This window comes from Tenrec ecaudatus, unplaced genomic scaffold, assembly GCF_050624435.1.
Source record: "Tenrec ecaudatus isolate mTenEca1 unplaced genomic scaffold, mTenEca1.hap1 Scaffold_275, whole genome shotgun sequence".
Lineage (NCBI taxonomy): Eukaryota > Metazoa > Chordata > Mammalia > Afrosoricida > Tenrecidae > Tenrec > Tenrec ecaudatus.
The window spans coordinates 428311-572489 of record NW_027458919.1 but is presented as its reverse complement, the minus strand read 5'-3'; the positions used below and the strand labels follow the sequence as shown (position 1 = coordinate 572489).

The window sequence follows — 144179 nt, the reverse complement described above, 5'->3', positions numbered from 1 at the left end:
GGTTAAAAATATAATTGCATAAATACATAATCAATATTGGTTCACTGCCATCGAGTCAATTCTGACTCATAATGATTCCAGAAGACAGGGTCGAACCTGCCCCCTGTGGTTTCCTAACCTGTAACTCTTCACAGTAGTAGAAAGCCTCATCTTTCTCCCAAGGAGCAGCTGGTGGTTTCATACCACTGATCTTGCATTTAGCAGCCCAACTCCTAACCCACCATGCTATCAGTTGCCTTGAAGTCAGTTATGACTCATGCTGAGCCCATGTATGTCAGTAGAGCTGTTCTCTAATGAATGTCCATTGGCTGATTTTTTCCAGAAGTGAATTGTCTGGTCTCTCTTTCGAGGAGCTTCTAGGTAGACACAAACCTCCAACCTTTCTGTAAACAACTGAGCTCTCGATCATTTGGAAAACCCAGGGACCACATGATCATAATAAAAATCTACAGACTATTTTTAATCTCAACACTGCTCTACATTTATAGCCTTGCCTAGCCTATAACATGTTCATATTCATTACTTTACAGAATTCCTGTGTAATCGGACACACAATTAACACTAAAAATTGTGTTATTATTTGTATATACCACAAGCATATATAGTATATCATTCCATTGTCACTCAACTACGTTCAGGTAAGTTAATTTAACCTACAACACAGCTGACGTAAGCAAATAGCACTGAATGGACAGCTTTCACACTGGCTTTGAATTTAGATATGAGATTTGAACTCAAGTTTTCTGACTCTTAATGGTAATAGAACCCCCGTGGCACAATTCACCACAGAATATTTGTGTAAACAGCATATCCCATATGTGATAGGCATACATGCTACTCCAACCAATGTACGCATTTTATCCATTTTTAAAAGGATACTGGAGCGTATTGCACATGAACTAGAATAAGGTCACCTCTTTTACAGTCAGTTAATAGCTGACTTTAAGCAATGCTTCTATCTTGAAAGAAAAATAATCAAGGCAGTATGGTTTATGTAAAACAGTAGACAAATAGATCAGTAAAATAGCATTTAAATAGACCAACACAAATCTAGTCTATTGATCTTTCAAAAGTGTGCAAAGACAATCCAATAAAGAAATGACGGGCTGTATAATAAATGCACTGGATTAACAAAACAACAGCATGCCCCAAATATCTGAACACTAGCCTTACATCCTTCAAAAAACTACTTTAAAACAGAGCACTGACCAAATTGCAAAATGTAAAATTATAAAAGTTCGAGAAGAAAATGGGAAAATCTATAAGATGTACACCTGATAAAGGATTTATATCCAAAATACACAAGAATTACTAAAATTCAACAATAAGAACTCAAACGGCCCAATTACAAAATGGGTTAAAATATCTGAGAAGGCACTTCACCGGAAAGGGACACAGGGCATAAGGAAAACGCTCAGTATCAAATGTCAATTGTTGTTGGGTGTCGTGGGTCAGACCTGATACACAGGACAACAGAACAAAGCACTGTTGTGTCCTGAATCCAGGAGATTCCCTGCACAGGGATCTCACATCCAAACAATAGGCTCAGCTCCATCCTTCCTCCTGCCTTTCAGAGGGCTCATTTTAAATGCAGCAGGATGGCATTCCAGGGAATCCTGCTCACAGTTACAGGGAATTCTCAGTCTCTTCCCTCACCTTCATACGAGAGCCATGCAGAAAAGGGTCCTTAGAAACTTTGGGGTTTTGTTTTCTTAACATTGAGGTGTAATCCTTGTTGAAGAGGAGTCTAGCCCATAGCTTCCCAGATTGATTTGGCCTGCCACTGGCTTTTAAAAAAATTACTCAGCACCATCCTCGCAATTAAAAACTTACTTATAGAGCCCATACTCCAGCATGTCTGGATTGTTACAAAGCCCTTCAGGGACATATCACCCACTTGCTGTCAGCAAGTGAGCCTGTGTCACCTGAATCCCACAGGTGTGACTGGCTCTTCCTACCATCTTGAGGCCACAGTTGTCTTCATAAACTCCAGCTGCTCAGCTTCTTTGCACAACGCGAAGACTGGATAAGCACGAAGAAAGGACACAACCCTGACACACCCTTTCCTGGATCTGAAACCACGCAGGACCCTGTGCGTTCAAATGACCACCTTTATGTCTACATACAACCTTGGCTTGACTAAAACGGAGAGTACAAGAAAGCCCATGTTTCTAAATCACATACATTATTTATTACGATTCTAATGAATCATGGTTTAATGCCTTTGCATATTTAATAAAACACAACTAATCATCGTTCTGGTGATTTCTGCTTTCTGTAAATACCCACCTGACACTAGCAATGATACCTCAGAGTCTACAACCACATCCTCTTCTGAGTCCAGCTAGAAATTCTAGCAGCGCCCTGTCAGTGTAAAATGATCTTCAGCAAAATCTCACCTGCATGGAATATTAATGATATTGTTCAATATTTGCTGTGTTCCTTGGATTCACCATTCTTTGGAATGGCACTGACACGTATCTCTTTGCGTTCCAAATTACTTGGCACAGAGTCGTAAGTGCTTCAGCATAGTATCCGCTAGTTGACACATTTCAATTGGTACTTCCTCAATTCCCAGAGCCTTGTTTGTCACAGTGCCTTCACTGCAGCTTGCATTTCTCCCAGTAATACCACCGATTCTTGGTCACACGCTGTCTCTTGAAATAGGTCAACTAATTCCTTCGGTCCGGTGATGCCATGTGTTCCTTCGATCTTCTTTTGAGGCTCACTGCATCACTGAATAGTTCGCCCTTAATGGGTGCAGGGTGTTGGTAAGTGCCCCCATGTGAGTTCCAAATCACAGCCACCTTATTTACAAGAGAAGGCCCCACTGCCCGGTCCTTCACATCACCACACTGGTTGACTTGAGCAAATCCATCTTGCTAAAGATCTTCCTCTTTTCAACTAACTTCACCAAGTATGACGCCCTTCTCCAGGGCTGGTTTCCCCTGATTATACGTCCAAAGCATGAGAGATCAGGTCTTAACCCCTAGCTTCCAAGAAGCATTATAATGTACTTTATTGGACAAATGGGCTGGGGGTGGTGCTGGGGGGGACCTCTGACCCAGTATTTTCAATGATATCATGTGAAAGGAAATGTTGGACAGTAAATAAGGAAAACTGAGAAATGATATCTATGATTATGGTGTTGGTGAAGAATACTGAATAGCTTCTGGACTGCCAAAAAATTGAAAAAAAAAAGGTCTTAGCGGAAGTACAACGTGACTGATCCTTGGAGGAAAGGACTGTGAGCTGTCTCCCATACTTCGCACAGGCTGTGCAGGCACAGCAGTCCCAAGAGAAGGACATGACACTGCAGGGGAAGTTGAGGGCTGCAGATGCAATGACAGGAAAGGGGCAGGGGCTACAGCACCTGCCTCAAACAGCAGCAGTTGTGAGAAGGATGCAGAGTGGGGCAGCATTTCACTCTCGTGTACATAGGCTTGCTACGTTGGGGCTGAGTCAATGGCACGCAAGAACCTAACAACATGCCTTGTAGTTGGTGACTGGATGAACTATGGAACATAAAGTCAATTTCAACATGTGGCAACTCAGAGCTCAACCCCTTCTGAGGGTTTTCACGCCTGTTACCCTTCTTTGGAGGGGCTGTTGGGTAAGTTCCAGAAACAACTCTTCCAGTTAAGAGTTTAGGATTTAACTCTTTGTGCTACACAAAAACTCCAGTCCAGCCACGAGACGGAATATTATTCAGCAATACAAAGAAATGATCTAGCAAGCTATGGAAATATATGGGTGGACCTAAAATGCATATGAACTGTATGATTCCAACTCTATGACACCCTAGAGAAGTCTAGTCTCTAGAACCAGTTTAAAAAAAAATAGTGGTTTCTAGGGACTCAAGGGGAAGAAGAAAGGAAATAGGCAAAAGGAGTGTTAGGGCAGTGAGACTATTCTGCAGGTGATTTTGCTGGCAGTCATATGACACTGTGCATTTGTCAAAATCCATAGAACTACACAGCACAGAGTAGGAGCCTTATGTAAATGAGGTACTATACTTTATAATAATGCTGCTGTATTGGTTCTCCAGTGGTAGCAATTCTAATGCACAATGCAAGTATTAATGAAAGGAAAAACTGTATCCAAGAGACAGAAAGGGTACATGGGAGCCCTTTGTACTTCATCATTTTGCTATAAATTGAAAATGATTATAAAAATGGTATATTACAAAGATAGTTTATCATACATAAATTTCTCCATAAGATTGATTTAAAAATAAGCTGATTAAGAAAACAAAGAAAGAATGAATTGCAAAGAAGTGAATTACACTGATCAAAAGGGGTGAGAACATGAACTATGTGGCTAGACACCAAACTGAGAGGTGAGTTTCTCCATAACAAAGTCAGAAAGGGATTAATATGAAATTAGAGAAATGTTTTGTGTTACCAGAATTCAAAGAAGATGGTATCACTTAGTCCTTGTAGATGAAGTTTTTAGGTAAAAATAATAAAAATTCAGAAATATTTTAGTGAATATTTTATGCATCACTTCTATTTTAAAAAATGAGACATAACATTAAAAATTACTTGATCTACTCCCTCAATACAAGAATACTTGCTCTATTAAACTGACATTCCATGATCCTCACCTTCCCAACACAATCACAGCAGACAAAGTAGGTGCATAAGCAAATGTGGTGAAGAAAGCTGATGGTGCCCGGCTATCAAAAGATATAGGATCTAGGCAGGGGTCCTCAAACTTTTAAAACAGAGGGCCAGTTCACTGTCCCTCAGACCCGTTGGAGGGCCAGACTATAGTCTAAAAAAAACTATGAACATATTCCTATGCATACTGCACATATCTTATTTTGAAGTAAAAAAGAGGGGGGGCGGTCAAAAACACCCAGTGGGCCGGATAAATGTCCTCAGTGGACCACATGTGACCCCCACGGGCCGTAGTTTGGGGATGTCTGGTCTTGGGTCTTAAAGACTAGAAGGTAAACAAGCAGCCATCTAGCTCAGAAACAACAAAGCCCACATGGAAGAAGCACACCAGCCTGTGTGATCACAAGGTGCGGAAGGGATCACGTTATCAGGCACCAAAGAACAAAAAATCATATCATTGTGTGTTTACCTTCCTGATATGATTGCTGAAGACAAAAGGGTGCAAAAGTGGTACAGAAAGCTGATGATGCCCGCTATCAAAAGATACAGCATGTGGGGTCTTAATTTGAAGGTAAACAGCGGCCATCTAACTCAGAGGCAACAAAGGCCACATGAAAGAAGCACATCAGCCTGTGTGATCAACAGGTGTTGAAAGAATCAGATATCAGCCATCAAAGAAAAAAAATAAAATTATTGTGAATGAGAGGAAGTACAGATTGGGGGCCCAAGACACATCTGTAAGCAACTGGACATCCCCTTACAGAAGGGTCGTTGGAAGGAGATGAGCCAGTCAGGGTACAGTGTAGCAACAATGAAACACACAACTTTCCTCTACTTTCTAAATGCTTCCTCCCTCCCCTCCCCCTACCCGACTATCATGATCCCAATTCTACCTTACAAATCCGGCTAGACCAGATTTGTACACTGTACACTGGTACAGATAGGAACTGGAAACACAGGGAATCCAGGACAGATGAGGGTGGAGTAGAAAGGTGGAACCACAAGTATCTACATATAACCTCCTCCCGGGGGGATGGAAAACAGAAAAGTGGGTGAAGGGAGACGTTGGGCAGTGTAAGATATGAAAAAATAATAAAAATTATAAATTATCAAGGGTTCATGAGGGAGGAGGGAGCAGGAAGAGGGAACAAAAGAGGAGCTGATACCAAGGGCTCAAGTAGAAAGCAAATGTTTGAGAATGATGAGGGCAACAAATGTACAAATGTGCTTGAAACAATGGATGTATGAATGGATTGTGATAACAGTTGTACGAGCCCCTAATAAAATGTTTTAAAAAATCTTTTAAAAATAATTACTTGATTAAAAAACTGCAACAGCTACTAAGATAACCTGGACAGTGGCTGCTGCTTTTTGACAATACACCCCAGTGATAGCAAAGAACTGAAGACAAAGCAGCTTCTCTATTCCAGGCATTTTAGATATGTAATCTTATTTTACCTGACATGCATAAAAATGTGTTAGATGAAATGAAATTATTTATTTAACATAGTTAAGTAACACGGCTAATATGTAATTATAGCAGAATCAGTTCCAGAAAATGTCAAGCTTTAAAATCATCCTGTATGCCATACACAGCCACTAATCTAAACAAGTAGTTTGTCAGTTTACTGATGACATGATCTTTCTCAGATACCAATTGTCTGAAGAAATCATTGACAAATGCTGGACCACGCGCAATCTGTCCTTCCATTCACTGGCATGTGCATGGAGGAAAATGACCGTCAGCGTATTGCAGCCAGTACTAGAAGGGGGAGTGGGAATTGCCCTGCTCCGAGAGCCTAACCATATTCTTAACCAGCTTTCTCTCCACAGTGATGAAGATCTTCAGGAACGAAAGCAAAAAACAGAATTAGTAGAATCAGCCTTGATTCTGTTAATACCTTCAGATAGTTATTGTTAAATCTCAGAGTCGACACCATATAGAATTGAAAGCATGACAAAATGACTATGTAGGCGATAAAGAATCTGATTTTATTAATAAATACTCTGTTGTGGGTGTGCATACAATATGCAATCTGTAAAATTAATTCTCAACTGTTCAATTAATTACTGTGTTGAGCAGAGTAATTTAGTACTGTCCACTTACAGACTAAATGATCCCAATGTTAATTCAGTTGAGCTTGTTTAGACCTGTGCTCTCTGACAATGAACAACTAGCTCAGCTGTTTCCTATGTATCCCCACATTCTAAATATCTTTTTTTTTAACAATTTATTAGGGGCTCATACAACTCTTATCACAGTCCATACATATACATACATCAATTGTATAAAGCACATCTGTACATTCTTTGCCCTGGTCATTTTTTTCTCCTCTTTTCTTTTTTTACATTTTATTAGGGACTCATACAACTTTTATCACAATCCATACGTATACATACATCAATTGTATAAAGCACATCCATACATTCCCTGCCCCAATCATTCTCAAAGCATTTGCTCTCCACTTAAGCCCTTTGCATCAGGTCCTCTTTTTTTTTTTCCCCCTCCCACCCCTCTCCCCCCTCCCTCATGTGCCCTTGGTAATTTATACATCGTTATTTTGTCATTTCTAAATATCTTTTAAGTACAAAACAAACCTTAGAACCTTGCATTCTCAAATTTTCTTACAAACCACACGCAATATCTTATATAGACAAGTTTTAAATTCCGCCGCCTGTCTAAGTTCTGCTATCAGAGGCTGCAAAAATCACTTAGAAGACCACTCAGCTTCTATGTTTTGCCCCCCTATAGGAGGGGTTCCAAAAAGCTCATGGAAATTTTTTATTACTTTTCAACTCAATTTGTCCTTGAACTTTTCAAAGTCCTCATAGAGAGGCCCTTTCAAATGTAAACCTGGTGGGTCCCTCCTTTGTTTTTCTAAAAGCCTGAGAATTCCCATCTCCTGCAGGCTGAATAGGAAGTCCTTGCAGTAAACCTACAAGGGCCTCTCCACAACACACGCAATCCCCCAAATCATCCTTTCCTTTGCGTCAATGCTTTCTAGTAGCACCTGAAGAACTCCAGGCAGCGTTCTGTCTGAGCCCTGTGCATATGCTGTCCCTCTGCCTGGAATCCTCTCGCCTCAGCTATCCGAAGGCTCACACCTGCAGTTCATGAAACCTTTGTTCAAGCGTTCATTCACAGTTCATTGTGATAACCACCCTATTTTAAATGGCATTGTTTTTCTTCTCAGCACACATCACCATTGAACTTACCATGTATTTTCTGTTTTGTCAATCTTCCTCGACCAGAAGACATGTAAGGTCTGTGAAGTTTTATCTGTTTATTTCACCGCTGTGTCCCCAGTGCCAGGAGAAGTGGCTGGCACGTGCTAAGATTCAAAAGGGGGTATTTGTCAAGTGAGCATGATTGTGTGATGAATAAATGACTGACAAAAACACAGAGAAGAACGCTTGCGTTCATGTCTACAACAGCTGAAATGTAAATCTAAAATAAATAAGAAACTAGGGCAAAAGTCAGCTTTACAGTTTAGTACTAGAATTTTATCTTACATGGTTTCTGCCCTGTAAAATCACTGATTTTAAAATGGTAGTATTATGCAGATTTCTAAGAAAGGGTTACTATCCTGTGACTTATACAGGTACTATTCTTAGTCCATGATGACTTTCTGACACGAAATCAAAAACAGATAGAAAAATGAATGAGTACTGTCATTCAATGTAGTCTCAGAAAATACATAAACATGGGAGTGTCAAAATCCTCCTCATTCTTCCTGAAAAACATTAAATTAAGACATTAGATTTAGTTGTCTAGTTTTGCTTTAACAGAAATACTATGACTGACTGGTTCGAGGAAACGAGAATGTATTCTCTCCTAGTTTAGAAACTAAAAGTCCAAATTCAGGGTGTCAGCCCTAGGATGAAGTTCTTACCTCCCTTCAATATCTGTAGACATGGCATCTCCGGGAGATCTCCATGTGTCTTGGCATGAATGTTTCCCTGAGCACAGGTAGCATGTTTACCAGCGTAAAGCTCAGTAGACAGAAAGGGATAGTAAAGAAGGACAAATGGAAAGAGTAAACCTAAGAAGGGTGTGGAAAGGGTGTTGTTACACTGTACACATTGCAGTCAATGTCATGCACCAAAAGGTATATGAACTATGGAAGGAAAATCCAAATTTCTCTGTAAACTGGAAGCCAAATTACAATAAAGCATCTTAGTTTTTTCTCTAAAAATAAAAGATAGTAAATTCAAAATAAATAGTACTATGGTTCTAATAAAATCTTAAACATAAAGGCTTATTGATACTCCTGTTACCAACAGAGGCCAAATTGGCTTTACATATAAATCTAAAGACTCTAAACACTGTAACTAAATTGTCCTGGGCAACTGAGGTAAGTGATAGAATTCAATAGCCTCGTCGCAAATGCCGATAGAATAGAGAGAAACTGTTTTAGCATTTCAGCACAATATTCAGCAACTATGTCCCCATAAACAAGTTGTTCAGGCCTTGAAGATTCCATTTCCTCATCTATAAAACAAGGATGCTCAAAGCAGGGACATCATGTAGTGGCTTTGCCTCTTCCTGGCACCCGTTCAGTGCTCAATAAATTACCCCCTATTATAATAATTGAATGTGCTAAGGACTGCTAACAGTCCATCAATGTCTGTTCTCTTTTGTTACTGAGCCGTAGAACCCCTCATTTTTAGCTGGACATGTGACCTTCCTAACTACAATTTACATTTCCCAACATCCCTTGAACTTCGATATGACAGAGAAGTTCTAGACAATAAGAATTAAACAGAACTGCTCTTTGTGAATTGGGGGATAGTCCTTTGGTCACAATAGGTCACTGCAGACCAAGAGGCAGGGAAAAAAGACTGTCGATGCCTCTCAATCAGAGTGTGCTTCAGAGCTTTCTAACTCAAAGGAAGCTTCAAAAAGTTCAGTCCTAAAACTTCTGTTATCTTTTGAACCTTCTTAGTGAATTGAGTAGAAGGTTACTGGGCAGATCAGTCCTCTACTCCACAAACCATGCTGCAAACCTCACAATGCATCCTGCTTCTCCCGCTTCCTCCAGACTTCCCTGTGTCCTGCTTCTCTCACCCGCTGAGCCGTGTTCTTCGCACACACTGCCCCTGAGCCCTGAGTGTCGGGTCTTCTCCCTCTCTAGTGTGACTGCTCCCCCTATGGTTCTAGCTCAACATTAAGCGTGAGAGTGAATTCATGTCCACACCTGAGGGTTACCAAGGGTCATCGGCTCATACGTTCCATCAGTCGCTATCTGACTAGTAAGCCTGGTCATACTTTTCTTTTTAGTTTTGTTCCAAAAATAAAATTACGTTATTTTCATTACATTTCCCATGAATTTCTGGAGCCCCCTTGTATGCTGTCAAAGCATATGCTCTCCTGCATCTAAAGACTCCAACGCAGCAGGTTTGGAGCTGCATCTATACGTATGAATTTGAGAGAAAAATGTCCTCAGTTTATTCTGATATATATATATGACCACCACTGTAGGGCTACTAAAACATAAGGAGGACCGAAGGCTAATCAATCATGCATTAAAAACATTGTTAAATGCAAGTTCAGACTATTCCAAAATACACCAGCAACCCCCAGAAGCAAACCAGGGTACTCTGAAAATGACAAAAGCCAGATTCGTGTACGGTAGAAGCCTGTCAGAAAAGGGAAACTCAAATCTTTTCCATTAAAATAAGACAAAAGAAAAGCTTACAGGCGTGCAGTCGATGCTGACTCCTAGCAACCCTACAGGAGAGGGCAGAGCTGCCCCTGTGAGTTTCCAAGGCTGAGACTAACTCTTTCCTCCCCAGCAACTGGTTTCAAACTGCTGACCTTGCAGTTAGCTGAGTTTCTGAGACTGTAATTTTTTACAGGAGTAGAAAGCCCTGTCTTTCTGCCACAGAGCAACTGGTGGTTTCAAGCTGCTGACCTTGCGATTAGTGGCCCAATGCATAACCACTACAGTACCAGGGCTCCTTCCGCTCAAACAAGTGACAGAAAGGTCCTAAGATTTTTCCCTGTAAAAGGAAAATACTTGTGAGACTTGGAAAAAGCAAAGCAGTAGTGTTGAGTCCCAACTCTCACGGGTTTCGCTCATAAAATGTTTACTTCTCACTTCCTTTTACTTGTATTTTCTCTTCATTTAAAATAACTATCCAATGAAAATCTGAAAACCTTTCCCTTTTAATCACTCAATTGGTTACGCCAAGCCCTTAAGTCTCTCGCGCTGTAGTCCAGATGTCCTGCCTGCAGCGCCATTTGAGTTCAAGTTTTTCTGCAGACAAAGAAGATTACCAAGGAGTAAGGTGAGTCTCGCCAACCCCTCTGTCACCTCCGAATATAGGCTGGCTGCACACCTCCACACTTTTGCAATTTAAATTCACCAAGAGCCAACGCATTTTTCTAGACTCGGGAGGGTCCTCCCGGCACATGTGGCCATCTCTGAATACACTGCTGATTATCACAGCTGCTGGCGCTGCTGGCATCTAGTGGGCAAGGAAATGCTGATCCACAGCCGGTAACGCGCCGGACAGGCCATCACAACAGCAACCACAGAATCAGTCAGGTCAACATGAGCATGGTCCTGAGATGGAGAAACTGTGTTCCAAAGAGTGCTTAAGGGTCCCTCCCCTCGACAGCTGGAGTTAGAATGCTCAGAGAATTTCATCTCTGCCTCGGAATTAACTCCATGCAGACAGACAGAAAGGGCTTGCCCTGCTTCCCGCTGCGCCTGCCTTGCAGACCTCCTACCGCAACCCGTGGGGGAGGGCAGAAGGAGCAGAAGGGACTCTGCAGACCATCCCAGCTGGAGTCTCAGCCCCACAAGTTAGAGTCACGTGGCAATGGGAACATCACTCCAATCTCCCGGAGCTTCTGTGCCCTCCTCCATAAAATATTGTAAAATAATGTGACAGAAATTTCTTCCTAATTGTTATGAAGATGAAATGAGATAACTGATGCATAATAATCAATAAAGCAAACACTAGGTATTATTTGATTAATGAAACATAAGTATTAGCCATTATTTGGTGAATAAATGATTTATTTTTGTACAGCCCCAACAGTGCAGACAATCTCTTTTCCAGCTTTCGAACTTGCTGTACAGCCCCCCACCCCCACCCCTTCTTTCAGGACAGCCGGACAACTAGCAGGATATCACTCTGCTTTACATACGGCTACTTGTCACAGGCACCTGTGCATGACTAATGCAATCATTTACCTGCTTTATTTTTGTTGTTGAAAATAAACACGGTAAAACAGCTAACTGTAAGTCAAAAAGTATTGATACTACCGTTTCCGTTCATTTGCGCATGGGTTTATTCCAAACAAAATGTATGTAAGCATGTCCTTGGATCCGTGGATGGGTACGGACAAACCCTGTCAGCAATGTCCTTGTGCTGGTCTGATCAGGGCGCCTTCATAAAGGAAAGGGAATAGAAGGTGGGGCGCTGCAAGACAGCGGCGCCCCACAGGATCTGCCGGGCCAATTAAACTCCAGACAACAAAGCCAGCTCCGAAAGTTACAGCCACTGTTTGTAAGGATCCCAGTGGGATAATCTTCATAGGTTTTCTCAAAGAAAAATGCACAATTAATTAGAGTTTACTGGGGGGGGGGAGAAAAATGAAAACCGTATAGGTGAGAAAGGGCCAGGAAAGTTGTGCCAAGAATTTTCCCATCAAAATACACCTGCTCGGTCCTAAGAGCAGCTATTCGGGAAATCCTAGCCCATTCATCCCACAACCTCGGTCCTGGGCCTCACACTTCCCTTTGTCCTGAAAACTCACAGAACATTTGAAAGAAACCCAATTTGTATCCCTTGCGGATGCCAAAATTATCATTGACATGGTCTAAATCCAAGAGGGCAAAGGAATGCCCCTTCCTCAGGGCAGGCGAGATAGGTACAAACACTGCCTTTGGAAGTATAGATGTAGACAGAAGATATGTCAGGAAGCAATAGCTTCGCATTTTGTAAAGGTTTAATAGAGGTTTCTATGATTTTGTAGCATTACTTTTTTACGTATCCTTACATGCCACTTCCACAGTTAAAAATTACAATTCAGTGACACTGACTATATTCTTCAGGTTGCACAACCACGTTCAGCCTGCCTTTCACTGTTCCCGAAGCTTCCCATGCCACATCTCAAGGTGTGATGAGCTATTGGACCTGTCTACATAGTTCGCTGACAGAGTGCAGTGCTCGCGGCAGTTATTCCACATTAATTAAGCTACACTGAGGCCTGGACTGAAGAAGGATTCAGAAACAATTCTTTTCATGTAAAGTTGAAATGTTATCCCAGGGCGCATTCCATTTCTTCCTCCTAATCCTGACTCTCCTTCTTCCTCTGCTGTTCTTCATGAACCCCATGGCCACCAAGTCAATTCCAACCCATAGCGAGTCTATACTGCAGAACAGAGTAGCCCCTGTGGGCCTCCGAGGCTGTAAGCCTTTGGGATGGGAAGAAAGCCTACTTTTCCTGTCTTGAAGTCACTAGTGGCTGTGAGCCCCATGCTGTGATTATCAGCCCAATTCTTAGCCCACTCCAGCATCAGAGTTCCCATGGTAGGTACGTCGAAACCAGTTATTGTCACTTAGATGCCTGCTTGCAAGCTGTTTAGCACCCTGTGACAAATCAGGGACAAAACAGAAGTACCAGAACCAATGATAAGCCAATTAATTGAATGTCCTATGAAATCGTGACCCCTAAACCTTCAAATCAAAAATCAAACCCCTTGAGGTGTCTGACTCTATATAAGCAGCCTTTACGACGATTCTCCTCTTTCTCTCCTCTCTGTTCCTTTACTGCTGCTGCTATTAAAAAACAGATATACATGCATGTATCACACAACATTTGCTAATTCAACTTCTTACAAATCTCCATCTCTTTAAATACTTCGTCTCTAGTATATTACTGAGAACAAAGTGCCTTGAACCTAAGAAGATCTGATCATCCAACATATGACAGAACTTAGCTCATTTGCTCCAATAACGAGGTTGATTATCATAGGAATAATAAGCACTATGCATTTTTACAGCATTATCCACAGATGCATTATGCTGGGTATATTGTCCTCTCAATCTATGCCTCCTTCCCTTTTGCAAACTCCATCTTTAAACCTGCTCCCACAAAGCTCCCCATTTGAGCCTCCTGTGCACTTTCTCCCCTATTCCATGCACAGCTCTACCCTGTTCACTCACAAGACACACACGCACTCTGGTCTGTATAGTTGCTACACATTGAGAAAGAGCCCTTACATATCAGGCACTTGGATGGGTGCTTCGCTTCCTTGGTCTCTCTTTAAGCCTCTCAGCTGCATTACAGAGTACTTATTGTTATCCTCATCTTCGTAAGAGAAAACTAAGGTTCTAGTCCTGGTTTGGGGCTGCAAATCACAAGGTCAGTCATTCAAAACTATCAGCTGTTCCAAGAGAGAAAGATGAGGCTTTCAACTCGCTAAAGATTTACAGTCTCAGAAACTGACACGGGCAGTCCTACTTTGTCCTCTAGTACCACTCTGAGTCAAAATATACTCAATGGCAGTGAGTGAGTTTCTGGTGTCTGAGACCCAATGCTGGTTCATGGTAGAATCTGAAGTCCAACCCCACTGTGCCAAAAGCCAACGCTATTTCCACGAGCCTCTCACCAATCTACACTGGAACCTCCATGGCCCCCAGAAACCCCACAGCACTGAACAGACTCACTGTATGCTCAGTTGATTCTTTTACAGAGGACTCTTTCAGAGCCACATACTGAGCCTGGACATTGCATCTTCTGTTTCTTTGTCTCCACCACACACTTCTCCTATGTTCATATAAAGGCCTTTCTGGTAGAATTTTTCATTGTCTAATGAACTACTGAATAAATATGTAAATAAAACTCACTCTGGAAAAATAATCTGATTTTGAACAGTTAGTGTGTGTTTGCGCGCGTATGTGTATATATATATTATATACACATATGAAATTCTGTGAGAGACTTCGGCATTAATTCTAGGCATGTGTGGAAATAACCTAACTTTCAGCCTGACTTGGCATTTGAAAGATTTACATTTGATCAGAGACACATATTATAAGTTTTCCATATTAAAGAAAACCTGCCATACTTCTTCATTTTCTTTCACTGGCATGACAGGATTGCGCTGTGTTAAACTGGAAGTGGAGAGAGAGAGAAAGGAGTATTGCATTCTGACCGGCCCTCTACCTGAGGCTTCACAGACAAGAATAGTAAGAAAAAGTATGAGATAAGGGAGGCAGGGGAAGCAAAAGGGAAAAAAAATAAACCTAACGTGCAGGGACAGTAATAATTTGCCATCCTCTCAGGAAAAATGGTCTAAAATCTGTAAGTTCTCTTTGATTCCCTTTTTACCCCTTTGTCACCGAAATCAAGGCACTCATCACGTCCACATGACTTCCCTTCAAATCGTACCTGGCCCCATTCCTAAGCGCTCTGGATGCCTCCTGAGAGACAGCGAGGGCATGGCACTGGGCTAGGGACCATGCGGTGAGTAGTAGCTAGTTTGTATACCATTTCTGGGACTGGGAATATTATCGCATGTAACAGCGCATATCTTCAAACTACAAAATGAATAAACCGGGATAACTATCCAATGAGAATCATTCCTGAAGAGAAAAATTATGAATAAAAAGAGAAGAATCAAAATGGGAAAAATCACAAGGCTTCAAGGAGGAAGTGAAACTGAAAATTTTCCCTCGAAGTTCTTGTGCCAGAATAATTCTTCCTTGTTAGACCATTTTTTAAGAAGTCTCTGCCTCTTTAACACAGTGTTTCCTGGAACTGTGGGGCATCATGAGCTGAAGCCAACGTGACAGTAAACAGCAGTGACAGTGTGTTCTTGTGATTTTTTTAGAAGACTAATGGAACAAACTGGAGACGTCAGAAGTAAACACAACCACCTATGAACAGCTGATGTTTGGCAAAGGCTGAACTACATTCAGTGGGGAAGAGGTCATCTCTTCATTAAATGGTGCTGGCAAAGCTGGGTTTCTATTTTCAGAATAATGAAACAGGACCCGTATCTCATATCACACAGAAAACCAAAACTCAAGACAGAGCAAAGACCTAAATGTAATACCTACACACTATCATACATAAATAAAAATGCACAAACACCAGACTATAAACTAGAAAACTTTAACCTCCCAAAGATTAAATATTTATGCTCATCAATAACTTTCCCCAAAAGAATAAAAAGAGAATCTAAGGTCGGGTACTATTTTTTGGCAATAACGTATCTGAAAAAATGGTCTGATCGCTAATGTTTTCAATAGAACACTTCAATCCAAAAGAAGCAAAAAGACAACCCATTTTAAAGTGAACAAGACATGTCACCAAACAAGACATCCAGGTGGCTAGCAAACATCAGAAGATGCTCAGGATCACTGGCCAGAAGGAAGATGCAGATTGAAACTACAATGACATATCATCTCACTCCAGTCAGAATAGCACTGATAAAAAAGGAGAACAATAACAAAAACAGCAACACAGAACAACAAATGCTGGAGCGGTTTGGGGAGACGGGGACTTTCAGACACTGTCAGTATGACGGGGCACAAATCAGCACACCCACTGTGAAAAAGGGAATCCACACTTCTCCGAAAGCCAGGACGAGAAATGCCATAAGAGTTAGCAATCTAACTCCTAGATGTAGATCCTAAATAAGAGGCATTACATCAATAGACAAAAGCACATCCATGTTCCCTGCAGCATCAGTCACAATAACCAAAGATGGAAACAACAAAAGAGCCCACCGAGGACGAAACATAAATAAGCAGTGGCACATACATACAACGGAATATTCTGCAATGATAATGACGAATCCACTAAACACGGGTGAATCTTGAAGAGATCATGTGAGTGAAATAAGTCAAACTCCAAAGTACAAATATTGTATGAGACTGCCATGATAAAATGTCCAGAACAGATTTAGAAACATCATTTGATCATTACCAAGGAAAGAAGGGGAATCACTTACTAGACAGCAAACAGGATGATTCTGGTGAAGAAAAAGCAATATACAACATGGAGGAAGTCGGCGCAATGTGACCAAGGCAAAGGGAGACACTGAGAACATCGTAAGCAGAAAGGACAACGGTGGTAAATGCTATGGGGCTCTAGGGGCTTCATGGGTACAAGTCGGGCTGCTGCCCCAAGGTCAGCCGTAGGCTTTCTATGGGGCAATTCGATCCTGTCCAATAGGGTGCTCTGTGGCAGTTAATTTGGCTTGGGTATGTAAATGCTGTAACATATACAATTCTGGAAGAACAGTAATATTGACCAAACATCTGTGAGTGGTTACCTTCTTAACATGTATACTAGCTAAGTGTGGGAGGGCATCTGAGAGTACACATGCATGCACGTGTAGATATCATTAGGGAAATTGGGCGTATGTATACAAATAGGGGCACTTTTGGGGAAACGTCTTAGACCTATCCAAACACCTCAGAGGACTGACCTATTGGGTTTGAATGTTAAGGACCATCGTCTCGAGGGACATCTGGGTTAATTGGCATAACATACCTCATAAAGATAATTTTCTACATCCTCATTTGAAGAGAAGCTACTGGAGTCTGCAAAGCTTGAGACTGGCCATCACAGAAGCCTGGAGCACCAGATGGGTCACCCTGACGCAGGCTGCTGGCTGTATCCTGGGGACTCAGGCTGGGTGTCACGGGGCCTTGGGACACTGAATCCTGGACCTTTACGTCGTACGGCATGCCCCAGAGGCAGAATCAAAGAGATCCCTTGCAGGAATCCCACCTCAGACGCACCTAGAACTTGTGGACTTAAACCGGAAAATACATGTGTCCAAGGAAGCAGAAAACAGCTGTATCAATTTTGGAGAATTGTTGGCAGGTAGACAAATAAGGTCTTGCTACATCAATGCCTCATAGATTGTGCTAAGATCAAATATTGTTCTGGCAAATATGTGATGATCGTTCTGCTATATTTGGTTTTTGTTTGTTCATAGCAGGGCATACCTCAGGTGCTATGGAGTAGGGAATTAGCCTTCAGAAGAAGTGAAATAAGTTTTTCCTTTTTTTGGTAAATGAAACCCAGGAAAGTGGGGAAGGGGGATAGCAATAAAAGGGAGATAATGTCAGAGTACCCAGGAGAAATCCAATGTTTGGGAACTGATTATGGAAGCAATGGTAAAATTCTTCTTGATGAGATTAAGTGGTATGATATTTGGGTTAATTCCAAAGTAAGAATAAATTGAAAGACCACGTCAAACAAACATACATCCAGGACTGGTTTGGGCATACACTAAATCCCAGTTCCAACTTAAAAATAATTAGTTCGTACATCATGGCCATGCTCAATACTCCAATACTCGTCTCCAGGAAAGGAACATGGAGGAGACGGGTGCTATCGCAAAATGTGGTAAAGAAATTAGATGGTGCCACCTATCAGATAAAATAGCATCTGGGGTCTTAAATCTTGTCTCCAAACAAGCAGCGATCTAAGTGAGATGTCAACCAAGTCCACATGGAAGAAGCACACCATCACCAGTCACCAAAGGATTGTGAAGCATATAATCCAAATTGAAGGGAGGGCTCAGTATCAGAGCCTAAAGCCCAAGAATCTGGTTTGCCAGACGCTACGGATGACATGGGAGCCCGAGATTCATTGGTGGAACTATGCAGGAAATAAGACTCTATCCAGAATCGAGGGACAGGAGGAAAGTGGTCACTAAACGGAGGGCATTGGTGAGTTGAGTATAGAAGGTCAAAGGCAGAAGCCTGCCTGAAAAAGTTAAAACTTGTCAACAGATTCCCCCTAGGATGCACGCTGGACCTGATCTGGTCTCCAAAATCGTATGCATTGGGGATTGTATTGTTTGGCTGGGTTTCTGACTGTGCATATTCAGGGGTATCTTGGGAGTGCAGTATCATTGCAGTCACCCTCTGGAAGCTGCAGTATATGTCTTTTTCATTTTTCAGGTTATGAAAACCAGGACAGATGAACCTATATCGTCAGCAGTAGGATATGAGTTTTGTGGGGGAGGGGGCCACAGATTAGGTAAAGGGAGGCTGTTATCAAGGGGGTCCATACAGAAAAAGATTGTGTGGAAAATGACCGTGGCAGCAAGTGTACAATTCTGCTAGATGTGATTGAACTGTGGCCTGGTTTGATAGGTGTATTAATCACAATTAGTTTAGAAAGAAGACGAAAACTGAAGACTCAAGGAAGCAATTAGTAGTCCAGTCCAAAGGATGCACGGCCCACATGAGCCATAATGTGCGACCAGAGAACCAGGTGGTGCCCAGCCACCACAGTTGGCGCTGACTAGGAGCACGGAAGATGACCCTGATTAAAATGATTAAAAAGTAGGGCAAATTCAAAAACAAAAATAGAAAATACCAGCTTACTGCTCTGAAAGGTATTGGAAGACACCGCAAGGCTAGTTCCCTAAGACAGTGGTTCTCAACCTGTGGGTCCCGACCCCTTTGGGGGGTCTAACGACCCTTTCACAGGGGTTGTCCAATTCACGACAGTAGCAAAATTACAGCTATGGTTATAGTTATGAAGTAGCAATGAAAATAAGTTTTATGGTTGGGGTTCCCCACAACATGAGGAACTGTATTAAAGGGCCCCAGCATTAAGAAGGTTGAGAACCACTGCCCGAAGGCAATCTTCCAACTTGAAACTCAATACGGGGCTATAAAATAAATAACAGCCATGAAGAGCATGCTCTATATTGAGACTAATGGGGCAAAGAAGGATGGAACAGAAAAGCCAGATCAATGGAAAGGAGTACCCAAGGGGAAATTAGGAGATTTCAATTAATGTCACAGAACAATGTGTGTATGAATTAATGATTAGGAGATTATTTTGCTATGTTAATTTTCACTTAAATTAAAGTGTGTTAAAAATAATTCATTGCCATGTTAAAAAGGTATACAGGCATTCAATGAATTTGCCTTCACTCGGCCATGGGCTTTCAGGACTACAGACTTTAGTTTCTCCATATTATTTGACCCTCTACTTAGATAAAAAATAACATTTTTAAGTATTTATCTTTTTTCTTCTATGATGATCATTTCCTCCCACTTCAATATAAAAGTGTGTTTTTGGCTCCTCTACGTACTCAACTTTATTTTCTGAGTCTCCATTCTGCAACTTCTTCAGCATAGTCAAAAGTACACACCTTGGAGCTCAACTACCTGGGCCGGAACCTCACCCCTGCCACTTATGGACCACGTAACCAGGACCAAGTACCCTCACCAATCTCTCAGCGTCTTACTGTCCTCGTCTAGCAAACAGATAACGCAGGTCCTGACACAACCTTTTCACCCTCTGAGGAAAGCCTTATGATCCTTCCTCCCTTTCCTGACCCTTTCTTCTTCTCAAACACCATTCTCTGACTCGCTTTTTAACACCTCATGTTCACTCACTTCCCAGGCTTCAAGACTCTTCAGTAATCATACCGCACTCATTGACTTTCTTCTCTGTTCTTCATCATCTAGCAGTCTACTGACTTTACCTTTCTACGTGCCTTGTAAAGAAAGCCCCATGAGTGGCAGCGTGCCTATCGTGTCTTCAACTACTTCCTGAACCAATAAACATAAAATCTATATTGTCCTGCTGGTCTACACATAGTACACTCAGAGAAGACACTGGTGTCTGCTAGTCAACTGATTAAGGTTAATCAAAATTATTCCATTTCTTATCATTCAAATTCCTATATGTATGTGAACAGCTTATGAATTCTTCCCAAGCTGTTCTCTTTTTAATATGCTTAATTAAGCTAAAGTATTCCAAATATCTCAGTTCATCATTGGTTATAGTTGTTCAACTTATGTTTGTGAATAAATTAATAGCTCTCTGTGGTTTTAATATATAGGGTCAGCAATATATAATTTTATTTTAATGTCAACAGTACACATGAATAATGATTAGCTTCAAACACTGGCCAGTTCCTCCCTAAATTAAATCTAATCAGAGAACAGCAGCATCTCACAGAGCCAGTAAGTTTCCAGCCTGCCATCTGGTCTGATAAGGACATGCAGAAACATTAGTAAGTGGCAACGGCTGAGGACAGGCAGAACTGTCAGTACTTCTGATGGCTTCTTCCACACTGAATGTGCAGCTTTGTTTATCTGCTGAAATAGAAAGGCCTTCCAGGAAGATAATTCCTTGATCTTTCAGCAAATGGTTTTTCTCTTTTCTCCCCTTGGAAATTCCAGACCCAGAAATATCAAACAACCTTCCACCAAATATACTTGTAAGTCTTCCTAAAAATTAATATCCAATCCTCTAGGAATCTTTTGAACCTAGGTAATATTGAACTTTAGACTATGACTTTGCCTCATCATACACTTTATAGGATACTTACCAGAAAATTTTCTCTGTAACACAATTTGTGTCTGAGATCAGATGCAAAACTTTGGCTTTGTTTTCATGTCAGCTTTGACATGAAAGTCCACAAGGCCAATAAATCTTTTTCTTGAGCCTTAAACTAGATTAATCTAGTAGCCTTAACCAAATAGGAAAACAGATACTGGTCAGTAAGAATGGAGAAAATGAACTATTGCAAGTATGTGGGCAAAGGTGATAAGACATTGTCTATTATTCCTGTGCTTCTCCAGAAAGCTCCAGATATGATCTGAATGCCTCTCGGCACAGCCTTTTAATGGTTCCTCTCTGCTTAAAGATAAAATCCAAACTCCTTATATGACCTACAAATCCCTTTGCAATCCCGACCGTGCAGAAATAATCAACCTCATCTCTCCTCACACCCTTCTCTCTACCTGTCTCAACCCGCTGCCGTGAAGTGGAGACCAACTCCTGGCAACTGCATGTCTTGCTGAGCTCCACAGTCCACCCATCCCAGGCAGGGATGAAAAAAGACGTGGCCAAACAATCCTTTAAAGCGAAAATCTTAAAGAACTTAAAGGTAAAAAAGAAGAAAAATAAATCTGAAATTAGGAAAATAAACGCAACTGCAAAGGAAAGAAAATCAAGTCTATGAGGAGGTACTCTGAAAAAGTGAATTTTGTTTTCAAAGCTAGGTATTTAATTTTTTTACAAAACAACCTTATCACATTCTAAGTATTCTCCATTACACTTAATACATTGGCCAAATCTGCAATTCCATTCTTGGAAACATTTTTCAAGCTCATCTGTTTGGATGGCTGACAGCACCTCCTTGATTATCTTCTTCACCTTCCTACATCAGCAAATTGCTGTCCTTTCATGTCCCTCTTCATTTGCAGAAAGAAAAAGGAGTTGCACAGAGTGAGGCCCGGTGAATAAGGGGCACGAGACAAGACAGACATGCTGTTTTGTTGCCCAAAACTGGCACATTGAGATAGCTCTGTAAGTAGGAGCATTGGCATGGTGGCAAAACCGGTCCCCTTCTGCCACAAATCAGGCCTTTTCTGTTGCACCCTGCTATGCAATCTTTTCAGACCTCTAAATAGAAAGCTTGATTAACAGTCTGATCTGGTGAAATGAACTCCCAATGCACTAGCAGTCAACATTTTCATCCATTCAGGAAGTTGACAGACATCCAGAATGAGGTTTGTCATCAACTGACATTTCATCTTTTTTTTGAAATGAGAAAACAACTCATACACTTGAGTATTTCCCATAACACTGTCCTTATGAGCTGTGCTCAACATCAGAACAGCTTCTGTGTCATTTTTCCCAAGCAGGAAACAAAATTTCACAGCCGTACACTGTTCTCTTAAATCAACCGTCACAAAAAAAAAAAAAATCCGAGGTTTGAGCTAAATTGCTTTTAAGAAAAAATTCCCTGTAACCAAAGAGAGCCTTCCCAGGGGACACCACTGGGTAAACTCGCTCAGAGCGAGTTGCTCCATGCTCTCCTAGCAGGAACAATGCAGACTACACGAGCTGCCCTCTGCCCAGCGCCGTTCCAGCTTTGGTACCCCTCACATTTAGATGAGCACGCGATTGCCATTAAATCATTATTTCCTGATCTAGCCAGCATGTACCCAACAAGACACAGTCGCGCTGCCCGGATAGGGCAAGATATGACAAAATAACGAGGTATAAATTACCAAGGGCACATGAGGGAGGGGAAAAAAAAAAGAGGACCTGATGCAAGGGGCTTAAGTGGAGAGCAAATGCTTTGAGAATGATTGGGGCAGGGAATGTATGGATGTGCTTTATACAATTGATGTATGTATATGTATGGATGGTGATAAGAGTTGTATGGGTCCCTAATAAAATGTAAAAAGAGAAAAGAGGAGAAAAAAATGATTAGGGCAGGGACTGTACAGATGTGCTTTATAAAATTGATGTATGTATATGCATGAACTGTGATAAGAATTGTATGAGCCCCTAATAAATTGTTAAAATTTTAAAAAAATTAAAAAAGAAAATGATTAGGGCAAAGAATGTACAGATGTGTTTTATACAATTGATGTATGTATATGTATGGATTGTGAGAAGAGTTGTATGAGCCCCTAATAAAATGTTTTTTAATAAAATAAAATAAAATACAAAAAAAGAAGCAGAGGGGCACATTTTCCACCCCAGAGTAATTGGTGGGTTCAAATTGCTGACCATGTTAGTATGTAGCCGAGTACCTAACAGTGGGCAACCAAGACTCTTTTTTTAAAACTGATCAGGATTCAAGCGAGGAGAATAATGCAGCTTTCTACTCCCATGAAGATTTACAGTCTCAGAAACCCACAGGAGCTATCTGACTCTGTCCCAAAGAGTCGCTAGGAGTTGGACTCAACTGGATGGCAGTGAGTGAGAGGGAGGACACAAACTATTCTTTAGTCTAGATATGCCGAGACTACACTAGAAGACAAGGGAACTGATGGTCCCCTCTGTAAACACCTGAAATCCTGCTGGAAGACCCCAAGGATCATTTCCCAGTTTGTACAAGGAAGGAGAATAACCTGGTTGTGCGCTATACAATCTAGCACACGCGTTATCGCGTTATCATATCTAAACACACCATAAACATGAATGCTCTACACTAATTGAACTCTTCTGTTTTGTACGTTTGATTTTCAATTCAAGCTCTTTCCCTTAGTTTCTATTCTGCTCCTCAATATATATGCTTCTAAGCCTTAAGGCTGTTGATAAATTGTGGATTATATAACAAAACCCATTATCGTTCATCACTGAAGCCACCATCAGCCGAGGCCCGCCACCAGGGGATGGCGATTTGCGGAGGCACACTCCATTACACCGATATCCCGATGGAAACCTTGGGGCTTGATGCTTGTGTCAGCGCCTCCATTAACGAAATGTTGCCTGCTTACTCCTCCCCTGTTCTGCAAATATGTCCCTCTAGTCTACCATTCCGACAGTTCTCATCCTCTGACTCCTCTTCCTTTCTGTGCCCACTGAAAACAGCTTGTTCACCTACCCTCAGAGACAGACAGGGGTGGGCACATTCCCAGCTCCCTCAATTGCTGCTTTATGCTATTCCTCTTCTACTTCATGGAAAACCTTCTCTCTTATTGGATGGAGTTCACGGCATTCACAAATCCTTTCTGCGCCAGCCCCCTGGCCGTGCATTTCTTCAAGGAGCTGAAGTCTAGCTTACAGATTTCTTATCAATCCCTTCTCAATAATACTGTCTGTTCTAATCTGACCTCTCCATGTACACTCCAGAACTCTTATCTTCATTGCCCCAATTCACCCAATTTGCAGTAGAACTTAAAATCCCTCCAGCTTACTTAGAAATCTGCTTACCTTACCTAGAAAACTCTCTATAACAATCTTCCTACCTTATCCACTTCATCTCTCTATTTCATGAAACTACAGTTTAGTCTCATGTTGACTTATATTCTTCAATCCCACCCAATCCATTTTTCACTTATGTCCCTATAGGCTCCCACTGAAGGTTGGCTTCCCTCTTTATCGTTCTTGACATTAGGACTAATTATTTCTACAACACTAATATGTTGTACTAGAAATCTTGTCCTCTAGACAACTGGCTCTGTATGTCTTGTGAATCCCCAAGGTTGAAAATCTGCATCTCCTCTCTCTCTATTTCTGGGTTAATAAAACTTGCAAATAGGCACAAGAGTGTGCTGGGTATTTCTCTCAGAAAGATGAGTTGTTAAGCATTAGGTGACCCGTGACTGCTATCTGAAAATGTCTTATAAATACAGCTCTCCCATTATCTAAATCATTTTAACTATGCTATGCATGAATACATTTTCCTACCCCTTCAAGGATAAGGGATACTTTTGAAGTCACGTTACTGTTTACACTGATGTTCCAATCAGTCTTGATCCATCGTGACCGTGCGTACAACAAAACAACACTGCCCAGTCCTGTGCCGACCTCACAGTTGCTCGTGTGTCTACACCTACTGTTGCAGCCACTGTGTCCGTCCACCTGCCCCTTCACTCAAACAAGCATGGGGCACCTTTCCAAGAACTGAGCTCTCCTGACAGCACGTCCAAAGTATGGGACTTCTCTCCGTCCTTGCCTCTAAGGGGCATTCTGGCTGTAATTCTTCCAAAACAAATCTATCTGTTCCTTTGGAAGCTCATGGTATTTTAAATATTCCTTGACAACACCACAATTCAAATGCACAGATTCTTCTTCAGTTTTCCTTTTTCAATGTCCAATTTTCACATGCATAGAAGTCGATTAAAAATCCCAATGCTTGGTTCTGGAGCACCTTCGTCACCAGAGTAACATCTTTGCTTTTCACCAATTTAAAGAGGTCTCGTGCAGCAGAGTTACTGACCACAATGCATTTCTGCTGGCTGCTTCCATAAACATCGATTGCGGAGTCGACCAACATGAAATCCTTGACAATTCGATCTTTCCTCTACTTATCAGGATGTTGCCTATTGCTCCAGTGGGAGGGTTTCGGTTGTCTTTACATCGAGTTGTGATCCAGACTGAAGGGGACAATCCATGATCTTCATCAGCAAGTGCTTCAGGTTCCCCTCCCTTTCAGCCAGCAAGGTGTGTGTCATCTGCAAGTCACAAGTCGCTAACAAGCCTTCCTCCAATGGTGATACCGCATTCTTCCTCAGCGTCTCCGTTCTTCTCCTTGGCATGCAGACTGAAAAGGTACGATGGGAGGATACAACCTTGGGGCACAACTTTCTTGATGTCAAAGCATGCAGTGTGCCCGTTCGTGGTCCCATGTGCTATGATCCACACAGCCAAACACTTTTGCACAGTCAACAAAACACAAGTAAACATCTTTGTGGTGTTTTCTGATTTCAGGCAAGATCCATTGACATCAGCAATGATAACCCTGGCGCTAAATCCTCTTGACAGAATTTCCAGAATTCCTGACAGAATTCCAGACAGAACTTATGGAATTCCTGGAATTTCTGGAACTCTCTGTCAATGTCCTGCTGCAACACTGTTGAATGATCTTCAACAAAATTTCACATGTAGGTGATATCAATTTTATTGCTGTATAATTTTCACATTCTGTTGGGTCTCAGTTCTTAAGAATGGGTAGAAAGATGGATTGATTCCAGTTAGTTTGCCAAGAAGCTGTCTTCCAAAATTCTCAGCATAAAGGACTAAGTGCTTCCTGTTCTTCATCAGCTTGTTGAAACATTCCAATTGGTACTCCATCAATTCCTGAAGTCTTTCAGTGCTTTCTGTGTAGCTTAAACTTCTTCCTTCAGTACCACTGGTTCTTGCTTATATACCACCTCTTGACATGATTCACTATTGACGAGTTATTTTTGGTAAAGGATTCTGCATATTATTTCCATCTTCTTTTGATGCTTCCTGTAACGTTCTGTATTTTGTCAATGGAATCTTTCAATATGACAAGTTGAGGCTTGAATTTTTCTTTAGTTATTTCAGTCTAAGATATGCTGAGGGTGTCTTTCTTTTCGGATTTCATATTTTATATTTTCTTCTCAAGTTGTCTCCTGAAAAATTCTATTTAGTTATTATACTTCTTCATTTCTTCCATTTGCTTTAGTTACTCTACAAATAGAGCAAATTTGTATGTCTCTCCAGACATCCACTTTGATTTTTTTTTCCTTCTTAGATTTTTAATGACGTTTTGTTTCTTTATAGATTTTTCTTGATGCCATTCCACTGCTCATCTGGTCTTCTGCAATTAAGGGGGCACAGCGTCAAATCTGTTGGGATATTCTCAAAATTCAGCTGCAATATACTCAAGGTCATACTTTGACTTGGGGGGACTTCTTTCAATTTTCTTCTGCTTCAACCTAAACTTAAATATGAGCAATTGATGGTCTGTTCCACAATCAGCCTCTGGCCTGGTTTAGCTGCTGATAGTCAATCAACTTTGCCATTGTCTCTTTCCACATCTATCCACAGATGTAGTCAACTTGATTTCTGTGTATTTCATCTAGAGAAGTCTACATGTCTTCAACCTTTTGTGTGTTGAAAAGAAGTTATTTTCTATTAACAAGTCTTGCAAAATTCTATCATGCGATCTCCAGTTTAGTTCTATCACCAAGACTATATTTTCCAACTACTAATCCTTCCTCTCTTTCCAACTTTTCCATTCTAATTACCATTAATTGCCATTGCATCTGGATTGCATTCTTTAATTTATTCATCACTACCTTTTGAGGTTGGTGCATAAATTTGAAAAATAGTGGTATTGGTGGGATTTGTGTGAATGTGGATCGATAGAGTCCTATCACAGACAGCACTGCACTGCACGCTATATCTTGATGTTCCTTTGGATGATGAAAGCAATGCCTTCCTTTCCTTTCGATTTTGCTGGTGGGAAATAAAATACATAATTTTCTGATTCAAAACAGCCAATATCAGACTATTTCAGCTGAACAGTGCCTAGAATATCAATCTTTTGTGCTTTTCACTTTTAATGACTTCCAATTTTCCTAGATGCATTCTTTGTACAAACCACGTTCCAAGTACTCATTTACATTCGCAACACCTTCTTCCTGTTTTGAGTGAAATGCCCCATCAGAAAACGAAGGGCCTGCAGGCTTTACTTCATCCAGGCCTGATGGTCCCCTCTACTCTGAGAAGGCAGTTCTTCACAAGTAATAGTTTTACTTCCAATGTGAGGGGCTTATCTTCCAGCATAATCTTTTGCTTTTGATTTGCTTCTGTTACTTGGGTTTTTAGTAACTGACAATGTTTTCTGCTATCCATAGTCTTTCCAGAGGCTAATCGCTCTGAAGTGGACGACAGACTAGTCCTTCAGAGTCCATTCTCAGTCTGGATGCTCTCCTGAAACTTGTTCACGCCGAGTTACCCTGCTGGTATCTGAGATGTCAGTGGCACAGCTTCCACATCACAGCCATACACAAGCCACCACAGAATGACAGACAGACAGCGAAATGGTGGCTGGAAGACAGAGTCAGCAATAGCTGGAACCATTTCTCCATTAGACATTCTATCCATCACAGAACCTGTCCTTTTCTCACCACATCCGTGAAATATACTGAGGTTTTCATAGTATGTGTGTTCTTTTTATATTCTCTAATTCCTGGACCCAGTAACCCTGGCCTTGTCATCTCACCTGTTGATAGCAATGCTGATCTCACTTGGAGCGCTAACCCTGACTCGGCACATCTCCCGCACATCCGAGGCAAGTTACTGATGATGACCCAAGGCAGGCACCCACCTCACAGATCTCTGCCTGCCAGCTCAGTGCCTATTTGGCATGACCAGCCTGTCAACAATTCTTAGAGACGATGCTCAAAAAGAACCAAACCCAAACGTATTGCCATCTGGTGAGCTCTGACAGACAGCAACCCTGCGTAGTTTCTGAGACTGGAAATCTTTAGATAGCAGTACCCTCGTGTTTCTCCTGCAGAGCAGCTGGTGGGTTTGAACTACCAGCCTTATAGTTGGCAGCAAGGTAGTGACCCACCCCACAGGACCACACAGAGTCCTTTCCTAAAAAGAAAACAAAGATGATTTATGCTTCTTGATAGTGACGTCTTCAGTGTCTAGACTTTGCTGGTTCCATTTTTCCATTTGACAGTCTCCTCAGTATTCTCTCTGGAATCTCATTTCACCTACATCTTCCTGGAAAATTCCTTAGAGGCAATAATAATGAAAGTATCTGTCCTACATATTAACTACCCCAAACAGTTAGAAGCTCCTGAAATTGGGACCTCTCTGAAAGGAACTCCCCCATTCAAACACCAAGTGGACTCTCCCTAAGTACCTACCATTTTTTATACACTACGAACAACCGAACCTACAAACCTGGGTAAGCAAAGGAGCCTGCCTCAAAGTGTGCAGACTTTGGCGCTCCAAAGAGGCCAGCCAAACAGCCGATGGACAGCTGTACATCTGTGGAAATATGCATGCTCCACGTACTTTAAGAGGATCTCGGAAGATGACTAACTCTTTCTGGGTTTGTCAGGAAGTCTCTGCTTACATTCCAAGACAGGCTGCAAGCTAACACATTTCTTACTGTTTGCTTTCTTTTTCTCTCTGCGGTCATTGTTACATGTGCAATATAATCAAAACAGAAAGGCTAATGACAGAGAGACTTTTGTTATCAAACATAGATTTTTTTTCTATGACAACTGAAAAATAAGTCTAACCATATACTAACCTATTTCTCTTATTAAAATAAGACCTAAGTTCTGCTTCCAATGGGAAATAACACAGAATAATTCAATTTTTAAAAATGTACACATTATTTCTTCACTAAAACTGGCCATCAGAATGTGCCTTACAGATCATTTAAAAATATAAACATATCACACGCAACCTCATCCCTGGGGGATGGACAACAGAAACGTGGATAAAGGGAGACGTCGGACAGTGTAAGATAAGACAAAATAATAATAATTTACAAATTATCAAGGGTTCGTGAGGTAGGAGGGAGTGGAGAGGGAGGGAAACAAATAATGAGCTGATACCAAGGGCTCAAGCAGACAGCAAATGTTTTGAGAATGATGATGGCAACAAATATAAAAATGTGCTTGACACAATGGATGGATGCATGGATTGTGAAGAGTTGTACGAGCCCCCAATAAAATGATTAAAATGTGTGCATATATATATGTATATATATAAACATAAAAAAGAAATGTGCCTTACATTCGTGTGTGAATGTGCAAGTGTACACTTTCCAGGGGGTGTATTGTATACATACTACCACTGCATATTTGGTTTATGGTTTCTGTTGTAGTCAATCCAAAGTGAAAATATGTAAAATGCAAGCTTTAGGACTTGCGTTTTCTTCCTGAAGTCCTTCTTTAGAAATGTATTTCTTGAAACACCCACTCCCGTTTGCAAGGATGCAGGAAAAGATATCATGTTCTGAAAATCTCCCTTCACATGTGTACTTTCCAGACCTAGCAACCATGGATGATCAGTAGTTCAAACACAGGCAATCAATACTCTTGTTATTAATTGGGGACTTTATAAAGGTCACTTCCTCTCTTGGAGTGTGCACAGCAATATGTAAAGCCTGAAAATATGGGCAGTCATAGTTCACTGTCTGCATCGAGGAACAGAGGAAGAATGCCACCGTAAGAGAGAGAAAATGAACCAGAAACAGCATTTAGAAGGGCCTATTCTGTGAGCTAAAGTATGTCCCCAGAAAGCGATCATCAAGTCTTTTCCTCAGTATCTGTGAATGTGACCTTACTTAGAAACAGGGTCTTTGCAGATGTAATTAGTTAAAAATCCACCGCCATCCAATCAATTCTGACTGATGGTGCCCAATGGGGTAGGGTAGAGCTGCCCCCTTTGCAGTTTCAATACTTTACCTCTTGACCGCAGCAGGAAGGCACGTCGTGCTCTCAAGCAACAGCTGGTGGCTCGAACTGCTGACCATGTGGTTGACAACCCAATGTGTAGCCACTAAGCCACCAGGGCTCCTTGCAATTATTCAGATCACAACGAAGTGGGTCATAATCCATTCTAAATGAATGGTGTCCTTGAAAAAGGAGAAGCGAAGAGAAACAGAGACACACACCCAGAACTTGAAGGCAGACTGGAGTAATGTATCTTTATGAATCGGTGGAAGGACAAGGACTATTGGAAGGGAAAAAAACTAGAAGAGCCCCCCCCCCGCCCCCCCAAAAAAACACAGACTTTCCCTAGAGTCTTTGAAGGGATATAACCTGGGGAAAGTGTAATTTCAAACTTCTAGTCTCCAGAACGGTGAGAAAGCAAATTCCTATTATTTTAGGCCACTCAGTTTAATGACCACTTGCTGCAATGGCCTAGGAAACTAACACATGCTGAAATAGGAATCATAAGTTCCCACAGCGCCCCGAGCACTAAGTTCATCCTTGATGTGGACTTCAATCACTTTCTAAAATAAATTCTCTTTTTCTTTAGCTTTGATGGAGTTTTGTTAGCTACTAATAAAAAATGTGACTAATAAAATTCTGTATAATAAGTTACAATGCAACAAATGGGTTATTTGGGTAGTGTGCTTTATGTGCCCAATGGATTGGCCAGGAAGAATGAAAACCCACATTGCCTGTGAATAGTTGGTTCAAAATGCACAACAAATGCTGATAGGAAAAAAAAAAGTGGTTTTGCTTTAAACAGGAGGCCTGGTGTGCTGTTGGGTAAGCATTACGCTCCTAACCTCAAAGTCAGCAATTCAAACCCACCAGCTGCTCAGAAGGACAAAGGTGAGGCTGTATGTTCCTGTAAAGATTTATAAAACCTATGAAACTCCACAGAAGGTTTCTATAGTCAGAACTGACTCACTGGCAGCAAATTTGGTGTTGGTAATTACTTTAAATTTTAAAGCCAATCTTTGCTTTCTCAACTTTTTATTTCCCTATCCAAATCCTATCAATTCCTCCTTTAAAATCCCTTCCATATCCACTTTGTTCTATGCATTTTAAGTTATAATGACTTTAGTAGTGATAATACTTAGTCTTACCTATGTGAACTCTCCTCGTGCCATAAAAGCTGCACCAGATTATCAAGAGTATAAATAAACACATGCAGCTTTGAAGGTACCCCAGTGGCACGGCAGTTAAGTGCTTAGCAGCTGGCCAACAGGTTGCCATTGGAAGCCACCACCTGCTCCACGGGAGAAAGGTGTGGCAGTCAATGCCCAGGACACTTACAGCAACAGCCTGTCCTGGTTTGACTTCGCTCGTGGATGCAGACTCACTAGCTCCCAACTGGAACGCAGAGTTTTCACACCAAAGAACACACTGGTCTCCTGAGAGCACTGGGTTGATCTAAGAGGGAAGTATAGAAATTGGATACCCAAAAAGGGAGGACAAAGTAATGACATGGCTGGCTTACAAACTTCCATGGGTATGGGAATATGTTCATAAGAATATTTTGATAGGAAACTTTTTTTGAAAAGAATATTTTGATAGGATTATGATGTAGATATTCACATACTGCAATTATTACGCATAGAATAGTTTTGTTTCTATGAGTGTATAGAATATTATGTTTAAAAAGCCTGGAATATTTTGAATTTTCTGAATTTTAGTTTTTTCCTTTTAAGCACAAATATGATTTTACTATTGTCCTTTTTAAAAAAATTATATTTGACTAAAGAATGGTATATATGTGCCAAGTTGAGGACTGTGATAGTTAGGTTTTCTTGTGTCCACATGGTTCTTGTAGGAACCTGGAGTTTAGTGTATTAATGAGGTCACAGCTTGAATGGAGGACCGAGATAAATGGCTCTGTGAGGCCAGCCTCTTCCTGTCTCTTTCTCCTTGAAGGCAGGCCATACACACTCTCCGTTTCATCTTCCTGTTGACAAGCCACTTCAAGTCATGCTGATGGCAGCCAGAGCCCAGAATGTGTCTACCACTATTGACCTACAAGACTGCACCCACCCCCACCGGCCCGTGATCTTCCTCCATTCTGCCTCACTGCATGTGGCTGCACGACTCTGAAGGGGTATTTATGGACTAGTATTCGACTTATGGTGTAGAATCAGATTTATGGACTTGATCTGTACTAGGCTGGGATGTTAGCTGGAAATATAATTACGTCTTGATATAAAGCTCTCTCTTACACTTAAAAAAATGACAGCATTGGAAATCCTAAGACAGTCTGTCTTACAAGATTGCTCTCAGTTGGAATCAACTCAAAGCAATGAGTTTGTATTAGCTTTCTATGTAGCTTTAAATTATTCAGTGAATAAAACAAATACTCGAGTGGTCTGGTATCAAGATCCTCTATAATCTAGTTTACATCTAAACTCTTAAATGTATATATCACAAATTCATTAAAGAATTTCTGAACAGATTGATTTATAATCATCAGTGTATTATGTGCCAAATGCTGTGCTTCCGATTTCATATCCATAAAACTGAAATAAATTCATTTTTGTCAAGTCGATTCAGACTCACAGCGACCCTGTAGCATTACTCCATAGGTTTCAAAGGCTGTAAATATTGACAGAAGGAGTTGATGGGTTAGTTAGCAACCAAGACTTAAACACTGAGCCACCAGGACTCCCTTTATTTATGTAATCTCTTCTAATATTTAGAAAAACTTTTGGTAGTTTGAGAAAATTTATACAACTTCTTTGACTCTATTCTCACTGAGAGATGGAGTTTATGCCTCATCCATTGATCATGAGTCACCCTAAGCTTGAAATTAATAAAGTAATACTGACACATGGCTGCATTAGAAATGGTAATACCTTCCTAACAAGAGAGAAAAATATAGTGACAAATGCAATTCTCCATAACTATTTTATAATGCAAGGAACAAATGATGTAAATCTCTTTATACTTGTGTCTTTGGAAAATGAAATCAATAGCTAAGAAGACCAACTACCATGTGAATACCATGTGATCCCCATGCTTCAAAGACGCTCAAGTGACGGAGAGAGGCCACATGTAAACCCCTCGGCTGCCAGCCCCAGGTGAAGTCCTAATGGCATCACCCATTAGACAGTGGATGATGGGGCCGCTGGACAGCTCGGGCCCTCCAGCTATAGATTATCTTGATATCCCAACACTGACACTTCCCAGCTAAGGCCCCAGACATCATGTAGCAGAGATAAATTGCTCCGTTCCAAAAACGATCTGAGTCCCTCACACAAAGAACCTGTGTGTGCCATAAAAAGTATATTATATTGTCAAGTGGTTTGCTCTACAGCAGAATCAGCCAAAGCAAATTTGTATCCATGGAGCATTGCTGTAACAAGGGCTTTTAATTAAAACATGGCCGTAGCTTCAGACATAAGAAGACTATGAGTGGAAACTGTTGATGAGGGCTTCGAGGCTAATACGATAAATGTGGGTAGAAACATAATAAAAGACAAACTTTTTGTGTGGTCACAGAAAGTTTAGCTCTACAGTTGTCTGCAGTATGCGAAAGGAGAAGAAACCCATTCCACTCTTCTTTTCTAGCCAAGGAGCTTCCAGAAAGAGTACTGACAGTGCTACCTGGCTGATCGTCAGCAGCTCTGGTAGTGTAGCGGTGACCCACTGGGGTGCTAATCACAAGGTGAGCAGTCAAAACCACTAAGCACTCTGCAGGAGACACGTGGAGCTTTCTGCTCTTCTGAAGCGTTACGGTCTCAGAAGCTCACGGGGCCAGTTCCACCCTGTCCGCAGCTGCTATGGGTCTTCATCACCTCGATAGCAGAGAGCCTGTCTGGACCTGGCTTATCACTCACTAGCCATGAAACACACACACACACACACACACACACACACACGTTAAGAACAATCTCTACAGTTTTCAAGTAAAATGTAGCTAAACCATAAACGAGCAGGACTTTCTAGGTTTTAAATTAAAATTGTGTTTCCTTCCCAGACTACAGAGGGCTTAAGATCCTTAAAGTAAAAGCAGCCTCCGAAAAAAAATATTCAAATCAAAGGGTTAGAAAACATGATCTAGTTGGGTGAGCGGGGAGAGAAGCATTAAAGAACTAGAAGAAAGTTGTAGGTTTCATCGGTGCTGTACTGCACCCTGGCGGGCTCATCTCTTCCTTGTGAGCCTTTAATGCTTCCTCCCCTCCACTATCATGACTTCAATTCTACCTTACAAATCTGACTAGACCAGAACATATACACTGCTACAGATAAGAGCCCATAACACAGGGAATCCAGGGCAGGTAAACCCCTCAGAACCAATAATGAGACTAGAGATACCAGTTGAATACGGGGTGTGTAGGGGAGAAAAGGGAATTGATCACAAGAATCAACATACAATCCCATCCCAGGAGGACAACCAACAGAAAAGTGGGTGAAGGGAGACAGAGGACTATGTAATATATGAAAATAATAAACTATAATTTATCAAGGGTTCATGAGGGAGGGAGGGCGGGAAAAAATGAGGAGCTGATATCAAAGGCTCAAGTAGAAAGAAAATGCTTTGAAAATGATGATGGCAACATATGTACAAATGTGCTTGACACAATGGATGGATGGATGGATTGTGATAAGAGCTGTAAGAGCCCCAATGAAAGTACTTAATAATTTTTTTTAAGTTGGCAAATTCACATTTTCCTCTTCAAAAGCAAGACTCTTTTGTAATAGATACTGCATTGAATTTAATTCCCAAACAAACAAATAAAAAAGAAAAGCTTGATCTAAAGATAATGCTAGAGTATGACTTTATTAAGACCCTAACGGGCCTTTTCAACGTGACAACAGGCTGTTGGAGTCTTTCGATTAAGCCTCTTCCAAGCCTTGTCTTTTAAATAATAGGATAGGTAAGAATTATAAGGGTCTTGTTCTACAGACCCCGAAGGTAAAGAAAGGCTCATCTCAAAGAGATTTGTGCATGTAATTTTGTCTAATCGAGTGGATACCAGTTGATACATAAAAAACCCACCATTTTTAAAAGAATTACAACTGCTTGAATTCCCAGCAATAGAAACGAAACAATAAAACAGAAGCCTTGCTTCCCAACCCTGCACTGAAACAAACTGAGAAGGTTATTCAACACCAACCACAATCTACTGGTTGTTGTCTGCATAAGTTTTCCTGAGTTTACTGACAAATCATCAAATGGTAAACAACTTTTTTGGAGAATCAACTGAATGTTTTACAATGATCAAAGTTTTAGTACCTGAATTATATACTCATATTCTTTCATGATGTGTAAGTCAATCATAAACCTATGCTCTATCTTTCAAAATGCCACAGTTTGGATTAATAGAAATGTGGCAGTCTCTCCTGCTGACATTTATACGTCCTGCTCACAGCTCATCTTTTGCGGATAAGTAACAGTTTGATTCATTCCAACATACAACACAGTGGAATTTTAATAAAAGAAGAAAACATCTAAAGGGGAAATTATGGTCCAAATGTAAATTAAATTGCAATCAATCACATGAGGCTTATTAATTAATTCAAGAAACTCTCCTCAACAGAGGAGACCATGAGCTCTCTATTACCCCTTGTTACAAGTTCAGCTTAATTAGCAATGTGTGCCTTGAGCACTGCTCTCAGGCATTTGGATCGAATCAACAACAGCATCCAGAAAGATCAGGCAAGAAACTTAAGGAGCAGTAAGTTTATATAAATAGTGGTGGAGTGATTATGAAAAAAATAGTGAGACTGGTTATACAACTGAAGAATAAAGCCGATGTCAATGAATTGAGCAAACTGCCTTTTAAATGTAGAGAAAGGAAGATTTAGAATGAAATATAAAGGCCCCAGCAAGGAAGGTCACGTATCAGGGAGAACAACTCTCAAGGAGTCGAAAAGAGCCATAATAAAGGAATTGGCGGCAGGGGCTCAACTGAATTGGAGAACTGCCATCGGCCAGTGATGTCTGTATCCTCCTATTTTCTCCGTATTTTCATGAAAATGGCTGCTGTAATCACCGTATGCCTGTTTTATTACTGCACACTGGATGTGCAGGGGGAAACAACTTGTCTTCTGACTTGATGGTCTTCAGAGTAGAGGAAGTACACATAAGAGACAAACCCCGAGTGGCAGCTGGGCAGGGTAAGATCCTGGACCTCAAGCTTGAGCTTGAGTTGTAATAGGAGGAGGCCTATTGGTGGTTTGCTCTCTCTGAAGGGTCAGCGGAAATTCGTACAGGGGTGGATAAAATTCTTTAGGACCAGAGAGCAAATAATATACATTTAAAACACTTCCATAAGCTGTTGACTCTTTTCCTATCAAGAGGTGAGGTACACTTTCTCTTCTAATGAATCAGGGCCATCCTTAATGACCCACTTATAATTAGGAGATATTATGTATGTGATACTGAGCAACCCGTAAGGATGCCGGTAAAGGCCACAGTCTCCACCTAGTTCTTTCAGAACACCCCCCTTCGGAGCCCTGAAGTACCATGTAAGAACACAGGCCTGAAGTACCATGTAAGAACTCCCCTACAGAGCCCTGAAGTACCGTGTAAGAAAACCAGCCATTCGGAGATCACCACGTGAGTTAGAAGGCCAGGCCACACTGCGTTCCAAAGAGAGTACCCACAATGAGCAGCAGGTGAGTTCCACGAGCGTGCCAGCACCAATCCCACAGACACAACAAAAGAACCTACACGGAGTCACCTCTCATCATAGAGTGCAGGCTAGCCTGCCTCTTTCCTGTCCAAAATTCCTGATCCATTAAAGGAGAGCTTCAGTATAGCAAAGTGGTTTCTATCTGCCACTAAGCTTTGGGATGGTTTGTTTTATCACAATAGTAACCAGGAAAACAATGTAAATGAAGAATTTGTATTTCTAGTTTTAAAAATGTGAATTAAAGAGAGGTTAAGTAATTAACCCATGTTACACAGAGAAACGAAATCTAAATTCTCAGATCTATTTATAACAAGAATACTATACTTTCTCCCACAGACCTCCCCATTTCTATGACTTTTCTTTATAATATTATTTAAGTGAATACCAAATCATGTTTCTTTTATAAAGTAGATCTCTAGACTCTAACTCACAGAAATTTCTCCCTCTTCTAAACTCTCTTGGACTCATTATGTACAAGAAACTTATTCTCTACAGGTTACACTTGACAGTTAGTGAATGCTACTGTCATTAATTCACAATTAGTGAACTTGTTGATTTTCTTATTCATATTCCTCTTTTTCCTGGTCCTTATTATTGGCCTCCCTGGTGAATTATGGCCCAAGCAAGGGTTGAAAATCCAAATAGCCACTTGATTGAAAAAGGTGAAGTAGACTAGGTACAAAGATGCAGAAGTGGTCTAGATTAAGTTACACATGGAAGCAAATGTCACTTGTAAATGGGTCAATCACAAACTTAAGAAGTATAAAAGCTTCCTGACAATGTGATTTTGTTCACTTTATTTCTAGACCCTAGAGCCTATGAAACTGCCTGACTCTCACAGAGGACATTCAATAAATAACTGTTGAAGTAATAAATGAAGACAAATACTGCCAAGCTAGAATGTAAGCCCAGTGGTACAAGATTTTCCAATTTTCCAAAAGGCCAGAAATAAATACTTTTCTATGTAATCCCTCAATTTCTAAACTTTTACAGCTAATCAGAAAAATAACATTAAGCTGTTTGGGGGTTAGGTAAACAAATCGTGTCTGCAGGCTTGAAGTCTATCTGAAGGCTGCATGTCCGATCTCTGTACCAGTGGGACCTTGGACTGCTTTTTATCTTTCCGATTACTCAGGGCAGTGCCTGGTGGGGGGGGGGGAGGGAGGGAGTAGGTAGCTTAATAAGCAGGTACTGAGGATATGGCTGATGTCTCAAACGTGCCACCTTGAGGCGCTGCTGTCATTCAGCTGGGGTTTACAAAGACACTACTCAACTTCATCGCTCTCATCCCAAAGGAAGGAGTTTCATCTTCGGCTCTGTAATGGCCACCTGGATTTCACATGACTATCCCCCACTCAAGATTCTGAAGCTAAACTTTCACTCCTTCCAGCTGGTAAGGGTTGATAAATGTCATTCCTATCTGTTTCCAGTAATAAAAAAAGAAAGGCAGGAGAAAGAAAACAGATTGAATTTTCAAAGGGTGACAGAAGAAGCGAGACTGGTTTTGAAATCAGATTTCCACAGTATTAAATAAGAACTCCCTATGGCAATTTTGTTTTCCGTTTTACTGATCTTGGCATTTTTAGATTATACAAACTAAAAGTTTTTTCCAATTGACCTTTGATACTCTCTGATAGTGTGCTATTTTATTTTTCTACATAAAAATTATGAAGTCAAATTTTCAAATGTTTACTAATTACTTAGATTCTTAACTCATAAAAAGTCACATCTAAATAATTGGTGTGTCTGATTTTAAACCTTTAGCAACAAGTACAGATGAGTGGGACTGAGAACAATTTTAAGATACTTTATAGCAGTGGTTCTCAACCTGTGGGGGTCAAAGGAACCTTTCACAGGGGTCGCCCAATTCATAACGGTAGCAAACTATGATTATGAAGTAGCAACGAAAATATTGTTATGGTTGGGGGGTCACCACCAGATGAGGAACTGTCGGAAGGTGAGAACCACCGCTGCAAGGGAGCATGCCCGAAGAAAGCACCTCCGGTACCTGCCCCACTTGCTAAGTGACTCAAATCAAATCAAACACCAAATTTTGAAGACAGAGAGAAAACGAGGTGTCTTGGATTTCCTTTCACGAAATGATCTAACCTGTATAGCCTTGAAATGGCCATAAGAACATCAAAAAGCATCTAAAGATTTCTATAAAATGATTATAGATGCAAAAGAAGAACATGTTCCTCTATATCCAAAATAAAATCCCTGATGGTCCACTGCTTAAACTGCTCTGCTGCAAAGCGAGACGTCAGTGGTTCGAACCCACCAACTGCCCCGTGGAAATAAAAGACGTGGCAGTCTGCTTCTGTGAAGAGTTCAGCTTTGGAAACCTCTCGGGCGGTTCTGTTCTGTCCCATAGGGTCACTGCGAGCCAAAACCTACTCGATGGCAGTGGGCTGGGAGTAGGTATGGCCAGTATCCACTGCACTTAGAACAGTAACTACGGTCACATAGACTAGGCCACTATACTTTGATAATGGCATTAATTTCCTTTGCAACCATATTTATTTTAAACCAGGTTTCCCAGAGCTTGCCCCTGTGTCCTTTTGGAGAATGGGGTTTTTAAATGTTATTTACACTGCATTTAGGTGATAAAATTATTACTAACAAAAGTCCAACTTTGACTGAGTTCCTGCTATTAGTCTAAGTAGCCATAGTAACAGCAACAACAACAACAAGAGTTAATATCTGGAACGCTGGTATGATTTTTTTATAATAATTTACTACATTTTCATTGTCTTATCAACTCTAGCATAAACATCCAATACATGATCAAATTAACATGGCCTTAAAGAAAAAGGAACAGAACTCTTAGGAACACAGAATCCTGTAGTTCCGGGGGGGGGGGGGGGGCAAGAGGAGAGTTTAGCTGCATGGGCACTAGGTTAAACTTTCAACTGAGCCCTTTACATCTGTAGGGAGAACTGAAGGAGTGCATTGAAATGCAAATATGTACCAGGGGTATAAGAAATCAGTTATGGGTCAAGCAGAAACATCTGGTCTTTTTAGGAGTCCTGTTAATTTGAAAGCACTGACCAAAACAAACTCAGTTCCACCAAATATATTTTGGCATGGCTCAAAAACCAGCATTAGTTGGAGGTATTTATTTTACCGCAGCAAGATTTATCAGTAGTGATGTGCAATTTACAGTATTGATATTTTGATATAATAAGCTTTTTTCTCAGCATATGAAGATATACCTTCTATGCCTTTCCCCATATTTGATGATAGTGGGGTTTTTAATGGTTAATCTATATTCTTTATAATATATGGGAAAATGATGGAAAGGGGTTTAAATTATCCATACCTAATGCTACGATTTATCAAGTGACTAATTTATGGGAGACCTTAACTATCATGCAACTATTGAGGCATTTCGGTATTTTATTTATATAACGTGACCTCATAAAACAGAACTTTGGTGAAGTTCCCGTCTCTGAGAGACTAGCAGTTTCTCTTGAGAGTTTCCAGGCACCATAAGCTCAGGTCTAGGGATCAGAAAACCAGAGTTCAAACTCAGCTCTTCACTGACAAGCCTGGGGATCCCAAGTGCGCTGGACTGCTGAGCCTTCGTTTTTGCCGTTGTGAGAATCACTGGGGATCTCCCATCAGTCATTTCCAGCACACCTTTAATCAAGTTGTTTGCATTTTTAAGTTTGTTATGTTTCTACTACTTTGTTATTTTTTAACTCTCACCTGTTCTAGTCATTTAAGTAATCATTTGCTTTAAACGCAATGAGTCAGGGGAAGAGCAAGAATCTTATTCTTTCATTAAAATATACCTAAGAACCTCGTACTACCAGACACTTATTTATGGTAGATTATATTCCCCGCACGTGGTCGAGTGTTGTTTAACACATTTACTCATAGGCACCTAGGAGCCCTGGTGGCATGGTACTCACTCATTGGTCTGCTAAACACTAGGTCAACGGTTCGAATCAGTGCTCTGAGGAGACAGACAGACAGGGCTTTCTACTCTGGTACACAGTTACAGTCTCATGAACTCATGAACTCACAGGAGCAGTTCTACTCCGTCTACTCTGTCCTGCAGGGTCTCTGTGAGTCAGACTTGAGTCTCTGGAAGTGAATGAGTCATGGGCACCTGATGCAATACTGTGAGAGTATGGTATCATTATGGATTTATTATTGTTATTATTCCCAAGTCAGGGGATATATATGGGCTCTACCAAGCCTTGCTGCCTGAACTCAAATCCCTGCTTTGTCGGTTCATCATGTAATCACAGTCAAGATACCTGACTTCCCGATGCTCCCCTTTTCCCATCTGTCAAACTCGGGATATCAGCTCCTATCCTACAGGGCTGCTGTGGGGTTGATAGAACTTAGATAGAGGTCATCAGGTTCAGAAATATTGGCTTAGCTAAATTAAACAACTTCACCAAACCATAAAGTTTTGGAGGAACTGGTGCAATTCGCACCTGTTCTGTTGGATTCTTAAGCACAAACTCTAAACAAGTGAAGGAAAGTTTTTTAAGGCACTAATAAGTAGAATACTGACCAATCTAAAAGGCATCAAAGGCACTCGGCTTTGAAGACTAACTAGCCGTGTTTTCTCCCCCTTCACCACTAGAGACATCTCCAGAGGCAATAACTCTAGGAAAAGCCACTGGAATGACCATGCCTTGATCCTCAAACTGCAGCTCCCGGCGGCGGGGCACTCTTGGCAGCGTGTACCATGCCAACCACCCCTCCAGCCTCTCCGGCCTTGAGCTGTACTAGGCAGGGCTGTGAACTTGACGTTCTACTTTTAGAAAACTTTACGCAGCCAAAGCCCATCTTCTGCCAAGCGTTTGCCAGGGGACGAAGAGTCAGACAGGGTGGACCTGGTAAGAGGAATTTGCCAATACCTTAACGGAGAGGCTCTGCTATGTTGGCCTTAAGCGCTCAGTCATTTTCTTTAGAGGATAACTTGTTAGCCTTTTACTGTCAATCTGGCATCGCTCAAATTACACATACCCCTTAGAAAAGCAGCAGCACTGGGAGTGGGAATCTATTCTAAGGCCCAGCAAGCTTACCCCAGGAGAAGGTCCCAACTATGCAAGGGGGGCGGAATTCCCTGTTTGGCACTGAGTGAGTGAGTGAGTTTGCGGAGCAGACGGGCTTTGGGGACGGGCTTTGGGCTTTGGGGAGTAGAGGGTTTGGGCTGGTGACTTTACGCCGCCACCCCTTGCTTCCCAGAGGGAATGGGACCGAGTCTGGGGGGTGGGTGGCAGGCAGCCCAGAGGGTCCTGAGGGTCCCGCGCCGCGGGGCCCCGCCCCTCCCTACCTTCTCTCCCCGTGGAGCACATAGGAGCTGCGGAAGAAGCCCAGGAGCTCGTTTTCAATGAGGGCATTGTAGATGATCTTCAGGTTGTAATTCCTCTGGGCGTCCAAGGTCCGGTTCAGCACCACCACCAAGACCTGGGTCTGTGGGTAGAGGAAAAAGCCGGCCACGGGCACGGCCCCAGCCACGCGGTCCTCGGCCACCTGCACCTTCTCGACGGCCACCCGGGAGGCGTGCAGCACGACGTAGCGGGTGGCGTTCCGGCACGCTATCTCCACGTTCACCTCGCCGGCGAAGGTGAAGTTCTCCATGAAGGCGGTGAGCATCAGATTGTAGTGCAGCGGCTTGAGGTGGCCCGACAAGCGCAACTGGGTCCAGGGGCGCCGCGGCTCGCGCTCCTCCTCCGATGGTGGCCGGGCGGACGGGGTCGCCGGCGTCGCCTGGCCGGCCGCTTCGGACGGCGCCGAGCCCTCGCCCGCGGGGTGGTTGCGCGGGGCGGCTCCCGGGAGGCTGGCGTTGCGGTCACGCGCGGGGGAGCCCGCGGGGCCGCCGTCGGCGCCGGGCGCGCCGCACTCGTCGAACCGCAAGCTGAGCAGCACGGCGAGCATGGTGACGGCGAGCAGCGCCACGAGGGACACGGCGAAGGCCAGCACGAGCCGTTTGTGCACCGTGATGTGGCGCTCCGTGGTGCGGGGTCGCACGCCCACCGAGTCCGCCCACGGGTCCGAGGGCCCCCTGCCGCCCGGCCGGGGCGCGGCGGCGGCGGCCTCCCCCATGGTGGCCTGCGAGGGTGAGCGGCTCTCCGCGGCCCCCTCCTCTGCCCTCTTCTTCTTCCTCCTCTTCTTTTTCTTCTTCTTCTTTTCCTTCTCCTCCTCCTGCTCCCCCCGCTCGCCGTCCAGGGCCATCACGCCGCCTCCTCCGCCTCCTCCGCCGCCCTCCCCAGCACCCCCCGCGGGCGGGCGCCCCGAGCCCCCTCCGGCGCGGGCATCCGGCAGCGCACGCGGGCCCGCGGCGCGACGCCGCCTGGCAGCCGGGAGCCTCCGGCCCGCGCTCTCGCAGGACGGGCGCCGGCCCGGGGCGCGGGCCGCCCCGACTGCCCCCGGGAGCCCCGCCTCCCCCCCCCGGGCCGGGCCGCCCGGGGCGGGCTCGCGGACGCGCCCAACTTGGAAGGCGCCGCCGCCGGCCGCCGGCGCGCTACTTCCTGGGCGGGGTCCGGGCGCCCCCTGCGCGGCCGCCGCTCCCGCCGGGCCCTCCCCTGCGCCGCGCTCTCCGCGGGAGCCCGTCCGCCGGCCCCGGGCTGCGAGCCACTGCGAGGCGGACGCCGAGCGAGGGTCCCGCGGGGGGAAGTTAGGGCTCCCGCTTTCGCCCCCCACTCCGGTGTCGCCGGGGCGTTCAGTGCTCCTCCGGGTGGGCTGCGCTGGCGGCGGCGGCGGCGGCCCCGGGGCGCCCCAGACCAGCACCCCGCAGAAGGGCCCGAGAGGATGGCCAGGAGGGACCGACTGGAGCGCCGCCGCCGGAGGAAGTCCGGGAGCTTCGGAGCCCTTCCGGGAATCTGCCCTGGAGACTCCTTCTTCGCCACCCTGGACACTTTAAGCCGCGGTGGCGGCCAACGTCTCCAGCTTGCCAACCGGACAGCCAACCGCCCTCCCTGGTTTGGATGTGGCTCTGCCCTCCGCAGATGGCAAGTAAGCGCTGAGCGCCCGGCCGGGCCACCCCCTGCAGGTAGCTGGAGCTTCGGGCTGGCTTGGTATCCCCGTGGGGAGAGCTGGAGTGAGTGAGTGTGTGTGTGTGTGTGTGTGTGTGTGTGCGTGTGTGTGTGTGTGTGTGCGCGCGCACACAGGCTCGGGTCTATATTGCCAAAGCTACTCTAGCTGCCTTCAGGGACTGAACACCTATTACCCCACCCCCACCCCACCCGAATATCCCCCCCCTCCCCTAGAAAGGCAAAGGAGGCGAGAGCGCTGGGCGGCAGGGAAGGCAGGAGAGGGGAGCGGCTGAAAGGCAGAGGCAGGCACGGGAGATTAGAGAGCTTTTCCCCGCTCTGTCACAGCAGACACCCACGGCCACAGAGGGGGTTGCTGAGCCGCCTGCAAGAACTACATTGTAAATCTTCAGCGAAACAAGCCCCGCAGCCACTCCTCTCACGGAATCTCGAGCCCCACCGCGCTGTCCAAGGATCTGTATTGCCTTAGGAGGTGAACCCCCTGGAGGAAAAGAAGATCCTGTTGGGGAGATTTGGCCTGTCTCAGATTTCACATCAGGCTCACCAGAGGATTTGGAGAGCTGTATGTAAATTGAGATAAATTCTCCATAGACTGTCGACATATATTATACAGTATGATGTGTGCAGGTGTGCAGTACTAAATTGTGGTTAGCAAGGAAGCATTGGAGTCCTCTGGCTGTACAAGCTAGAGAGAGAATTTCCCTCCCGTATCTTTAGAGTTGAGAAATGATAAAAACATAATACCTAAACATAACATCCAGGACCATATACTTGAGACAGAACAACAGGGTTCAGAGCCCCAATACTTCAGACTTGCTGGAGGAGTAAACAAAGCAATGCTATAATTGGTCGGCATTTTTTCCCCGCTTCACCCAGTCAAGATGACTCTTGTGCAGTTTTTCGGTGTTATCTTGAAGATTGTTACAAAAATGTGTTTGGAAATAAACTTTGTTAAGAATGGTTATAATAGGCCAATATTTATCAAGGCACGGAGCGGCGTTGGCTGGCTGTGGACACATGTCTGCACGGGGAAGTTCTGAACGGTGGTGCAGAGTTTCTATGAGTGTGCATGGGCTGTGCAGGAATAGCTCGAATTGGAAGAATATTCAGAGGACAGCCCCAATAAAATTAACATCCAGGAGGCAGGGGACTGGTGTTTAATAAAGCGAAGTGTTACTGGCTTTAGAGTCCATAAAAATAGTTTTCACAATATAAAGAGAATGAGAGAATTCCTCTTATATGTGTCTTTCAAGTCTTCAAATCCTCAAGGCATTTAAAATGAATCGATATTTATAATTAAATATAAAGTGTACTGATTATGTTCAAAATTATTTTCCTTACAAAAAGCAACATGTAGTGCTACTGCAGAGCTGAAAAGGTACGATGACCTTAAAATATGACCAAAAGACAAGAGATCAAGTACACATCAACTTTGTCCTAACAACAATTATAGAAATGCAGCCCATCGTGCTAAATCTCTTTTCCATTTTTCCCAGATGGAATATATGCCCAGTGCTATACATTCTAAATGTCCATTTAAGCTGCTTGAAAATGATGAAGAGAAAATGTTCTAGGGTGGCTTTTTAAAAGCATGTTGTATGTGGGCCGTTAGCAAAACCAAGGGAAAATGCCACATTCTGTTCAAGTTACTTTTTTCTGCTCTGTTTTTACATCGCTGTGCTCTTGCTGCCCATATGTATCTGGCTAAATGCATTGGAAGAAGCAAGGCGCAGCGTTACCTATTTTGCTTTCATAGCATCACACAGCAGGGGAACGGAATGGTGGGACCCTTCTCAGATCACCTGACCTCATGTTTTAATCTGCCAATTCAGGTTATTGATCTGAAGTCCATGGATTCATCACACGTTGATGATCAGAAAGGTCTGGAACCATTCGCTGGGGTCTGACAGCCGCCACCTAATGAAGAAGTTTACACACTCAGTATTGCTAGTCGTCATGAAAAGATGGGGCACATTTCCGTTCTTTATGCCTTTTCAATGTGTTCATGTTCTTTTCAGTGCTACAACAAGGAAACTCTCAGATATTTTGAGATAAAGAATATATATGTACCAATTAGTAAAGGCTTTACTAAATGTGACTGAATTAATAAATGATTTTTTTGAAATTCAAGTAGACTGGACATGACCTCTTAATGCACTGATTCCCCAAATGTAGCCTCACTCAATAAATTGACTATCAAGGTCAAGTGTATGGATATTTCTGCCTTTCATATCAATGTTATAAAAGCATCCAAGTGAGGTTTTGTTTGATTTTATGGTGTTGTGTTTTCTGAAAGTGTTTTAGCACCCTCACCCTCAGAAGCAGGGTCTTTGGAAAAATAGTAATATCTTCTTAGAACCTGCTATTTCTATCCTGTGTTTCTGTTAGATTGTGTGTCCAACAAAAATATCAAGAAATAATACCCTGATATTTCTACCAAGGAATATTGGTGTTATGGGCCTTCTGTGTTGTGAGCCACTGGGATAAAGACACTTTTGACTGGGCCAGTTCTGGAGCCATGCATTTCCCTAGGGAAATATCGAGCTTTCCAAGTACATGATGTTTTTTCTCAGAAACACATTTATTTGTTTGAATAATATTATGATTTTTCCAGTGAAGTCAATTTTGTGGCCCTAGTTGACTTGTAAAAATGGAAACAGTCTGAATATTTAATATTCATGAGTCCAAAGAGAAGTTATTTTTAATTAAATTTATACTTCACCTTGTCCCTGTAAATGATCAAAATGAACTGCCTTTCGTGAATGTGCTGGCTTCAGAGCAGAGACTTTATGCTTTAATTGTTTACACCTGAGCTCTTTTTGCTCTCCTTTGGAAACTGGTTTGTATGGTGAGGTGCAATTTAAGTGCCCTTGGATTCTCGGCCCCTTCAAGTGCGATTACTCCTTCTCATCCAGAAGCAGCTGTTGCTCAGGAGAAAGAGCTAGATAGAGCCCGAGTCAGCCCCAGCTGCTTACACAACCTAAGTCCAGTGACTGAATGAGCTCAGTTTTGGGGGTGACTGACTGTGGAGAAGTGGGACTAGGCAAACGCTACTAGTTCTTAACTTTTATGAAAGACTTAGAAACTGATATATTACCCTCTCTGCTTTCAATAGATTTCTCAATTATCTCCATTGAGAAATGTTTAATTTTTACCTTTTTAATGGGTAAAGAGACACTATAAAATGTTTAATAGCAAATATGATATGGATTGAATTGTGCCCCCTCAAAAGAAAAGGTGGAAGCCCTCATCCTTGTATCGAAATGTGACCCTGTTTGGAAATGAGGTTTGTCACTTAGGAATGAGAGAGGACTCTGATTCCATCTGAGAGACGGTTTCTAAAAGAGGAGAGCAGGCGAGAGGATAAAGTCACTGGAGGAAGAGGGCCACCATGTAAAGATGCATTTCAAAGCCCAGTCACTGAGAAGCGCCCAGAGCCTGCGGAAACTGGAAGAGGAAAGGAAAGATCTTGCTCTAGAGCTGAGGGAGCATGGTTCTTCCAATACCCTGGATTTGAACTCCTAACCTCCACAACTAACTTCAAGACAATCTCTGTTCTTTAAGCCATCTATGTAATGGAGTAGTGGAGCAGAGAGGAAGGATCAAACCTTCCCCAAACTGGCAGTCAAACAGGGTCAATGCGTGTGCTGTGAGGGCTGAGTTCCTGCAGACCACACGCAATTGGGGACCATGCTGACATGAATATGGAGAAGCTGGTTACCGCCATGTGACAACAGAAAAATGAAAACACAAATTTGTTTGAATAATATTATGATTTTTCCGTGAAGTCAATTTTGTGGCCCTAGTTGACTTGTAAAAATGGAAACAGTCTGAATATTTAATATTCATGAGTCCAAAGAGAAGTTGTTTTTAATTAAATTTATACTTCACCTTGTCCCTGTAAATGATCAAAATGAACTGCCTTTTGTGAAATTGTGATGAAATTTTTATTTTGGAAAAATTCATATTATTGTCTGGTTTATTAATCTTTTCATATTGCACAACTTGTTGATTTCACATGTGGCGCCACTGCACCTGTCAGCAGTGGTGAGGGATTTCCACAAGAACGACCCTGGTGGGTAGAACGTTCCTCACCATCTTGAGGATGGAAAGAGAATTGGTTAAAATTAGCCCTAATATGGAAACATGGAAATGTCCATGATGTGAGTAGTTTGTCACTATAGATAAGGCCTTTGATTTAACTGGGAGTTGTCTGACTTCTGTTTGTTTTTAAAGATCTATGTGAATAGAAATTACATCTAAATGTCATTGTCTTTTGTTCCTCACATAAACATTGGTGAAACTATGGAATTGTCCCTTAATCCCTTAATGCATTAATATATTTACTTGTTGTAGGCCATTGAATCAATCTCAAGTCAAGTCAAAGCAACTCCATGGAGCCAAGTAGAACACGTGGTCGGGGTCCCTAAGCTATAATCTCTGGGGAAGCAAATCTGATTGCCAGGTCTTTTGTGGAGCAGAAGGTAGGTTTGAACTTTTCAAATAACTTTCAAGCTGTCATTACCCCACCCCCACTAGCATTGCTATAGAATTATTGAAAGTCTTCTGATTATTCTTACATCAAAACAAGGTTAAGTCTAAGCAGAAAATAGATGGGAAATGTAAGGAAAAATCTGACCAAATATCCAGGGTATTTCCCAATCAAGCATTGAAAACTATACGCACAGAAGAGATAACTGGGATCTCTGGAAAGTTATGTTTCCACCAAGGTGGGGTGTTGGGGGGTCCTAATCAAGGAGGCCTGGTGGCACAACAATTAAATGCTTCACTGCTAACAGCAAGCTCTTTGGTTCAAACCCATCCAGTAACACCACAGAAGAAAAGACCTAGGAATCTGCTCCAGTAATGCATCCGGCCTAGCAAGCCCTATCGGGCAGTTCTGCTCTGGCTTACAGGATCACTATGAGTTGGAATCAACTCAGTAACACACACAGTTGGCTATAGTCCCTGGGTAGTGCAGTTACAGATACAGCTGCTAACCAAATCACTGACAGCGAATCCTCCAGAGGCATAGCAGAAGAAAGGCCTGTTAATGTATACTACCCCCTCCACCACCACCATCCCCCCCAAAAAACATTGATGAAGCACTGTGGAGCTCAGTTCCACTCTGACACTGGATCAATGACAACGTAAAACTTCAGTGTTTGCTCTGGGTTCTTTGTTTTATAAGCTCAGGAGGCAAACTCTATAAAAAGGCAAAGTATGTATTGTGGAAATCTTATATATTTATAAAGCTTGCAAGCATAATAGGCACCAGATTTTACACACAGAACAGAAATTGGGTCATTTTCTAGGGATACATTATGTTGAACTAGTCTGAACTAACTAGTCTACTAGCTGAAGAAAGGAAAACTATAAGATACCAACATATTTTTGTCATGAACTTAAGTTGTTCAAATACATAACTATGACAAGAATTAATTATATAAGAATTAGGTAATGGTAAAGGTTTATCGAGGACTTTCTCAAGCTGAAAGAACATTTCAGGCCTCCAACTGCAATGTTGAAAGATTGAATGGACAAAAATTCAACAAAACAAAGTAACAAAATGATAAGGAAGGAATCGAGAGCCAAAAAAACTGATCAACCAATGTTCAGTTCACGCCAGGAGAGAACAGCTGATCAAGAACTGACAGTACTGAAAAAAGAAGTCCAAGTTACACTGAAGGCATCAGCGAAAACAAGGCTCTGGGAATTGTGCAGTTAACAGATAGCAATTGAGCTGTTTTGTCAAACAGATAATACTGTAAGCACACATTCACCTACAGCAAGAAATGGGAAAGACAGACACCTGCTCCACTGACTGGGAAAGACTCACATCTGTGCCAGTTCCCAAGAAAGGTAATTCGGCTCACTCTGGCAACTATCCACCAATATATTAGTACAAGTAAGCTTTCACTGGAAATATCCTTAAGTGGGCATAGCAGTACATTGACAGACAACTGCCAGAGATTCAAGCTAGATTTAGAGAAAGGTGGAGAATGATGGATATTATGGCTGATGGCAGATGGAGCTTACAGAAAAGCAGAAAATACAAATAAGAAGTCAACCTGTGTTTTATTGATTACACAAAGGCATTCAACTGTGTGGATCATAACAAATTATGGATAACTTTGCGAAGAATGGAAATTCCAAAAGACTTCATATTGCTCCTATTGAGCCTGTGTGCAGACAAAGAGGCTGTACCAGAACAAGAGGATAGCGCATCGTTTAAAATCAGGACTAAGTTACTGGAAGGGCTGTATGCTTTCATCATCCTTACTCCATCTGTGTGCTCAGCCAGTAACCTGAGAAACTGAACTCAGGATTACAGGAAGGCACGTTAACAGCCTGCTATGTGCAGATCATGTACCCTAGCTGGTTAAAAGTAAAGAAGATTGAAAGCACGTACTGATGACTAACAAAGAACGCAGCCTTCAATGTGGATTTCCCTTCGGCATCAAGAAAACACAGGCCCTCGCAGCATAAGCAACACCATGATAAAGAGAGCAGTATGGGAGTGCCAACGATCTCATTTTAACTGAGTGCACCGTCAATGTCCACGGAAGCAGCAGGCAGGGAGCCAAACGACATACCGAACTGGGAATAGCTGTTGCAAAAGACCTATGAAAGGTGTTCAAAAGGCGGGTTCCTCTTTGATGACTAAGGGGAGCCTGACCACAGCCATGGTATTTTCAGTCCCTTGTGGTCAATGAATAAAGAAAACCGAAGGAAAATTGTTACCTTTGATTGCGGTCTTGGTGAAGATCATACTGTGGCCTATAAGAAGAAGCACACCGGTCCTGGAAGAAGTGCAGCCAGAAGGCTCCCTAGAGGCAAGCATGGTGAAATGTCACCTGACGCACATTGGACATGGTATCAGGAGAGACCCGATCAATGGTAACTTCGAACTTCAGTGTAAACTAGAGAGGCAGCAAGACAATGGGAAGAACCTCAGATAAAGCGGCGCCCCAGCCGCAGCACTAATGTGAAACAGAGCAATGCTGTGAGGTGGTGCGGCATTGCTGTACATGCAGTCCCTGTGTGTCAGAACCAGCTCCGCAACTAACAACACCGAGAACTTGCCACGTGCCCTATGGTTGTTGAGCGACTTTAGAATATCTCATTTATCGTGAAAATGACCCCAACAGGATCATTGCTACCATGATCCCTATTTGAAAAAAATGAGACTGAAAGAAATTAATGTGCCTAAACTAATTTAATTAGTTGGTGACTGTCTTAGGTTTCTAAGGCTCAGATCACATCATAAACTGTGGTTAACATATTAGTACAGAAATGTTATGCCATAATTCTAGAAGCTAGAAGTCTAATTCAATGTGTAGACCAGGCCATAGCCCTTCCCCCCCACTCCAAGTCTCTAAGACAGTGGTTCTCAACCTTCCTAAGGCTGCGACCTTTTAATACAGTCCCTCACATGTGAACCCCTCCCAACCACATAATTATTTCTGTTGCTACTTCATGGCTGTAATGTTGATACTGTTACGAACCAGGCAACCCCTTTGAAAGGGCCCTTTGATCCCCAAAAAGGTCACGACCCACAGGTTGCGAACTGCTACTCTTAAGATCTTTTGTTAAGAACCATATGGTCATATCATTTGATGCAGAAAAGGCATTTGACAACATCCACCCCTTATTCCTGATGAAAACAATCAACAAAATGGGAATTAGATGGGAAATTTCTCAACACAATTAAGGCCATAGATTATAAACCAAAGGCCACTCTCTTCGTCAATGTAGGAAAGCGGCAAAGATCCCCGCCTAGTGAGTGGGAATCGGACAGACTCATCACTCTTATTATTCAACCTTGTGCTGGAATGATTAGCCAGAGCTATTGGACAGTCAAAGGAAATCAAAGAATGTGGATTGGCAAGGAAGAAGTCAAAGTCTCACTACTTGAAGATTATATGATTTTATACATAGAAAATCCCCCAAACATTCAGAAAATTGTTAGAAACAATCTGAGGAGACTCAGCAACGTGGCAGGATACAAGATTAACATACACATAATCTGATCCCTGTGTGCTAATGAGAGCAATACGGGAAGAATATGAGAAAAAGGAATCAAGTAAACAATACTAGTTACAATATCCACACAAACAATGAGACGTACTTAGGAATAAAGGATAAGCCTCACCAGAAAAACCTAGGACGTGTACAGCGAAACTATGCTTCTACAAGAAGCCGAAAGAGAACCACTTAAAGAATATTTATGAATACAATTGCAATTCAGATCCGGACTCCACATGCGTTCTTTAACGACATGAAGAAGACACTACTAACTTCATGTGGTAAGGAAAGATACCCAGGAGGTATAAAAATAAAAAATACTTAAGAAAAGCAAAGGAGGAGGCTTCGCCCTTCTGGACCTCACAACCCATTGTACAGCCACATTATCGAAAACGTCCTGGTACTGGCACAATGACACTGGTACATAGACTAGTTGAACCAAATAGAGATGCCAGAAATAAATCCTTCCACCTAAAGAAAATTTATCTTCAAAAAAGGTCCTAAAACCATCAAATGGCATTAGATAAATTAGATTTCCATTTTGTAGAAGAATGAAACAAGACCTGTCACCCCATGAACAGAAACATACTTAAGATGGATCAAAGACCTAAAAGTAAAACCCAGAGCCATAAAGTCATCGGTAAGAAATCAAGCTGAGAATAAAAATTCCATAGGACCTGGTAATCTCGCTGCTGGGTGTAAATCATAAAGAAGTAAGAGCCGTACCAGGAGCAGACATAAGCACATCCATGTTCAATGCAACACTGTAAGCTGGAACAAGAAGATGGAAAAAACCTAAGTGTAGAAGAACGGATAAAGAAACTGACACAAACACACAATAGAATAGTATGCATCACTAAAACTACCAACACCAAACCACAAATCATGTCCTGGCATATGGAACTAGAGAATATGATGATGCATGAAATTAGCCGTCACAGACGGAGAAGTGTGATATGAGACCACTCTTATAACGAGGGGGGAAACCAAGACGAGGACTTCCATGCTAAAGGGAACAGGCTTTGGAATTTGGGAGGCCATGGAGGAAAGACAAAGCAATGGGCTAGGCTGTTAACAGGTGTTTCATTAGGTGAAATGGAATAAGGCGGTCCACAAGAGGGAGAAGAGAAATCGAGTGGATGAAGGGTGAACTATTGGGACTTTGATTAGTAGTTTAAATTGTTGAATACAAAGTTAGTGATCTGAAAATTAAACACGCACCTAATTTACAATAAATATTGTTTCATGAGTTTTCAAAATTTTTAAAAAATTTAACATTTTTAAAATTGAAAAATTCACGGGTTGTCAGATGCATCCTCACATGGCTGCCCTAAGTCCGTGCTGCTCCTCTTTTACGAGAACACCAGCCACACAGGATTAGAACCCACGCTGCTCCAGGATGACCTCATGCCAACCGAGGGCGTCTGCAAGAATCCTATGTGCTAAAAAGCTACCGTCATACCTAGCAAGGGTTAGAACTGCAACATACCTTTGTGAGAGCCCTTTTCAATCAACAGCTGTGGCAATGCTCAGATTCCAAATCAGGTCATGTTGTTCTGTAACTTCTACAGGTAACCATAATGCTATCCTGTTCTCAGAAAGGTAAGCAACTGTAACAAGTCTGAGTGCATAGCTGAAACTCTTTATATAAGTTATGAAGTTGGTGAGACACTGAACTAGGAGTGTAGGGCAGAACCAGACAGCTCTGAGCTCTACTCTTACTAGCATACAGAAGTGCTACCTGGGTGTTTGTTACGTGAAGTGAATAAATAGAGAATAGTGTAGTGTGACCCTCCGCAGAATAATTATAATTTTATAAAATAATGATTATAGAAAGCACAGCATTATCCATCCTGGATTGAGAACTAAGTAGTTGAAAGAGTTGACGATAGCTTATTTTCATACTGCAGAACAAGCAGTTTATGTGCTTTACAAATCTTAACTTGTGGATGCATTAAAAATATTCCCCTTTGACCCAAGATGGTTTGACAGATCAAATTTACACGATTTGAACGGCGCCTCACCACTTTCAAACCACAGTCAGTATCTGCATAAAAGACATACTGAGTGTAAACGCACATAAAGGTGAAACACATCCTGCTTTAGTGCCTCCACGTACTCTAATCTGTAAATGTTAATCTTTCTTACAGTAATTTATCCCATCTCTTTACATTAAGAGAAAAAAATCATCACAGCCCCTTATTTGATATATAAATATAACTATACTAAGTAGAATATTAAATCTAGCTATCAGATGATCATTGTGGATAAATTGACAAAAATATGGTGAATTAGTGTAGTATTAAAATACAGCTAACATGGAAGTCATATGCCTAGGTGTGATTTTTTTAAAAGCTGATTTTGGCACACGGTGTCTTATTTTTAATATTGTAATATTAAACCCTGTTCTTGCATAGTCAGCTTCCTGGTCAAGGACATTTTAATGTCTGTGTCAGAAGCAGACTTTCTGCTAGAAAATAGTTCATGATGAACATGCAAAATAATGCTAAAAATTTAAATCACATTGTCAACTACACTAAATTCCTACCGGGATACTAGGCAAAGGAGTTGTACTTAGATGTCAGTCCACTATGTCTGTGTGAAGGTGCAGAGGTGGAGTCCAACCTATCCCTCAGGTCACAGCCTGAGGATGCCTCATTAGGGTATGGCCTTTTGCAAGCGAGGCAGGAAGAACTCCCTCTCTTGCCCTTGACTGGCCTCCTTGCTGGGACTCTGCCTGCCACCAAGGGCAGCACCCTGTGGTTCTCCAGAGAACTGTTGGCGCCCCACCTTGCTTCCGTCGACCTTGGATCCCAGTGTTCACAGGCTGATGTCCCTGCGTCCCGCTTCACTTTTCGGTGTCATCAGTCTTGGGCTACCAGAGTCTGAAGAGGACCACGGACGTTGGTTGGACTGGGCTGGAATGATTTCTTAATATATAATTTTATCTTGATAGAAAGTTCTTTTTATAAATATCTGAGTGTCACTGGTTTTGTTTCTCTAGACAACTCAGCCTAACACAGGAATGAATTATTGTGTTTTTTCCCTCTTCAAGTTTTAGGTCTGTGTGCAAATAGCATAGTTCCTTCCCTCGGAACTGAAGAGCAGCTTCTGGTTCACTCCATCTCTTTGCGCATAGTCAGTAAAGCTTGTGCATAGTCAGTAAAGGGAAACTCTTCCTTTCAGCTCATGATACCCTAATTCAGAACCCATCTTCAGTCTCAGGATTGGATACTAAGACTACACCAAATTTGTTTGAGACACACATTGTTTTCTGAGAACATTTCCACACACCCAGAAGGCACTTTTCAATGGCTTAAAAAGAAAGTAGGAATTTGGGAATGCAGAAATATTCCTGAAACTCGAACATTTAGACTTTTGGCTATGGGGTATTATTACAAATATTAAAAATCTCACTAAAAGGATCTTCAAAAAGTTCATGAAAAAATGGACTTGAGAAATAATGGAATTTTCCCAGGAATGTTTGAAAGGCCCCCAGCTCATATAATATGTTGTTACACTGATTGCCTTTTATATTAAGAAACTAAGTGCTGGGGACTATACAAAACGTAAAAGTGCAATGATCATCATTTATATGCCAAACAGTTGACCAGTTTATATCTGTACAAAGTCGTCCCTGCAAAAGGGATCCACAGAAAATGCAAACTGCTGACTCTTGAAAAATAACCAACTGTGTCATAAAATGAAGCATTTTTCCTCTCAACAGTTTGTGGGAGGGGAAAAGCAATGCACCTGAAGGAGACGATTTGTGAATTATTAAATAAAAGTTGACCCGTTCATAAAATTGGTTAATTCTCAGTATAGGATTTATTATGTAAGTCTTCCTTGTATATTCACTTTAGTCATTTTTCTCTTTAGTGCCACCTTGTGGGTTCGCCAGTAACAATAAATACGTAGTTTTTAGTCTCTGGGGTTTGGGGGAAGTTTTTGTCTTCTGCTGTGTTTAAGCTAGTCTTCATCGTGGTGTGGTAAACTCGGCCATTCGTGTCCTCAGACAGCCTCTGCACCAGAAGGTATGTGCCATACCTCTGCAACTGGCCCTTCTGGAGACCAGGATGATTTCTCAGAGATCGGCAATATTGGAGTCTATACAAAAATCGATGTTAATTTACAGGATAATCACCAAACTTATCTTGGATAACATAACTGGCCAGCTCGGACGTGATTTTTCCATAAGAAAAGTGTTTTCTCAATTCAGTATCATGATGTTTCCAACAGTGTCCCATGAGAATTGATTCTAGGTAATTCGCAGCGCTGCTTAATCCTGTTGTAGAAAAGCTCTGGTATCTGATTTCGTCGCTAAGGCAGCTTACTTCTAACATGAGATTGCATTTGCATTGAGTTATCATACTCAGGTTTTTTTTTTCAATTATGCTGCTGCTATGAGAGAAGAAGGAAAAATTCCACACAATATATTGAATGTCTTTTTTCAGACATACAGGAAATATATATTCCCTAACACGACGGTCCTCAACCTGTGGGTTGTGACCCCTTTGGGGGGTCAAACGGCCCTTTCACAGGGGTCGCCCAATTCATAACAGTAGCAAAATAACAGTGATGAAGTAGTAACGGAAATAATTTTGTGGTTGGGGGTCACCACAATGTGGAACTGTATGAAAGGGTCGCGGCATGAGGAAGGTTGAGGGCATAACATTTTCTACATATTATAATAATCTTTTAAATTGTCAAAGAAAAATCCATGGCTTATCCTCTTTAAAAAGTGAATGTAATCCACATGTGACCTCCTCCCTGGGAGATGGACAGCAGAGAAGGGGGGAAGGGAGACTCCGGATAGGGCAAGATATGACAAAATAACAATCTGTGGATTATCAAGGGCTCCTGAGGGAGGGGGGAGCGGGGAGGGAGGGGGAAAAAAAGAGGACCTAATGCAGAGGGCTTAAGTGGAGAGCAAATGCTTTGAAAATGATTAGGGCAAAGAATGTACCGATGTGCTTTATACAATTGATGTATGTATATGTGTGGATTGTGATAAGAGTTGTATGAGCCCCTAATAAAATGTAAAAAAAAGAAAAAAAAAGACAAACGTAAAAAAAAGTGAATGTGTCTGAACTTACTGCTGTGGGTGTATGTGGACACTTTTTGAAATTGTATTTTTGGAGTCATTTAAGAGAAAGTAAAAATCATGTATAGTCTGGTTACTTGGAATGTGTAAATGCTCAGAGTTGAACTCCTCCTAACCTATTAACATTTGAAGGTTGGGCCATGTATTATTCAAAAAGTAATTTTCCCTGGATCTGCAATAAGGCCTCGGACCTGACCTATAACCGGAATGTCTTAAGCTACTGGTTATCAATGCTGGAAGCACACCAACAAAACAAGAAAATGTAAGTATTTTTCTAGGCTTGCTAAAGTCTAATTACAGAACTAGGACACAGTCCAGTCAAACACTATCAGTAAGACTGCAAACCCTTCGAATATAACTCCCTACTCACCTTTGATCTTGATCAAGTCTCACACTGTGCTTCCAGAATTAATACATTGTGTTTTCCATTTCAGGAACTTTAATTGTTCCATTTTGCCCTCATTGTTTCCCACAGATTTCGTACAGGAACAAATTTAAAGATACCTTCAAATGATGTCAGTTACGTTGTTCTCGATTTATCCTGTGCTCGGAAAGTTGCTTTGAAATCCAAACCTAAAATCAAAAACCCCGGAGCTAGACTCCTATACCTTGGACCAAGAAGAGTGCTGAGCAGTTTTTCCTTCATGCTTCAACTTCAGCATTGACATTAGAAGCCTATCTTCTTTCTCGCCCTTACGACCAGCTAGGAACAGATATAAATCTCTCAGCAAATTATACCCTAAGCTTCAGAAACTGCTATGTAAGCCATCTAGAAAACCCATTGAGCAGATAGGGACTGCTGAACTGCAGTGATGAAGTTCTATTTTATTTATGGTAAATAGATACAGGAAACATATTTCATATCTTCTCTGTTACAGATTTCAAGTTGGACAGATCCTAATTGGATTACATTATAGACCAACAGACTTCTACTTTAAAGTCAAATGGCATGTATGGTCTCTGTTCAGTTCCTCTTAAAGTCTGGCTGCACAAAATATATTCCTGACATTCTTTAGCATCTTGGTTCCTTTAATCTTCCAAAGTGGAAAGTGATGAATTTTGACTTGTTCTTAAAAGCGCTAACATTCAACTAGGAAAACTCAGTAAGTGACACCTATTAATGTTCCCTTTTGTCTTCTAGACAGAAAATCAAAGCTATTTAAAGTAAAAGATACACTTAAAATCAATGTGTGCCCACAAGTTAGCATCAATGCTTACAAACCCTCTCTGTGATCATTGTGTCTTATTTGCGTATATATTACTTTATGTATCTAAATCTATGAATAAGAGAGAGGTATCATTTGATGAGAAAGGAATACATGTTTCCATAGGGTCTGAATAGAGACTCTGCTGACCTGTAGTATTATAAAATACTGCGCCACTCTTCCATTTTCAGTTTTTGCCAAGATAGCCAAATTAAACTGATGTGATAATCATCCAAATATATAATTGTAAAACCATGATTGTAGAATCATTTCTTTCTAGCTCCATGAGATTTACCTCTGGTAATTCTGTTTAATGTTCAGAATTCTATAGCAGTTCTCTTGAAATATTCTAAGCAGAAGCTATACCTTTTAGGGTATGCAAATAGTTGCTTCCCAGCAACATTATAATCTATAACCTGTATTATGACTTGAGCAGAATGAGCCCTCCGTTTTGATTGCCTATGGCTCAAAGTGTTAATGTTCTTGAACTGCCTTGTCTGTTATTAGCTAGTTGAAATTGCACTAACCATGAGAATTAATTATGGTCTGCATCTCCCCTCTCTTCAGTAGGCTTTGTCTGCACCTTCCTAGCTGAGAGGGGAGCTTCTGCTACGAAGAATGACAGACTCCCACTGCACACCTTCCCTACTGTCTGCTCCCCAACTCCAACAGTAATCCGGCCTGAGGACCTTTATATTCCGGTGTTACTTCTGAGTTCCTTAATTACTTTCCCCCAAACTGCTATGTTCTCCAGTGTTTTCTCTAGAGGGAAAAATGAAGATACATAGGCACAGGTGTAAATGTCAGACTTCATCATTTATTTATTGAAGATCACTTAAGAGCAATCTGTAATTTCTTCCATAACCTCAAAATGGGTTTCTCTCAGCCACGTAATCTCTCAGGGAAGCGTTTGTTATGAAATGATCACCTGCTTTTGCAAAGTCCCGGGAGCTTTAAGCTGAATGCCTCTCATGTACCAGTCGCTGAACAATTGACGGCATGATGACTGAGTTGGGCAGCTGCCCGTTAGGTTAGCCATTTGACACCAGCAGCCACTCCATCCAGGAAGCTGAGGCTGTCTACTGTAGCGAGTTGACGTCTCATGAACCCAGAGGACCAGTTGTATCCTACTCTACACAGGGCCACTATGACTTGGAATTGACTCGATGGTTTGGGATATAGTTAATAGGCAATAAACAGGCCAACAACCCAATAGTGATTTGACTAGAACGAGTCAGCAAACTGCGCCTCTCAAACCATATGTCGTTTTATGAGTAGGCATGTGTGGCTCTGAAGTAACAGAAAATTGTAAAGGATTTTGGATAGGGTTCAGATAATTGTGATTTCATTTGTTTGTAAAAGTATCTTTTTGGCTCTTTGATTTTTAATGGTGTGGAACAGGATTGGCTGTTCTGTCTCCACAGTTTACCAACCTCTGGACAAGAAGATCATTTCCATACCCCTTGGAGTTCAGTCCTGTACCGTCAACATCTAGAAAAATGTAGCCACTAGCCACTGTTTCTCAGAAAAGCATTACCACTTCCCTGGTACCTGTTAAGCAACTCGGAAGAAGAAGAAAATGTGCAGGGAAAAAATGTCCTGAGGAAGTCTAAAATTGTTAACAAAACCCTTCTTCCACTTTGCCTTCCCAATACACAAGATCCTGTGTGGAGTGGGGATTTTAAGTAATATTTAGAAATTACTTTTCCAACTCTCATTATAGAGTGATGTAAACCTTATGGAAAGTAGTTTGGCAAATGCTTGTCAAATTCGCCAAAGTAAACAGCTGCAGTGAGATGTTTGAGACACCTTGTATCATAAATGTTAACAGAAACCTCACTTACTAGACTGCAGGCTGTTCAGGGGTGAGGAATATGTCAAAGGGGCTTCAGGGGTTCGTAGGAAAATGGAATAAAGAGGCATGTTTATTTATGTATGCACAAAGCAAGCACTCCAGGGCATCCCAAGCCCTTAGTACATATACGTTACATGAGTGAAGTCAGTAGTGCTTATCATCAGTTCCCTTGGCCTTCTGGCTCCTTCACTGCCTTTGCTTTGCCACATCCTCTCGGGATGCGTGCCTGCTGCAGGCGCTCTTCACCTCGGACGTCTACCGCCCGTCCCAAGGAACCGCCTTTGGGGGGCGATCTCATCACTAAGGTGCCTCTTCTCCAACCCCGTCAGAGATTTGGCACCAGAATATTTATTGAAAGCAGTTCCACCTATTTTGGGAGGAGACAAGCTAACAGAAATGACAGCATTGTCCCTGAATGAGCCAGTAAGTCAGTAGGATCTAAATTAGTATCAGATCCTCGAAGTTTCAAATTTTGAAACCAAAGTGAATGTGTTTTCCCACATGGAGGATGTGACTAGATGTTGGAACACGTTAGGCATTACAAAATGAGCTACACTTCACACGGGACTTAAACTCTGAAATAAAGACTATAAGGTAACAGGCACCTGCGGTGCAATTTACTCCTAAACAGTACCTCAGACTTACTACAATAATTGGTAAGTCAGCTTTGTGTGCCTGTTTCATTATACCAATATGTATGTTTAAATGCCACATGTAATACATAAACAATATTTTTAATTACGTTAAAATTGGGTCAATAAAACACTCAAGTAATTTGACTACCTTTCCCCCACCCCGCCATATGCTTGAAATGAACTTGTATGTCACTGAAGACTTCAAGTTCGCTTCAATGTTCATTGTTTAGCCACTCAGACCAATGTTTATTACATCTAAAGACTGGGGAGTCTGGAGGGGTTTTGTGCGTTTATTTTCTCTAATGGAAACTTTTTTTTTTAACCTGCCCTCTCCTATGTATCCCCTCCCCCTTTCCCCATGCCTGTTGCTGGCCTCCTCGCGGGCATCAAGTCGTTTTTTGGTGCCCAAGCCACATTGCTCCTTTAGTTTTGCATATAACAATGGAGATTAAATATGTCAATTTGTAATATCGACAGCCTAAGATCTCTAGATTTGTCCATGTCTTTCTGTGCGTAAGAGTGTTACTGCTCCTTGTTGATGTATAAGATTCCATCGTATGAATGTACCAGAACTTGTTTAGCCATGGCTCTGGGGTTCGGGGGTTGGTTCTTTGTTTTTGCTATTGCAGAAATCGCGGCAAGAAGCATGGGTGTACTTATGTCTGTTTGTGTTTTCCTCTTAATTTCTTCGTAGAAGTTGGAGAGAGGAGAGAGATTGCTAGGTCAGGTCATAAGGGACTTGGCTTTGCGTGTGCTGATGGCCGCACGCGTCGCGCTGGCTTCCGGCACGGCGCCCCCCTCCCACCAGCAGGGTTACAGCGTTCCTCTTGCTCTGCATCCTCTGCAGCACTTCTTAATTTCTAGTTTATTGAATTTTTTGAAAAGTGATGGTGTGCGATGGAAACTCATTGCTTTCATTTGTATTTCTCTCATTGCTAATGAGCTTAACAATTCTTCATATGGTTCTTGGCCACCTCTGGGTCATCTTTGGTAATGTTTGGGGTCATGGGATGAAGTTTGGCTCTTGTTTCATTCTCCTGCAGGTGAAGATCCAGTTTTCCAGCATGATTCGTTGAAAAGCTGTCTCTCACTCATTTAATAGGTTGTAGTTTTTATTTAAAAATGGAGGTGTCTGTATATACGTGGTTCTTCTTCTGAGGTGTCTATTATCATCCATTGGTCTTCCTGCCATTGTGCCAGTCCCAGGCTGCGTGTTAGCATGGCAATAAAGTAGGTTTGAAAGGCTGGGAGTGAAAGACCCACTTAGCTTTGTGAAAAATTTGAATAGTGTCTGTGGGTGTGTGTGTTTGTCCTAGGTTCCTTTCTCTCTCATATAAATTTGGTAATTAGTTTTTCCATTTCTTTGAAAATTTGTGATGGAATTTGGATCACAAGTGCACTGACTTTGTAAAGTATTTTGAAAATGTTGATATTTTCACAACATTTAGTCTGCCTCCCTTTTTAAATAACACTGCTGCTAATTTACTATTGTAGTTGTATGATGTCAAAATAACTTGCTAATACAGAAAGCTTAATTTAAAAATATGCTCACTGGCTTACTAACCTAGGATTCATGGACTACTTCTACTTACATTTTAATGTTACATAATTTTGCTATTGCTTTGAAACCGTTGAGCCAACCTCTCCAATAAAACAAATCGCCAGACTCACTTCCATCGAGTCAACTGCTACTCGTACCAACCCTTGAGATTCTGAACCTATAAATCTTTAAGGAAGTAGAAAACCTCATCTTTCTTCCACAGATTGGTACCTTTAACTGCTGACGCGGTTAACAACCTGACACAAAGCCAACTACACAGACCTCTAACAAATTCTTCATCACAGTCGCTTGCATTTGCTGCATGTGCCACTTGAAGGCATTGGAAAGATAGCAAGCCTTTTGTTGCATTAAATCTGTGTTTCCCGAAGTAGGTAGTACATCCCCTGGGGATGCTGGACTGCTGCAAGTGATTGGAAAAGTCAGACACCTGCGCTTTATCCTGGATTGTGTGCTATTGTGGCAGGAGTTGTTTGCTTTGGTTTTGGGGGTGCTGTTTTTGGTTTGTTTTTTCCTGAACACAGGGCAGTAGGCCAAAGAAGTTTGGGAACCTATCCTTTAAACTCACTTGCCTGGAGTCTTCTCTGACTTCTAGGACCCTGTAGAACTGAAACCAGAGGGTTGCCTAGGTTGAAAATCCTTTAAAAAATAAAAAAGCAGGCTGCCGTATGTGCGTTAACATCACTGTATTTCTACTTAGGAGCCGAGCACTTTAGTCACTGCACTACCAGGGCTCCTATAGTAAACCCTTAGCCATCAAGTCTATTCCTACTCATGGTGACTATCCAGAGGGAGTAGAACTGCTCCTATGGGTTTCCAAGGGTGTAAATCTACACAGGAACCCAGTGCCTCACCTGCTCCTAGAGAATAACTGGCAGGTTAAAACGGCTGACTTGAGGGTAACAGCCCAATACACAACATATTAGGCCACCAGGCCTCTTCTTCTTGCGATAAAGTAAGGGTAAATTTTAAAAACCATATGCATCTGTTCTGAGTTGTCTACAAATGCTTAAAGATACAGAGTCTACCTGTAGTCGTAATGCCTTCCTCTCTGTCCCGCAGGAAAAGCAGTCCAGTGCTTGTCTGGGCTTGCCTAAAGAGTGCATCGGAGCTGACAAGAAGGCAATCTGGCAAAGTTCAGGACTCTAAGGAGGGATGCCTGAGCAGATCAGAGGACCAACAGCATCAGATGAATGATGACGTATGAGGACAAGGAACCAAGTCTCTTAGGAAGACACAAATATGCAAAGGGAGGACTTCAAATTAACTTTGTGGAGTCAAGCTGTAAGTGGAGGTAAAGATGTAATTTCATAGTTTTTAACAAATATAGATACAAACTCCAGATCACTAGCATCGAGTTAATTCTGATTCATAGCAACCCTAGATGACAGAGTAGAACTGCCCCTTGGGGTTTCTGAGCCTGACAATCTTTGCTGGAGCATACAGCTTCGTCTCCCTGGAGCTGCTGGTGGAGTGGAACTGCTGACCTTGTGCTTAGCAGCTCGACATGAAGCCTACTCTGCCACATGTAACTAAGACACACACCGAGAGATGGTGCGTACATCCACTAAAATAACCTGGAAGCAGCAACATTGCCGAAGCAATGAGAAGAGTTAATGGCCAAATCCTGGTTTCTAAATATCTCTCCGTACTAAAGAAATCAAGATCACTGGAGGTTCCAACGGTGGGTCAAAGCAGGAATGAAGTGAGATTTTAACATCTTGGTATGCCACGGAGTCAGTGAGCTCAAAGAACGATGTGAACATGGCCAAAGAACACAGGAGCCACCTGGAAGGTAAGACAATTGATGCAGCACAATGAAGCGAGTAATGGATAATAAATTCATGAATAAAAGAGAAATCTGTTTGTCCACACTGATATATACAAATAGAAAAGGAAATGCTTTCTTAGCTTAGAATGCCAGCTAATCAAGGTACCGGGAACTCAGCAAGAAACAACAATGATGCGAAATCTAGTGCTTTAAAGTGAGACACAACTTTACTCCGTCTTAAAGTATCTTCAGACAAAATTGTTACCAATTGCAAAAAAGAAGAAAACTTCATAGTGGAGAACCCTAATTTAAAAACACCATTTGAATCAAATGATAAAAATGAACACTTGTTCATTGTCATCAAATTGATTCCACTTGTGGGGGCCCCATGGATGCGATGGGCTCTAGGGCCTCTCAGACACAGGTTGTCCGGCCTGTTCCTCTGTGGTACTATTAGGTGGTTTTGAACCGCCAACTCTGGTTAACAGTCAGTGCAAGCCAAACCATTAAAACTCACCTAATGAGATGCAGTAAGAATGCATCCTAATTCTGGTATTCCAGGTAAAACTGCATTACCTTGACCTAACAGAATACACATCAAACAAAACTGGAGGGGGTTTCTATAATATCACTGGCCTTCACAAACGTCAGGGCCATGAACGTCAGAGAGACAGAGGAGCTACTTCAGACTGACGGAGGCTGAGAAGACATGACACCTGAGAGTAATGCGATCCTGAAGTGACCATTGTTGCTGCAAGCACATTACTGGAATAATTGGCATATTTTGAATTTGGTCTCTGGGAGAAGGTTACTGAGTTAGTTTATTGTGCCAGCCTGGCCTATAAACACATGTGGGGTTAATTGAAGGACAGAGGGATAAATGGCTCGGTGAACCTTGCCTTTAGAGTTCTCGAGTCTCTTGCTTTCTAATGGTCAGACCAATATGTAGCTGCCTTAGCCAATTCCCTGCTTCAGCTGGCAAGGCTCACTTCCTGCAAGACATCCCCAAGAAGAAGCCACATGGATCTACCCCAATGCAGCCCTGGGTGCTGGAGCACCCGTGTAGAGACCCCTGCCAGTGCTGAGACGCTTACACATTCACTGACTCCGCTTTCCTCCTGCAGTCGGCGTCATAGTGTGTGTTCTGTGAGATGGAGGAGGACTTTGTGGATTGGTATTGGACATCTGGGTTAGTGGGTTAACGTTGGACTTGTGGACTTGGGCAGCACTGGGCTGGGATGTTCTCTTGATGTGCACTTAACCTGTATATGAAACTCTGTCTTATGCATGGTTGCTATGGCTTTGTTTCGCTGAAGCACCCAGACTAACGCGGTTACTGGGCAGATCATCATGCTGTGCTATTCATACAACGCTTCTATCAGGATGGAATTATTGAAAATAAAAGTCTGTTTGGCAAGCCTCTCTGCTTGCTCATCAGTATTATTTTTAGGTGCCCCTGTGCTGCTAGGAACAGAACATTGGTAGAGCGGCAGTAAGGAAAGCGGGAGTAAAGTGGGGGAAAAGGTGAAGCGGTCATGTGGCAGCCATCCACCGACTAATTCACAGTCAAGTTTTTGCTTTCACTCACTTTCCTGGTGTCTTGCAAGTACATTTCCACCATAAGAAAGCCTGTGTAACCATTTTAAACACCGAAAAAGACTTATTTTGAGAGTATGTTTTCCTTCCTGTTCTTCACGAATTTATTTTTAGAGACATCGTTTATTATTCTGGAAGAGGCCACGCTAAGCAGCAAATTGCTAGACCACTCTCCCAGCCCCATGAATCACCTGCGAGCACCGACGGAGGAAGGGGTAACTTGGGGCGTTAGCGTTAGCTGCTAACTACCAAGTCGGTAGTTTAAAACCACCAGCGGTTCATAGGAGAAAGATGAGCGATTCTATTCCCACAGTTACATTCCCAGAAATCCACATGGGCAGTTCTATATTGTCCTATAGGATCGTTGTGAGTCACAATGAACTTAGTCACTGAATTATGAGACAGGGAGTTTAGTTTGGTCTTCCTAGCTTTCTTCATCCCATTCATTTACCTCACAGGCCTCTTCTTCTTTATCCGTCGTTTCCTCCTCTCTTCTCTTCACCAAAACCAAAACTCACCTGCATTGAGTTGATGCTGACTCAGTGTCCAGACAGGACAGAGTAGAACTGAGAACTGAATTTTTGAGACCAACTCTTTATGGGAGTAGAAAGCTCCACCCTCCTCCCACAGAGACTGATGGTTTTGAACTGCTGACAATGCAATTAGCCCCCATCTCATAACCACTACACCACCAGGCCTCCTTTTCCCTTGACCAGAGATGTAAAAATGCTTCTGAGACTCATTCAAAGAGAGAGGCCCACCATCAACATTTCTTGACCTATACTCTATTCCAAACCCTCCCTTAAAGCTGTGAGAAGAAAGGAAATCAGGGTGGTAAGCATCCCCCCTCCTTTTCGTTCTCTTTTGTTCGGTTTTCTAAATTTTCTCCCCTTGCAATTCAAGTCAGGGCTATAAAACAGCCTGCCACTCTGAAACACCACTTGTCAAGAATGTGAGAAATTGTTGAAAGAAAACTTTAGAAGATCTAAATTCAAACCACCTTGACTGCAATTAAAATCGCCACCATTCTTTAGTAATGACAGGTGGAGTACAAAGGAAGCAGCAATGACAGCCACAGAGCTTTCTAAGACCTGGAACAATATCCACAAATCAGGAGAAACAATAGACTCACAGTCTATCTGGTGAGATATTTTAGTTCTCGTGTTCATCTGCCTCACAGAGACTAATGGAATACACGGTTAGATAACCTGGGGCTCTCACCTGCAATCACCAACTGCCTCATCTCCATTATGGTCATGATCACCTCACATTCTCCTTAATTCCGTCTCGGTGTTAATGGCGAGAAGGAAAATGGCCATAGAAGAAGAATGGAAATCACAAATCAGGTAAGTAGTATTTGGGGCATTCTAAGAATCCCTGCCCAAGCGATCATCCCCCTGATAACTACTTGTAACCAGACCTGTTAACCGCTTTTATTGGACATTTCCTATGATGCAGTGTTCAAACCCAGCTACTGCAAGCTTATACTGTGTGACTTCATCCAGAACAGCCCCTTGGTAAGTCACACTCTGTGCTGCTGCGAATCCTGGGTCTAGTTCTTCTAGGCCAGGATCTGCAGCCCTCCTTGGGTACTCTCTGCCACAATAAAGGGGCTGGGACATGTGGCCCCATTTAAACCAATCTCTTCTCAGCATAACCTCTCTTATATTAGATCATGGGTCTTGAAACTTGTCCCAAAGTTGTCCTTCCTGGTATTTATTTACTAACTCACTCACCATATGCTTATAAGAACTTTGTGCAAAGTACTTCTCTGGGCACCGTGAACAAAACAAAAACAAAAATTTTCCCGTGTGGAGATTTCATTCTAATAGACAAAATTTTAGAATTAAAATAAATAAGTATATTATAAATGGAGCTAGACCCAGGATTTAAACTGACAGGGAAGGCCTTATATGTGAATAAACACCAGTGGTAAGTAAGGTGTGTACTTGAGGGAGTGGACAAAGCAAAAGCTTTATGACAAATTCTTGTAATTGATGTAAATTTACAAAACCCAAAAAGTGACAGTGTGGAAACTATCCAAAATAATACAGGCTATCTAATGTTCAACATATGTTTCTCCCTGTCCAGAGGAAAGCATGCAGAAAATCAAAAGCACGTGGACGCAATTAGTCTGATGGACTAACAGGCCATGCAAACATCATTCTCCATGACCCTGAAACCAGAACAAGTAGAGAGCACCCAGCTAGCACTGGCAACGGCTCTAAAAGGGATCGCATTAGAAGCACCTGAGTAGAGTGGAGATGTGGAACAAAACCTGGGGTCACAGAAAGACCAGGCTTACTGGTCAGATAGAGACTAATGGAACCTCCAACACTTTCACCTTAATCACGCTTCAGGTCTGGAAACAACTCCTGCCCAGGGCTCACTATTCAGCCAAACAATAGGTCTATACAGGAACAGTAGCAGTAGAGGGGTATCCTTATCTTAGAGCAGTGGTTCTCAACTTAGCTAACTACGGGACTCTTTCATACAGGTCCTCATGTCGTGGTGACCTCCCCCCCGCACACCACCATAAAATGATTTTCGTTGCTACTTCATCACTGTAATTGTGCTACTGTGATTAATCAGGTGACTCCTGTGAAAGGGTCGTTGGATCCTCAAAGGGGTCGCCACCCACAGGTTGAGAACCGCCCAGTGAGAGCCATCAACCATCTGAGCTATAAAAGGGCAGCATTGACCCAAAGACAAGCTTCAGATGGGTTAGGAAAGACTCGAAATAGGAAACAGAGGAAGTGGATAAGTGATGTCACGTGTGGAGATTACAATCAGTGAGATGAAAATCTTTGTGAATTGTTGAAGAGAAAATTGATCAGCTCTGTAAACCATCCAATTCACAATACAAAGTTGAAAAATAATAATAAGCCAAGCAAAAGCCAGCTGTGATTTGGACTAGAGTGGCAGCATTTCAAGTGGTGAAAAGTAACTGAATTTTGCTAAAGAATTTCTATTGTTGCCTGTGAGGGACCTCAAGAATAATGTCAGGATATTTGGCCTGAGCAATAAGGAGGCAGAACTTAGTTACTGAAGTAGAGAAGACTGAAGGAGGACCAAGATTGAGAAAAATACAAAAATTTTGGGGTTACTCTTGTTGGTAATCAATTGATATGCGGTCTGATGGTTGCTCTTATTTGCCAGTCTGAAGAACATGGGTGAGCACAACATGAACACGGGCAGTGGAGACAGTGCGAGTGAATGAAAAATAAAAGTGGTGGGAGTAGACAAGTGGTCGAGAGAGCACAGAAACGTTTTCTTTCCGTATCGCATGGTGACATTTCTAGACGCTTAAGTAATCAACAAAAGAATTGTAACAAGACCTAACTAATGAAGATCCGTGGGACAAACAAACCAAACAAATGCAAAAAAATCCTTGATTAATGTCAAATACGAAAGAAAGGGAAGAAAAGGTTATTTAAGCAAATATGGAAGACTAGTGATGAGATGGTAACTTTTCCTTCATTGTACCAGCAGCTGCATGAAGTGGAAAGACATTGAACACTTTAAGATAAGCATTATGAACTGAGTTTTAAAAATTGCACTACTCATCTTGAATGCAAAGATAGAGGAAGAGATAAGCATAAAAGAATAGGAAAAGATAACAGCAAATATGAACTCAAAGAATTTACATGGAATTGCATTACTAATAGCAGACAAAGTATGCTGGAAAACAAGAAGGGTTTACTAACTAAAAACTTTCACTAAAAAATATTTTCCATAATAGAAGATTCAAGAACATATGAAGACAATATCTAAATTTGCGTGAAATTGGTAACATAGCCTGAAAATACATAAAGCAAGATTTGACGGAAATAAAAAGTCAAATGGACAAACTCACAGTTCACAATGTTACATATATCTTTCAGTAATTCCAAAATAAGCAGGGAAAATATCAAGACTGCATAAGATTTAAAAGCATAATCCACAAACTTAGCCAGAAAATGGAGAACTCAGCATCCGAAGAATGCATGTCGTTCATGCCTTTCAGTACACGTGGACCAATTTGCAGAATTATGCACGCGTGGGGCCGCAAACAAGTCTCCGTCAGTCAAGAGAACTGCAAAGATACGAAACAGGCAATCTCTGGATTATGACGAGTTCTGTTGCCAAATTTGTCTTGACGTCAAATGTGCATATAAGTTGAAACAGGTCTGACGTAATTATCAGTCAAGCGTCTGTCTTCGCATACAGTCTAGCGTGTGTGCATCAAAAGCCGTGGTGGCACAGGGCTCGGTGCTGCCCGGAAGACTTAGAAATCCGCTTCCATCATTATTGATGGTCTTAGAAGCCTAGTTCTACAGGGTCTCCGAGTCAAACCAAATTGACAGCAAGAGACATGTTTGGAGGCTTCTTTGTATGCATCAAAGAAATACTTCCAGACACCCTAAAACATCCTTAGCCCAAAACAATAAATAATACTAATGGTTTGGTAGGAATCATGAAGTAGCACTGATTCATTACTGAAAACCATTGTATGTACTTCAAAAGGTTAATATAATACACTTTATGAGGGATAAGTCATACTATGAGTTGTATCTAAACATACATAGTACATATTAATACAGTTAACTAACTGACATTAGATTCTTGGAAAATGCCGATAACACTTATAAAATCCTAACAAGATTAATCAAGACAAAAGACAAGGCACAAATTACAAATGTTAATATTAAATTACATCAAATGATACAATGGAAAAAACGTAAGTCAAAACATTTATAAGTTTAGATATAAAGAAAAGTCCTAAGAAAATAAAATTTATCAGATCTGACACTAAAAACCTTATATATTTACTTAAAAATCTTTGTAATAAAAAATTTCCCATAATAAATTCTTCCAAATAGCTCACGAAAAAATAAATCCAACCTTACACAAACTCAGAAAACAGATAAAAAGAGAATGCTTTCCAATTCACTTATGAGGTCAGCATAACTGTCATAATAAAATGACATGAATGTAATTTAAAAGGAAGATTATAGACCATTCTCTTTCATAAAAATAAATGCAAAAATCCTAAATCATATATTAGGCACTGTGGTGGTTATACAATCTTGTGTCAACTTGAGGGTATTCAGAGTGAAAGGGTGGAGTCTAGTCTGTCCATCAGGTCACAGACTGATGATGCCTCCTTGTGGGCAAGGCCTCAGGAGGATTTGGGAACTTCCTCTCTCTGCTTCTCTTTCCTGTTGGGAGCCACATGGCTGAGACCAACTAGCACCTCAAGATACATCCACCACCACTGGGTTCACAGACTTTTCACCCACTGGCCTGTGATCTTCCTGCATTCTGCATCATTGCATGTGGCTGTGTGAGTCTGAAGAAAGACATATGGATTGGTATTGGACTTATTGTTTGAAATTGGACTAAAAGATGATCTGGACTGGAATGTTTTCTTGGTATACATTACTCTTTGATACAAAACTCTTTCAGATAGATAGATAGATAGATAGATAGATAGATAGATAGATAGATAGATAGATAGATAGATAGATAGTCTCTAGATTTGTTTCTCCAGTCAACCCGGCATAACACTTTAATCCAGTATTTTTGGTTTTTTAAAGCATCATGATCCTAAATGGTATATTCCAGGAATGCAGTGGCGGTTTAACATTTAAAAATCAATCAACATAAAGTATCCTATCATCAGGATAAAGAAAAACAATCAGTTTAAGAAAATAATTATAGAAAAAGCATTCTACAAAACTCTAGTACTCCGAATAAAAAAAAATTTTAAACCCTTAACAAACTAGGAGTAGAAAGATACTTGTTAAACACACCAACACATATCCAGAAAAAGTGTGTGTGTGGGGGGGGAGGAATCCTACAGCAGAAATCATAATTAATGGTGATCTATAAGAATATGCCTTTCACAATTGTGAACAATAAAAGTCATCTGTCACTCCTATAGAGTACATTGCTCTGAAGGTCCTACCCAGTGCACAACCACAATAAAAATTCATTTTAAAATTAAGGATTGGTGGAAGTACAAAGGATAAACTCGATAAAGAGCGTGGCACCCCATCAGACTTGACTGGAGGCCATGCCTAGAGGTCAAAATTCAGACCTTTATCTATTTACAGGTTTTCTTTCTTTTTAAATTTTTTTCTTTTTAAATTAATTTATTCTTTTGTGGGTCATTGGTTTTCTTTTTTGTTGTCATTGTTGGGTTCTCTTTTGTTGCTTTGTCTTGCTATGCCATGTTTCTTGGTGTCTATTATTATCTCTACAGATCTATCTAGATAAGATAGGCTGGATGAACCGTCTGGAGGAGAAAACAATTGGACCGATGGTTCCAGGGGGACATGGGCGAGGGGGAGGTGGGGATAAGTAGGTGGTATGGACCGACCCAAGTTCTCCAAAATTAGTGGTGGTATGGACCGACCCAAGTTCTCCAAAATTAGTGGTAAGGAGGGTGTGAGAGGCCTGGTAGGGATTCAGCAATGGCAATGTAACCAAGAGAAATTACTGAAACCCAAATGAAGGCTGAGCATGATAGTGGGACAGGAGGAAAGCAAAAGGAAATAGAGGAAAGAACTAGGAGACAAAGGGTATTTATAGAGGCCCAAATACAGGCATGTACATATGTAAATATATATAAGATGATGGGGAAATATATCTACGTGCATATACTTATAGGTTTAGTATTAAGACAGCAGATGGACATTGGACCTCCACTCAAGTAATTACTCAATGCAAGAACACTTTTTTCCTATTAAATTGGGATTCCATGATGCACACCTACCCGACACAATCACTGAAGACAAATTTGTGCATAAGCAAATGTGGTGAAGAAAGCTGATGGTGCCTGGCTATCAAAAGATATAGCGTCTGGGGTCTTAAAGGCTTGAAGGTGAACAAGCGGCCATCTAGCACAGAAGCAACAAAGCCCACATAGAAGAAGTACATCAGCCTGTGTGACCATGAGGTGTCTAAGGGATCAGGTATAAGGCATCAAAGAACAAAAAATCATATCATTGTAAATGAGGGTGAATGCAGAGTGGAGACCCAAAACCCATCCATAGGCAACTGGACACCCCCTAACTGAAGGGTTGTGGGGAGGAGATGAGCCACTCGGGGTGCAGGGTAGCAATGATGAAACATACAACTTTTCCTTTAATTCTTAAATGCTTCTTCCCCCCACTATCATGATCCAAATTCTACCTTACAAATCTGGATAGACCAGAGGATGTACACTGGTACAGATAGGAACTGGAAACACAGGGAATCCAGGGCAGATGATCCCTTCAGGACCAGTGCTGAGAGTGGCGATACCGGGAGGGTGGAGTGGAAATGGGCAACCAATTACAAGGATCTACATATAACCTCCTCCCTGGGGGATGGATAACAGAAAAGTGGGTGAAGGGAGACGGTGGACAGTGTAAGACATGACAAAATAATAGTAATTTATAACTTATCAAGGGTTCATGAAAGAGCAGGGAGCAGGGAGGGAGGGGGAAAATGAGCTGATATTAAGGGCTCACGTAGAAAGCAAATTTTTGAGAATGATGAGGGCAACAAATGTACAAATGTGATTGACACAATGGATGGATGTATGGATTGTGATAAGGATTGTATGAGCCCCAAATAAAATGATAAAAACATTAAGGATTGGTAAAGAGGAAATGAAAGCTTCATTGGCCACATATAGCATAACTATGTATGGACGAAATACAAATAAACCATGACAGTAAGGAAATTGAGCAATGTCACTAGAAACAAGTCAGAATTTAAAAATTCATTCAGATAATATTTAATAAAAATATATACATATATACCAATTATATATATTTCTGCAGCATGTTATATGACAGGTGAACTAGTTTGAGGTATGAAATGACATTTGGAGAAACACTTAAAATTGGTTAAAGTAACTAGAATGTAATTGAGCTGGAAGTTTTTATTAGAGTGACAGAAAAGAAATTATTGATAAATATGATTATAAAGATGGAAACATACTGTTTCGTGTAAGGTATCATCTTTCTTTTTAGCCATGATGTTAGCCATGGTCTTGGGTGGCACAGTATTACATCACAAAATGCACATATTGGATAGATAGGTCAAATATTAGGAAATATTTTAAAGTTGTATAATTCAGTATTTTAAGTTTAAAATGCTGATATTCTTATCTTAAAAAACATACACTATTAAGTAAATTTTTGTCAATTTTCTACATCAAATATATAAAACCAAAACATTCCTTTGAAATCTGCACTTCTATAGAAGGGTCTTTAAGAACAGCAAGGGCTCTATTTCTCAGTCTAGACTATGGTATTCTCTAGGAGCCAGGAGCCCCTGGAGACCTAGAGACCTGGTGTTGGGCTGTGAGCCCCATAGACCTGGTGTTGGGCTGCTAAGGACGAGGTTGGCAATTCAGATGCACTTCCCATCAGAAAGAGGAAGTGATCTGTTCCAGGAAAGATTTACGCCTCAAAAATCCAGATCGGCTCACAGTGAGGCCATATTGACTGGATGGTAGTGAGTTGTTTTGGGGGATTATTCTCTTATCGTCTCCATTGACCTTATAAGGTTCAGTGTATGTCTAATATACTCTTAAGAAAATAGGTGTATCCTAAATGATATTCTGCAATAAAATACCATGAAATTCTGGATGAAACATAACAAAACTACTTTAAAGTGATCCTTTACAATTCTAGCAGGGCTCTTTAAAAAAAACACACACACAACAAAAATACCTCCATACAATAAAAAGAAAGAGAAGGTAGAAACCAATACAGGTACATTCTTGAGCAGACAGGTACCTGGGAATAGTGCCACTTTAAAAACAAAAGTAGGTGGTGTTTAATTACCTTGCAAAACTATAGTCAATACCTGAGTATCCAACAAATGAAGTTGGAGTGGTAAACTTTATATTGAACATATGTCTTCAATGAACAGATGAATAAGATAAAATCGCTTCCACCAGAAAAAGCAAACAATGCGGCAGCTTATTCTGGGCTAGGCTTAAGTGCTGTGTGGAGGGAATGGAGATATTTTTTTCCTTAAGAATTCATAATTAAAGCCATCGTTTTATGTATGCTTGGCACAGTGCATTGAATAATGACTCCCCAGATGCCCATATCCTAATCCCAGGAAGATATGCCTATATTACTTTACATGACAAAGAGACTTTTCAGATACGATTAACCTTAAAATTATATGGGTGCATATATGTACTTGTGAAATTACTTAATCTACAAAATATTATGTGTGTCATTTATGAGTACAGGACATGGTTCTCAACTTTTATCTCTGCAATAGAAGGGTCATGGATGGAAACAGATAAGGTGAGACTCAGACATCAAATCTTCTAATCAAATAACTTCTATTTACATACTGGTTAATTATTAAAGCTAAATAACAGAAATCAAAATAATAGAAAGAATTCTGGTGAAGATAGCATTCTGTATTTTTTGACAGGATGTTTATTTCCCTGACAGATACTAAGCAACCTGGATAAAGTGCTACCAAGTAGACAGATGTAATAATTCTGAAAGAATGATCTATTTCTTAATACATGATGCAATGATTTATTGGGGATTTTGGGGGACAACTGGAGGGAGAGAGAACAAACAGTAAATTCGGGAGTGGGCAAGGAGCATTAGAACGGATTGTGATCACGTGTATACAACTCTTTTTAAAATCAATTTAAATATAGGAGTGTATGATATGTGAATACTATATTAAGAAAACTGAGGGGGGGAAATGAAACCAAACTTGACTAATGGTTAACATGGGTAAAGGAGGAAGAATTGTTGCTTAGAAGTCATTGAGTTTATGTTAATGTTAGGGGAATAGTTTATGTTAATAGTTAGGGGAAGAGTTAATGTTAATGTTGGGAAAGGATATTGTGATAGTTATGCCAAACTGGCCAATGAACACCTGGGGTTAATTGAAGGGGAGAGAGATAAATGGGTCAGCGAGCCTCGCCTGTGTTGTCGCTTGCTCTCTGATAGTGGGACCAGTGTGCAGCCATAGCTAGTTCCGTGCCTCAGCTGGCAAGGCTCACTTCCTGCGAGACACCCCTGAGGAGAAGCCACATGGACCTACCCTGATGCAGCCCTGGGTGCTGGAGCAACCACGTGGAGACCCCTGCCAGCACTGAGATGCTTCCAGGCTGACTGATTTGGCTTTCCTCCTACAGTCAGCGTCATTGCATGTGTTTTGTGAGATTGAGGAGGACTTTGTAGATCAGTGTTGGACATATGGGCTAATGTCAGACTTAAGGGCTTGGACAGCACTGGGTTGGGATGCTTCCTTAATGTACATTTACCTCTTATATAAAACTCTCTTATACATATATGAGTTTCTGTGGATTTGTTTTCCCTAGTCTACCTAAACTAACTCAGATATTAATAATGATTATATAGCATGAAGAGTATAACCAATGGCACTTGATTATACACATAGAAATTGTCAAATTGGAGAATGTTTTGTAATGCATATTTTTGCCAAGGTTAAAAAAATAATTGCATGAATACCAATGAGTACAAGGAGGAAGAATATGTTTAAAATTGAATGAAGTGGTAATTCTACAACTCTTCTTGGTATGATTGGATTATTGAATTGTATGACATGTGGATAAAGAAATTACCAATAAAACTTTTAAAAGAAGAGTCTATTTCTGAGATAAAATAGAAAAAGTAGCTTTCTTCTACTCCCTCCCTCTAAGCAAAACTAAATACCCTGCAAAACACTCAAAATCATAGGAGAACTCTGAAGGTGGAAAGAAGATTATTTGGCTAGGCATCTTAGGGCTTAAAGAATAAGGTTATAATGACTTCTTAGACTTCATTATAAGTTGCTGCTGGTGTTTAATTTTTCCTGTAGCCCAGGCTGGACATTGGAAAGCCCTGCAATGCAGAACTCTCGACAGGCATAAACAAGAAAAAGATGAAAGAGGGAGAAATGTCCTGTTGCTTTGACTAATGAACTAAAATAACAAAGGGAGACAGTAGCCCAGCAGAGACAAGCCACACTCTGGCAGCAGCAGCTGATCTGTCAACAATAGGGTTGTCAGCAAGTGACTAAGCAATCCTGTCCACCCCTTGATTCACACTGGGTGACAGTAATGGGCGCAATTGCCAGTCACTTGCCACCCAGAGGGTTAATTCATCCCTTGCCTCACAAACATGATCTACCATCATCAGTATCCAGTGCGCTAACAGCTGTCCTTCCCTAAGCCAGCACGCCCATTCTGCCAAATGACAATCCCAGCAGAGACGGGGAAGGCCTGCCAGACCTCTGCCAAACCAGCATCAGAAAGTATCAAGTTAACATAGAAGATCTAAATAAACTTGAGCCTCTAAACATAATATCTAAAATGTCCACACTACAATCAAAGATTACTCATTATAGCAAAAACCTTTAAAAATCACAGCTCAACTGAGAAAATACTGACATTTCAGCAGGCACAAATTCTGAGAGGAATCAAATATTGAAACCATCTGACAAAGAATATAAGGTTGCCACCATAAATTAGACACAACAATAAAGGTTTGCTTTCTTCCAAATGAATGAAATGGAAGTTTTAAAAAGAAATTATAGAATTGAAAATTGAAATAAAATGGAGCCATCTAGTTAGTTTCAACCCATACCAACCCTATGTACAACAGAGCAAAGCAATGCCTGGTCCGGCCCCCACAATTGTTATGGTCAAGAACATCCTTGCAGCCACTGTAACAATCCATTTGGTCAAGGATCTCCCTCTTGTTTGCTGCCCCTCTACATTAAGAAGCATGTTCTTTTACAGGCAATGGTCTCTCCTGATCCAAAGAATGAGAGAAAGAGTCTCGCTATCCTCTCTTCCAAGGCACATGCTAGCTCTACTTCATCTGCTTATTCCGGTGGTAGATTATGGTACTCTCAGTATACTTTGATGGCACCATAATTAAAATGCCTGAATTCTTCTTCATTCTTCATTATTCAATGTCCAGTATTTGCATTTAAGGTGATTGAAAATACCATGGTGATTGAAAATACCATGGCTTGAGTCAGGAGCACCTTAATCCTCATAGTAACATCAATGATCTTCAACACATTAAAAAAAATCTTGTGAAACAAATTACCCATATAATGCCTTATTTTATTTCTTGACTACATCACAGATGAAGAAAACAAAAGGTCATTAAAAGATAAGAAAGAAAGAGTCGGCCAAAGTGGACGTCAGAAGAGACTGAAATTTGCTTTTGAACATAAATCACTTGAATGAAATAACAAAGTGAAACAGCTGAAAACATTTCAAAGAGCAGCTTAAGAAGATAAAATATTACGATGAAATATTTGTGCAAAACCTTGAGAAAGGCAACCCAAGAGAATTCTGAAATTTTAGAACAATGTCATTAATAATAAATACAAGTAAATTTTAAGAAGATTATTCAACAATGGTTGCAGCAATGCATAGACAGGGTGTCGCCAGGAATTCAAGACAGATACAGAGAAGGACATAGAAGAGTGACTGATCATTGCTTTCATCAGCTGGCGCTTGGCTGAAAGCAGTGAACACCAGAAAGAGACTTATCTGTGTTTTATTGACTGTATGGATCATAAAGAAATAACATTTAGAACAATGGGAATTTCAAAGCACGCCATTGGGTCCATGAGGTACCGGTAAATGGAACAAGAAGCAGTTGTTTGAACAGAACAAGGAAATACTGAATGGTTTAAAATTAGAAAAATTTATATCAAGGTTGTATGCTTTCACTATATTTGTTTCATCTATATGTTGAACAAATCTTCTGAGAACTGGATATATGAAAAAGAATCCAGCATCAGGATTATAAGAAGGCTTGTTAACCTTTAATATACAAATGACACCATCTTGTTTGCTGAAAGTGAGGAAGACGTGAAACACTTGCTGATGAAGATCAAGGTTTACAGACTTCAATATGGATTATAAGTGAATGCAAAGGAAACCAAAATCCTCACCACTATACCAGTAGATAACATGATGATAAAGAAAAATGATAGATGGGTTCAGTTATAGAGTTAGAACCAGTGGAGTAGATAAGAGCTGATTAGAATTTAGTAAACCTGTAAAGCAGAGAGAAAATATTCTGCGGGGAATGGGGGGCAGGGATGGTGGTGGCACAGAACAGACCACCAGAGTCCTGTGGGACAATAACAGATCCAACATTCACATCATCAGAGTCCCAAGAGAAAAGGAGAGCAAATACAGGACTGAAAAAGTATTCAAAGAAATAATGGTTGAAAACTCTCTAACTTTGGTAAAAGATAAATGTATGACTATATATAATAAAAGAGTAAAAATATCAAATCAATAATCTAGGATATGCTTCTCACCTAAAGAATTTTTAAAAAGAGAAAAATAAATTCAAATAGTCAGAAAGAAGGATATGATAAGGAAGATAAATCAATGAAATTGAAAACAGTAAACAATAGGGAAAATCAACAATACCAAAGACTGCTTTCTTAGAAATACAAGTAAAATAGCTAATTAACATTTAGCAAGAACAATAAAGTTTAAAAGAGTGTGCTGTAGTGTATTGCTTATTATAGCTCTTCTAGCTATCATCTGTGTAACTTTCACCAAAAGACTGGGTCTCCAACCCACAACCCGGAATAACACTCGGTCTTTGGGTTTCTGAGACTTTAAATCGTAATGGGATCAGACAAGCTCATCTTGTTCCCATGGAGACACTAGTGGGTTCCAGCTGCTGATCTTGCAATTAGCAATTCACGGAGTGACTCCCTATACCACCAGGGCTCCTTCATGATGAGGTGTAGTCTCACTGCCATCAAGGCAATGTTGACTACTAGCAACTCCCTGTGGGTTTCTGAGACGGTAACTCTTCACTGGAGTTGAAAGTCTCTCCCGTGGAGTTGCTCATGGTTTTGAACTGCTGCCTATGTGGACCAGGTAGATTGCAGCCTAAAGTATAACCACTACACCACCATGGCTCCACAAATTTAAGGTGTTTGTTATCCACCCAAGGGATTTATTAGTTGTTTTGTTTGTTTTTTATTACTAAATGTTTTTATTGGGGCTCATACAGCTCTTATCACAATCCATACATACATCAATTGAGCAAAGCACCCTTATACATTCGTTGCACTCATCATTCTCAAAATTCGCCTTCCACTTGGGTTCCTGGAATCAGCTCAGTTTCCTAACCCCCTCTCCCCACTCCCCCCTTCTCCCTGCTCTCTTAATAGTTTATAAATAATTATTTTATCTTATCTTACACTGCCCGGCGTCTCCCCTCACCCACCTTCCCATTGCCCATCTCCCAGAGAGGAGGTTACACATAGATCTCCAAGATCGGTTCTCCCTTTCTACACCCCCTTCCCTCCCGGTGTCGCCACTCCCACCGCTGGTGTTGAGGGGTTCGTCAGTCCTAGATTCCCTGTGTTTCCAGATCCCTACTGCACCACTGTACATCCTCTGGTCTAACCAGGTCCGCAAGGTAGAATTGGGGTCATGATAATTGGGAGGGGAGGGAGCATTCAAGAACTAGAGAAAGGTTTTGAGTTTCATTGCTGCTACACTGAATTAGTATGTTAACAGTGTAAATAAGAAACATGAAACCATTGTGTGGGACCTTGCAAATAAGGAGGATGGGACCTTGACAAAGGGATTGGTTAGTTACACCATCCTGCTAAACTGAAAATGAACCACTCCAGAGATGCCACGTGGGTCCAACCACCATCAAGAAAGAAGAGCTAGGAGGGGAGGCTGACCTAGAAATCCCTGCACAGATCCACAGGGCTGTGACACCACAAATGGCAGAGCGACAGCCAAGAAAGGGCAGCAGCTGAGCTAGGGGACTGGCAGCAGACAGTGCAGTGAGCTTCCCAGCCGATAGAGCAAGAATGTTAAGGGGTTTCAAGGAGAAAGCTTGTTGGCAGAGTCTGGTGCCTCTGGACATTTATCGACAGAGCTAAAATAATTTCTAAACGTCATCTGCCAAAAGAAGTGGCTAAGAGATCAAGGAAAAGAGAGAGTTATGTCCGTGGACATGGCCGAAAAGGTGCTGTCCTGAGCATTTCTGACCCTGAACTGTATCTGTTAACTTTACTAATAAATCCCTTCATGGTGAATGTTGCCTGTGAGTTCTGTGTGGCTTTCAAAACGAACTACTGAACATAGTAGAGAAGCATAGTGTGTCTTGGGAGAGGCGATTGGTGTCAGAATTGGTAAGAAATGTGGAGGGTAGAAGCATTCCTGAACTTTATCTTATAGACATCAGTGCTGGGCTGCTACCAATGGCAATTCTTCTCTTTCCTCTTCATGAAATTAGGGGAGGTCAGATACCACCCCCAAAACATGATGAATGAAGAGAAAGCCATAAAATACCAAGAGTATGTATGAAAAAGGGATATCACCACATATCTTGCAGTAATTAAATGGGATATATTTATATTTTTACAGGAAGTTTTATCCTCCTAAATATGAACTAATTCCCTGAAAATCACAAACTACCAAAAACTCAACCAAGACTTAATAACAACCTAAGTAGTTTTATAAACATTAAGGAAATTGAGTATGTATTTGTAAAAGTACCTAAAAGAAAGACATTAAGGCCCAGATAACTTCACTAGGCAATTTTAGCAGAGAGAAAAAGTAAAAATAATTTATTCAATATCTTCAAACCGTAGAAGAAAAGGTATTGATTCTCAATTCATTTTATGAGGATAATATTACCCTAAATTAGCAAAGACAGAACAAAAATGATACATCAATGTTTCTCATGAACTTAAATGCAAAAAAATATCCGGAAAATCTTAGCAAAACATGTTTGGCAAAAGTCAAGGAAATAAAAGCAGCATATACATTGTGAGAGCTAATGTCAACCTATTAGAGTCAAACTACCTCTGGCCAAGAAGAAAGACACCTTCAAAGTCCTTCTCCTGCCCTTTTTACTGTGAAAGCCTCGGACGCTTTTTCAAAGCAGCTTGGTGTCAAAAATTCTTTCAGTATCATCTAAAAGCCTGTTTATAACTTGTTAGAATTTTTTTTGTGTTGTTTGCTGACCATATAAAATGAGCTCTCTTTTATCTGGTTCCTGATTGTTTTCTGACCTTTAGCATAATGGAGAAACATCTTTTAGCCCTTTAAAATTTGTGACAACAAAATTTGGATATGAGAAACATCTTCAAAGCTGGATTATCTGACTCACAGTGTGATCTTCCTACCATTTAGATCCCCTTTCAGAGAGTTTTGCCAGCCTGACATTTCTACAACTGAAACTGCCAGGCCCTAATGAGTTTGCTCATTTCTGAATTTCTCTAACCCTTATTACCTATATTAACATATTTATTTTAAATTAAGTCATCATTAATATGTGGTAAAAAGCACTCATTTTACATGTACATCCAGTGTATGGTGACAAATAGATTCAGTCCTGTGGAACCATCATCACAATCAAGTTATGAAACATTTTGAACATCCCAAATTGACTTGTCCCCTTTTTCCAAACCCCAGATCTAGGCAACCACTAGTTTGCTTTTCATCAATATAGATTAAGTTCGCCTCTTTCATAATTTTACTGAAGTACATAGCATGTATGTTTTGGGGTCTGACTTGTTTCACTCGGGATGAGAGTCTTGAGATTTATCTAAGCAGTTGCTTTGTTGCTGCTGCTGTTTCTGAGGCATGTTCCATGTTATGACCAGAGGTGTCCTTAGCCATTCACTTGATGAAGGATATCGGGGATGCTTGTCGTTTGGGACTATTACCAATAAAGTTGCTAAGAGCATTCATGTACAAGTCTCTATGGGCTATCTAAAGACTCCTGAGCAAACAGCTGGCCGTGGAATGGCAGAATCAAAAGGCAGACATGTGTTCCACTTAACCAAGAAAGCCAGACCCTCAAATGCATAAAGAAAAGATTCCCATCAGCAATGTGTGAGAGTTCCACTAGTTCTGCATCGTTGATAAGATCGGGGCTTTTTCGGTTGTTGTGAAATCATTAAAATGTTTACCATTCTAGTAGGTAGAATGCCATGTGGTTCTAAGGTATATGTCGCTGGTGATTACTAATGCTGAACAGATTTTTGTGCTTGTTGGCCTTCACACATCTTCTTTGATTGAAATTTTCACATTTTGGCCCATTTTCTAATTGGGTTCTTTTTCTTATTATTATGGAATTTATATATAACAGATAAAAACTCTTTGTCAGGTGTGCATACATTGTGAATATTATCTCCCAATATGTTTCTTACTTTAATACTTTTTCTTAAGAGTATAATAAATTGTCAGAAGTTTTCATTCTAACAAGATCTTAATTAGGACATAAAATGTTGATAGCTAATTCCTTTTGTTTCTTGCCTCAAGAAATCTATTCCTCTCAATGTCATAAAGATCTTAACCACTGTTGTTTGTCTAAAGGATCCTTTGTTTGATATTTTACATCAAGTCTATGATACATTCCAACTAGCTTTGGAATAAAATTTTAAAAAATAATAAAATCCAGAGCTAAATTCAATTTTTCTCAGGTAGTATTAAACTTAAGTGCTTAAGTTAGTTAGTATTAAACTTAGTTCTTAACTACTTAGTATTAAAGTATTCAGTATTAAACTTAAGTATTTCCCATCAGCATGCTCTCCTCTCTTCTGCCTCTTTGTAGTTCCTCTCAGCTAGATTGTTGTTGCTCCAGCAACCCCAGGATTTCTACGTCCCCCTCGTTGTTGATTTTAATTCCCTAGTTGTTCCCCTGTCTATGGAGTTGTTTCCTCACCATTTCCTTCTGCCTCCTCTGGAACCTTAGGTCCTTTGGCTTGCTTCCCATGCCTATCGTATATAGGTAGGCAACCCAAACAACAATGCAGACAATACAAAAAGAAAACAATATATGAATAAAAAGAGAGAAAAAAGAGATAGAAAATATATATATAATAATAATAACTAGCAAAACAAATAAAAACCCTGAACAAGCATAAATAATTCCAGGGCTGCCTGCTGACCATATTGATTATATTCCCACGGGTCTTTGGGGGTTCCGGGAACTGCCCCTCCTAGCCGGAAGTCTATTTTGGGGGCTCTTCAGTGGTTTTGTGGCTTGGCTTTGCTCCCATTGTGGATCTGTTATGTTCCCTTCTTGGGTCGCCCTATTGCGGGGGTTCAGACTGGACGCACTCCCCACCATGTATCCCCAGCACTGACCTCTGTCATGGTATGCTCCAGCGAGGGGTCATCATGGTGGGAAAGTAGGAAGGTAAAAGGAAACTGGAAAGACCTAGAAAGCAGAGCTATGGATAGAGGCCTAAACATAGGTGTGCACTTATGTAAATATATCAATTCATAAAAATAGGGTTATTGGCATAGGTACATACATTTCTATGACAATACATTGAGGAAGTGGACAGATGTTGGGCCTCTGCTCAAGCCCTCCCACGATGTAAGAACACTTTGTTCCAACAACCTGGCCTTCTGTGATGATCACCCTTCTGACACGATCACTGAAGACAAATGGGTGCACAAGCAAATGTGGTGAAGAAAAAAGATATCGTGTCTGGGGTCTTAAATGCTTGAAGTTAAACAAGTGGCCACCTAGCAGAGAAGCAACAAGCCCACGTGGAAGAAGCACAACAGTCTGTGCGATCATGAGATATTGATGGGATCAGATAACAGGCACCAGAAGGCCCAAACCAAACAAACAAACAAAAATATATTTCAGAGGACCAGGGAAGTCAGAGCAGACACTCAAACTCTGTCTGTAGAAAATGGGACATCCCTTCACAGAAGGGTCACAAGGAAGACACGAGTAAGCCAGGGTGAATATAGCACTGATGAAACACATAATAGTCCTTGGTTCCTTGAGGTTTCCTCACCCCCCACCTCCCCACTATCATGACCCCAGTCCTTTCTTTCACTGTGGGTTAGGCCACAGCATGTGCACAGGTACAGATACAGATCAGGACACATGGAATCCAGATCAGATAAACCCCTCAGGAACAGAAATGGGAGTAGCAATATCAGGAGGGTAGGGGGAAGGTGGGGAGAAGACAGGGAAGAAACTTCAGGGGAAGGAAGACAGTAGTGGGTATAAGAGAGACAACTGGACATCCCTTGCAGAGGAGTAGTGGGGAGGAGATTAGTCACTTAGGGTTCAGTATTGCAATAATGAAACTCACAACCTTCCTCTAGTTCTTAAACGCTTCTTCCCGTCCCCCCCCTTGCCCCCAACTATCATGATCCCAATTCTACCTTGCAAACCTGGTTAGACCAGAGGATGCATAGTAGCACAGTTGGGATCTGGAAACACAGGGAATCTAGGACAGATGAACCCCTCAAGACCAACGGTGAGAGTGGCAATACCGGGAAGGAAGGGGGTGGTAGAAAGGGGGAACCGATCTCGGGTATCTACATATAACCTCCTCTCTGGGGGATGGGCAACAGAAAAGGAGGTGAAGGGAGACACCGGGCAGTGTAAGATAAGATAAAATAATAATTTATAAATAATTAAGGGTTCATGAGGGAGGGGGGAGCTGCGAGGGAGGGGGAGGGAAAAAAGGAAAATGAGCTGATTCCAGGAACCCAAGCAGAAGATGAAATTTGAGAATGATGAGGAGGGCAATGAACCTATAAGGGTGCTTTACTCAATTGATGTATGTATGGATTGTGATAAGAGTTGTATGAGTCCCAATAAAATTATTAAAAATATATGAAATTAATAATGATTTATCATGTATCAAGGGGTCACAAGGTTGGGGGAGGGAGAGTAAAATGAGGAGCTGATACCAGAGACAGAGTAGAATGTAAATATTTAGAAAATAATGATGGCAACATATTTACAATTATGCTTGATACAACTGATGTAAGGATTGCTTTAAGGACCGTAAGAACCTAATAAAATGATATTTAAAATAGAAAATAAAGAAACTGATGGTCGGTCTACAGCCAGTACCTGCCTTTGTTTTGAACAATAAAATAAAATTAAAAATAAACAAGTATTTAATTTAATGTATTAGAAATTCAATATTTTACTTTTAAAACCTAAAACTTCCCATCAATGGAATAAATAAGAAAGCTGATATCTACTAATATGGACTCCAAACTTATAAGCAACATAGTTTCTTAACAAAATATCCATATTTCAGATACACCAAGGCAAGTGCCTTAAATAAAAATGTTCTGATTCTCCTGGAGTGACTAAAGGAGACCAACAATTCTACCCCCTCCCATACTCAAGAAGAGTCAGGGCAGCTACTGCTTCGTTAGTGAACCCTAAATCTTATGCCTTCACTCTACTTTCTGTTCCCTAACATTCTAACATATTTAGAATGATTTACCCTCTGAAATAAGTTGGCTTCAGGAGCCAAAAAAGGGAAATTGTATGAAGACTTAGCAAAGGTATCTTTTAAGAGCAATTCAATTGTATATAAATATGAAAAGGCATTAAATAAAAATTTCACTTTTTGATTTATAGTTTGTTTTCCATTTGTCTACATTGGTGTGGTGCTGTGGGTAAGATGTTGGACTTCTAATTTCAGTGTCGGTGATTCAAATGTACCAGCTGCTTCCAGGGAGAAGGGTGAGACTGTCCATCTCCATAAAGATTTCCAGTCTCAGAAACCCCAGACAGGGTCATTTTGAGTCATAAGGAACTCACTGGCAGTGGACTTGGTTTGGGGTATCTAAATATTCTATACCTAATATAAATGAAGTTCCAAAATATTTTCAATTCTCTGTAAGTCTGAGAAAGAGATTCTTGAAATTGCTTTGGCCCATATTCTGCACAAAGTACCATAGTTATATAAGGTGATTTAATTTTTTAAAAAGTTTATGTACTTGTAGGTTTCCCAATATAATCCCAGCATGTAATCTGAGGGCCTGCAATGTGAAAGACACTGTCACATGCAGCCAGGATTGAGAACCATTTTTTTTTAGTGTGGGGTGTCAAAACTTGGTCCATGGACCACGGGAAGCCCCTTGTACATTTTCAGGGGTCCACAAGGTCAAAAGTTAAAAGGCTAAAGCAGAGATGTCATTTTTTTAAAACGTTAAGACGACATTTTTATTAATGCTTAGTAAAGTTTCTGGAGTCGCAGCATGAATTAAGAAAGTGGGACAAGCTACCCCAGTTGTTGAACTTTTCACTACCACATGATTAAGACCTGCTATGTTCAATTACCTTGTATGCATGTGAAAGTTTGACAACGAATAAGGAAAACCGAAGAAGATGTGATGCATTTATTTCAATTATGGTATTGGCAAAAAATATTGAAAGTACCATGGGCAGTTGGAAGAACAAACAAATCTTTCATGGGAGAAACCCAGCCAGAAGGCTCCTTAGAAGTGTGTATGGTGAAACGATGTCTCATGTACTTTGGGCATATGACCAACCAGTCCCTGGAAAGGACTTCAAGCTTAGTCAAGTAGAAGATCAACAACAAAGAGGAAGACTGTCAAGGAGATGGACCAATGCTGCTGGTTGATGACTGCAAGGATGGACTCAAACCATGGCACTGGGCCAGTGCTGGGCATTGTTTTATTCTGTAGGACATGGGGTTGTAAGCATCAGAACCTACTCCACGGCAACTTACAACCATCGCACACCAACACGTGGTAAGAGAACACCCCCCAAAATTAAATAATGTCCATTATTTAATTAGAAAAAGATGAATGTTATTAAATATTAACTCTTAGAAACATCCCTTTACTCTTCTATGCACCAAGATGAAAGAAACACATCCAGGACTTTTACACTGTTGTATAAAATGACTTGTCTCCAAGAGAGGGATTTGTGTGATTGCTTAGGTCCTGAATGAAACTAATCACTCTAGCATGAACATAATTTTTGTTTGAATTAAAGACTGAAAAATAATTATTTCTACAGGAGCATTTGGCAGAAATTTTCTCAACAAACCAAATTAGCTGTCACTTTAAGGAAAACAATACACTAACAGTTGCCAATGATCAAATGTGAACTTGAAGTGAAAAATTAGAAATTTGCAAAGTGTGTTCCTGCCACAGTGAAACTGCTGCCTATAAAAAGGCTTAATGATTTTTCTAAAGAAATTTATACTTAGGCTAAAAAGTTTTTTATATGGTACAAAGCAGTGTAGCAACATTTGGAAACCCTACATGACTCAGAAAATCAATCATTTACAAGTGGCCATGCATAGTGTTACAAGGTCATGCGTGGGTAAAAGATCTAGTAAAAGAACAGGATGGATCAATAGCACATAATATAATAGATTACAAAAACATTGACAAACTGTAGATTTCACATTATAACTAACCTTCAAGAAACCACCACTTGTTTTCAACCTTCCTCATGCCACAACCTTCAATACAGTGCCTCAGGTTGTAGTGACCACCAACCATAAAACTATTTTCATTGTTACTCATAACTGCAATTTTGCTACTGTTATGAATCATAATGTAAATATATGATATACCGGGTATATTTTCATTGTTACAAATTGAACATAATTAAAGTATAGTGATTAATCACAAAAACAACATATATTTATATTTTGTGACATATTTCTAATTACAAATAAATGAAATTTTGTCTTGAAGCATGGTACAGCATGGGTAACAGTCTTCTTGCTGGGTGCTCGTATGTGGGCGTATCTGCATGTGGGTGGACTCGCCTGGAGATGGATAGAGGAGCGGTGTCTCAGTTCCTAAGACCATTGGAAATATATGTTTTCCGATGGTCTTTGGCTACCCCTGCGAAAGAGTCATACTCCCAAAAGGGTCACAACCCACAGGCTGAGAACTGCTGGTTAAGGTATGTTTTTTAATGCAGTATCTGTGGAATTTTTTTTAAGTCGCTACATTGTTCACAAAAGCAGACAGATTGGGTACAGGTATCTCCTGAAAGGGCCAGATAGTGCTGAGTCTTCTCATGACCCTCAGGCTGAGAACTACTGATCTAAAAGGACTTCTAAAGTATCCTTTTCTTTTATATTTATATAACTATGTAAAAGATTAAATTTCATTTATATTCTCAATTTAAGCATATATTGCAACGATAGACAGCAGATACAAAGATGAGAATACACCTGTTTTCTCTTGAGTCACACATTTTAGAGATTTTCAAAAGGGTAAAAAAATGGCATTCTTCTCATTTAATGTCATCTTTAATTGGAGAACTATTATTTTTCAATAAAATACAAATAATTTATATTAATATAAATGAATCGTTTTTTACATTAATTAACATATTTTATAAATACATTTTAATCTCATAGTTTACATGGATAACTATAACTCACAAAGACAAAAGTACTTTGAGGCCCTCAATAACTTTTGATAATATAAAAATTTGAGAAGTGCTGATCTACATGTTTCTTTTTTAAATAATTTTATTGGATATAATTCACATGCCATACCATTAATAGAGCATATTGAGAAGGATTGTTCAATCAGCACCATGGTCAATTTCAGAACATTGTCTTTTTTCTCATGCCCATTGTTGTTAGCATCCTACCCCAGCAGCCAACATCTCCTGCCATGCCCGCGGATGATTATTAATGCAGTCACTGTCAATAGAGTTACCCACTCTGGATTTCATAAAGAGAAAATCATACAAAACACAAACAGAAACAATGACAAAATGAGACAGAGGAAAAAATCTTAATAGAAAAGAAAGTATTAAAAATGGAAACAGCTTTCAAATGGATCATATAGGGATCAAATGATAAGGTATTAACTACATCTGTCATAATTGATCTTATACTACTCTCTGTGGGGAAGCAATGTTCCATTGGTGCAGTGCCATCAGAGGGAATTCAAGGATGCCTCACTCGGCGTGGGGACCCTGTAAATGGATTTTGGGCGTCCATTCTCCTCCATAGCTTTTTAAGCCCAGGTGTTCACAATTTAAGATCTGATATGGTCCCCTCCTTTAGATTTGGATTTGATTATTTGCAATCCTTGGATCGCACAGATTAATGCACTTCTTTCATGTGGACTTAGTTGACCCATCACTTAGATGCTTGCTTGCTTGGAGACGAGAATTTAAAACCCAAGATAGTATTCATTCGTATGCCAGGCACCATCGGGTTTCTTCCCCATACTCTGCAGTAGCGCCCTTATCCGCAGGGCTCTCCTCAAGAAGGCTAGTATTACATCATGAGACCTAGGTGTTCTTAGACTGTGACTATGCTTAAGTGTGCGTCCAAAATCCATTAATAATACAGGTCTCTGGTCACTTTGGGGCCATCATTATTTTTGATAGAGAATATGATAAATCATCTCCATGGACAGGAGGCAATCCTATTGATAGTCTCATTAGTTTAGCCAGAGGTATAGACTTTGAAAACTGTTGAGAAAAGGATATTGTTCACGTACAGGTCAGCTTTTCAGACAGCAATACATGAATTGTTGATCTGTCAAGTTCAGTGCGTAAGTGACCGGCCACTATTCACAGGAGCAGCGAGGATTGCGGATAGGGCAACACTTTCAATAACACTCACTCACCAAAGGCAAAACCATGACTGCCAGGCTAACACATGTCATAAATAAGCAGAGTGTATTCACATAGTAAATATCTGGTAGTCCCAGGCCACCCATTATTCACTGGGCACCCTTAAAGCAAGAAATTGGAAGCAAAGGCCAACAAGCACAAAGTCTACAATCTTGGAACAGCGGTCATCTGCTCCCCATTGCTCCTGCTTCCTTTTCTGAACTTCCCAAACAAGTAGAATTTAGTGTGTCAAATACAAACGTGTGTAACACTGAAAAAGTCAGTTTCCTCTTCACTCACCTCAATTCACTGGTTCTTAACTCCAATATTCTGTGTCCAACATAAAAAAAGAATTAATAATATTATGGGTTAAATTATGTTACCCTGAAATATATGTTGTAAATTTAACCTCTAAACCTGTAGATGTAAATCCTGTTTGGAGACAAGGAATCATTTGTTATGCTAATTATACTATACTCCCAGAATCAGCCATCAAGTTGATTCCGACTCAGTGAAAGCCTATAGGACAGAGTAGAACTTCCCCTTTGGGTTTAAGAGACTGCACATTTTCGCAGATGCAGACGCATTCATTTTTCTCCCGTGGAACTGTTGATGGGTTCAAACCGCTGACCCACTAAGCCACCAGAGCTCCTGAAGATGAAAATAGAAAGGAGGAAATGATCCAAAAAGAAAGCAGGAAAATATGTTTCTCTGGAGACAGAGGGGAATCAAAATCCATATCCAACTGATATTGTGCAGATAAACATGGCCTAAGGGGGAGAAAAAGTAACTCAGCATTACTGAAACTTAAATTATAGACATGCCACTTCTCTCTGCAGAGCAATATGCTACAGAGAAATGCCAATGTCCACATGAAGTCACACTTCTTGCAGCTTCTCACACCTACTTGCTTGGCAAAAAGTTTTAAAAGTTGAAAATATGCATTTTTGCAGAAGGTGTAAGAAACCTTTTTTCCACTGTTATCTAAATGTAAAATAGTTTTGTTTGGGGAGACAATATCTTTGAAACATTAGCATGTAAAATCATTGACCAAGTCACCCCACTTTAGGAATCTATATTTGAGAAATAATCAAACACACGCAGTGATATTTTCACCAGGACGCTCTTTGTCACACTGCATGTGATTAAGAGAAAGACTTTGAAAACATCTTGCGGAAAAACCATTAGGGTGTGGTTAAATACATCATGGCATTTTAGACTTTATTGTTGTGAAAAATATTTGTTTAAACTTAACCTAATATATTATATGCTTCTCCTAAAATTAAATATATATGTGCATATCAATTTTAATCAACTTATCTGTACCTGTGTAAATTTAAATAATGACCAAAAATTTTAACAATAATTTCCTTACTAGAAGAATGCAATGTAAAAAAATGTAATTTGTAAAGTCATATGCTTCATTTACTTAATCATTTTTTGAAATGTTGAAAGAGTAGTAAATTAAATTGTTTTAAGGTTTACAGATAGGTAAACATATCCATAGGAGTAAAAGTTTATTTTTTGCAAGGAAAAGTATATCCTGCGAATACTTGTAGGAATCAGAACATAGTGTTTTCATAGAAGAGACTTGGGAAACTTCTAGCAGCACTAGGATATCTCAGATGAAAAATTGAATAATGTGTAGCCTTCAAGGTGTGTGAGAATAGAGTGATTTAATTTTTTCCCACTAAAGTTGAGATTTGGGGAGAAAAGTAGGATCAGCGACATGAGTGGCTGATTACATATAAATACAAAGTAAGTACAAAGTTATTGCTACGAGAGTTCCAGTTGATTCACATGCATGATATATTCCAAATTAAATATTTAAATATGTCTGTGATCAGTGTGTGACTGCAGGCAAGTTCTCTCAGTAATGTGTTTATCTTAGCCTCATTAGAGTACCTTAAAAAAAATCCAATCGGCTAGTGGGTGGAATAGGGGGGAGGGGAAGGGAAAAAAAGTCCAATCAAAACTGACTTTTGAAGGCATCTACTGACCAGTAAAATACAAGTCATCTTAGGGGGTCATGCCGTTGTTTTCTGTTATTCCAAAGGGATAATTTTGACAGATTTTCTTGAGGTACAGAGTACCCAGTAAGTTTTGGTGATTCCTGGAACTTAATATGAAGTTTTAAGAAAACTGTACACCTAAATTAGTGAAAAAATGGCCAGAAGTAACCAGACCCATGTCCATCTTAATGGTGCCCCTGCTCGTTCTTTAGGAGTAGCAAGGGCTCTCCTTAGAGAAATTCACTGGGAAACCACATCCTAGCTGTCCCATATCCCTAACTGTGTTGAGACTCTCCTTTTGGGCTGACCTTCGAGTTCACTATGCCTGCTGTCCTTTTGCAAGGCCTGGTTGCTCCTAAGAGCATTTCCAGAGTATGAAATCTCACCATCCTGGCTTCGAAGGAGCATTCTGATTGTACTTAGGCAATATAGATTTGTTTGCTCTTTGGGCAGACAATGGTACTTTCAATATTCTTCGCCAACACCATAATTCCACACATCATTCAGTCTTCATTATCCCTTGCCCAACTTTTTGATAGATGTGAGGTGACTGGAAATACCATAACTTGGGTCAGATGTACTTTGGTGCTCAGAGTGAGAGCCTTCCTGTTCCAGACTGAAAAACAGGCTTGTGCAGCAGATTTCTCCAGTGCAACGCACTGTTTGACTCCCTGTTGCTGCTTCCAGAGCATTGAAAGTGAATATGAGCAGAATGAAATCCTGAGCACTTCATTTTTTCCCCATTTATCATGATGCTGACTTTCATCCAGTGGTGAACATATTTGGTTTTGGTTTTTGACATTGAGTTGCAATCCACACCGCAAGCTGAGCTCCTTGGTATTGTGTCTCAGCGAATCTTTCCAGTCCTTCTTACTTTCAACAAGCGAGTGTGTTATCTTCAAATGACAGCTTGTTAATAAGACTTTCTCCCACACTGATTCTAGTCTTATTGATATCCAGCTTCTCAGATTATTCAGCAGGCATGAATATGTAGGGTGAAAGGCTATAACCCGGACATGCTACTTTCCTGTTTTTAAGCTACACCGCATTCCCCTTTTCTGTTTGAATACTGCCTCTTGTCCACATACAGGTTATGCGGGGGCACAATGAAGAGTTCTGGAATTCCCATTCTTCTCAAGGCTATCCATTGTTTGTTATGAGCCACTCAGACAAATGTATCTACATAGTTAATCAACCACAAGTCAGCCTCTTTTTGATATTCTCTGTTTTCAGCCACAATGAAATTGCTCTCAGCAATAATATCTTTCATTTTGCGTCCTTTTCTCAATCCAGCTTGAATTTCTGGCAATGTACTAATGCAACCATGGTTGAATTGTTTCTGCACAAGTTTACTTGTGTGCAATATTGATTATATTGTTCAATAACGTCTCCACTCTTTTGGGTCGCCTTTCTCTGGAATAGACACATATATGAATAGCTTCCAATTGGTTAGCCAAATTCCTTGGCAAGGAAGCGTGAGGGTTTCCAAGGCTTCAACAGTTTATTAAAACATGTCAGTTGGTAGTCTATCCATTCCAGGAGCCTTATTTGTCACTGATGACTTCCGGAAGCTTAGACTTCTTTCTATACCATTGGTTCTTGATCACATGCCATCTCTTGAAAGGATTGAATATCCATCAGTTATTTTTGGTGCACTAACTGTGTGTTTCTTCCATCATAATGTGTGCCTCCTGTATTGTTGTAAGACAAGGCGGGCTACTTCTTTAAAGATTTAAAGTCTCAGAAACCCAAAGAGGCAGTTATATTCTATCTATAGGATTACTGTCAGTTGGAATTTACATGATGGAAAGAAGGCTTGGGGTTTTTTTATGTTTAATATTTTGTCCATATAATCTTTTAATATTCTAACTACAGACTTTAATTGTTTGCCTTCAGTTCTATCAGATTAACATCATACATGTATATAGAACATCCTACCTAACAACACCACAATATACATTCTTCTCTAGAATACATGGAACATTCTCCAGAAAGGAGCTTAATTTAGGCCACAATGCAAGCCTTGAGAAATTCTTAAAAATAGGAAAACAACATAGCATCTTTTCAGCTCACAGTGTTATAAAATTAAAAGTAAACAATTGGAAGATTGAGGGTAGTGGGAGTAAAATACATGGAAACTGAATAACAACTTGCTTAAAAACTGGGTAATAGAAGAAATGAAAATTTAAGATTTACTGAATCAGGTGATAGTGAAAATACAACATATCAGAATGTTTTGGGATCACAACAAAAAGAGTGCTCAGAGGCAATTTAAAGCAATGAGTACCACATCGAATGAATAAAATCAACATCGTAACCCAATATCTACAACAATTAGGATAAGAACAGCAAAATAGGCCTATAATTACTGAAAGAAAAAGAAGTTTAGAACAGAAATAAATGAAACAGCAAAGCATCAATAAAACAAGCTGTTGACTGTGTCACTGGGGCTCCAAACACTCCAGAAGAGCTGCCTCAGATGGAACTTGGTCTCTCTATGAATGGATGAGAGGAGTGAAGAAAACGGAGGATGCATGGAAACAATTGAGTCCATTGTAATGATAAATCATAGACAACCTCTGTGGCCCTAAGAGGAGAAGAACTACATGGTACTGGAATACTAGAAACAACTGTTCTGAAAGAGATCTCAAAATCATAACGAGAAGCCTTACTGGTGGTGCAGAGAGTAGTGGAACCCAAGACTACGGCCCTTAGTCACCTTCCACGTCTGGAAATGAACTTACCTCCGTGGCTCAGTATTTTAGCCAAGCGGTTGTGAGGTCAATAAGGAGAACACTGACCCTAAAGAGATATGCACACCTTAAATAAGCCACCACTTGTAGTGAAAAGGGCAGCGGCAGAGTTCAAAAGGGTGAGAAAAAAAGGAATTGAAACGGGAAATATGAAAGTGGGGTAAATGATGTTACATTATTGAAATTAATGCTATGTACCAAAACATTAATAAATTCTTTGATGGAAAACTGGTGTGCTTTTATATCTGCCCAATTTATAATAAATTATAAAGTAATAAATTAGCCTAATATAGATAATTTAATGTTGAAAGAGTCATTTTCTGTGTTTCCACTCAAATATTAAAAGGTACCTTTTAAGGAATCTGATAGATATTTTGTTTGCTTGTTTATTTTTTGAATGAATGGCAAAAAACAAAACTAAGCTATCTCTCAAGGGTAAAATAATTGTTCAAAGACTGTTTGTCTCATTCCTATATCCCTACTTGTTTTCCAAGCACTTTTTCACTTTTATGATTAATGATTTAAGGGATACAAAATAAATTGTTTTTCAATTAAAAATCCCATTTCATTATGTTTAATATAAGCCAATGGCCTAAACACCACAGAAATATAAATATAAAGCTCCTCTTTGGTAGTCAGAAAATTTCTACCATTCTTTTTCCTCTTTAAAATTATATTGTTAGTCCTCTGTCCCCAAAGAATTTGATCTTGCAGTCATATGCCACATAACATCTACTCAGAACATCTGACACATGTACATGTACTAGTGCAGAGTGCAAAAATCCAATTGAAGAATGGTACGTAGAGAACACAACGCTTCCCACAGGTAAGACAAGGGGAATCTAATTCCTCTTGGGTACAAGGGATCGCACTGCCCGGTCAAAATATAAAACTAAAATATGTATGCCTGGCTAGGCATAATAACCATTTATATTAATGGTACGGTTTGTTCTATTTTTAAATGTACAAAGTAACAAATATGTTTCAACTCATAGGCAGCAACATGCAATATCATGTAAGAGCACAACTCTCAAGAGTTTTAGCATTATCTCTCTGCAATTTTCCTTAGAAAATATTTCCATGATGTGCTTCATGGCTCCCGAGGAAGGCAGAATCGCTGACACTGTTAGCAGCTACATACAAAGGAAAGGCAGAAATATTGATTCAGAAGTGAAGCAAGGTTATGAACAAGAGTAAAGTGGAAAATGAGTGAATGTTATCGCTCACGATTTAGGCTTGTCCCACATGGCAATTAGGATACTCAGAAAAGGAAAAGAAATGCTCTACATTGTAAAAGATTGGCTCCACTGAAAGCAACAGGGCTAATGAATGTGCCGGGGGATCTATAGTAGATATGGAAAAACTGCTAATAATATAATTTGAAAATGAAACATAAAGCGAATCCCTCTCGGCACACTCACGATCACCACTAAGCGCTAACATATTCCAGAGCCAGGCCCGGACTATTAGCTCGTGCAACATCGAAATCATCAGAAACCAAACCTGCCATTGAGTTGATGCAGAAGGACTAGGTAGAGATGACTTGGGATTTTCCGTTTTGTCACTTCTGATGGGCATAGGAAGGCCCCGAGGCCTCTGGCAGAGTGGCTGGTGATTTCCAACCGTGCCCTTCTGGTTAGCAGCCCAACCACTATGCCACCAAGGCTCCTATGTAAATCATATAACCTCTTAGTTCTCAGAACACTATCTTGAATATTGTTCTTGGAAGTCTTTTATTGACCCCCTATCACATTTTCATCAGTAAAATATGTATGTAACGTTTATTTTTACTTTGCAAATAATTATGGACCCATCAAGTACAGTGAGTTTCCTTTTGAATCGGTGCAGGGCCAGTGGTGCTACCTTCCGTTGTACACAGTCGTTAGGAGTTAGAACTGATTCAACAACACCTTACAGCAACAAAATTACTTTTAGTATCTAATCCATCAAAAACATATCGAAATCATTATAATTAGAAACATAAAGTAATATTTAATTGCGAAATTGATTTCTTAATGAGATGGTGATGCCTTTTTAGCAATTCGTGTATATATTTATAGAAAATAGTTATTTTCATCTATTTTAAGAAAACAAAATGACTTCTGTAGGCGAGTCAGTTGGTCATAGAGCAGCCCCATATTTGGCAGGGTGTAATATTTATGGAAGAAGCCGGCCACATCTTTCCTCTGTGGAGTAACTTGTGGGTTCAAACAGCCAATCTTTCATTTAGTCGTTGAGCATTTAACCAGGAATGCTTACTTCTATCATTAATGAAGGGAAATTAATAGCCAAAAGAAGAGTATGTTAAGGTATGTTAAGTGACGGCTAAGAGCTGAATTTTCAAATGTATTGTTAAATATATTATTTACAATAGAATCTAAAATACATTTCTGTAAAATTTCCCATTCTAATATCAAACCTATAGAGTAGCTTCATTGACCTCCAAGTTTATGGTTACTGCAGTTTCGAGATCATGGTATAGCAAGAGGACATAATTGACAGTGGTATTCCATGAGGAAGTTGCTACGAACGGAGTTAGTAACATCATAGACTTGAACATGTGTGCATCAATGGGCCAAAAAAGGATAATAAATGTAGTAACATCAAATGATAAATAGAGCCTCATAACTGAACGTAAGGGCTTAATAAGCATGTGGAGAAATCAGAACCTTCCTCTATTACTGAGGGGAATGCAAAAATGGTATAGCCCCTGTGGAAAAGTCACTTGTTCTTGTCCAAGATTTTGTCTTACCAGGCCCAAATCTCCCAGGATCAAAGTGAGTAAACGGAGTTAAACCACCTCCATTGTCTCTCCAGAAAAGAAGTATCGGTCGCAGAGAAGCTGCATTCATCATTTACGTAGCTCATGACACCAACAAAGGGGCAACAGAGAATATCAATTATGGATTAACCAACCTGTTCTCATCATTAATAAATTTCCTGAAAGGTTCGTAATTGTGTGTGCTAATATTTGCAATCCCTAGAAAGAAAATAAACTGTGAGAGAAACTACTCTGTAGTTATTACTTCTTTATCCTCTTTTAATATAAAATCCTTTGAAGTCTACAGTAAAAGCATCAGAATCTAAAGATATCAAGAGGTAAAATGTGAGAGTAAAGCCCGATAAAACTTTAATAAAAGAGGAAGGAATGACTTAGTTTGGATGTGAAATGAGTTTCCTGTGCAGACACTGTTCTAGATCCGGGTCAGCTGATATGCCATATGCAGTTCCTTCAGAAGGCACCCAGGGATCTGAAGTAAAATTGAAAATGAAAATGAAACGAACATCATTTCCTTTAATGGATACTATTCAGATAGTACTAGTTTCATTTGTTTGTGAAAATATACTTATGGCTCTTGAATAATTTGTAAATTGCTGTGAGGAACAGGAGTGGCTTCTCCATCTCAAAAGGTTGCTGATTCCTGCTCCAGATACTTGAGACAGAGCAATGAATGATAGAGAAAACTGCCAAGCTCAGATGGAGTTTGTATTCTAGGAGGGGCAGGAAAGGGAGGAGGAAGACAGAATACACATATGTATATGCATACATATTTATATACATGTACATATATGCACATGTATGTGTTTGTGATAAGGACAATGGAAAGACCACAATAAAACCAGCTAAGGAAGACTGGATATCATGGGAGTGGGCACATGGTCTCACATACATTTAAGTAGCGATACAAAAAAAGTGAGCAAGCAAACCTTATATCTCTCCAGAAAAAGCACATGATAGGTAGTGGACTAGGAAGAGTAAAGACTCTTCGGGAGCTTCGTTGGCATGTGTAAGTTCACATGACGGCAGCGAAATGAGAGCGAGCAGGAGTAGGAAGCAATGAGGTTAATGAAGTAGCAGGGACCGTCTTATCCCTTTCACCCTGAGTGATGAGTTTCACCACTGAAGGACTGTGAACAGAGGAAGGAAATAACCTTACTTCTCAAGAGGGTTATTTGTGTTTATTATACACATTGTTACAATAATATAAACAATACTTGATGATGGCTTGAAATAGAGTATAAATGATGGGGTGATGGACTTGGGTTAAGGATAGTATTTGAATGATGCAAGGTGAGAAATACAGCAGACAGAACAGGGGAAAGAAGAAGAAAGTAACAATTATAGATAAAGGTATAAATATACATATATAATGTAAATATATAAAGATATAAAAATAACTGTATCTGTCTATGTATGTATACATGTGTCAACTCAATAAATAAGCAGATGAACTTTGGGCCTCTACTTAAACCTTACCTCAGTATGAGAATGATTTATTCTAATAATGTGACAATGTGTGATACTCACCTTCCCAACACGATCGCTGAAGACAAAGCAGGTGCATAAGCAAATGTAGTGAAGAAAGCTGATGGTGCCCGGCTATCAAAAGATATAGTGCCTGGGACCTTAAAGGCTTGAAGATAAACAAGTGGCTATCTATCTGAGAAGTAACAAAGTCCACATGGAAGAAGCACACCAGCCTGTGTGATCATGAGGTGTCAATGGGAATGGGTATCAGATGTTCAAAAGCAAGCTATCAAATTGAAGGGAAGAGCATGGACAAAGTTGAGACCCAAAACCCACCTCTAAGATAATTAGATAGTACTTCATAGAAGGGCCACACGGTAGGAATGTTAAATCTAGGGAGCAGGATAACACTGATGAAACACATAACTATCCTCTAATTCTGTAACATTTCTTCCCCTTACTATTATGGTCTTTGATTTGCCTCATTAAACTTGTAGGCCTGCATATGTTCATCTGTACAATTAAGAGCGCTCCATGCATGAAAGCTAAGTAGATAACCCTTCTGTAACAGTAATGAGAGTAAAGATTCCCTGAGTGTCTGGAAGACTGGCGAGGGGGGTGGGAGGGATAATTGGGATCTGATAGTAATGATGACTGTATAACCCCACTTGAGGAGAAGGAATAACAGAATTGCTGGTCAATGGATTCACTGGATGGTGTAAGATACAGCAAATAATAATATGTAATAAAACAGGGTCTCTGGGGGTAGGGTGGGGAAGGGGGAATAAAGGGAAGCTGATATCAAAGAGTTTAAGAAGAAAGAAAATATATTGAAACTGATCGTGGTAGCATTTGTACAATTATGCTTATTTTAATTGAAATATGGATTGTTCCAATATCTGTAAGAGCTCCCAAGCTTCTTTTTTTAAAAGGAAAATATAAAAAATTTAATCTATGCAATTTGAAGTATGGAGTTGTCATTTACTATGATGAGAAAGGCTACAGAAAGAGTAGATTGGGAGATAATTTTAGGAATTTTATTTTGGACATATTACATTTAAATACCTATGAGATTTCTAAGTGGAACTGTTGAAAAGTTAGATATGTAAGTCCTGAATTCAGAGGAGGCATCTGGGATGAAGATACACATGTGAGAATCATTAGCATGGATAGGACATATGGAGAGCCTCCAGAGAAGGTTGCAGATACAAACAGAACACGAGGAATGAGGTCTAAGTGATTAGGAGCAAAAATCAAGGACAATGACAGGGATCAGCCAGTGAGACCATAGGGAAGAAACAAAAGCAACTGGTGTCCTGGAATCCAAACGAAGAATTCCACATTGGAAGAATTTCACTATAGATTAAACTGTGCCAAATAGCACAGGATTTGGAATTGCCTGTTACAGTTATGTGAAAATCATTGGTCACCTTCTGAAAGGCCTGTGTCAGTAGAATCTTGGGGCAAAAACCTAGAGTAAAGAGAGAAATTGAAGCATTTGAAGAAAATGGCAACATGTGAGTTCATGTGCACATAGTCAGACATATTAATCTATAGTAAGGATTCTAGAATACTGAAACCAATGATTACTAAAAATACAGGGTTATGGTTTTTACTTTTACCTATTGAATCAGAATCTATGAGACTGGAGCTAGAAAATATATTTGTGGTCATTTTAATATTAATCCAAAAATGAGAAAAATCTTGTGCTTAGAGAGAATTAAAATAAATTAGTAAAACCAAAAATGTCTCCAGAACCCCATTTCACTGGTATATATCAGTGAAATATATCAACCTTTTAATGAAGACTATCACCAGTTCTACACAACTTTCCAAATTATAGGGGCAATGGGAACACTTCTCTGTTCATCTTATGATGCCAACATTCCCCTGCTAGCAAACGAGCAAAGAGTTCAAGAGAACTGAAACAGATAAACAGACCTCATGAACATAAATACAAACACTCTCAGAAATATCCATATACCAATTTCAGCAATATATAAACTGACGAATAGGAAAGTCAGGTGGAGTGCATCAGAGAATGCAAATGCAGTTCAACATTCAGAAATCAATCAATAGAATACATCTGATTAGCAGCCTTAAAGAAAACAGCAGATGATTCGATCAATTAGTGCAGAGCAGCATTTTTTAAAATTCAACAGGCATTCTAGATAAAAATTCTTAATAAAATAGGAACATATAACAATTCCCTTAGCCTGATAAGAGTTATATACAAAAATCTGTAGCTAACATTGTATTTAATGATGCAAACCTAAATGCTTCATCCCAAAAGTTGGGGAAAGGATAAGAATTTCTACTTTAATCAGCCCTAGACAGAAAATATGGCAAAGAAAGGAAGGAGAAATTTTTTTTAAAAAACATAAAAACACAGCAGGAGGCATAAAACCAACCCTTTTCAGAGGTGAAATATTTTTAATGTAAAAATATCTCAAAGAATCTACAAAGGACCTGTTAGAACTGGTGTTTAGCAAAGTTACAGGCCACATGATCAATTAAAAGAATGTATTTTTATGAACTAGTAATAATGAATTGGAATAAAAAATATCAAAATTAGTTCATGTAAAATATCTAAAACAACAAAATAGGAAATAATAATTACGATAATAAACCATGTATAGAGTCTGTATTCTCAGAATTATATAATACTAATTCAATAAATCAATGAAGAGACATCTAATGTTTTAATATCAAAAGTTTCAACCAATAATCATGTCAATTCTCCAAAAATTGACCTATAGAATTAAAACAATACCAATCAAAATTCCAGAAGACTGTTTTCTGGATATGAGTAAGCTCATTATAATATATGTTTGGAAAGGGGAAGGATCCTGAAGAGTCAAAGCAAGTGTGACAAATGAGAATAAAGCAGGAGGAATTATTTCACTTAATTGTAAGACTTCCTACATAGCCAGTGTAATTAAGATGACATGTTGCAGACACAGAGAAAGATATCAAGATCAATAAAGAACCCAGAAACAGAATGCTATAAAAATGACTAATTGATTTTGACAGATGTTGGAAAATATTTAATAGTTAAATAATGGATTGAAATGAAAATGTATAAAAACAGTACTAGGATAATGGGCCATTGAATTAGAAGAAAATAGTAACATCAACAAAAAAGAAGAATCTTGCCCTAAACCTCATACACAGTGCAAAAAAACAACTCAAAATGTAGCGGAGAAGTAAATAGAAACTATAAAACTATGAAAATTTTAATAGGAAAAAAATAGGAGAAGTAGCTCATGACACAAGATGTTCTTAGAGATTACAGGTAAATAACAGGGGGGAAATGGTCCAGGCTTGAATCACGTGCATTGTTCATAGAAAAGGTGAATCACTAGGCTTAGTTCACGGGGTGAGCTACTCTTCTGACAGTAGCCACTGACGTCAGAAATGCCAGCGGCACTCCCCAATAGCAAAGACCCTGAACATACAGATGAAAGGGAACGAGGAGAGAGCATTTCTCCAAAGGAAACAGTCATTTTCCCCAGAGGTATTAAGAAGAAAAATCAATAGAAGCCTAGTGATACCTCTTCATATTTTTTAAAATGTTACATGGTGTTACAACCTATTTCAGAGATTAATAAACAGCGAAATCTTCTCCACTCCTAAATTCATATAATTTTGAGTCTCTACAATTCAACACTTTGATAACCTCTTTGCAATTTTACCATCCAGTAGCCAATTTACTTTGCTTTAATAAGACATATTACCAAAATACTGTACTTTCAAAGCCATAGATGCTCTCGCCCTCTCCCTCATTGCACCATGTTAAATAATGATATACATTTTCAATCTATCTATGGTGGATGTTAGAATATGGCAGCTGTATTTGTTTTGCACGATGTAAAGTGAATGATAACATCTCACAGGCTGATTTATTTCCTTCTTTTCTAGCCGCAATGCTCTTACGGTGCTATTTCAGCTTAAAAATATGGATATTGAAGCCCCAGCTGTTTCAACTCTGGAGACTAGTTCTTCCTAGGAACCAACACATTACTTAAAATAGAAAGAAAAATACAAGACTACTTTGCAGGGCTACCTAAACCTAATAAACACCCAAAAAGAAAGAAAAACACGTAAATTGGGTTTTTTTAACATTGCAAGATTTCTTTTGGTAGGAACAAAATACGGGCATTCCCATGAAAATAACAAAATCGATTAAAGCAGGGATTCTTATTAGTGTTGTCCTTGTTATTCTCACAGACACAAAAAGACCTCATCCAAAGTTCAATTATATTTGTGGCATAACCAGTAGGTAAAGCAAATTATATATATCAAGCTAAATGTTTAGGATGTGAAGTAACAGACATTTCTTTTTAAAAATTGTTGTGTTTTATGGTTTTTTTAACTTTAAAAGAATATAACAGATTTTATCTCCATTAAGAAAATAATGCATGCAGAGGTTGAAGCAGTGATTTATACTGTGACATAATCTGTTTTTGACACAAAAAGTACTTGTCAAAAATGAGAGACAAAAAAGCAATATGCTAAGTGTTTTCAGGGGAGCAAGGAATAACTGGATTTATCAGTCGATAATACCTCTGACATAAATAATTATTGAAAAGTGACAGCTACATGATGTGATTTAGGTGCTCCAACCTCCTGCAACTAACGAGACCAGAAATATCCATTTTGTGTTTCGGAGTCATTTTGCTGTAACGTAATTGAACTCGTAGTCATTGCAACAAGTGCTATAGTAATTGCATTAGTAATGGGCCAGTCATATCGTGAATAACTTCCTTCATTGAATACTTGTGTTCACTGTGTAGCTGGTGCTCTGACTCAAAATGGGGTTCAATTTGGCAGTAGAGAAGCATAGATTTAATCCTTAATCTTCCATCTGTCTCGTATGAATAATTTTATTTTTCTGAATACAAAAAAGGAAAAGAAAAACCATGAGGTTAAATAATGATATGGAGTGTTAACTGGTCACGATTGACAAAAAAAATGGTGGAAGATTAATTTTGGAAGATGTGATGTAGTTGAGAGTCTGCAGAAAGGCAGTGTACTTTCATAAAAACCAAAGATCAATGTCTGTTTCTTATGGCTCTAGGAAAAAACAATGTCTTCTCAAAATATTTTTCTCAGAAGACACAAACTGCTTTGAGACTTCAAAAACTCACATTTACACATTTTTAACTGTTTCACTCTGGTGCAAACTATGGATTTTCATACTCCAAGTTCATTTTTACATGATAGTGTGAACTAGGGATTCAAAGAGGTGGCTGGTGACTTCTTACTTTTATAAGACCACCCTGCCCACCCAACTACCAACAAAAAACCCCTAGTAGTTTGTTGAATTTATTATCCTAAAGATTTGATTTTATGCTAATATTCTGTCTTCATTTTAGTAAGGGATTTAAGGTACCTCTCTAATGCACTTAATGCTGCTATAGCATGAAGAACAAGTGTAGACAGATATCTGCTCATTGTTGTATAATCACGTGATTCGTTTTGCATGTTCAAAATTGGCTAGATGCTAACTAAACCCAATACCCTCTTGGAGCACAAACTCTAGTTCATTTTCCTTTCTCCCTCAGAGTTAGGAACGATGTGTCTGAGTTCTAGCCAATGTAATACAGAGAATTAAAGGATGCTACCGTCAGGGCCAAATCCCATTCTTTCTGTACCTTCCCTTATGACGGAACAATGTCTGATTGCTAGAGGAAGGAATAGCCAGGATACATGGAGGCCTAGCTGAATCCACAAATACGCTTGAGGAAGTCTGCTCATATGGCGTGCTGCGGAGCAACAAGCTCTTCTTGTATTAAACAAATGTAGAGTGAGAATGTCTCTAATTCACTAGCGTAAAGTCGTGTTAGCTAATACATGCCTCACTCTAAAGGCGAGTTAATGTACTTATTAAGTTTAGCTTGGTCCTCTGGTGATCTACCTGAGAAGAGCTTGCCCTTGTTTCTGCTCCTCGTGGGCGTGAACCTCTCTGCACACACATATGGAATAGACTGGGCCCTAGCTGAGAGTCTGGTGAGGAGCCTGGATTAGAACTGAAAGCAGAGCCATCAGCTGCGCCCGTCTGAAGTCATGTAAACCTGACTGAAACGGAAGATCTGTAAACAAGAAGAGAGCATCCTTGTGCTGAATCGTGACGTTTGGAGGTGGTTTGCCAAATGCAACAATGTAGCAATAGTGGGGTGATACAGAGAATCCTAATGTAGTGTGGTTAAGAGTACAGATTGTGAATGCAACCCGTTTTCTGTCCAATCTCTACCATTCACCGGTTACGTTTTATGGGAGCAAGTTATTTAAGCTATGCTTCAGTCATCTTAATCATAAAATGAGACAATAATAGAATTTATCTCAAAAATCGAATATGTCAAAGTTCCTACAACAGTAGCTAGCACACAGTTACTACGTTACTAGTGTGTTTGATAAATAAAATAAACCAATCAATGTGTTGAGAAAGCACTTCTATCAAGAACGTAACCACGTTATGAAGTTGTCTTATTCGAGCCCGAGAAATGTGTCCAAAGTGTGATTCTTGATTGTTGACAATAAGTGGCCTTGGAGAGAATGTTAAGCACAATTGCAATGTGCATAGGACTCCACAAGCAAGCTAAAATTAGTTTGGAAAATAACTAGAACTGTTATCCCTCTACCTGTAATTTTTGCTTCTTCTTCTTGAGTATAATTAAACCACATTTTTAGGTCTCCCTGGTAAAAAACATGGCCATTTCTACATTGGCTTCTTCGGCCGGTCGGTTCTTGGTGTGGGTTTGGCAAACGTGCTTCCCTGCTGGAGGAGAGCAACTCTAATTAATTTAGGGTTCTTAATGTAGGAGGGTGACTCTGGTAAGGTCAAGGCTAACAATTCTGTTTCAAATCAAATATAACCTCTGCACCAGGAAGGAAGTGTTTCATTCCTGTAATTTCTATTCTATCTTGAGAAAATCACTCAGTAAGCAACTTCAGATCTTAATTCTCCATTACTTACTGAAAAGTTTTGTTTGCCGCTTAGGAAGCAATGTCCAAAACACTTCTCAGAAAAGATGCTTACCCAAAAGAAACTTTAGAATTATGTATGTCCACCCTGCAGCCATGCAGGCAGGGGAAGTTCTCATGATTGAAGGCCAAATGTACCCAATGCAATGATCACTTTGTAAAAAGAAAAAAACAGCAACAACAAAAAAAAAAACACTTTAGAAACTGTGTATAATCTTCCAATCAGATACACTATCACCCAATTTTGTAACTATTACTTAAATATCTACCAATTGTTGAATTTTTATTAAAACTCCATATATAAACACTGTGAATTGTCTCCCCCTTGTCTCAGTTAAGAATCCTCTGTAAATTGACGCCTCTCTCAATAAAAGCTCTTTTCTTTTCATTTCAATCAGACTCTCCCAGTTTTTTCTAAGACACTGTAGTCAAAGCCAGTATAATAAAATGTTTAAGGGTTATGTTTGTTCAATTATTCCTTCAGATGAGTCAAAATCCTGTTTTTTAATTCTGGATTTAAAAACCTAGGTTTTAACAACCTAGGACTTGGACCCTGGCCCAGACACTGGATTTCACTTTTCTCATCAATGACATAGAACCAATAATAGTGCTTAGGAACCCCGATGCTATCATGGTAAAGTAGTCTGATCTCTGCTGCTAACTGAAAGCTCGGTGGTTCAGCCCACCAGAGGCTCCGTAGAAGAAAAGACCAGCTGTTCTGTTCCCATAAAGGTTACAGCCCAGGAGGGTGGCACAGTTTTACTCTCACATGACTCTGTAAGTCAGAATCATCAGTACGCAATAGTATTTAGCTCCAAAAAGTTCTTTCCAGAACTGTTAGCTGCTGTATAGAAAATATTTTCATACAGTATGTAATTTACACTTGTAATTTACTATAAATCGAAACAGATTAATTATTATTAATTTGGGCAAACAATTTTATGATCTATAAGGTCAGTTTTAGCGTACTGTAGTTTGTAACTTCAAAGTATTATTTATGCAAATTCACCAAAAGGTAACCTTCTTTGTTTGATTTAGGCAAAGTGGATTTTTAAAAAAGAGAATGTAAAACCAACAAAAAACAAAACTGTAATATTTCTCTCCTGAAATACCACAAATTTCTTCAGCTTTTATGGTCATATTTTATTGGCATATCATTATAATATAAATCATAAAAAGGATTCTTTTCATTATGTCTATGTTATCTTCTATTTTATTCTTATGTAAATGTCTCTACCTTGTATTTGTTAACAATATTTATGTTATTAATCAAAAGAGCCCTCAAGTCACATTTATTTCAATAGCCAATTAATTTTAAAAGTACTGGGTGTGGATTATTTGAACCAGTAAGCCACAGTGTTTTGATCTTTTACATGAAAATAACTGTAATGCCCCAGCTTGACTGAGAAAAGATATAAAAAGAATGATTGCTATAAATCAGAAAACATTCATGACTTGCTGGAGGTGTAACAACTGTTGATTTAAAGTTTGCATCTTTGATAACATGATGCTGCTGGGAAGATAACATCTTTTTGACAAAGCGGTGAACATAAAAATTACAAGGATTTACTCAATATTTAGATATTTTCTCTGTATCACTTACAGGAATAAACTATTGTATGCACTTACACCAAAATTGAATTATACTATACCTCATCAAGAAATTTTACAATAAATTCAGTATTTCCTTGTTACAGAGGTATACTGCAGATGTGTCACATCACAAATACAAATAACTTAAATAACCCTCAGTTTAGAGAAATGGTCTACTATCGTTATGTACAAGTAGTTTCTACTATTGCAATACAAACACAGAATCTAGCACACACCTGGAGTATTATTCATTCTCTTCTATTATCAGCTGGAAGTCAGTGATTGAAAAATTAGGTGACAAAACAGAAAAGGTATTGCATTGACTGGGGAAGAAAACACATCTCAAAAGTTAAATTTTGAAAATGTATACAAGAGAATAACGTTACCAAGCAGTATGAAATAATAATAGTGTTTTTATGTATCTAAAAGTTGCTGCATTATGTACCTATCCTTCACTGTTGACTCACAAACTAGGAAATTTTATGCTGAAGTTTTGTGTTTCTCATATATCAGTGAAGTGCACACAGAACATCATCAAGGAAGAGCCATAGAATAAAATTCCAATCCTCTATTCAGAGTAAAACTAAGAGGTCAAAAGGGAAATAGAGAGCCCAGGAAAAGAAACTCAATGTTCTGACATTCTGAGAGAGAGATGAACAGTTATATAGAAAAGTGGGGTAAGAAGAAGGTGAGCGCGATGGCAGGATTAGGGATTATGTATAGGAAAACAGCAAATTGAACAGTGCAAGGTTAGCTAATCCACCCTCCAACCTAGAAAGTGATCCTCTGAAACATCTCCCTGGATAACCGTGCTGAGGCATGCTGCTCAAATACTCCTGCAAGACCACTCTGGCAAACACACATTTTGTTGCAAATAGCATCCTTGACTCCTCCATTGTTGGCTATTCAGGTTCTAAATGTTCCAGGAATGTCAGAAGGCTCCAAACAGCAGGCAGTACACTTCTGAAGGCAAAATAGAAAACAAAGTAGATAGTAGTCAAAAAGTAAATAGGTAGCTAAATAGTAATCAATGAAGCCTCGATTCAGACTCAGGTGAGTTATTTCAATCATGCCAATCACCCCAGTTTTGAGAAACTATCACACAGTAATATTGAGAATGACACAAGTAGTGATATAATATGTCTCTTCCCTTAAACGAAACTCATTTTGCTTCCTTTTTTCCTGTGAATTTCACTTAACTTATTAACAGTTTTGCTTTTTATTGAATATTTTAAAAATATTTTTTTCTCTTTACCCAAGACTTTCTTGCAATATCATTGTGCTACATACGCACTCCACTGCCCTACCCAATTGGAATATATTTTAATACTCAAATATATTTTTAATACTCAAATAAAATTATTTGAATTTTATTAAAATTAATACTCAATAATTAAAATTAATACTCAAATAAAATTATTTGAATCCCAAGCCAGGTGCTCAGGAAATTCCAAACCCCAGTTGCCTTACCTCCTAAGAACTAGATTGAGGTTGCCTACATTCCTTCTAGATAACGCTCACCCTGTAGTTTTATCCTGCGTTTCTGCCTTCATTCCTCAAGCTGTGTGTGCAAAAAAAAGTTATTGAAGGTTTCAAAAGAACAGAAAGCAGCTTTAAGTTGAACATCAGACATCATGGTTCATTAAGGGATGTTTTCAACAAATATTTAGTAGGCATCTACCGTGTGCCATCATTGTTCAAAACCATGGAGAAACGGTAGTAAACACAACAGATGAAACTCCCTGCTTTAATCAAGCTTGCAGTTTCATGAGGGAGACAGATAATAAGCAAAGTACACAAGCAAAATGTATAAATTATAGAATGATAGGTGTTATTAAAAGAGACTCTGTGGAAGAAAACAGATTTATATGAGACAGCGGGAAAGAAGATTGACTGAAGGTATTATTTTGGTAATAGAATCAAGAAAATAAGGGGGGAACCTAGATATATGCTGATAAAGTATGTCTTAGAAATAAGAAAAAAAAGACTTTGATATAGGTGTTCCACCTTGAACTTGAGCTAGGCCTTCCCCTTGGAAGTTAGTGTTCTGGTAAGGAAGATGATAGGACTATGGTTCTTAATACCTCCTTCCCAGAATTTCTCTCAGGTAGCAGATGAGCAACTCAGAAATTATTTTTATTTCATTAGAAAATAATGGTGGTTCTCTTTATTATAACGGAATATTATAATATTCAAAATTCTGTCTTAGAGTCTAGCTCGGTATAACTGAAAATTATTACATACATACATACACATACACAAAACCAATCTTTGTTACAACACACAAATCCAATTCCAACCTCTGGTTATAAGATCATAGCCAATTAGAGTTGTGTTAGGGCTAGGATGAGGGTGAGGGTTAGGGTTAGGGTTAGGTTAGGGATTAAAACAAGATCATAACCATCTGCCCTCACTTTGACTCTCTAGTTGTACTCCAATTGTCCACCGCCCTTGAACTCTTTAATAGAAGTGGTGCCTCCTAATTCAGAACGATTCCAGCATCTTAATTGTGAACAATGTGTTTACATTGAACCAAATTCAAAACAAAAAAAGAGTGATAAAAATAAAAACACAGAAATAATTCATCTGATGGACTAATGGATCATGTAAACATTCTAAGACCAAAACACGTAGATGGTGCATGTTTGTTGACCACTATCAACTGCTCTGAGCAGCATCACAGTAGGATGTCATGAACATGACGAGTGGAAAATGTGGAACATAATTCAAAAGCATTAAAAAGATCATATTAGATGGCATGGAAACCTGGTCATCCAAGCCAAGACATGAAAATGGAACCAAAAAGATGTCCCATCACCGGCTAAGCAGCATGACACTGCAAAGGAGGCACAAGAGGAATACATAGACCATATCCCAGGCCCTGTCAGCAAGGGCAAGTGGAAGAATAAGGATCAAGTTCTCATCTATTCTTCCAGAGGAGTAAATTTCAGAACAAGATGCTTAATGCAAGATTTAAGAATGGTGATGCCTCGTTCAAAAGCAGATACTAAAATAGATCATAAAGATAAGTTATTCGTGATTAATGAGGCCTACTAAATGAAAAACTAATAAGTGCATCTATTTTGAGGCCAAGAAAAAGCAGCATCTTTATATGTGGCTTTCAAATTCACCTCACGGACCATCTGCTAAATTCCTTGTTCAGAATAATCATACCCTAGCTGAACTCAAGTTGACTGGAAGCTGTTTGCAGGTTTCTCGGCCCCTTTTGTGTCTTGACCCTGTATTGGATGAATCCCACAGGATACTTTGTTAAAAGACTGCTAAATTCAGATCTTCTGGATGCCCCACTGTCGCCCCAGCTGACCTCCTTGTCAGCCCTTTATGAATCATGTGTTTGCTTTCAGCATTGTGGATAATCGGTTATGGGTGCAGAATTTCCAGATTATAGAGGAAGATGCTGCTCTGGTAGAGATAGGGAACGTTTTGTCTTAAACTTTATCCAGATTTTCCAGGGAAGGCTCAGAGCACCAACTTCATAGGAAAACCCTATTCAGTCACCAAACACGCAGCCGTATCAAGAAATCCATCACAGCTGCAAAATACAAAGCACGACAGCAAGGGAGGAGGTGCAGAAACGGAGAAAGAAAGAGCCCACGACTGAGCTGCCCATGGTCCCCTGCAGATGTGCTCAACCCCCAGCCGAGGAAAAGTCCATCAAAATTGAGTGGGTGAAATCAGAGCCCCGGGTGGGATTGAAAACCAGGAAGAAAAAGATCTACAAAAGGCAACGAAAAATGCCACAGAAGATGAGCAGTGGGGGTGCGAAAGGAGTCCAGTTGTTTTGTATTTAATTTACATTCAGAGTGTTAATATTTCCATTATCCAGAGCTGTGTAACTCATGCAATTTTAAAGAAAAAAATGAAATACCAGAATCATTTTGTATGGATTTAATGGTGTCGGTATGTTTCTAAATAAAATGGTATCACAACTCAAAAACAAACAAACAGGTTAACCTCTTGGAAAGATCAGGTGGGATCCCCACGAAAGCTTCAGCTCTGAGTCTGAACAGGGGATATGGGATACATGATGAAATACTGAGGGGATTGGAGTGGATTATTTTAATCATAAGGTGTATGACTCATTGTATGTAAAACTATGACCATCTCTGTAAACCTTCACCTAATTCACAGTAATTTTTAATAAAAAAGTTAAAAATATTCTATTCAGAATATTCAAAAGTAACCCCAAAGCCTTACGTTCTTAGTGGTGACAACATTCCAATCATAATAAACTGGGTTCCTGGAGGTACTGTTTGCATTGTCTAGACATAAAAACAAAGCGAACAGAAAAGCATGGGTCTGGTTTGATGAGACCAAAAGAGTGAAGGGGAGAAGAGATCTCCCGGGCCACGTCTAACTCCCGTTGGGGGCTTTCCGAAGTGTTGTACAGCAGCAGCAGACTGTCATCAGCTGGAAGGTCCTCAAAAGGAATAGGGAGAGGTGTTTTTGGGTAAGGAAAAGATGGTACCCATCCCATGGTGTGCACCACCTCCACAACTTCTTCTAGGCCAGTAGGCTGAAATAGCCGCGTCATTTACATAAGAAGGAAAAGAAGGAAGTGAATAAATGCTGAAAAGAGTCACAACTCTCTGGAATATCAAAGACTCAGATTAGTGCTAGGGGACATCACATTGGTTCCAGCGCATGGAAACATTATGGACAGAAGACGGAAACACTGCCAGGGTCAGGCTGCATTCACAATCACTTCTATGAGTCATCCCAGTGATGCAGCCTCGGTGTGGTGCCAATGCAGGGTCATGAGGCCCTGGCTTCTCAAAGCAGGGTGGGTCATCATGACACGGATGGAGAAAAGGCTTACAGGAGCAAAGCCTTTGGGACTTGGACTTGCTGATGGGCTCTGACCCAAAATGAGAAGGAAGCACCGCAAATGCCATTGGTCATCATCAGAACTTGGAATGCATAGACTACGACGCTAGGAAATTCAGAAGTTGTGAAAAATGAAAGGAAACACATAAAGATTGATGGTCTAGGCTTTAGTGAGCTGAAATGGACTGGTATTAGCCATTTTGAATGAAAAAATCTTATGAATTATGATGCTGGGAATGATAGATTCAAGAGGAATGGTGTCTGATTTATTGTCAAAAAGGACATTTCACTGCTGTTTGTGATAGCATAATATCTATCCAAATGCAAGTTAATAAGTCAATATACTATATATACTTCAGTATAAGCTGACCCGAATATCAGCCGAGGCACCTAATTTTACCACAAAAATGGCATTAAAATGTGCCGAAAAACTCCACTTATACACAAATATTTATGATAATTATTATTCAAATTTATACACCAATCACTAATGCTACTGATGCAGAAATTAAAGATTTCTACCAACTCTTCATTCTGAACTTGGTTAATTATGCAATCAAGATGCATTGATTATTATTGGAAATTGGATCACAAAAGTTAGAAGCCGAGAAGAAGGAACAGTATAGAAATGATGCTAGAGATTGCATTAGAGACTTTTGCAAGACCAATGCAAATATATTTTTTTCAAAGCAAATACCATTGTTCAATATAAAAAGTGACTGTCCACATAGACTTCTCCATATGGAATATGTAGGAAACAAAATTGATTCCATCTGTAAGAAGAAACAAGGAGGAAGCTCAATATTAGCAGGTAAGCCAGACCAGGGAATGACTGTAAAACAGGACATCATTTGTTTATATGTAATTTGACTGTGAAGCAGAAATTAAACAAGTCCACCAGAGCCAAAATAGGACTTGAGTAGATCCCACCTGAGAATATCGCAAGGACAGATTTGATACATTGAACACAACATGAACGATGAGACCTGAGTTGCTGAGACAACATCAAGAACATCATTCATCATCGTGCCTATCTATCTCCTGGAGGGTTTGTGCTCTTTCATTGCACTATTCTTTACCAAGCATGGTGTTCGTTTCCAAAGACTGCTCACCCCTGATGATATAACCAAAGTATGGGAGGTGAAGCCTTGTCACTCGCACATCCAAGGAGTATTCTGACTGGACTTCCTCCAAAAGAGATCCGAGGGTTCTTATAGGACTGCATATTACGCTCAATATGCTTCACCAACACTATAATTCAAAGCCAGGAATTCTGCTCTGAGTTTTCTTCATTGCCTGATTTTCAGCTGGGTATAAATCAATGAAAATATAATGACTTTGTGAGTCAGGAGCACTTTAGTCCTCAAGGTGATTTACTTATCTCGTTTAACATGTAAAGAGGACTTCTGCAGCAGATTTGCGCAAAGCAATATTGTAGTTGACTTCTTGACTACTGCTTCCATGGGTGTTGATTGTGGAGTCAAGTAAAAACATCTTTGTCAACTTCAAAAAAATAAAAGAAAACAACATCATTCATGAAGAAAGCAAAAGATCATTAAAAGCATAGGAAAGAAGAAAAGATCAAAGTGAATGTCAGAAGAGACTCTGAAATTTGCTCTTAATCCTAGAGTAGCTAAAGCAAATGGGGGCGGGGCTTAGAAAGTCAAAGAGTTAAACAGAACATTTCAAATGGCAGATTGAGAAGACAAAGTAAAATATTATAATGAAATATACAAAATGAATAACACATTCAGCATATCTTAAATGGAAAGAACTCAAGAAAAAAAATCAAGCCTCAAGATGAAATTCTAAAAGATTCTATGGCCAAAATATTGAGTGATACAGTCGCTGTACCAAAAAGAACTAGTTGACACGCAACCATTTCAAGAGGTAGCATATAAACAAGAATCAAAGTTACTAGAGAAAGAAGTTCAAGCTACACTGAGAGCCTTAACCAAAAACAAGGCTCCAGGATAGTCAATAGAATAGCAATTAAAATGTTTCAACAAGCTCACGAAGCATAGAAGCACTCACTGGTCTATGCCAGGAAATTTAGTAAACAGCTACTTGGTCAACTGACTGGAAGAGATCCATATTTGTACCCATTCCAAAGAAAGGCGACATGCTCATATTATAGAACCAGATCATTGATATAACATACAAGTAAAATTTTGCTGAATATCGTCCAACAACAGTTGCAGCAGAATATCAACAGGGAGCTTCAGGTCCAACTTGGAAGAGAGCATGTAACGAGTAATATCATTGCTGATATCAGATGAATCTTGGATGAAATGAGAGATTTCCAAAAAGATGTTTACTTGCGTTTTATTGACTATGGAAAGGCGTTCAACTATTTAGATCTCAACAAACTAAGGATAGACTTAAAAAGAATAGGAATTCCAGAGCACTTTGTCATGCGCCTGTGGAACTTGTACCTGGATCAAGGAGCTCTTTTACAAACAGATCAAGAGAATACCGCATAACTAAAAGTGAGGATAGATGTGCATTGGGGTTGTGTCCACCAGCCATATTTACTCAATTTGTATGCTAAGCAAATCATCAGAGGAGCTGGATTACAGGAAGAAGGCGGTGGCTTATTAACAATCTGTGATGTACAGATGACACCACTTTGCTTGCTGAAAGTGAGGAGCACTTGCTGATGAAGATCAAGTCAGCCTTCAGTAGGGATTACAATTCAATGTGAAGAAGACCAAACTCCTCATGATGGGACCAATAGGTAGCATCATGATAAATAAAGAAAAGGTTGTCTAGAATTTTATCTTGCTTGAATCTGCAAACAATGCTCATGGAAACAGCAATTAAGAAATCAAAGGACACGTGCATTAGGTCAATCTGCTGCACAAAACCTCTTTAAAGTGTTGCAAAGCAAGGGTGTTACTTTGTGGACTAAGGTGCGCCTGACTCGTCATATTTTCAGTCATCTCATATAATAGTGAAAGTTTGGTGTTCAATAAGGAAGACCAAAGAATAAACATTGGATATGAATTATGATGCTGGCAAAGATTGAAAGTGGCAAAAGAACAAAGAGATTTATCATGGAAGAAGTAGAGCCAGAACTCTCCTTAGAGGCAAGGATGATTAAACTTTGTCTCAAGTACGTTAGACAAGTTGTCAGGAGAGACCAGTTCCCAGAGAACAGCCCGTCTCCTAAAGTAGAGGGCCAGTGAAAAAGAAGGCCTTGCTCAAGATGGATCAACACAGTGGCTGCAACAGCAGGTTCAAGTGTAAGAACAATTATGAGCATGGTGCAAGACCAGGCAGTGTTTTGTTCGGATTTATGTAGCAAAGAGTTGGAACTGGCGATTTTGATTTCAGGTTCTCATCCATATAGTTCAATTTTCAAAAATTGTATGTTGAGCATAGAGTTTGAAAAAGTATACGGAAATAACAAAACCCCAACCACATCTGTTCCGGTTTTAAACCACGCAGTATCCCTCTGGGCTGTCTTATCCACTGGCAATGTCCGTGCATAGAGTATTATAGACGCTGATGCAGGAGGACAGGTTTGACCCCATTTGACTCAAAATGTATCACTGGTATTACAAAATTCTATCATATGATCTCCAACATTGTTTCCATCACCACAGCCATCTTTTCCAAACTCAAAATCATCTTTTTATCCAAATTTCTAACCACTAGTAATTGACAATACATCTTGATAGCACATCTCATCAAATTGAGAATGCAGAACACGGTCAAACTCTTTAAGTCCCTCATCTTTGGCATTAGTGGCCAAAGTGTACATTTGAATAATAGTCATATTAGTTGGTCTTCCTTGAAGACGTCTGGTCATTATCCTACCTCTGCTCATCTTGTACTTCAATTACTGTTGCCACCAGTGCTGTGAAGTCAGCTCCAACTCAGAGAAGGAAATCTCACAGCCCCTGAATCCATGCCGACTCCCAGAAACTCCAGAGAACAAGAACTGCCCCCAGGAAGTTCAGGCGCCATCTTTCCCCTCAGGAGTGCTGGTGGTTTCACTCTGCTGACCTTGGGGTTAGCAGCCCCAGAGTGAAACACTGTCTTGTCCTGCAACACTTCCACAAATGTTACGTTGGAGTCCTCTGTCGCAGCCATTGTGGCAAGCTGTCTTCTGGAAAGTTACTCTTTTTTTGCTGCCTGTCTACTTGACCAAGCACAGTGTGCTTTTTCAGGAACTGGTCTCTCCTGAGAACATATCCAAAGTATGTGAGACAATGTCTTGCCATCTTTGCTTCTAAGGAGCATTCTGGTTGTACTTCTGTCCAAGACAGGTTTGTTTGTTCTTCCGTTAGGCCGTGGTACTTGCACTATTCATCCCCAGCACCATAATTCAAATACATCACTCTTTAGCGAAGACCCTGATTTAGGCCGAGCACACGTGAGTCCTCGATATAGCATCCATGGTCCTCATTTCAAAGAACCCTGTGCAGCAGAGTGTCCAATAGAATGCCTTGTTTGAGTTCTTGACTAGTGCTGTAATGAGCATTGATTATGGGTGCAAGCAAGATACAGTCCTGGGAAATGTCAATATTTGCTCCATTTATCATGATGTGATGAGGATCTCAGTCTTCACACTGAGTTGCAGTCCATACAGAAGGCGGCAGTCACTCGTCTTCATTAACAAGAGCTTCCCATCTTCTCTTTCAGCCACCAAGGCTGTGTTATCTGCAGATTGTTAATAAACCTGATGTACTGCGGTATCGATGTTGAAATGTTCGTTTCTAATGATGAATGCCTGACACTGTGACATTGCAGCAATACTAAACCAATGACTGGATTCAAAGCGGCTAGGATCAGTGCATTTCGCCTCACAAAAGTGTAGGATGTGGCTTTGTATGCCTTCCATTTCATTTTTGATGACTTCCAATTTTCCTAGATTTGTACTTTATACATTCCAACTTCTGAATAGCAATGGATGTTTGCCAGTGTCTCTTCTCATCTTGCGTCATGTCACACCCGCAGATGAAGGTCTCAAAAGCCGCCGTCCACTACGGCGTTCACCTCTGCTCTGAGGAGATGGCTTCTCCAGCCTTATCTGGAATACCTTCTAACCTGAGGGGCCCACCTTCGGCACCAAAAGTTAAGTTAAAAAATATTGCCAAAAACATCACAGAAATCTTTACTAAACAAAAATTTCAAAATATGAAGCTATTGTTCTCTAGCTAGGTCTATAGACTTCTGAAGGTGGTTTCCATCTCTGTAATCCTTCCTGAAGAATGTGCTCTTTGATTTAGACTAAATCAAAACTTTGGGCATCCTCGGGAGCCTACAACAATATTCTGTCTAAATATTCTTTGAATTTTGTCAATATCACAATGACTGAAGGGGTGATATCAGGGCTGTAGGGCAGATGGGATAAGGTTTCCTATTAAGTTCTTGTAGGATAATTTGCTTCCCACAAAGAATGAGCAGGTGCACTGTTGTGATGGGAAAATTCCTTGACACAATTTTACTGGACCTTTCCTCACCGAATGATTGTGCTATGCCCTTATAGAAAATCTATCAAGATTAGTCCTTTGCACCCTCCAGGCATCGCCACTCTCACCACTGGTCATGAAGGGGTCATCTGTCCTGGGTTCCCTGTGTTTCCAACTCCTATCTGTACCTATGTACATCCTCTGGTCTAGCCACATTTGTAAGGTACAATTGGGATCATGATAGTGGGGGGGAGGAAGCATTTAAGAACTAGAGGAAAGTTGTATGTTCATCTTTGCTACCCTACACACTGACTGGTCATCTCTTCCCCACAACCCTTCAGTAAGGGGGTGTCTGGTTGGCTGCCAATGGGCTTTGAGTCTCCACTCTGCACTCACCCACATTTTCAATGGTATGAGTTTTTGTTCCTTGATGCTTGATACCCGATCCCTTCGACAGCTTGTGGTCACACAGGCTGGTGTGTTTCTTCCATGTGGGCTTTGTTGCTTCTAGATGGGCACTTGTTTATCTTTGAGCCTTTAAGACCCCAGGCATTACATCTTTTGATAGCCTGGCACCATCAGCTTTCTTCACCACATTTTCTTATGCACACGTTTGTCTTCAGTGATTGTATCAGGAAGGTGGGCACCCACTGATGTGATTTTTAGTTCTTTGATGTCTAATAACTGGTCCCTTGTACACCTCATGGTCACACAGGCTAGTGTGCTTCTTCCCTGTGGGCTTTGATGCTTCTCAGCTAGATGGCCGCTTGTTTATCTTCAAGCCTTTAAGACCCCAGACGCTATGTGGTAGAAAGGGGGAGCTGATTACAAGAATCTACGTATAGCCTCCTCCCTGGGAGAGGGACAGCAGAGAAGAAGGTAGGGCAAAACATCAGACAGTGTAATAGATGACAAAATAATAATAATTTATGAATTATGAAGGGTTCGTGAGTTAAGGGGTAGTGGGGAGGAAGGGGGAAAATGAGCAGCAGACATTAAGGGCTCAAGTAGAAGGCAAGTGTTTGGAGAATGATGATGGCAACAAATGTATATATGTTCTTGACACAATGGATGTATGTCTGGATTGTGATAAGAATTGTATGAGTCCCCAATCAAATGATTAAATTTTAAAAAAGACAATAAAATGAAAAAAAGATTTGTCCTTTGAAGTCTGCCCATGCCCCCAAGTGATCAAAATCTTCTGAACTGACCTTTCTGCCTTTCCTTTAACTTGTCCTTGGAAGCGACTACTTGAGTAGACCTTGTTGGAAGTGTTCCAATGGACTGACACGAGAGTATCACTGAACTACCTTGTTGGCAGTCAGTCGCTGATGGCTGAGCCAGGTATAAACCAGTTTGTTTGGAAGGAACTCATTCGTGTCTGAACTGGAACCATAGCAGCAATACTTTTGTTTTGGTTTTTTTTTTCTGATTCTAGTATGTAAAATGATGTCCCCTGCTCTTCATAAGATTTTTAGTGGTTAATTTTTCAGTAGTGAAATGCCTCTTCCTTCTTCTTAGCTTCTCTTAGGCTGGAAGCTCCACTACAGCCTGTCTACCGTCAGTCACCTTTCTGGGATTTAAAATCCTGGTGACTTCGTCAAGCCCCACAGCCATACATGAGCCAGGGCCTGACAGAGCAGTGGGGGATCAATGTAGTGAAATATAAGTGTTCTGTAGGATTTTAAAATATTTCTCTTTTTTGTTTTCATGTTCTTTCTTCATTGTCAAATAAACATGTCTTATGTTTGTTTATTTTTTCTCAAAAAATAGCAAAACTTAATCAGTTAAAATTCTGCCTCGTATGTGAATTAATTCTATGGGTATAACACAGCTCTGACTTTAAGTGTTGATGAATGTCCAAAGTCAAAAAATGACAATATCATTTCTGTTACCCATTTTCTTTTCACAGTTTATGCTAATTTCTGGTCCTAAAATAATCCCAGTGTGTTATTTTTCAATTACATTTCTATCGAGTGATGAAAACAGAATTATGATTCATAGTAACAACGTTTGACTTAAAAAGAGCTTGTGCTACAGTTGGGGGAAGACTACATATCTGTTGAACACATCACCGTATTTTCTCATTTATAAGCTTTGGCAGCTTATAAGACACAGCCAACTTTTATAAGCATATGTTGCACGGGGAAATTTTTACCACAAGTAGAGTGGAGGGAAAATGTATCTCCCAACCCTGTCAAAGCTGATGGGTTTTTCTGCTAAGGTGCCCTGAGAGCTTTTGCAATCAGCCACCCTGGGGAATGCTTGGTTTTCCGAGTGGGGAGCTCTAGACTTTATTAAAAATCAGTATATTAGCTAGTTCCACTATCTAGTGACAGTAACTGCAAATTACAATAATATTATAATTACCTAGTTACCCAGAATGAGATTCAGTTTTGATGTGTGTCTATAAACAGTATTTGCTTGAAAGTGTAAATTTTCACATTCTGGATTGGTTATGATGTGATTGATTAATTAGAAAGTATAGTATTCAGACTACATATTATGCAATATATTGGTATCAGGTACATGAATGTCAGGAGGGGAAATATAAGAAAAAGAATGAAACAATTACTACAATAACTACTTTGTTTATTATAATAGGGATAATATGGATGATAATAACATGAAATCACTATGCTAATTATATACTTAAAGTCTATGAGTAAACAAAGATGATTATTAATTGGTGTTACAGATTGACTTGTCTTTGAAAAAGATATGAAGTACCAACTGCTGGTACCTGTAATTGTGAACTTATTTGGTAATAGGGTCTTTGAAGATGTTGTCATCTGTTAACGTCTGTTAACATTTGGTCATACTGGAGTAGGTACTAATAAAATCTGCGCGAAGTCCTTATAAAAGAAGAGAAGAGATACAGAAAAACAGACAAGGGAAGAACAGTCATGTAATGATACATCTACTAGCCCAAGAATGCCTCAGGCTAACAGTTGAGAGACACAAGACAGGCTCTGTCTGCCCCCAGAGGGTTTGGAGGGAGCCTGGCCTGTCTGACATGTTGATTTGTACTTTAGTCAATAACTCCTGTTGTGATAAGCCACCTTCCTGTTAGTGTGTTGATAGAACAGCCCTGGAAAATTAATAGTGACCCAAAACTAGAAAGGATCTCAGATAATACTTATCAAGATGTATACAGGAAATACAAGTTTATTGTTACAAATTTTACACTCTTTAGGACGTAAGGCCCTTTGCTTTATTGACATAATAATTTTAATAGGGCAGATTTCAATCACTCAAGGTTCTCTAGAAAGAAAACCATCTGCCAGTGATAAACTAGATATCCTCCTGCTAGCACATCTATAAACTATTGATATCTGCTTCATATATCAGGTTGCGAAAGAATTCATTTTTCCTAAGCTCCTTAAAATGAATATTGAATTATAATATTTGAAAAACCTTGAAATTTCTAACACGACATTAGCATCTCACCCCTCTATGCTTTTAACAGTTCTCATTGTCCTTAGCATACAATTGTTCCTTCTACATCTCGTGCCATCGGGGGACTTTCCACAGCCCTTTTCCTCAGTGCAGATACGGCTGCAAAGTCTCATTTCTCTTTATCTATTTGTGAGTTTACTTCAGTCTATGGGACAGTGTAAATAGTTAAGCTAATTTTAATTAAAATTTTAAGTAGGTTTTCATAAAGCATAAAGCAAATGATTTAGTAAAGCCCAGATATATTGCATCTACTAAATTCCCTTCATCCACTTGGTAATTTGATCAAAGGAATGCAATTGAATATCTCTGGCATGATCTGTTCTTTATATGCTCATGCTGTTTATCATACAAGCTTTCATTTCTCTCTTGATGCATGTATACATTTCCCTTTAATATCTGCCTTGGAATTTTACTGAGAATTTAAATACTAATGGCCAGAGGATCTTTTCTTGCTTTCTTTCTGAACTCTTTTTAACTAGTTTATTGTTCCCATTGTTTTTTAAATGTTTTCATTACCCCAATCCCAAGAAACATTTCCCAGTGAAAACACAAACACAGTGGGTAATATTCCTGGCAACTAAAGGTGCTTTATTTAAACCAAATGTGCTTAATTGCTATGTTCGATGTATTCCTTTTTTAGCCTATTGAGTTCAAACAGCTTATTGATGTTATCATTAATCTTCGGTACCATTCTCATCTTTTCAGTTAATTACTCCCTGATGAAATCATGAGGAAATGTGTAGTTTCTGAAGCACATGCCATCTTAACTAGAAGTTGTGTTTGTTTGTTGTCCATTTTAAAGTACTTTAAATACCTTATCCCAGCCTCATAGCACATTCAATGATGCAAGCCTCAGCATATTAAAATGATGATTCTATTTGTCACTTGGCTGCATTCTCTATGACAGAAAGTCAAACAATTACTAGTAGGTCTCTGAAAGTTCACAAATTGGCAATGAGGCTTAAAGTCTATTTATAAGATAAACTGAAGTCTCTAACTGGAATTTATACTAATCAAAATAATTTCTATTTTATTAAAGTGACATTTTTATGAACTGTTTGTCAGTTAGACTAAAGACACTATAGTCAAAATCAATTGTCTTTTCTACAGAGTGGCCACATAAGTAAAGACAGAGCATTTCCACACTCTTACATCTCTGAGAAGTTGAAAAGGAATGAGGAGTCTGTAAGCGGTAAAGCATCAGACTGCTGGGGAATTCAAGTCTACCAAGAGGTGCCTTGGAAGAGTCTGGTGCCCTGCTTCCAAACGGCCTCAGCCTTGAAGACCTTAGGGAGCAGATCTACTCTGGAAACATGGAAGCCGATCAAATTGCCATGGAGAACACCAAAACAGAGGGCAGGGCCAGCAAGAGACAAGATGTGTATGCCAATGCGATCTGTTGTTCCACATGCTCAACGTGGTAGACAAGTTCACCTACCACATACACTTCTGGACTCCCCTTGGCCATGCGTAACAACCGTTGTGATTTTATTGATTGATTGATTTTTCAACTCCAATTGTTGAATCATATTAAAGAGTTGTGCAGTCATAACCACAATCAACTTTGGAATAGTTCTACTTTCTTGTTCTCTTTAGTAGCTCCCCATTTCCCTCAAACTTCCCCATTAACCCTAAGAAACTGTCTCTATAGATTTACTTATCCTAGATTTCACACGCAGAAAAAAAACCCAAACTAAAAGCAAACACAAAAAGCCCAACAATGAAATAAATCAGAGAAAAATCTCAATTGAAAGGAAAGCAGAAAATATTAAAACCTAGAACAAATTTAAAATTGGTCCAACAGGAAACAAAGCATAGGGTGTTAACTTTTAACCCAACTTTGCCTGTATTTCAATCTGGCTGCTGAGAAATAATCAGAGAAGCTGGGCTCTATGAAGAAGACTGGAGAAAGGCTTATTAAAATGTGCGATAGCCAGAGGACAGCACCTTCCTTGCTGCAAATGAGCAGGACTTGAAGCACTTGCTGGTGAAGATCAAGAATTGCTGGCTTAAGTATGAGTTACAACTCAATGTGAAGAAAAGCCAATAGGTAACACCATCATGATAAATAGACAAAAGATTGAAGTTATCTAGGATTCTCCCTTGCTTGGATTCGCAATCATGTTCTTAGAAGCATCGGTGAACAGATCAAAGGATACAATGCATTGGGTAAATATGCAGCACAGATCCTCTTTAAAGAGCTGAAAAGCAAGGATGCTACTTTGAGGACTAAGGTGTGCCTGATTCAAACCCTGGAATTTTCAATTGCCTCATGCTCATGTGAAGCTTGTACATGGAATATGGATGATCAAAGAAAAAGTTATGCATTTGAATTATGGGGCTGGCAAGGAATATTGAAAGTACAATGGACTGTCAAAAGAACACATAAATAAGTCTTGGAAGAAGTAAGTCAAATTGCTCCTTATAAGCAAGGATGACAGAACTTCATCTCCCATGCTGTGGACATGTTATCAGCGGGAAGCAGTGGAGGGACAGAAAAAGGGGTTTGTCTTATGTCATTTGGACGTGTTATCAAGAGAGACCAGTCTCAAAAAGGACATCAAGACTCGTAAATTAGAGGAGCAGTAAAAGAGAAAAAGATCCTTGACCAGATGGACTGACACGGTGCCCATGACAATGGGCTCATACATATGAACAATTGTGAGGATGGCCCATGGCCAGGCAGTGTTTCGTTCTGCTCTACATAGCGTTGCTATGAAATGGAACAGACTTGATGGTACCAACAACAGCAATACATCTACATTGATCCAATTCCAATGCAATCTGTCTGATAGGAAGGCCATTCCCATTCATGGCCAATAGCCAGAGGGAATTCCCTCAAGGCTTAATCCAGGTTGGTAACCTGACAATGTATTGGGACTTTCCCTGTCCTTCGCAGCCTTATGCAAACTGGATGCACAGAAGGTAAGCTCTAATGCCATTCCCTTCTCTCGTCTTGGCTTTCATTAGTTACAAAAATTGGATCAAGACAAGCCTTTAAGGCCCCACACATTATCCTTTGCAATAGGCGAGTGCCATCTGATGTTTCGCCACACTTTACAATAGCACCATATTTTCAGTGATCATATGACCAAGTCACAAGAACGGTTATAATTAAGTGAATGTTCAAAATGTATTCATAAGTCTATAGTTTACACAGGCCCCTGATTCATAGTAACTGTATCTTTACCATCTTAAGAGAGAAGGTCATAAATCATCCATATAGGTAACACAAGGGGTACCCCAAAATGGAAGAAAAAAAAGTCTCCACTTGGCAGAGCCTTCATAATATGCATTTTTCCCATTAGGTGAGCATGGAGTAACCTGCTCTGAGTTAGTGCATTGTGTTAATCTGGGTAGACTAGAAAAACAAATCCATGGACACACATATGTGTATAAGAAAGAGTTTTATATACAAGAGGAGTTGAACATTGAGAAAGCATCCCAACCCAGTCCAATCCAGGGCCATAAGTCTGATATTAGCCTATATGTCCGATACCAAACACATGCAATGAAGCCAAATACAGGAAGATCATAAGCCAGTGGGTAGAAAGTCTTTAGATCTAGTGGCATTGTAAGCATCTCAGTGCTGGCAGGGGTCTCTCTGTGGCTTCTCCGGCTTCTGAGATATGGTTATGTCCATGTAGCTTGCCTTCTGCAATGTCCCCTAGGAAGTAGCAGAGAGAGGTGTCTCTTGCCTCCAAGGAGGAAGTACTGGATTTCCCAGAATTCTCAGGAGAAGGCCATACCCACACAGAGGTCACATTGGCTATCTTCAGATTGACAGACTAGACTCCACCCCTAAACCCTTAAGACTCAAATTGACAGCAGATTAGGTGACTACCACATGCACCAAGTGGCATCACCTGGGAAAGTTCTCTTTGGTCACAGTGATTTTTTTCATAAAAGCAGTTTTGCTTGACTCTCGTTTTTCGTGATGGCTGATTTAAGAGAACAGTGTGTGACTGAAATTGTGTGTCCTGCTTGGGGAAAATACTGCAAAAGTTGTGATGTTGAACACAGTTTATTCAACTCAGGTGCACGAGTGGTTTTCTCATTTCAAAAAAAAAGGTGAAGTTTCCATTGATGACAAATCTTCTGGATGTCTGTCCTAAATGGACAAAAATGTCAACATAATTTGTGCACTTGTGCTCAAAGACCATGTCAGATGATTGAAGAGATGGAGAAGTTATAGGGACTATCTTGGAGCTTGGTTCAGCAAATTTTAACGGAAAATTTGGGAATGAGGTTGCTGGAAAATGTGCGCCCTCAGGTTCTGACTGAACAAGAAAAATAACACTGAGTGGAAACATGCCATGCTTTGAAATAATAGTTCTGAAGCGACCCAGACTTTTTGTAACCAAGTTCGTTACTGGTAATGAGACATGACGCTGAAAGCAAACATCAATCACACTAGTGGAAGACCCCATTGTCACTTCACCCTCCAAAAACTCAACAAGTGAAATCTGAGATCAAGATGATGCTTATTTGTTGTTGTTGTTGTTGTTTTTAATGTGAGGGGAATAGTCCATTTCACCAGGTTGGACTTTTCATCAGGTCTTTCATCTAGAGATTCTGACAAGATTGTGTAACAGTGTGTGACCAAAAAGGCCTGATTTGTGGCAGACGGGGGACCAGTTTTGCCACCATGACAATACACCTGCTCATGCAGCCATCTCAGTGTGCCAGTTTTTGACAAAAAACAGCCTGCTTCTCTTGCCCCACACACCTCTCACCTGACCTTGCTCCATGAGATTTCTTTTTGTTTCCACGAATGAAGAGGGACATGAAAGGACAATGATTTGACGACTTAGAAGAGGTGAAGAGAAAAAAGAGGGAGAAGCTGTCAGCCATCCAAACAGATGTGTTTTTAAAATGTTTCCAAGAATGGAAATGCAGATTTGACAAGTATATTAACTGTAATGGAGAGTACTTTGAAGCTAATAAGGTTGTTTTGTTAAAAAAATTAAATATATAGCTTTGAAAAAATTCCAGACTTTTTGGGGTACCCTCTCATATAGTAATCCTATTGATCTTGTTAGGTGCCATCAAGTCAGCTCTGATTCATAGCAATTCCATGCACGACAAAGAGAAACACTGCTCAGTCCTCTGCCATCCTCCCAACTGTGGGTACTCTTGAGTTCATTGTTGCAGACACTTTGTCAATCCATCTATTTGAGGGAGTTCCTCTTATTCACTGCCCTCTACTTTATCAGCCATGATGTTGTTCTCCAGGGACTGGTCTCTCCTGACAACATGTCCAAAGTATGTAAGATCAAGTCTCACCATCCTTGCCACTAAGAAACACTCTGGCTGAACTTCTTCCAAAACAGATTTGTTTGTCCATTTAGCAGTTCATGGTACATTCTTCAAAAGTACCACAATTCTAAAGCATGGATTCTTCTTCCCTCTTCCTTATTCAATGTTCAAGTTTCACATGCCTACACGGCAATTGAAAATACTAATCCAGCATCAGACTTACAGACTTGAGTTGGACTGGGCTGGGAGCCTTCTTGATATGAAGTTAATTGATATAAAAATTCTTTCTTGTACATATAAGAGTGTCGTTGGTCTTCTTTGTCTAAATAACCCAACTTAACACATGTGGCTATTGTAAATGGTATTATTTTCTGGATGTCATTTTTGAGTTCTCTTTGCTAGTATACAGGAATCTGATTTATTTCTGCTGGATAATTTTATACCCCTCTACTTTACCAAATTCCTCAATTGTTTCTAACAATCTTTTCTGGTTTTGTATTTATCAAATTATATCATCTGATAATAGTGAGAATTTAGCTTTTTCTTTTCCCAATTATATGTCCTTGATTTCCCTTTTTTGTCTAATGGCTCTGGCTAAGACTTCCAGCACATTGTTGAGTAAGAGTAATGATATGCAGAATCATTGTCTGGTTCCTGTTCTCAGAGAAAATGTTTTCAGTTTATCCCCCAATGACCATGATATTGGCAGTTGAATTTTTTATATAGGGCCTTTATTCTGCAGAGGAATTTCCTTTTCTGTTTTTTTCTTGGGTTTTTTTAAAATTAGAAATAGCTGTTGGATAATGTCATTTACATTTTCTCTGTTGATATGCTCATGTGGTTCTTATTCTTGTCTTGCTTATGTGGTTATTTACATTAATTACTTTTCTAATGTTCAGCCATCCTTGAACCCCTGGTATGAATTCCACTTGGTGATGGCAAGTTGTCTTTTTGATATGTTATTGGATTCTATGAGTCAGAATTTTGATGAGAATTTTTGTGTCTTTTTCTTGAGGGATATTGGTCTGCAGTTCACTTTCTTTGCGGGGTCTTTGCCTGGCTTTGGTATCGGGCATATGCTCATTGCATAGAATGAGTGTGGGGGTCTGTTGGCCCTTTCTGTATTCTGTGTCGGAATAGTGACGGATCGTCAATGAGGACTTGGTAGAATTCCCCCTGTGAAACCAGCTGTCTCGGCCTTTTCTGGTTTAGGAGCTACTTGATAACCTTCTCTGTTTCTTTTTTCTTATAGGTCTCTTCAGGTTTTCGAAACGCATCAGCATTAATTTATGTAGATGATGTATTTCTAGGTATTTGTCCACTTCCAGGATCAAACTTATTGTCTTTTGCAGTAGTGAGCTCTTCTTCTTTTTATTTCATTTGAATCTGTTGTCACATTTTTCTTTTTCATCTCTAATTCTAGATATTTGCATCTTCTCTGTCTTTTCCTTTGTTAAATTTATCAGCAGTTTGTCGATTCTATTGATCCTTTCTAAACACCAATTTCCAGTCTTATTGAGCTTTTCCATTGTTTTTCTGTTTTTTAGTTCATTTATTTCTGGTTTATTTTGTTGGCTGAGCGTTTATGTCACTGCCCTTGTTCCAGTTGATGCATGTGTTATGTTAAGGTGTAGATTGTGGATTTTCCCTCATTTTTTTCATGTGTGTCTTGATTGCTATAATTTCCTCTCTGATAAATGCCTTCCCTGTGTTATATTGTGCTACCATTTTCATTCATTTCTCAATTTCATCTCTTATTTGATATTTGAGCCCTGGTGATGTAAGGCTTATATGTTGGGTTGCTAACCTGAAGGTAAGCAATTCAAAAATTTCAGAAACTCCTGGGGGAAAGATGAGGCTTTCTACTCCCATAAAGAATTATAGTCTGGAAACCTACAGAGACAGTTTTATTCTGTCCTGTAGGGTCACTATGAGTCAGAATTGACTCAATGGTAGTAAAGTGTTTTATTTAATTATTATTTGATCTCTTACCAGTCCTTTTTAAGTATTATGTTGTTCATTGTACTTGTGTTTAGTTTTATGTTCCTCTTCCTTACTTTGTTGATTTCCAGTTTTGTTTTGTTTTTTAACAATTTATTAGGGGCTCATACAACTCCTATCACAGTCCATACATATACATACATCAATTGTATAAAGCACATCTGTACATTCTTTTCCCTAATCATTTTTTCTCCTCTTTTCTTTTTTTACATTTTATTAGGGACTCATAGAACTCTTATCACAATCCATACATATACATACATCAATTGTGATTTCCAGTTTTATAGCATTGTGATCTGAGAAACAGACTGTAGGATCTCAATGTTGGTTTGTTTTTTAATTAGTAAGGCTGGCTGTGTGGTCTAGCAGGTGGTCTATTCTAGAGTACATACTGAGTGTCCTGGAGAAGAATGGATGCCATGCTGCTGTTAGTGGAGTGCTCTGGGTATGTGTAGGAGCCCAAGCTAGCTGATTGTGTTGTTTAGCTTTTCTGTTTCTTTGCTGAATTTCTGCCTTGATGATCTGTCTTTCTTTGATATTGGTATAAATTAAGTCTCCAATTAGTCAAGCCATTTATTTCTCTCTTCAACCCTATGAGGGTTTAATTGATTTATTTGAGGATCTTTCATTGGGGGCATATATTTATTATAAGGAGCCCTGGTGGTGTATTGTTTACCAGTTGGGCTGCAATCGCATGGTTGCCAGTTCAAAACTACCAGCAACTCCGAGGGAGGAAGGCTGGGCTTTCTATTCAAGTAAACAGTTACAGTTTCAGAAACCAATACTAGGGTTGTTATGAGTCAGCATGAATTTGATAGCAGTTAGTTTGATTTGACTTTGCATGTTTATTATGGTATGTCTTGTTCTTGTATTCCTTTAATCATTATATGATGTTCAATCTTATCTCAAATTATGCTATTTACTTTGAAGTCTATTTTATCAGAGATTAATATTGCCATTCCTTTTTAAAAAATCATTTTATTGGGAGCTCATACAATTCTTATCACAATCCATATCACATCCATTGTGTCAAGCACATTTGTACTCTTGTTGCCAGAATCATTTTCAAAACATTTTTTTTTCTATTTGAGCCCTTGGTATCAGCTTCTCATTTTCCCCATCTCTCTCCACCTTCCCTCCCTCATGAACCCTTGATAATTTATAAATTATTATTATTTTTCCATGTCTTACATTGGCCGATATCTCCCTTCACTCGCTTTTCTGTTGTCCATGCCCCTGGAAGTGGGTAATAGGTAGAGCATTTTGACCAGTTCCTCCTTTCTCCCCCCACCTTCCCCTTACCCTCCTGATATGGCTACTCTCAATATTGGCCCTGAGAGCTTCCAGGTCTTATCTCCACCTATGTAGATGCTCTGACCTAGCCAGATTTGTAAAGTAGAATTGGGGTCATGAGAGTGGCGGGGAGGAAACACCCTCCTGTAAGGGGATATCCAGTTCCCTACAGATGGGCTTTGGGTCTCTACTCCACATGCCCCCTCATTCACCTTGATATGATTTTTTGTTCTGGGTCTTTGGTGCCTGATAACTGATCCTGTTGACCTGTTGTGATCACGCAGGCTGGTGTGTTTCTTCCATGTGGGCTTTGCTGCTTCTCAGCTAAATGGCCGCTTGTTTATCTTCAAGTCTTTAAGATCCCAGATGCTATATCTTTTGACAGCCGGGCACCATCAGCTTTCTTCACCACATTTGCTTATGCACCTGCTTTGTCTTCAGCGATTGTGTCTGGAAGGTGAGCATCATGGAGCCATTCCTGCTTTTTTATGGTTGCCAAAGTCTTGGTAAATTTTTCTTCAGTATTTTATTTGGGGCCAATTTTTGTCTTTGAGTTTTAGGTTTGTCTCTTGTAGGCACCTTATAGGTGAGCCTTGCTTTCTAATCCAGTCTGCTACCCTGTGTCTCTTGCTTGGTGCATTCAATGCATTGACATTCAGTTTCATTATTGATATATGTGTGTTTGACATTATAATTTTGCTGTGTTTGTCTTTGTTGTTGGTCTTTATTTATTGCTGTGATTTTATTGGTGTCCTGTGTTGGTCTGAATACTGCTTTCATTGTATTGTTTTCTGGGTGCTGTTACCTGTCTGATGATCTCAGGTTTGTCTGCTGTTATTGATTCTCTGTCAATAGTGATCCTCGTTTTGTAATGCTGGTCTTGTCTTTCTGAATTCCTTTAATTGTTCTTTATCTGTAAATACCTTTACTTCTCTCTCATATTTGAGGAATTATTTTGTAGGGCACAAGATTCTTGGTCAATCTTCTTTCTTCTTTCAGAACATGACACGAGTCACTTTGTTGTTTTCTCACCTGCATATGTTTTCTGAGACATCCAAGCTTATCTTTATCATTTTTCTCTGTAGATGACTTTTTTCCCCAAGCTGCATTCATGATTCTTCTCTTTACCTTGGAATTGGATCATTTGGCTACCATATATCACAAAGCATTTCTCATTGGATTCTGTCCTGTTTGGGTTTTCTTAGATTTTAAATAGTTATTTTCTCCTGCTTTGTGATGTTAGGGAAGTTTTCTTGCATGATTTCTCTTACTATTTTCTTTGTAGATATTTTCGATTGTTTCTTCTTACTCTGGATTCCAATGAGATGTAGGATGTTACTTTTTACACACCACATTGGAGTGTTTCTTCTTACCCAATGAGATGTAGGATATTACTTTTTCCCCACCACATTCTCAGGCTTTCTTTGGATTTCATTGCTCTGCTTTTTTATTGTTTCTCTCCAAGCTGGTAGTCAGAATATTTTCTTTGAGTTCACTGATTCAATTCTCCTTTTCTTCTGTCATAGAACTCAGGTCTTTTGCCATGCTGCCTGGTTCTATAACATTATTGCTTATCATCTGATAGTTACTTGGTATCGGTTGATGTAAGACTTCTCGTTTTTTAGTTCTTTCCATTGTTCTCATGAAAAAACCCCACTTCTCATGACAGCACCTCAACACATTTTGTTTGAATTCAATTTCAGATACAGTAACGCATTGTATTTAGGTGATTACCAGTGGTTAGTGACTGTTTTCTTGATTTGTAGAGTGTGCTCTGGTTGACTGCTCCCTGGCATCAAGGTGAAGCTATTAATAGTGTGTGAGCTGCTGTGTCGAGTTGGGGGAGTTGGTTTTGTCAAGTTATGGGGGAAGAGTGAAATAGGAGCTAGAGAACATTTAGTGGAAAATGGAAGGAGATGGGCAAATGGGGAAGGTAAAATGAAAGAAGAGAGAGGATAAAATTAAGTTAATAGTAATAATAATAATAATAAGGGGGATATCTTAATAGAGCAAAGGGTCTATAAAAATAAAGAAAATACATTTTAAGATAGGTCATAAGATTTAAAGGTGTCCTAGGAAAGGAGATAGAGAAGAGAGAGTCCATGAGGCAGGAGAACATTGTAAGTAAATAGTCAGACCAGAAGAAGTGCACTAATATGCATTTACATGGAGAAGGGAGCTCTGTTCGGGTCGGGGTTACAAATTGGGCTGTGATCTGAAAGGTTGGCTCTTTGAAGCCATCAACCACTGCACTATAAAAAGATGGGGATTTCTAATTCCTTAAAGAAGTACAGCTTCAGAAACCCACAGGGGACCATTCTATCTGTGTAGATTTTTTTTGTTTGTTGGGGTCATTATGAGGATTGACTCAATGACAGTGAGTTTGGTTTTTTGTTTGTATTTAGAATAAGTAGAATTAAAGAACAAGAAAGAAAATGAAGGTGGAATGGAAGAAAAAATCGAAGGAAGGGGAAAGAGAGAAGGCAAATATGATAAAAGAAGAAAGAAAAAAGTAAAATTTAACTGTGCTGAGAAGAGATTGAAAAACAAACAAATAAACACTTAGACCTGGCTTGGGTATGAGTATGGAGTTCTGTTACTATGGTGATGTGAACATGGGTGAGTCTACCCTCAGGGCAATAAGCAAAAAAGAAAAAAACAAACCCAATCTAGTTTTAAAAACCTTGTTTGATTCCTGGGGTGAGAACCAGGTAGTATGGCAGAGGCCAGACCAAATACAAGGATACATATGGTAGCCAACTAAAAAGGATGTGGGGGAAGAAAAAATAATGGGTAGGGGGAGTCAGGGCTCTAACCCACCCAGGGGGAGGGTAATGTTTATATCTCCACAGGGAAAAAGGGACCAGACTTCAACCCAATGTAAATGCAACATGCCGGCATGGACTAGGGAACCAGTGGAGAGTGCTGAGGGGCCAGCCTCAATCCCAACTATGTGGACAGCTGCCCCTCCCCCCCATAAGGATTTATTTCAAAGGACAACACTGTATCTGCAGCTCCAGGAGAGACACATGTCTGATCAGAGCACATGGGAGCAGATAAAGGGAGAGGAAGAGAGAGTGGAGCACAGCCTGTCCTGCGAGCCTTGAAGAAGATGATATTCCCACTCAGAGCAGTCGCTACAGAGAAGACAACACGGTCAGTCCCACTATGAGATACGAAATCCCTCACTGACCCATAGCCCTACAGGGGACAACACTGGAAACAAAGTGTGGGAATTGCACCTGATCTGATCCCACCACACCAAGGCAAAGCACTAAGGGTGTGGAACAGAACAACAAGGGGAACAGAGCAAGGAAGTTCCCAGAGAATAGACTTTGGGGCCAGGGCTTGGTGCCCCAACAGATTCAATCAGAAAACACTCCTAAAGGCCAACAGCCCTTGAACTAACTACAAGCTTTTCTTTCTTGTTGTTGTGCTTTGTTTTGATTTTTGCCATTGGCTTGTTGGTGTTGCTCTTGTTGTTTTGTTTTAGTTTGTTGCTTGGTTTTGCTCTGTCTTGTTTTTGTGCATGTTATTATCTCTGCAGGTCTGTCTAAATAAGATAGGCTGGATGAGCAATCTGGAGGAGAAAACAATGAAACCGACAGTTCTGGGGGGATATGGGGAGGTGGGGGGTGGGAAGGAAGTGATGTTAATAAACTCAGGGACAAGGGAACAACAAGTGGTCCAAACTGGTGGTAAGGAGGGTGTAGGAGGCCTGGCAGGGCATGATCAAGGGTAATGTATCCGAGAGGAATTACTGAAACCCTAAAGAAGGCTGAACATGATAGCAGGACAAGAGGAAAGGAAAAGGAAAAAGAGGAAAGAAGAGCTAGGAGGTCAAGGGAATTCATAGAGGTCTAAATAAAGGCAGGTACATATGTAAATATATTTATATGTGAGGATGTGGAAATAGATCTATGTGCATATATGTATAGATTTAGTATTAAGGTAGCAGATGGACATTGGGCCTCCATTCAAGTACTCCCTCAAAGCAAGAATACTTTGTTCTATTAAACTGGCATTCCATGATGCTCAACTTCCCGACACAATCACTGAAGACAACGCGGGTACATAAGCAAATGTGGTGAAGAAAGCTGATGGTGCCAGACTATCAAAAGATATAGCGTCTGGGGGTCTTAAAGGCTTGAATGTAAACAATTGGCCATCCAGCTTAGAAGTAACAAAGACCACATGGAAGAACCACACTAGCCTGTGTGATCACGAGGTACAGAAGGGATCACTTATCAGGCATCAAATAAAAAATCATATCATTGTGTGCTCACCTCCCCAGTATAATCACTGAAAACAAATGGGTGCATTAGCAAATGTGGCAAAGAAAGCTGATGGTGCCTGGCTATCAAAAGATATAGTATCTGGGGTCTTAAATGCTTGAAGATAAACAAGCGGCCATCTGGCTCAGAAGCAACAAAGTGCACATGGAAGAAGCACACCAGCCTTTGTGATCACGAAGTGTCGAAGGGATCAGGTATCAGGCATCATCAGAACAAAAAAACCTTGTTTGGGTAACTGTATCAAACTGTCTGCAGGTTTGTAAATCTTCTTAGGAAGCATGCATATCTTCACAGTTCAGAGGACACATGGGAAGAAGTAAGAGTTAACCAGGATAAAAGAAAAAATTAAATAAAACAAGTCAAAAATAGAAAAAGCAAAAAGTAGAAAATAAAACCATAATTTGGGTGGGGATTCTGAATCCTTTAGTTGCTTTGGTGTGCTCCCTTGACTGCTGCATGGTGAAGAGGTGGTGGCATGTGGGGGAGGGGTGCAAAAGATGGAGGAAATAAGAAAAAAATATTAATGGGTAAAAGTATTGTTTGGGTAGTTAGGATGCCTACCCAAGCTACCCACACAGTCTGTTGTCCACACAGGGCCCACAGAGGCCAGCAAGGCAAGAGGTTTAGTGTGCAGGTTGGAACAGAGACAGGGAAAGTTCCACTTGTACAAGGGAGGGGGAGCACACATAAACAACCTGGGTGCCAGTCAATGGGAAAGGTGAGTCAGTCACAATCCAAAGGTGGTGCTAAGTTCCAACTTTAAGAATTTTTGGTGCATTTAGGTGTTTAGTTGTTTTTCTGCCTTCCCAGGAGTGCAGGATTTCCCTACTAGTGGGACCTCTCTACTACTTGCTAAGGAGATCTTCCTGTGATTGTTACCTGACAGCCATATCCCCAAGAATCTTGTTTGTCATTTTAAATGATTCCTTTAAATGGCTCTCAAGAGAGGAAAATGTTTGAGCTTACAGATTTCAGAGGAAATAAAGAATAAGTTTGTTGCAGCATTTATCATGCCCATACCCATAGTAAAAGTGTTTTTGGTTTTTTTATCTTTTAGGTACCATTCATATAACTACCACACAACTTAACGACTATCCCACCATGAAAACACTGAGTATTACACCCTCTCTAGTACAAACATCGATACGATTTGAAGTTCATGACACATCTTAGATTTCTAGTGAGATCCTTGTCTACAACACCAAAGAGATAGTCAGACTCTGGTTCTTCCCTGAGAAATCCTACTGCCCCCGGTCAAAGCTTCATTCTCAGGCTCCTAGAAATATCACCCAGTCTCTTTCCCTGGGGCTTTCCTTCCAGGAACATCATGAAGAACAAAGCAGTCAGACATGCAAGCTTCCAACCTCAAGACCAAAAGAAAATTTCATTTCCATCATTCCTGTAGGAATTCAATAACTAGTCTCCCACCTCCTAATGAGAAATGGTGCCTCCTATAAGCATAAGAAAAGAAGTCCTGTAGTTGACCTCCCATATGTAATCACATTAAATGCTTAGAAGCTCTGGACATCAATATAATTGTTTTATTTACAAACCTGGTGAAAGTGGCTTTGAATAAATGTGTATCCCTTGTTTCAACCACCTTACACTTTATCCTGTTTCACGTTTTTATCTCCTAGATTTCTTCTTTCCACTGACTTTTCCCTAACTTTAAAGACCTTTGAAGAAAATTTAACTATATGCAGAAAAAATTTAAGTGAGACTTTTAACAAACCACAGATGGTTATATGTCACAGTAGTAAATATTACTAAAGCAATTCTTTGGTTAGAGTGTGATAGTATGTTGCTTATGAGGCTAAGATTGCATATTCATTCCTTATTTGAGTCAGTTAACTTTACAGAGAGGGGAAAAAAATCTTTCCACAAAAAAGACTGTCTCTCTAACTACAGCCAATAGAGTAATTTAGCAGGATCCCTGGGAAAAAAATTCAGAGAGCATTTCCTGACAGCTGGTCAATTGCATCATTTTAGTATATGACAGACAGTATACTCATATTCTTATTCACAAGGAGGAGGTATATTTCTTTGCAGAATTTTTTGCAGAATCAGGATTTACCAATTCATCTAGCATAGGGAAATTTATTTAAGTTCAGTAGGCATGGGTTTAAGCCATTGGTTCCAAAGTAAACTGAAAATTACTTACTTGAAATCCTAATAAATAAAATAGAATAAGCTCAAGAATTAAATATGCAAAATTGAATGAGCTTACAAGAATTAAGGGCGGAGGAAGATGATTAAAATGTAGCCATGTTTGCATATGTGTACTAATGGAGAGTTATGATTAAAATTCAAACCACTGATATTTTCCCCAACCTACTTTAATGTTAAGGTGGTTTATGAGACATATGGCTAAGCTCTGGCTAATTATGGAAAGGTTAACAATTCCAGCCAGATATCAATTTAGAAGAAAGGTCTGGGAATCAGCTTCCCACAGATCACAGCCTTGGAAACCTTATGGAGCAGCTCCAGCCTATTCCCCTCGCATTGCCAGCGAGAACAGGTCTATGGCATCTGACAGCCAACACATGGAAAACATTGCACTGCACAATACTCATGCATGAATTTTTGTAACAGGAATGAACGTCATTGTTACTGGACCATAGCTGCTCATTTTTTCTTGACCTGAGTATGTGATGTAAATCTAGTGAGAATCCCACTCATACTGAGGACTCAGAATTCCTTGTTACACTTAGAAAGTTATAGCTTTCCTCTGGGTAACCTGGTGTGCCCTCATAACCAAGTCCCAAGCAACATTGATACAGTCCAATAAGAATAAAATCTATCAGGTTAAGTGGAGATCTTCAGTATGAAACGATATGATATTAAAGTATTAATATGCTTTGCTTTCCTCCAAACTGCACCGTGCGCATTGCCCCTTGGTTTCTAGACCTTAGTTGTTTTTTTCTTGTATAGCCATTACCTGATGAAATATAAGAGTCCAGTAATTTTTATTAGCTTTCCATTCCCTCATCAAAGGAATTCTTCTTATTTGCAACCATATGGTTGAATGGCCCCCTTTTATAGCCCATGGGGGATATGTGTGTGTGTGTGTGTGTGTGTGTGTGTACTTCCTAGGATGCTTGATGTAAACAGGGGAAGATGATAGTTAAAGCTACAGTTTATACTTACAATATCTGCTCAGTCTGAAATCTTAAAAACTAGAATTATTGAGTTATTTTGACTCAACAAGGAAAAAAATAATCGTTGTAAAAACAGTTGCTTGCATGAAATGACAAAAGCAGAATGGAAATGGAAACAAGAGGAGAAAAAATGTTTTTAAAAATCTGCCTTCAAGATACAGAACACAAATTTGACCCGTGACTTATTTGACCAACACACACAGAGAAGCATAAATACGTCTCAAAGTCAGAAGAGTCGAGAGAAGCTTCGCTATCCTATTATGGCGTCAGGGATACATTTCTTCCATTAGTCTGCATAGAAAAAGAAATAAGCACACAGGTCTGATGTTGAGAATAGCATCATCGACATTATCCATAATTTTAGAAAATACAGTGTTGAGATAGAGTCAGGGCAGACCAGCAGCACCACGCTAGTATTGAATTCAACAAAAGCAGGTCTCACTGGAGAGCAACCATAAAAACGGTCTAATGAAAAAAACACAGCAAAGAAACCATTTTAAGATCTGTTGCTTCCTCTAGGGGAGGAGCTATCCTCTAGGCAGCACTGTGAAAACGTTGAATGCGTTGTTGTTCTTCTTACAGTTTTAGGGGCACTTACAGGCATTTGGCTGCCGTACTGGTGTCATAGGGGGTTAATCTTTGGTCCGCTAACCTTACGTTAATGTTCAAACACGCCAGCAGCTCCTCAGGAAAACATTTAGGCTGTCTGCTTCCATAAAGATGTATTTGAATTTCTAAGAACTCGTTCTGTTCTATCCGGCGGGGTAGGAGTGAGTTGGAATCCACTTGATAGCAGTGGATGATAGGCAACTGATTTAGTAGTTAAATGCTCTCCTACTAACGAAAAGGTCAGTTGTTTTTGCCCACCAGTAACCCCAGAGAGGAAAAGAACTTCCCGTCTTTCCCAGTAAAGATCACAGCCTAAGAAATCCATGGGACAGTTCTACTCTGCCATAGGAGAGGACATTCCATCCACAGCACACACAACAACAAAGACAGTCGGTTGACAAGCATGAGCCCATGCTGCTAGCCATCCTGCAGTGGGTACATGCCACACAGCATGAGTGAGGGAAACAGAAAGGGAGATAGAAACCCAGTCCGTGAAGATGTGTGTTCCAAGCTCTGTGCCACATAGTATCCGTATGTCTCTTAAGACATTAAGATCCTGAATATGTACTTCGACTTGTGGACTTCAGAGTGGTTTCTGTTATTTTAACAATAATCTATCTTAGGGCAAAGAATAGAAACCATTTTCTCACTGTGGTTATAAATAAGACTAACATATTTGTTAGGATTTTTTTTTTGTTTTTATTGTTTCCTCCATTTTGACAGTTTGTAATTTGTGTCTTTGTTTTCTCTACCTCACTTTATATTCTCTCTAGCCTCTATTTTTTCCATCCTGCGTGTTTATTACACTTTTTACAAGCCCCTCCTCAATCCCTCTATGGCTTTGATTTGTCCCTCCCAAGGGCATTTTTATTTTTATTTATTTATTTATTTATTTTTTAATGATTAAAAAAATTTTTTAATAGGGAAAAATGTCAATAGAAAAGAGAAAATATTAAAAGCTGAAACTTCAAAGTGGGTCAAAAGGGAGATCAAGTGATAAGGTACTGGATTTTAACTTAACTACATCTACCACAAATAATTTTACCATGCTGTCTATCTGATAGCAAAGCTTTCCCAAAGGATTGGGCCCTTTTAATAATATGTCCCAAGTATTGAGAAGGAGCCTCATGACCTCACTAAGGAGCATCCTGCCTGTTCATCTTCTGAGTCAGATGTGTCCATTTCTTGGCAGTTCCCGGTATTTTCCACAGTCTTCACCAAATGCAAATGCTTCAATTCTTCTTTGATGTTTCTTATTCATGATCCAGTTTTCCCATGCACACGAGGTTTTTGAAAATATTATGGTTTGGGTCAGCAGCACCGTGGTCATCAAAGTGATAGCTTTGCTTTTTAACAGTTTGAAGAGGTATTTTTTTTTTTAACAATTTATTGGGGCTGATACAATTCTTTACACAGTTCATACATATACATACATCAATTGTATAAAGCACATCTGTACAGTCTTTGCCCTAATCATTTTTTTTTCTCTTTTCTTCTTTTACATTTTATTAGGGACTCCAACAACTCTTACCACAATCCATACATATACGTACATCAATTGTATAAAGCACATCCATACATTCCCTGCCCCAATCATTCTCAAGGCATTTGCTCTCCACTTAAGCCCCTTGCATCAGGTCCTCTTTTTTTCCCCTTCCTCCCCATTCCCCCCTCCCTCATATGCCCCAAGGGCATTTTTAAAAATCATTTTATCGTGGGCTCATACAACTCTTATCACAATCCAAAAATACATCAATCATATGAAGCATATTTGTACATTTATTACCTTCATCATTCTCAAAACATTTGCTCTCCACCTAAGTGCCTGGCATCAGCTCCTCATTTTCCCCCTCCTCACTCCTATCTCCCTCATGAACCCTTGATAATTTATAAATTATTAGTTTGTAGTATGTTACACTGTCCAGTGTCTCCCTTCACCCACTTTTCTGTACATCTGTTCCCCAGGGAGGAGGTTTTATGTAGATCCCTGTAATCATTTCCCCCTTTCTACCCCGCCCTCCCTCCACCCTCCCAATATTGCCACTTTCACCACTGGTCATGAAGGGATTATCCATCATGGATTCCCTGTGTTTCCAGTTCCTATTTGTACCTGTGTACGTCCTCTGTTCTAGCCAGATTTGTAAGGTAGAATTTGGATCATGATAGTGGGGCGGGGGTTGGGGGAAAGCATTTAGGCACTAGAAGAAAATTGCGTGTTTCATCGTTGCTATACTGCACCCTGACTGGCTCGTCTTTTCCCTGTGACCCTTCTGTAAAGGGATGTCCAGTTGCCTACAGATGGGCTTTGGGTCCATTCAGCACTCCCCCTCATTCAAAATGATATGATTTCTTGTTCTTTGATGCCTGATGCCTGATCCCTTCAACACCTTGTGATCACACAGGCTGGTGTGCTTCCTCCATGTGGGCTTTGTTGCTTCTGTGCTAGATGGCCACTTCTTTACCTTCAAGCCTTTAAGACCCTAGATGCTATATCTTTTGATAGCCTGGCACTATCAGCTTTCTTCACCACATTGGTTTATGCACCTGCTTTGTCTTTAGTAATTGTGTCAGGAAGGTGAGTGAGATAGTTTATTGTGCCAACCTGGCCGATAAACATAAGTGGGATTAATTGAAGGGAGGAGAGATAAGTGGCTCGGTTAGCCTCGCCTTTCTTATCTCTCACTCTTTAATCATCGGACCAGGGTGCAGCTGCCTTGCTTGTTCTGTGCCTCAGTTTAAAGGACACACTACCTGTGAGACGCCTAGCCTGTGGACTGTGTCTCTGTAAGTTGTGTGGTCCCTTTAAGACCACACAAATGAAATTTACATCTCCAGAGCTGAGAACTGACAGTTGGTGACCTGGCTGACAGTTGGTGACCTGCCTTGCTGTTTGCTGACTGTGCTGGGAGAGCCTAGCTCGCTCTCTCTACAGAGGACTACCTGACGGCCCTCAAGACTTGAAAGACTGACAGTGTATCACCACTCTCTCATGGGAGTGAGTCGCCCTGAGCCATTTGTACTGCTTTATAATTTAACTGTTCATTTCTTGTATTATATATCAATCTGTTTATAACTTAACTGTTCATTTCTTGTACTATATATCTCTTTATAAATATATATGTATATATATATATAATTATCAGCAATAGGTTTTATCTCTCTAGAGAACCCTGTCTAACACAATTGTGTCAGGAAGGTGAGCATCATGGAATGCCAGTTTAATAGAACAAAGTATTCTTGTATTGAGGGAGTACTTGAGTGGAGACCCAATGTATATCTACTACCTTAATACTAAATCTATAAATATATGCACATGAATCTATTTCTCAATCCTCGTATATAAATATATTTACATATGTACATGCCTTTATTTAGACCTCTGTAAATGCTCTTTGCCTCCTAGTTCTTTCCTCTATTTCCTTTGACTTTCTTCTTGTCCCACTATCATGCTCTGCCTTCATTTGGGTTTCAGTAATTCCTCTTGGCTACATTACCCTTGATCACAACCTACCAAACCTCTGACACCCTCCTCACCACCCATTTGGATCACTTGTTGTTCCCTTGTTCTCTTTTTCATCTTATCATTTACAAATAAATATTTTAAAATTATTTATCTGTCCACTAATTTTAATTAGGATTCACCCACATCTCTAGCCTTTGAATGTTCTCCCTATTCAGAATAGCTTCTTTCTAAATAACCTTAACTCTAAGTATTCATTCATCTAAGTAATTAGCTGCCAGCATCTGAATTTTTCATTTGTTTTCTAGTATCACTATGTGAGCACTTACATACGAAAGTACTTATTCCTTTATTGTAAATTCTATTTCTTTTCTCTCTCCTTTATCTTATACAGTGCTTTATTGTTCTGCTATAAAATTATGAGTACATTTTATACTTGCCACCCATGAATTTCATTTCAGGATTTAATATGAGACTTTGCCAAATACTTGTTTTCAAAGAGAGTCGTGAGTGTGATATAGTTGAGAGAGACTTGGGGGGATTAGGGAAGAGGGACTTACACAGAAAATTGGATAGTCACCTCTGAAGCATATTGCCTAATCTCCATCCTGAGCCTGAGTAAGAAGAGGGAAAGAAATCTGAGTGAAATAGTCAGTGGACTAGCCGGATCCTTCATCATTTTGAATGGCAATGATGCCACAGACGATAGCTGGGTAAGAGCCCAAAGAGTCCTGGCAGTGAGAAACCAACGTGGATATGTCTTACAGGAACATAGCTCCAATATTCAGCATATGATTCAGTGGAGTACATCCAATGGACCCCAGAAAATCTGTCATATGCTCCCTAAATTAAAGCCAGTCTTTGAATTATACAGAGCCATAAATGACCAAGCCAGGCTGGTTAAATGGGAGACATTTCATCTTTCCCACTTCATATCGCCTGCCAGATTTCACCATTATAAATTAAGTATAAACCCAGAAAACAGGAGGTACAAAGGACAGTAAAAGGATAGACGATGTCCTTGTCCCTAATCGAGATTTCTCCCTGATGGAGGATGAGTTAGAGGATTAAAAGACAACACCAAAAAAGACCCTCCACCACGATGGAGTCAATTCTGACACACAGTTACTCTGTGCAAAGTTTCCAAGACTTCGTAAATATGCTATTGACTCTGACTCACTTTGTAAATCATCTACTGGCCCTGCTCTCCAAACACCACCCCCAGGATTCCTCGACTTAGAGAATTGGTGGTGCTTTATCCTGTAAGGAACTCTTAGACTAGCACCTGCATGGGACTAGAAGACAACAAAAGAGTTGCAAGATCACTTACTGACGCAATGAAAAAGGCAATTCAACTGAATGTCTTTGAAGTCAATCAGAGAAAAACTTAGATCATTGATGTCTATATCTGTAGGTAAGTATTAATGCTCCAAAAATGGCCCATGCTTCAGCTACGTAGGCACACCCCAAGTGTCCTTGGTCCTGATACTGCTCCCCTAAAGATAGCCAGGTGCCACAGCATTGCCAGAGGTGCTGTGGATGATCTCTTCGTCCTCTCCCTACCAGAAGAGCATGGACCTCGCAGTGGGATTCCGGTTCAGGGTAGGTTAGTTTCGGTAGCGCCCCCTATTCCAACTCTAGAAGGATTTCCCAGAGCAATCCCTCTCAGACGAAACGTTCCCATCCAGCCTCACTAGAAGCAAAGCTACTCCCTATCCCATTCCTTAGGAACCCTTCCTCCCCACCCCACCCCAATGCAAATCAAATGATTTCTCTCACTTGGTTCTCCATCTGTCCTTGGCTCTCTGGGGACCTGTGTACGGAGGGTCTCTTCTTCTCTTGGGGTTGAATCCAGACAGTATGCTACACAGTTCATACTGCTGCAGATGCTGATTAATACAGATGGATACCAGGTAGACAAATTAATTTCTATTAAGCTACGAGGTCTATAATTTTAAGTTAGAGATAGCTCATTCTTTTAAAAAGTTGAACAAAGAACATTCTGTGTCCAACCAGATATGTCTGTAATCCTAGATTAATAATATGAACAAATGGACAGAGATCTGAGTCCAATATTCAGCATTGTCCTTGAACAGTAATGGGGACAGATGCTCTTCTTTGCCTGCTTTGACTGGAGCTTTTAAATCAACTGTGAACAAGCCTTAGTAGCCAGAGTGTCGTGGTTTCTGCAAAACTCAGTTTTGTTAACCTTGCACTGTAGAACCTGAATAATGCACCCCCTGATGCTCAGGCTCCATGACGTCATCACCACGTCCATATCCCCGAAGATCAGATTGTACAGTCTGCCTTTGTTTCTGATCTAACAGCCAAATTCATGTTCTTTCATATAGATTAATTTCACCAACAACTTTAAACTTATCAAAGGAAATTATAAGAATACTTAAATATTTAAGACCCCAGATTGCGCCATTGTAATTTGTGTTTCCATTCACTATATTGATTTTGTGAATTTTTGTTTTTTACAAAGCAGTAGCCCAAAGAGGGTGAATCATACGTTTCATAAGGCATTGTGTGGACAGAACATGCTTAAGGGTGCCGACAGTGTCTGCCAGAGAACAAGGGAGGCATCTGAGACCTTTAAAAAAAAAGTGGTCAGAAAGCAACACGTTATCTTCATTGTGTCCAAACTAGAGTAGAT

At 40.1% G+C, this 144179-nt stretch overlaps 1 protein-coding gene and 1 pseudogene across 1 annotated transcript; both read left to right on the top strand.

Moving 5' to 3' along the window:
• Positions 1-43025: 43025 nt before the first annotated feature.
• LOC142436448 (uncharacterized) lies at positions 43026-65555 on the top strand. Its single transcript, XM_075540094.1, has 3 exons — positions 43026-43058; positions 43151-43936; positions 63422-65555. Exons 1-3 carry the CDS (start codon positions 43026-43028, stop codon positions 63506-63508), a joined length of 906 nt encoding a protein of 301 aa, XP_075396209.1. The 3' UTR covers positions 63509-65555.
• Positions 64124-111530, top strand: LOC142436446 (ribosome biogenesis protein BRX1 homolog pseudogene; annotated as a pseudogene).
• The last annotated feature ends 32649 nt before the right edge of the window (positions 111531-144179 follow it).

Bases quoted from the DNA above. Each gene is read 5' to 3' on its own strand.
- LOC142436448 (XM_075540094.1), top strand. From the start codon at position 43,026: ATGGTGGCCTGCGAGGGTGAGCGGCTCTCCGCG. The intron at 43,059-43,150 runs GCCCCCTCCTCT...CTCGCCGTCCAG, and splicing joins AGGGTGAGCGGCTCTCCGCG to GGCCATCACGCCGCCTCCTC. The intron at 43,937-63,421 runs GTAAGCGCTGAG...TCTGTCCCGCAG, and splicing joins CTGCCCTCCGCAGATGGCAA to GAAAAGCAGTCCAGTGCTTG.